This window comes from Schistocerca piceifrons, chromosome 3 (genome assembly GCF_021461385.2).
Source record: "Schistocerca piceifrons isolate TAMUIC-IGC-003096 chromosome 3, iqSchPice1.1, whole genome shotgun sequence".
Lineage (NCBI taxonomy): Eukaryota > Metazoa > Arthropoda > Insecta > Orthoptera > Acrididae > Schistocerca > Schistocerca piceifrons.
Window position 1 is genome coordinate 42,716,207 of NC_060140.1, and position 144,179 is coordinate 42,860,385.

A 144,179-nucleotide genomic window follows, 5' to 3' on the forward strand; every position below is an offset into this window, starting at 1 on the left:
GTTTTGTGTCAATGGGACACAACCTTCAGTTGTGCATCGTAATCTAAAACTGGGACACAGGAAAGGCTCGAATCATAGACACTAAGAAAACTACGTCTTCTTGTACTTAAGTCGGCATTGTGCCATTTGTATTTTTGTGTTTCATCGTCAAAGTGAAAGTCCAAGAGAAACAGTAAACCGGAAGTGAAGCATCGGAATCTAAAATTGGTCTCACAGGAATAGCTCACAACATAGACACTAAGAAGTCTCAGTCTTCTTGTACTTGAGTCGGCATTACGCCTTTTATATTTAATTCCGATGCAATTTCTGAGTTTCATCGTCAATGTGCAGGACCAAGGGATACAGTAAGCCTGCAGTTGTGCATCGGATTCTAAAACAGCTGACAGAGGAAAGGCTCAAAACATAGGAACTAAGGAAAGTCAGTCTTTTTGTACTTCAGTCGTCATTGTGCCTCTTGTATTGAATTCCGATGCAATTTTTGTGTTTCATCATCAGTATGTAGGTCCAAGTGATACAGTAAACCTGAGGTGAAGCATCGGAATCTAAACCTTGTCTCACAGGAATGAGTGAAATCATAGACGGTAAGAAGACTCAGTCTTCTTGTACTTAAGTCTGCATTGTGCATTTTGTATTTATTTCCGATGCAATTTCTGTGTCTCATCGACAAAGTGATGGACCAAGGGATACAGTAAACATGAGTGAAGCATCGGAATCTAAAACTGGTCTCACAGGAAAGGTTCAAAGCATAGACAGTAAGAAGACTCAGTCTTCTTCTACTTAAGACTGCATTTAGCATTTTGTATTTAATTCCGAAACAATTTCGGTGTTTCATCGTCATTGTGACGGTCCAAGTGTGACAGTAAACTATCAGTTGAGCATCGGAATCTAAACCTGGTGACACAGGAAAGGCTCAAATCATAGACACTAAGAAAAGTCAGTCTCCTTGTACTTAAGTCGTCATTGTGCCTTTTGTAATTAATTCCCATGCAATTTTTGTGTTTCATCGGCAAGGTGAAGGTCCAAGGAATACAGTAAACCTCAAGTGAGGCATCGGAATCTGAAACTGGTCTCACTGGAACAAAATATAGACGGTAAGAAGACTCAGTCTTCTTCTACTTAAGAAGGCATTGTGCATTTTGTATTTAATTCCGATGCAATCTCTGTGTTTCATCGTCAATGTGAAAGTCCAAGGTATACAGTAAACCTGCAGTTGTGCATCGGAAACTAAACCTGGTGACACAGGAAAGGATCAAAACATAGACACAAGGGAAAGTCAGTCTTCTTGTACTTATGTTGGCATTGCGCCTTTTGTATTTAATTCCGATGCTATTTCTGTGTTTCATCGTCAAAGTGAAGGTAAAAGGAATACAGCAAACCTGAAATGAAGCATTGTAATCTAAAACTGGTCTCACAGGATAGGTTCAAAACATTAACGATAGGAAGACTCAGTCTTCTTGTACTTAAGTCGGCATTGTGCCTTTTGTATTTAATTCCGATGCAATTTTTTTGTTTCATCGTCAAAGTCAAAGTCCAAGGCATACAGTAAACCCAAAGTGTAGCATCGGAATCTGATACTGGTCTCACAGGAAAGGCTGGAAACATAGACTCAAACAAGGGTCAGTCTTCTTGTACTTTAGTCTGCATTGTGGCTTTTGTATTTAATTCCGATGCAATTTTTGTGTTTCTCAGTGAAAGTGAAGGTCCAATGGATACAGTATACCTTATGAGAAGCATTGGAATCTAAAACTTGTCTCACAGGAAATGCTCAAAACATAGGCGCTAATAAGACTCAGTCATCTTGTACTTAAGTCGGCATTGTGCCTTTTGTATATAATTCCGATGCAATATCTGTCTTGCAACGTCAAAGTGAAGTTGCAAGGGATACAGTTTACCTGAAGTGAACCATCAGAATCTAGAATTGTCTCACAGGGAAGGCTCAAAACATAGACAGTAAGGATACTCAGTCCTCTTGTACTTAAGTCGGCATTGTTCCTTTTGTATTTAATTCATATGCAATTTCTGTGTTTCTTCGTCAATGTGAAGGTCCAAGGGATACAGTTAACCTGCAGTTGTGGATCGTAATCTTAAACTGGGACATAGGAATGGCTCAAAACATAGACACTATGATAAGTCCGTCTGCTTGTCCTTTTGAATTTAATTCCGATGCAACTTTTGTGTTTCATCGTCAAAGCGAATGTCCAAGGGATACAGTAAACCTGGAGTGAAGCATCGGAATCTAAAACTGGAACCACAAGAAAGGCTCAAAACATAGACAGTAAGAAGACTCAGTCTTCATGTACTTAAGTCGGCATTGTGACGTTTGTATTTAATTCATTTGCAATTTCTGTGTTGCATCGTCAATGTGAAGGTCCAAGGGATACAGTAAACCTGAAGTGAAGCATCGGAATCTAATACAGGTGACACAGGAAAGGCTCAAAGCGTAGACACTAAGAAAAGTCAGTCTTCTTGTACTTAAGTCGGAATTGTGCGTTTTGTATTGAATTCCGATGCAATTATTGTATTTCATCGTCAAAGTGAAAGTCCAAGGGATACGGTAAACTTGAAGTGATGCGTAGGAATCTAAAACTTGTCTCACAGGAAAGGCTCCAAACATAGACGGTAGGAAGACACAGTCTTCTTATACTTAAGTCGGCATTGTGCCTTTTGTATTTAAATCCGATGCAATTTCTGTGTTTCATCGTGAAAGTGAAGGGCCAAGGAATATAGAAAACCTGAAGTGAAGCGTCTGAATCTAAAACTGGTCTCACAGGAAAAGCTCAAATGGTTGAAACTAAGCAGACTCAATCTTCTTCTACTTAAGTCAGCATTGATTTTTTTGAGTTTCATTGTGAAAGTGAAGGTCCGAGGGATACAGTAAACCTGAAGTGAAACATCGGAATCTGAAACTGGTCTCACAGGAAAGGCCCAAAGCATAGACCCTAAGAAGAGTCAGTCTTCTTGTACTTTAGTCGGCATGGTGCATTTGTATTTAATTCCGATGCAACTTCTGTGTTTCATCGTCAATGGGAATCAGTAAACTTGCAGTTTTGCATCCGAATCTACAACTGGTGACACAGGAAAGGCACAAACCATAGACACTAAGAAAATTCAGTCCTCTTGTACTTAAGTCGGCATTGTGCCTTTTGTGTTTAATTCCGATGCCATTTTGGTGAATCATCTTTAATGTGAAGGTCCAAGGGATACAGTAAATCCGCAGTTGTGCATCGAAATCTAAAACTTGTGACACAGGAAAGGCTCAAAACATAGACACTAAGGAAAGTCAGTCTTCTTGCACTTATGTCGGCATTGTGCCTTTAGTGTTTAATTCTGAAGCAATTTCTGTGTTTCATCGACAATGTGAAAGTCCAAGGGATACAGTGAACCTGAAGTGAAACATCGGAATCTAAAACTGGTCTCACAGGACAGGCTCACTGCATAAACTATAAGAAGACACAGTCTTCTTCTACTTAAGACGGCAATGTGCATTTTGTATTTAACTCCGAAGCAATTTCTGTGTTTCATCGTCAATGTGAAGGTCCAAGGGGTACAGATAAACTGCAGTTGTGCATCGGAATCTAAAACTGGTGACACATGAATTGCTAAAAACATAGACACTAAGAAAAGTCAGTCTTCTCGTACTTTAGACAGCATTGTCCCTTTTGTATTTAATTCCGATGTATTATCTGTCTTTCATCGTCAATGTGAAGGTCCTAGGGATACAGTAATCCTGAAGTGAAGCGTCGGAATCTAAAACTGGTGTCACAGGAATTGCTCAAATCATAGCCGGTAAGAAGAATCAGTCATCTTGCACTTAAGTCGGCATGGTGCATTTGTCTTTAATTCCGGTGCAACTTTTGGGTTTCATCCTCAATGGGTTACAGTATACCTTCAGTTTTGCATCGGAATCTACTACTAGTGACACAGGAATGGCTCAAAACATAGACACTAAGAAAAGTCAGTCTTCCTGTACTTAAGTCGGCATTGTGTTATTTGTATTTAATTCCGATGCAATTTCTGTTTCATCGTCAATGAAAAGGTCCAAGGTATACAGTAAATCTTCAGTTGTGCATCGGAATCTAAAACTGGTGACACAGGAAATGCTCAAATTATACACACTAGGGAATGTCAGTCACCTTGTACTTAAGTCGGAATTGTGCCATTTGTATTTAATTCCCATGTAATTTCAGTGTGTCATCGTAAAAGTGAAGGTCCAAGGGATACAGAAGAGCTGCAGTTGTGCATAGGAATCTAAAACTGTTGACAAAGGCAATGCTCAAAACATAGACTCAAACAAAAGTCATTCTTCTTGTACTTAAGTCGGCATTGTGCCTTTTGTATTTAATTCCGATGCAATTTCTGTCTTTCATCGGCAATGTGAAGGTCCAAGGGATACAGTAAACCTGAAATGCGGCATCAGAACCAAAAACTGGTCTCACAGGAAAGGCTCAAACCATAGACAGTAAGAAGACTCAGTCTTCTTGTACTTAAGTCGGCATGGTGCATTTATATTTAATTCCGATGCAACTTCTGTTTTTCATCGTCAATGGGATACAGTAAACCTGCACTTTTGCATCGGAAATTAAAACTGGTGACAGAGGAGGGGCTCAAATCATAGACACTAAGAATAGTCAGTCCTCTTCAAGTTATGTCGGCATTCTGCCTTTTGTATATAATTCCGATGCAATTTCTGTGTTTCATCGTCAAAGTGAAGGGCGAAGGGATACAGTAATCTCCGAAGTGGACCATCGGAATCTAAAATTGGACTCAGAGGAAAGGCCCAAAACATAGACGGTAAGAAGACTCAGTCTTCTTGTACTTAAGTCGGTATTGTGCCCTTTGTATTTAATTCCGCAGGAATTTCTGTGTCTCATCGTCAACGTGAAGGTCCAAGGGATACAGTAAACCTGAAATGAAGCACCGAAATCTGAAACTAGTCTCAGAGGAAAGGCTCAGAGCATAGACAGTAAGAAGAGTCGGTCTTCTTGTACTTAAGACGGAATTGTGAAATTTGTATATTATTCCGATGCAATTTTTGAGTTTCATCTTCAAAGTGAAAGTCCTAGGGATACAGTAAACCTGAAGCGAAGCATTGGAATCTAAAACAAGTCTCACAGGAAAGGCTCAAACCATAGACAGTAAGAAGACTCAGTCTTCTTGTGCTCAAGTCGGCATTGTGCCTTTTGTATTTAATTCCCCTGCAATTTCTGTGTTTCATCGCCAAAGTGAAGGTCCAAGGGATACAGTAAACCTGAAGTGAAGCATCAGAATCTAAAACTGGTCTCACAGCAAAGGTTGAAATGATAGACACCAAGAAAAGTCAGTCTTCTTGTATATGAGTTGGCATTGTGAATTTTGTATTTACTTCCCATTCATTTTTGTGTTTCATCGTCAAAGTGAAAGGCCAAGGGATACAGTAATCCGGCAGTTGTGCGTCGGAAACTAAACCTGGTGACACAGAAAAGGCTCAAAGCTTAGACGGGAAGAAGACTCAGTTTTCTGGTACTTAAGACGGCATTGTGCCTTTCTTATTTAATTCCGAAGCAATTTCATGAGTTTAATCGTCAACGTGATGGTACAAGGGATACTGTAAACCTGACGTGAAGCACCAGAACGTAAAACTGGTCCCACAGGAAAGGCTCAAAGCATTGACGCTAAGAAGACTTGTACTTAGGTCGGCATTGTGCCTTTTGTATTTCATTCCGATGCAATTTCTGTGTTTCATCGTCAAAGTGACGGTCGAAGGCATACAGTATACCTGAAGTGAAGCATCGGAATCTAAAACTGGTCTCACAGGAATGGTTCAAAACATAGACACTAAGAAAAGTAAGTCTTCTTGTACTGAGGTCTTCACTGTGAATTTTGAATTTACCTCCTATTCAAGTTTTGTGTCAATGGGACACAACCTTCAGTTGTGCATCGTAATCTAAAACTGGGACACAGGAAAGGCTCGAATCATAGACACTAAGAAAACTACGTCTTCTTGTACTTAAGTCGGCATTGTGCCATTTGTATTTTTGTGTTTCATCGTCAAAGTGAAAGTCCAAGAGAAACAGTAAACCGGAAGTGAAGCATCGGAATCTAAAATTGGTCTCACAGGAATAGCTCACAACATAGACACTAAGAAGTCTCAGTCTTCTTGTACTTGAGTCGGCATTACGCCTTTTATATTTAATTCCGATGCAATTTCTGAGTTTCATCGTCAATGTGCAGGACCAAGGGATACAGTAAGCCTGCAGTTGTGCATCGGATTCTAAAACAGCTGACAGAGGAAAGGCTCTAAACATAGGAACTAAGGAAAGTCAGTCTTTTTGTACTTCAGTCGTCATTGTGCCTTTTGTATTGAATTCCGATGCAATTTTTGTGTTTCATCATCAGTATGTAGGTCCAAGTGGTACAGTAAACCTGAGGTGAAGCATCGGAATCTAACCCTTGCCTCACAGGAATGAGTCAAATCATAGACGGTAAGAAGACTCAGTCTTCTTGTACTTAAGTCTGCATTGTGCATTTTGTATCTATTTCCGATGCAATTTCTGTGTCTCATCGACAAAGTGATGGACCAAGTTATACAGTAAACATGAAGTGAAGCATCGGAATCTAAAACTGGTCTCACAGGAAAGGTTCAAAGCATAGACAGTAAGAAGACTCAGTCTTCTTCTACTTAAGACTGCATTTAGCATTTTGTATTTACTTCCGAAACAATTTCGGTGTTTCATCGTCATTGTGACGGTCCAAGTGTGACAGTAAACTAGCAGTTGAGCATCGGAATCTAAACCTGGTGACACAGGAAAGGCTCAAATCATAGACACTAAGAAAAGTCAGTCTCCTTGTACTTAAGTCGTCATTGTGCATTTTGTAATTAATTCCGATGCAATTTTTGTGTTTCATCGGCAAGGTGAAGGTCCAAGGAATACAGTAAACCTCAAGTGAGGCATCGGAATCTGAAACTGATCTCACTGGAACAAAATATAGACGGTAAGAAGACTCAGTCTTCTTCTACTTAAGAAGGCATTGTGCATTTTGTATTTAATTCCGATGCAATCTCTGTGTTTCATCGTCAATGTGAAAGTCCAAGGTATACAGTAAACCTGCAGTTGTGCATCGGAAACTAAACCTGGTGACACAGGAAAGGATCAAAACATAGACACAAAGGAAAGTCAGTCTTCTTGTGCTTATGTTGGCATTGTGCCTTTTGTATTTAATTCCGATGCTATTTCTGTGTTTCATCGTCAAAGTGAAGGTAAAAGGAATACAGCAAACCTGAAATGAAGCATTGTAATCTAAAACTGGTCTCACAGGATAGGTTCAAAACATTAACGATAAGAAGACTCAGTCTTCTTGTACTTAAGTCGGCATTGTGCCTTTTGTATTTAATTCCGATGCAATTTTTTTGTTTCATCGTCAAAGTCAAAGTCCAAGGCATACAGTAAACCCAAAGTGTAGCATCGGAATCTGATACTGGTCTCACAGGAAAGGCTGGAAACATAGACTCAAACAAGGGTCAGTCTTCTTGTACTTTAGTCTGCATTGTGGCTTTTGTATTTAATTCCGATGCAATTTTTGTGTTTCTCAGTGAAAGTGAAGGTCCAATGGATACAGTATACCTTATGAGAAGCATCGGAATCTAAAACTTGTCTCACAGGAAATGCTCGAAACATAGGCGCTAATAAGACTCAGTCATCTTGTACTTAAGTCGGCATTGTGCCTTTTGTATATAATTCCGATGCAATATCTGTCTTGCAACGTCAAAGTGAAGGTGCAAGGGATACAGTTTACCTGAAGTGAACCATCAGAATCTAGAATTGTCTCACAGGGAAGGCTCAAAACATAGACAGTAAGGAGACTCAGTCCTCTTGTACTTAAGTCGGCATTGTTCCTTTTGTATTTAATTCATATGCAATTTCTGTGTTTCTTCGTCAATGTGAAGGTCCAAGGGATACAGTTAACCTGCAGTTGTGGATCGTAATCTTAAACTGGGACATAGGAATGGCTCAAAACATAGACACTATGATAAGTCCGTCTGATTGTCCTTTTGAATTTAATTCCGATGCAACTTTTGTGTTTCATCGTCAAAGCGAATGTCCAAGGGATACAGTAAACCTGGAGTGAAGCATCGGAATCTAAAACTGGAACCACAAGAAAGGCTCAAAACATAGACGGTAAGAAGACTCAGTCTTCTTGTGCTTAAGTCGGCATTGTGCCTTTTGTTTTTAATTCCAAAGCAATTTATGTGTTTCATCGTCAACGTGAAGATCCAAGGGATACAGTAAACCTGAAGTGAAGCATCGGAATCTGAAACTGGTCTCACAGCAAAGGCTCAAAACACAGACACTACGAAGGGTCAGTGTTCTTGTACTCAAGTCGGCATTGTGGCTTTTGTATTTTATTCCGATGCAATTTTTGTGTTTTATCGTCAAAGTGAACGTCCAAGGAATACAGAACACCTGAAGTGTAGCATCGGTATCTTAAACTGGACTCACAGGGAAGGTTCAAACATAGACACTAAGAATTCTCAGTCCTCTTGTACTTAAGTCGGCATTGTGCCTTTTTAATTTAATTCCGATGCAATTTCTGCGTTGCAACGTCAAAGTGAAAGTGCAAGGGATACAGTATACCTGAAGTGAACCATCAGAATCTAGAACTGTCTCACAGGGAAGGCTCAAAACATAGACAGTATGAAGACTCAGTGTTCTTGTACTTAAGTTAGCATTGTGTCGTTTTTATTTAATTCCGATGCAATTTTTGGGTTTCGTCGTCAAAGTGAAGGTCCAATTGATACAGTAATCCTGAGGTGAAGCATCGGAATCTAAAACTGGTCGCACAGGAAGGGGCTCAAACATTGACGATATGAAGACTCAGTCTCCTTGTACTTAAGTCGGCATTGAGCCTTTTGTATTTAATTCCGATGCAATTTCCGTGTTTCATCGCCAAAGTGAAGGTCGAAGGCATACAGTAAACCTGAAGGGAAGAATTGGAATCTAAATCTGGTCTCACAGGAATGGTTCAAAACATAGAAACTAAGGAAAGTCAGTCTTCTTGTACTTACGTCGGCATTGTGAATTTTGTATTTACTTTAGATTCAATTTTTGTGTTTCATCGTCAAAGTGAAGGTCCAAGGGAAACAGTAAGCCTGCAGTTGTGCATCGGAAATCAAACCTGGTGAAACAGCAAAGGCTCAAAACACAGACACTACGAAGAGTCAGTGTTCTTGTACTCAAGTCCGCATTGTGCCTTTTCTATTTAATTCCGATGCAATTTTTGTGTTTCATCGCCAAAGAGAAGGTCCAAGGGATACAGTAGACCTCAAGTGAAGCATCCGAATCTAAAACTGGCCTCACAGGAAGGGCTCAAAACATAAACGGTAAGAAGACTCAGTCTTCTTGTACTTAAGTCGGCATTATGACTTTAGTATTGAATTCCGATGCAATTTCTGTGTTTCATCGTCAATGTGAAGGTCCAAGGGATACAGTGAACCTGAAGTGAAGCATCAGAATCTAAAACTGGACTCACAGGAAGGCTCAAAACATAAACGGTATGAAGACTCAGTATTCTTGTCAATAAGTCGGCATTGTGAGTTTTGTATTTCATTCTGATGCAATTTCTGTGTTTCATCGTCAGAGTGAAGGTCCAAGGGATACAATAATCCTGAAGTGAAGCAACGGAATCAAAAACTGATCTCACAGGTAAGGTTCAAAACATAGACAGTATGAAGACACAGTGTTCTTGTACCTAAGTCGTCATTGTGCATTTTGTATTTAATTCCGATGCAATTTCTGTGTTTCATCGTCAGTGTGGATGTCCAGTGTGGAGGTCCAAGTGAATCATCCGAAACTAAAACTGGTCCCACAGGAGCGGCTCTAAGCATAGACGGTAAGAAGACCCAGTCTACTTCTACTTAAAACGGCATTGTGCATTTTGAAACTTAATCCGAAGCAGCTTCTGTGTTTTATCGTCAATGTGAAGGTCCAAGTGATACAGTAAACCTGCAGTTGAGCATCGGAAACTAAACCTGGTGACACAGGAAAGGCACAAAACACAGACAGTAAGAAGACTCAGTCTTCTTGTACAAAAGGCGGCATTGTGCCGTTAGTATTTAATTCCGATGCAATTATTGTGATTCATCGTCAAACAGAACGTCCAAGGGCTACAGTAAACCTGAAGTGAAGCATCGGAATCTGATACTGGTCCCACAGGAAACGATCAAATCATAGACGGTAAGAAGGACCAGTTTTCATGAACTTCAGTCGGCATTGTATCTTTTGTATTTAATCCCGATGCAATTTCTGTGTTTCTGCGTCAAAGGGAAGGTCCAAGGGATACAGTAAACCTGAACTGAGGCATCGGATTCAAAATCTGGTCTCACTGGAAAGGTTCAAAACATAGACACTAAGAAAAGTCAGTCTTCTTGTACTTAAGTCGGCATTGTGCATTTTGTATTTACTTGCCATGCAATTTTTGTGTTTCATCGTCAAAATTAAGGTCCAAGGGATGCAGTAAACCTGAAGTGAAGCATCGGAATCTAAAACTGGTCTCACAGGGAAGGCTCACAGCATAGACGGTAAGACGACTCAGTCTTCTTGCACTTAAGTCGGCATTGTGCCTTTTGTATTTAATTCCGAACCAATATCAGTGTTTCACCGTCAATGTGAAAGTCCAAGTGATACAGTGAACCTGCAGTTCTGCATCGGAAACTAATCCTGGTGACACAGGAAAGGCACATAACATAGACAGTAAGAAGACTCAGTCTTCATGTACTTAAGTCGGCATTGTGACGTTTGTATTTAATTCATTTGCAATTTCTGTGTTGCATCGTCAATGTGAAGGTCCAAGGGATACAGTAAACCTGAAGTGAAGCATCGGAATCTAATACAGGTGACACAGGAAAGGCTCAAAGCATAGACACTAAGAAAAGTCAGTCTTCTTGTACTTAAGTCGGAATTGTGCGTTTTGTATTGAATTCCGATGCAATTATTGTATTTCATCGTCAAAGTGAAAGTCCAAGGGATACGGTAAACTTGAAGTGATGCGTAGGAATCTAAAACTTGTCTCACAGGAAAGGCTCCTAACATAGACGGTAGGAAGACACAGTCTTCTTATACTTAAGTCGGCATTGTGCCTTTTGTATTTAAATCCGATGCAATTTCTGTGTTTCATCGTCAAAGTGAAGGGCCAAGGAATAAAGAAAACCTGAAGTGAAGCGTCTGAATCTAAAAATGGTCTCACAGGAAAAGCTCAAATGGTTGAAACTAAGCAGACTCAATCTTCTTCTACTTAAGTCAGCATTGATTTTTTTGAGTTTCATTGTGAAAGTGAAGGTCCGAGGGATACAGTAAACCTGAAGTGAAACATCGGAATCTGAAACTGGTCTCACAGGAAAGGCCCAAAGCATAGACCCTAAGAAGAGTCAGTCTTCTTGTACTTTAGTCGGCATGGTGCATTTGTATTTAATTCCGATGCAACTTCTGTGTTTCATCGTCAATGGGATACAGTAAACCTGCAGTTTTGCATCCGAATCTACAACTGGTGACACAGGAAAGGCACAAACCATAGACACTAAGAAAATTCAGTCCTCTTGTACTTAAGTCGGCATTGTGCCTATTGTGTTTAATTCCGATGCCATTTTGGTGAATCATCTTTAATGTGAAGGTCCAAGGGATACAGTAAATCCGCAGTTGTACATCGAAATCTAAAACTTGTGACACAGGAAAGGCCCAAAACATAGACACTAAGGAAAGTCAGTCTTCTTGCACTTATGTCGGCATTGTGCCTTTAGTGTTTAATTCTGAAGCAATTTCTGTGTTTCATCGACAATGTGAAAGTCCAAGGGATACAGTGAACCTGAAGTGAAACATCGGAATCTAAAACTGGTCTCACAGGACAGGCTCACTGCATAAACTATAAGAAGACACAGTCTTCTTCTACTTAAGACGGCAATGTGCATTTTGTATTTAATTCCGAAGCAATTTCTGTGTTTCATCGTCAATGTGAAGGTCCAAGGGGTACAGATAAACTGCAGTTGTGCATCGGAATCTAAAACTGGTGACACATGAATTGCTAAAAACATAGACACTAAGAAAAGTCAGTCTTCTCGTACTTTAGACAGCATTGTCCCTTTTGTATTTAATTCCGATGTATTATCTGTCTTTCATCGTCAATGTGAAGGTCCTAGGGATACAGTAATCCTGAAGTGAAGCGTCGGAATCTAAAACTGGTGTCACAGGAATTGCTCAAATCATAGCCGGTAAGAAGAATCAGTCATCTTGTACTTAAGTCGGCATGGTGCATTTGTCTTTAATTCCGGTGCAACTTTTGGGTTTCATCCTCAATGGGTTACAGTATACCTGCAGTTTTGCATCGGAATCTACTACTGGTGACACAGGAAAGGCTCAAAACATAGACACTAAGAAATGTCAGTCTTCCTGTACTTAAGTCGGCATTGTGTTATTTGTATTTAATTCCGATGCAATTTCTGTTTCATCGTCAATGAAAAGGTCCAAGGTATACAGTAAATCTTCAGTTGTGCATCGGAATCTAAAACTGGTGACACAGGAAATGCTCAAATTATACACACTAGGGAATGTCAGTCATCTTGTACTTAAGTCGGAATTGTGCCATTTGTATTTAATTCCGATGTAATTTCAGTGTGTCATCGTAAAAGTTAAGGTCCAAGGGATACAGAAGAGCTGCAGTTGCGCATAGGAATCTAAAACTGTTGCAAAGGCAATGCTCAAAACATAGACTCAAACAAAAGTCATTCTTCTTGTACTTAAGTCGGCATTGTGCCTTTTGTATTTAATTCCGATGCAATTTCTGTCTATCATCGGCAATGTGAAGGTCCAAGGGATACAGTAACCCTGATATGGAGCATCGGAATATTAAACTGATCTCACAATAGAGGCTCAAATCATAGACTCTAAGAAAAGTCAGTCTTCTTGTACTTAAGTCGGAATTGTTCCTCTTGTAATTAATTCCGATGCAATTTTTGTGTTTCATCGTCAAACGGAAGGTCCAAGAGTTACAGTAAACCTGTAGTGTGGTATCGGAATCCTAAACTGGTCCCACAGGAAAGGCTCTAACCATAGACGGTATGAAGACTCAGTCTTCTACCACTTAAGTCGGCATTGTGAATTTTGTATCTAACTCCGAAGCAATTTCTGTGTTTCATCGTCAACGTGAAGGTCCAAGTGATACAGTAAATCTGAAGTTGTGCATCGGAATCTAAAACTCTTCTCACAGGAAGGTCTCAAATCATAGACGGTAAGAAGACTCAGTCTTCTTTTACTTAAGTCGGCATTGTGCCTTTTGTATTTAGTTCATATGCAATTTCTGTGTCTCATCGTCAATGTGAAGGTCCAATTGATACAGAAATCCTGCATTTGAGCATCGGATTCTAAAACTGGTGACACAGGATAGGCTCAAACATAGACGCTAAGGAAAGTCAGTCTGCTTGTACTTAATTCGTCATTGTGCCTATAGTATTTAATTCCGGTGCAATTTTTGTGTTTCCTTGTCAAAGTAAAGGTCCAAGGGATACAGTAAACCTGAAGTGATGCATTGGAATCTGAAACTGATCTCACAGGAAAGGTTCAATGCATAGACACTAAGAACAGTCAGTCATCTCGTATTTAAGTCGGCATTGTGGCTTTTGTATTTAATTCCGATGTAATTTTTGTGTTTCATCGTCATAGTCAAGGTCCAAGGGATACAGTCATCCTGCAGTTGTGCATCGGAATCTAAAACTGGTCTCACAGGAAATGTTCAAATCATAGACACCAAGAGAAGTCAGTCTAATTGTACTAAAGTCGTAATTTCTAATCACGATGTAATTTTTGTGTTTCATCATCAACGAGGAGGTCGAAGGGATACTGTAAGACTGAAGTGAAACATCGGAATCTATAACAGGTCTCACAGGGAAGGCTCTAAAGATTGACGGTAAGAATACTCAGTTTTCTTGTACTTTAGCCGGCATTGTGCCTTTTGTATTTAAATCCGTTGCAATATCTGTGTTTCATCGTCAAAGTGAAGGTCCAAAGGATACAGTAAAGCTAAAGTGAAGCACCGGAATCTAAAACTGGTCTCACTGGCAAGGCTCAGAGCATAAATGGTAAGAAGACTCAGTCTTCTTCCACTTAGTACGGCATTGTGCATTTTGTATTTAATTCCGAAGCAATATCTGTGTCTCATCGTCATTGTGAAGGTCGAAGGGATACAGTAAACCTGAAGTGAAGCTTCGGATACTAATACTGGACTCACAGGAAAGGCTCAAATCATAGACACTGAGAAAAGTCAGTCTTCTTGAACTTTAGTCGGCATTGTGCCTCTGGTGAAGTTCCAAATGGTACAGTAATCCTGCAGTCGTGCATCGGAATCTGAAACTGGTGACACAGAAAAGGCTTAAACATAGACACTAAGTAAAGGCATTCTTCTTGGACTTAAGTCGGCATTGTACAATTTGTGTTTAACTCCGATGCAATTGCTGTGCTTCATCGTCTAAGTGAAGGTCCAAAGGATACAGTAAACCTGAAGTGAAGCATCGGAATCTAAAACTGGTTTAACAAACAAGGCTCAAAGCATAGACAGTAAGAAGAGTCAGTCCGCTTGTACGTAAGTCGGCATTGTGCCTTTTGTATATAATTTCGATGCAATTTCAGTGTTTCATCGTAATTGTGAAGGTCCAAGGGATACAGCAAACCCGCAGTTGTGCATCGGAATCTATAACTGGTGACACAGGAGAGGCTCGAAACATAGACACTAAGAGAAGTCAGCCTTCTTCTACTTAAGTCGACATTGTGCCTTTTGTAATTAATTCCGATGCAATTTCTGTGTTTCATCGTCAATGTGAAGGTCCACGTGATACAGTAAACCTGATGTGAAGCATCGGATCTAAAACTAGTCTTACAGGATAGGCTCAAAACTAGGTCAATAAGATAAGACAGTCGTCTGTACTTAAGTCGGCATTGTGCCTTTTGTAATTAATTCCTATGTAATTACTGTGTTTCATCATCAAAGTGAAGGTCCAAGGGATACAGTAAACCTGAAATGAAGCATCGGAATCTAAAACTGGTCTCACAGGAACGGCTCAAAATATAGACACTAAGAAAAGCCAGTCTTCTTGTACTTAAGTCGGCATTGTGCCTTTTGTATTTAACTCCGATACTATTGTTCTGTTTCATCGTGTAAGTGAAGGTCCAAGGGATACAGTAAACCTGAAGTGTAGCATCGGAATCTAAAATTGGTTTCACAGGAAAGGCTCAAAGTATAGACAGTAAAAAGACTCAGTCGTCTTGTACGTATGTCGGCATGGTGCCTTTTGTATTTTATTCCGATGCACTTTCTGTGTTTCATCGTCAATGTGACGGTCCTAGTGATACAGTTAACCTGAAGTGAAGCAGCGGAATCTAAAACTGGTCTCACAGGAACGGCTCAAAAAATGGACACTAAGAAAAGTCAATCTTGTTGTACTTAAGTCGGCATTGTGAATTTTGTATTTAATTCCGATGCAATATTTGTGTTTCATCGTCAAGGTGAAGGCCCACGGGAAACAGTAAACCCTACGTGAAGCATCGGAAACTAAATTTGGTCTCACAGGAAAGGCTCAAAAATAGACACCAAGGACAGTCAGTCTTCTTTTACTTAAGTCGGCATTGTGCAGTTTGTAATTAATTCCGATGCAATTACTGTGTTTCATCGTCTATGTGAACGTCCAAGTGATACAGTAAACCTGAAGTGAAGCATCGGAATCTAAAACTGGTCTCAAAGGGACGGTTCGAGACATAGACACAAAGAGAAGTCAGTCCTCTGCTACTTATGGCGGCATTGTACCTTATGTATTTAATTCCGATGCATTTATTGAGTTTCATCGTCAATGTGAGGGTCCAAGGGATACAGTAAACCAGGAGTTGTGTATCGGTATCCAAAACTGGTGACGTTGAAATCGCTCAAATCATAGACACTAAGAAACGTCAGTCTTCTTGAACTGAAGTTGGCATTGTGCCTTTTGTATTTAATTTCGTCAATGTATAGGTCCAAGGGATACAGTAAACCTGCAGTTTTGCATCGGAATCCAAAACTGGTGACACAGGACAGGCTCGAAACATAGACACTAAGAAAAGTCAGTCTTCTTGTACTTAAGTCGGCATTGTGCCTTCTGTATTCTATTCCGATGCAATTTCTGTGTTTCATCGTCAAAGTGAAGGTCCAATTGATACAGTATACCTACAGTCGTGCATCGGAATTTAAAATTGGTGACACAGGAAAAGCTTAAACATAGACACTAAGAAAAGTCAGTCTTCTTGTACTGAAGTCGGCATTGTGCCTTTTGTATATAATTCCTATGCAATTACTGGGTTGCATCATCAATGTGAAATTCCAAGGGATACAGTAAACCTGAAGTGAAACATCGGAATCTAAATCTGGTCTCACAGGGAAGGCTCAAATCATAGACAGAATGTAGTCACAGTCTTCTAGTACTTATGTCGGCATCGTGCCTTTTGTATTTAATTGTGATGCAGTTTTTGTGTTTCATCGTCAGAGTGAAGGTCCAAGGGATACAGTAATCCTGCAGTGAAGCATCGGAACCTAAAACTGGTCTCACCTTAAAGGCTGAAAACATGGAAGGTAAGAGGACTCAGTCCTCTTGTACTTAGGTCGGCATTGTGCCTTTTGTATTGAATTCCGATGAACTTTTTGTGATTCATCGTCAGTATGTAGGTCCAAGTGATACAGGAAACCTGAAGTGATGCTTCGGAATCTAAAACAAATCTCACAGGAAAGGCTATAAAGATTGACGGTAAGAAGACTCAGTTTTCTAGTACTTTAGTCGGCATTGTGCCTTTTGTATTTAATTCCGTTGCAATAACTGTGTTTCATCGTCAAAGTGAAGGTCCAAAGGATACAGTAAAGCTAAAGTGTAGCATCGGAATCTAAAACTGGTCTCAGTGGAACGGCTCAAAGCATAAACGGTAAGAAGACTCAGTCTTCTTCCACTTAAGACGACATTGTGAATTTGTGTTTAATTCCGAAGCAATATCTGTCTCTCATCGTCATTGTGAAGGTCGAAGTGATACAGTAAACCTTAAGTGAAGCATCGGAATCTAAAACTGGTCTCACACGAAAGGCTCAAAGTATAGACACTAAGAAGACTCAGTCTTCTTGTACTTGAGTCGGCATTGGGCGTTTGGTATTTGATTCCGATGCACTTTCTGTGTTTCATCGTCAATGTGAAGGTCCAAGGGTTACAGTAGACCTGCAGCTGTGCATCGGAATCTAAATCTGGTGTCATAGGAAAGGCTCAAAACATAGACACTAAGAAAAGTCAGTGTTTTTGTACTTAAGACGGCATTGCCCCTTTTGTATTTAATTTCAATGAAATTTCTGTGTGTCATCGTCATAGTGAAGGTCCAAGGGATACAGCAAACCTGCAGTTGTGTATCGGAATCTATTACTGGTGACACAGGAGAGGCACGAAACATAGACACTAAGAAAAGACAGTCTTCTTGTACTTAAGTCGGCATTGTGCCCTCTGTATTTTATTCCGATGCAATTTCTGTGTTTCATCGTCTATGTGAAGGTGCAAGGGATACAGTAAACCTGAAGTGTAGCTACGGAAACTAAAACTGGTCTCACAGGAAAGGCTCAAATCATAGCCAGTAAGAAGACTCAGGTCTCTTGTACTTATGTCGGCATTGTGCCTTGTGTACTTCATTCCGATGCAATTTCCGTGTTTCATCATCAATGTGAACGTCCAAGGGATACAGTAAACCTGACACGAAGCATCGGAATCTAAAACTGGCTTGACAGAGAGGGTTCAAATCATAGACACTAAGAGAAGTCAGACTTCTTGTACTTATGGCGGCTTTGTGCCTTTTGTATTTAATTCCGATGCAATTAATGTGTTTCATCGTCAATGTGAATGTCCAAGGGATACAGTAAACCAGCAGTTGTGTATCTTAATCCAAATCTGGCGACATGGAAATGGCTCAAAACATAGACACTAAGAAACGTCAGTCTTCTTGAACTGAAGTGGGCATTGTGCCTTTTGTATTTAATTTCGTCAATGTAAAGGTCCATGGGATACAGTAAACCTACAGTTTTGCATCGGAATCTAAAACTGGTGACACAGGAGAAGCTCGAAACATAGACACTAAGAAAAGTCAGTCTTCTTTTACTTATGTCGGTATTGTAACTTTTGTAATTATTTCCGATGCCATTTCTGTGTTTCATCGTCAATGTGAAGGTCCACGTGATACAGTAAGCGTGAAGTGAAACATCGGTATCTAAAACTGGTGACACAGTAAAGGCTCAACGCATAGATAGTAAGAAGACTCAGTCTTCTTGTACATAAGTCGGCATTGTGCCTTTTGTATTTTATTCCGATGCAATTTCTGTGTTTCATCGTCAAAGTGAAGGTCCAATTGATACAGTATACCTACAGTTGTGCATCGGAATTTAAAATTGGTGACACAGGAAAGGCTTAAACATAGACACTAAGAAAAGTAAGTGTTCTTGTACTGAAGTCGGCATTGTGCCTTTTGTATATAATTCCTATGCAATTACTGAGTTGCATCATCAATGTGAAGTTCCAAGGGATACAGTAAACCTGAAGTGAAGCTTCGGAATATATATCTAGTTTCACAGGAAAGGCTCAACGCACAGACAGTAAGAAGACGCAGCCTTCTAGTACATAAGTCGGCATTGTGGATTTTGTATGTAATTCGGATGGAATCTCTGCGTTCATCGTTAAAGCGAAAGTCCAAGGGATACACTAAACCTGAAATGAAGCATCGGAAACCAAAACTGGTCTCACAGGATACGCTCAAAACACAGACGCTAAGAAAAGTCAGTCTTCTTGTACTTAAGTCGGCATTGTGCCTTTTGTATTTAATTCCGATGCAATTGTTGAGTTTCATCGTATAAGTGAAGGTCCAAGGGATACAGTGAACCGGAAGTGAAGCATCGGAATCTAAAACTGGTTCCACTGGAAAGGCTCAAAGCATAGACAATAAGACGACTGAGTCCTCTTGTACGTTAGTCGGCATTGTGCCTTTTGTATTTAATTCCGAAGCAATTTAAGTGTTTCTACGTCAATGTGAACGTCCAAGGGATACAGTAAACCTCACGTGAAGCATCGGAATCTGAAACTGGTCCCACAGAGGAGGTTCAAAACATAGACACTAAGAAATGTCGCTTCTCTCGTACTTATGGGGGCATTGTGCCTTTTGTATTTAATTCCGCTGCAATCATTGTGTTTCATCGTCATTGTGAAGGTCCAAGCGATACAGGAAATCAGCAGTTGTGTATCGGAATCCAAACTGGTGAAATAGAAAAGGCTCAAAACATAGACACTAAGAGGAGTCAGTCTTCTTGTACTTAAGTCGGCATTGGTGATTTTGTATTTAATACCGATGCAATTTTTGTGTTTCATCGTCAAAGAGTAGGTCCAAGGGATACAGTAACCCTGAAGTGAGGCATCGGAATCTAAAACTGGTCTCACAGGGAATGCTCATATCATTGACAGTAAGAAGACACAGTCTTCTATAACTGAAGTCGGCATTGTGCCTTTTGTATTTAATTACGATACACTTTCTGTGTTTCATCGTCAATGTGAAGGTCCAAGGGATACAGTAAACTTGAAGTGAAGCGTCGGAAACTGAAACTGGTACCACAAGAAAGGCTCAAAACATAGACACTAAGAAAAGTCAGTGTCTTGTACTTAAGTCGGCATTGTGACTTTTGTATTTAATTCCGATTCAATTACTGTGTTTCATCGCCAATGTGAAGTTCCAAGGGATACAAAACCAGAAATGAAGCATCGGAATCTAAAACTGGTCTCACAGGGAAGGCTCAAATCATAGACAGTAAGAAAACACAGTCTTCTAGAACTGATGTCGGCATTAAGCCTTTTGTATTACTTACGATGCACTTTCTGTGTTTTATCGTCAATGTGAAGGGCCAAGGGATACTATAAACCTGAAGTGAAGCATCGGAATATGAAACTGGTCTCACAGGAAAGGCTCAAAACATAGACACTAAGAAAAGTCAGTCTTCTTGTACTTAAGTCGGCATTGTGTCTTTTGTATTTAATTCCGATGCAATTACTGTGTTTCGTCATCCATGTGCAGGTCCAAGGGATACAGTAAACCTGAAGCGTAGCATCGGAAACTAAAGCTGGTCTCACAGGAAAGGCTCAAATCATAGACACTAAGGAAAGTCAGTCATCTTGTACTTAAGTCGGCATTCTGCCTTTTGTATTAAATTCCGATGCAATTTTTGGGATTCATCGTAAAGTGGATGTCCAAGGGATACAGTAAACCTGAGTGATGCATCGGAATCTAAAACTGGTCTCACCGGAAAGTTTCAAAACATAGACGGTAAGAAGACTTAGTCTTCTTGTGAATATGTCGGCATTGTGCCCTTTGTATTCGATTCCGATGCAATTACTCTCTTTCATCGTCAAAGTGAAGGTATAAGTGATACAGTAGTCCAGCAGTCATGCATCGGAATCTAAAACTGGTCTCACAGGATTCATTCAAGACATAGACACTAAGAAAAGTAAGTGCTTTGTACTTATGTCGGCATTGTGACTTTTGTATTTAATTCCGACGCAAATACTGTGTTTATTCGTCAATGTGAAGGTTCAAGGGATACAGTAAACCCGAAGTGAAACATCGGTATCTAAAACTGGTTCCACTGGATAAGCTCAAAGCATAGACAGTAAGAAGACTCAGTCCTCTTGTACGTAAGTCGGCATTGTGCCTTTTGTATTTAATTCCGGACCAATTTCTGTGTTTCATCGTCAATGTGAACGTCCAAGGGATACAGTAAACCTGTCGAGAAGCCTTGGAATCTGAAACTGGACTCACAGAGAAGGTTCAAATCATAGACACTAGGGAAAGTCAGTCTTCTTGTACTTATGACGGCATTGTGGCTTTTGTATTTAATTCCAGTGCAATTATTGTGTTTCATCGTCAATGTGAAGGTCCAAGCGATACAGTAAACCAGCAGTTGTGTATCGGAATCCAAAACTGGTGACATAGCAATGGCCCAAAACATAGACAATAAGAAAGGTCAGTCTTCTTGAACTTAAGTCGGCATTGTGCCTTTTGTATTTCATTTCGTGAATATGAATGTCCAAGGGATACAGTAAACCTGCAGTTGTGCATCGAAACCTAAAACTGGTGACACTGGAGAGGCTCGAAACATAGACACTAAGAAATGTCAGCCTTCTTGTACTTAAGTCGGCATTGTGCCTTTTGTTATTAATTCCGATCTAATTTCTGTGTTCCATCGTCAATGTGAAGGTTTAAGGGATACAGTAAACCAGAAGTGAAGCATCGGAATCTAAAACTGGTCTCACAGAGAAGGCTCTAATCATAGACGGTAAGAAAACACGGTCTTCTAGTACTTAAGTCGGCATTGTGCCTTTTGTATTTAATTCTGATGCAATCTTTGTGTTTCATAGTCAAAGTGAAGGTCCAAGGGATACAGTAAACCTGCAGTTGTGAATCGGAATCTTAAACTGGTGACACAGGACAGGTTCGAAACATGGACACTAAGAAAGTCAGTCCTCTTGTACTTATGTCGGCATTGTGTATTTGTATTTAATTCCGATGCAATTACTGTACAACATCATCAATGTGAAGGACCAAGGGATCAGCAATCCAGAAGTGAAGCATGGAAATCTAAAACTGGTTTCACAGGGAGGGCTCAAATCATAGACAGTAGAACTTAAGTCGGCATTGTGACTTTTGTAATTAATTCAGATGCAATTTTCTCGTTTCATCGTCAATGTGAATGTCCAAGGGATACCGTAAACTTGAAGTAAAGCATCGGATTCTAAAACTGGTCTCACAGGACACGTTCAAAACATAGACACTAAGAAAAGTCAGTCGTCTTGTACTTAAGTCAGCATTGTGCCTTTTGTATTTAATTCCGATGCAATTTCTACGTTTCATCGTCAATGTGAAGGTCCAAGTGATACCGTAAACCTGATGTGAAGCATCGGATTCTAAAACTGGTCTCACTGGGAAGGCAAAATTCGTAGACTGTAAGAAGACACAGTCTCCTAGTACTTAAGTCTGCATTGTGCTTTTTGTATTTAATTCTGATGCAATCATTGTGTTTCATCGTCAATGTGAAGATCCAAGGGATACAGAAAAGCTGCTGCTGTGCATCGGAATCCAAAACTGCTAACTCAGGACAGGCTCGAAATAATAGACACTAAGAAAAATCAGTCTTCTTGTAATTAAGTCGGCATTGCGCCTTTTGTATTTAATTCCGATGCAATTTTGTGTTTCATCGTCAAAGGGGAGGTCCAAGGGATACAGTAAACGTGAAGTAAAGAATCGGAATTTAAAACGAGTCTCACAGGTAAGTCTCAAAACATTGACACTAACAAAAGTCAGTCTTCTTGTACTTAAGTCGGCTTTGTGCCTTTGTATTTAATTCCGTTGCAATTACTGTGTTTCATCGACAGTGTAAATGTCCAAGAGATACTGTAAACCTGCAGTCGTGCATCGGAATCTGAAACTGGTGGCACAGGATAGGCTCGAACACCGACTCAAAGAAGGGAAAATCTTCATTTACTTATGGCGGCCTTGTGCCATTTGTATTTAATTCTGATGCAATTTCTGTGTTTCACTGTCATAGTGAAGGTCCAATGGATACAGTAAACCTGAAGTGTGGCATCGGAATCTAAAACTGGTCTGACAGAGAGGCCCAAAACATAGACACTAAGAAAAGTCTGTCTTCTTGTACCTAAGTCGGCATTGTGCCTCTTGTATTTAATTCCGATGCAATCTTTGTGTTTCATCGTCTAAGTGAAGGTCCAAGGCACACAGAAAACCTGAAGTGAAGCATCGGAATGTAAAACTGGTCTCAGAGGGAAGGGTCGATGCATAGCCACTAAGATAAGTCAGTCTTTTTGTAATTAAGTCGGCATTGTGCCTTTTGTATTTAATTCCGATATCAATTTCTGTGTTTCATCGTCAAAGTGAAGGTCCAAGTGATACCGTAAACCTGAAGTGAAGCATCGGAATCTAAATCTCGTCTAACAGGAAAGGGTCAAAGTATATACGGTAAATAGACTCAGTCTTCTTGTACTTAAGTCGGCATTGTGCCTTTTGTATTTAAGTCCTTTGCAATTTCTGTGTTTCATCGTCAATGTGAAGGTCCAAGGGATACAGTAAACCTGAAGTGAGGCATCGGAAACTAAAGCTGGTGACACAGGAAAGGCTCAAAGCATAGACACTAAGAAGACTCAGTCTTCTTGTACTTAAGTTGGCATTGTGCCTTTAGTAATTAATTACGATGCTATTTCAGTGTTTCATCGTCAATGTGAAAGTCCAAGGGATACAATAAACCTGACGTAAATCATCGGAATCTATATCTGGACTCACAGGGAAGGCTCTAAACATAGACAGCAAGAAAACTCATACTCCTTCTACTTAAGTCGCCATTGTGCCCCTTGTTTTTAATTCCGATGCAATTTCTGTGCTCATCGTGAATGTGATGGTCCAAATGATGCAGTAAATCTGCAGTTGTGCATCGGAATGTAAAACTGGTGACAGAGGAAAGGCTCAAAAAATAAACAATAAGAAAAGTCAGTCCAATTCTACTTACGTAGGCATTGTGCCCTTGTATTTAATTCCGTTGCAATTACTGTGTCTCATGGACAATGTGAATGTCCAAGGGATACAGTAAACCAGCAGTTGAGCATTGGAAACTAAAACTGGTGTGACATAAAAGGCTCAAACATAGACACTAAGTAAAGTCAATCATCTTGTATGGAAATCGGCATAGGCGCAAACATAGACACTATGAAAAGTCAGTCTTCTTGTACTTAAGTCGGCATTGTGCCTTATGTATTTAATTCCGATGCAATGTTTGTGTTTCATCGTCAAAGTGAAGGTCCATGGGATACAATAAACCTGAAGTGAAGCATCGGAGTCTACAACTGGTCTCACAGGAAAGGCTCAAAGCATAGACACTGAGAGAAGTCAGTCTCCTTGTACCTCAGTCGGCATTGTGCCTTTGTATTTAATTCCATTGCAATTACTGTGTTTCATCGACAATGTGAATGTCCAAGTGATACAGTAAACCAGCAGTTGTGCATCGGAATCTAAAACTGGTGTGACATAAAAGGCTCAAACATAGACACTAAGTAAAGTCAATCATCTTGTATTGAAATCGGCATTTTGCCATTTGTATTAAATTCCCATGCAATGTTTGTGTTTCATCGTCATAGTGAAGGTCCATGGGATACAGTAAACATGCAGTCGTGCATCGGAATCTAAAACTGGTGACACAAGAAACGCTCAAACACAGACATAAAGAAAAGTCATTTTCTTATACTTAAGACTTCCTTGTGCCATTTGTATTTAATTCAGATGCAATTTCTGTGTTTCATCGTCAATGTGAAGGTCGAAGGGATACAGTAAATCTCCAGTTGAGCATCGGAATCTAAAACTGTGGACACATAAAAAGCACAAACCTTAGACACAAAGAAAAGTGAGTCTTCTTGTACTTAAGTCGTTATTATGCCTTTTGTATTTAATTCCGATGCCATATCTGTCTTTCATCGCCAATGTGAAGGTCCAAAGGATACAGAAAACCTGCATTTGTGGATCGCAAACGAAAACTGGTGACACAGGACGGGTTCGAAACATAGCCACATATAAAAGTCAGTCTTCTTGTACTTAAGTCGGCATCGTGCCTTTTGTAATTAATTCCGATGCAATTTCTGTTTTTTATCGTCAATGTGAAGGTCCAAGGGACACAGTAAACCTGAAGTGAAGCATCGGAATCTGCACTGGTCTCACAGGAATGGCTCAAAACATAGATGGTAAGAGGACTTAGTCTTCTTGTACTTCATTCAGCATTGTGCCTTTTATATTTAATTCCGATGGAATTTTTGTGTTTCAACGTCAAATTGAAGGTACAAGAGATACAGTAAACCTGAGTAGAAGCATTGGAATCGAAAACTGGTCACACAGGAAAGGCTCAAAACATAGACTCTAAGAAAAGTCAGACGTCTTGTACTTTAGTCGGCATTGGGCATTTTGTTTTTAATTCCGATGCAATTTCTGTGTTTCGTCGTTAATGTGAAAGTCCAAGGGATACAGTAACACTGCAGTAGTGCATCGGAATCTAAAACTGGTGACACAGGAAGCGCTCAAAACATATACAAAAAAGAGGACTCAGTCATCTTGTACTTATGTCGGTTTTGTGACTTTTGTATTTAATTCAGATGCAATTTCTGTGTTTCATCGACAAAGTGAAGGTCCATTGGATACAGTAAACCAGAAGTGAAACATCGGAATCTAACACTGGTCTCAGAGGAATGGCTCAAAACATGTCACTAAGAAAAGTCAGTCGTCTTGTACTTAAGTCTGCATTGTGTTTTTGTAGTTAATTCCGATGTAATTATTGTGTTTCATCGTCAAAGTGAAGTTCCTAGCGATACAGTAAACATGCAGACGTGCATCGGAATCTAAAACTGCTGACACAAGAAAGGCTCAAACACAGACACAAAGAAAAGTCAGTCTTCTTGTACTTAAGGTGGCCTCGTGCCTTTTGTATTTAATTCCGATGTAATTTCTGTGTTTCAGCGTCAAAGTGAAGGTACAAGGAAAACAGTAAACCTGAGATGAAGCATAGGAGTCGAAAACTGGTCACACAGGAAAGGCTCAAACTTAGACACTAAGAAAAAGCAGTCGTCTTGTACTTTGGTCGGCATTTTGCCTTTTGTATTTAATTCCGATGCAATTTCTGTGTTTCGTCGTTAATGTGAAAGTCGAAGGGATACAGTAAATCTCCAGTTGTGCATCGGAATCTAAAACTGGGGACACAGGAAAAGCTCAAAACCTAGACACTAAGAAAGTCAGACTTCTTGTACTTAAGTCGGCATTGTGATTTTTGTATCTAATTCCGATGAAATTTCTGTGTTTCTTCGTCAATGTGAAGGTCGAAGCGATATAGTATATCTCCAGTTGTGCATCGGATCTAAAACTGGGGACACAGGAGAAGCTCAGAACATAGACACTAAGAAACATCAGTCTTCTTGTACTTATGTCGGCATTGTACCTTTTGTATTTAATTCCGATGCAATTTCTGTGTTTCATCGTCAAAGTGATGGTCCAAGGGATACAGTCAACCTGAAGTGAACCATCGGAATCTAAAACCGCTCTCACAGGAAAGTCTCAAATCATAGACGTCAAGAAGACTCAGTCTTCTAGTACTTAAGTCGCCATTGTGCCTTTTGTATTTAATTCCGATGCAGTTTCTGTTTTTCATCGTCATTGTGAAGGTAAAAGGGATACAGTAAACCTGAAGTGAGTCATCGGAATCAAAAGCTGGTGACACTGGAAAGGCTCAAATCATAGACAGTAAGAGGACTAAGTCTTCTTGTACATAAGTCGGCATTGTACCTTTTGTATTTAATTCCGATGCAATTTCAGTGTTTCATCGTCAATGTGAAGGTCCAGGGGATACAATTACCCTGACGTGAAGCATCGGAATCTAAAACTGGTCTCACAGGGATGGCTCGAAACATAGACAGGAAGGAAACTCAGTCTTCTTCTACTTAGTTCGGCATTGTGCCCTTGGCATCTAATTCCGATGTAATTTCAGCGTTTTATCGTCAATGAGAAGGTCTAAGTGATGCAGTAAATCTGCAGTTGTGCATCGGACTCTAAAACTGATGACACAGGAAAGGCTCAAAACATAGACACTAAGTAAGATAAGTCAGTCTTCTTGTACTTAAGTCGGCACTGTGCCTTTTGTATTTAATTCCGATAAAATTTTAGTGTTTCATCGTCAAAGTGAGGGACCAAGGGATACAGTAAACCTGAAGTGATGGATCGGAATCCAAAATTGGTCTCACAAGCAAGGCTAATAACATAGACTGTAAGAAGACTAAGTATTCTTGTACTGAAGTTGGCATGGTGCCTTTTGTAATTATTTCCGATGCAATTTCTGTGTTTCATCGTCAATGTGAACATCCAAAATATACAGTAATCCTGCATTTGTGTATCGGAATTTAAAACTGGTGACACAGGACAGGCTCGAAACATAGACACATATTATAGTCAGTCTTCTTGTACTTAAGTCGGCATTGTGCCTTTTGTATTTATTTCCGATGCAATTTCTTTCTTTCATCGGCAATGTGAAGGTCGAAGGAATACAGTAAATCTCCAGTAGTGAATCGGAATCTGAAACTGGGGACACAGAACAGCTCAAAATATAGACACTGAGTAAAGTCAGTCTTCTTGTACTTTAGTCGGCATTGTGCTTTTTGTAATTAATTCCGATGCAATTTCTGTGTATTATCGTCAATGTGACGGTCCAAGGGATACAGTAATCGTGAAGTGAAGCATAGGAATCTAAAACTGGTCTCACAGGAAAGGCTCAAAGCACAAAAGGTAAGAGGACTCAGTCTTCTTGTACTTAATTCCGCATTGTGCCTTTTATATTTAAATCCGATGGAATTTCAGTGGTTCAGCGTCAATGTGAAGTTCCAAAGGATACAGTAAACCTGCATTTGTACATCGTATTAGAAAACCTGTGACACAGGACAGGCTCGAAACATAGACATAAATAAAAGTCAGGCTTCTTGTACTTAACACGGCATTGTGCCTTTTGTACTTAATTCCGATGCAATTTCTTTCTTTCATCGTCAATGTGAAGGTCGAAGGAATACAGTAAATCTCCAGTAGTTAATCGGAATCTGAAACTGGGGACACAGAAAAGCTCAAAATATAGACACTGAGTAAAGTCAGTCTTCTTGTACTTTTGTCGGCATTGTGCTTTTTGATATTAATTCCGATGCAATTTCTGTGTTTTATCGTCAATGTGACGGTCCAAGGGATACAGTAATCCTGAAGTGAAGCATAGGAATCTAAAACTGGTCTCACAGGAAAGGCTCAAAGCATAGCCGGTAAGAGGACTCAGTCTTCTTGTACTTAATTCGGCATTGTGCCTTTTGTATTTAAATCCGATGGAAATTCAGTGTTTCATCGTCAAAGTGAAAGTCCAAGGGATACAGTAAACCTGAGATAAAGCATTGGAATCGAAAACTGGTCACATACTAAAGGCTCAAAACATAGACACTAAGAAATGTCAGTCGTCTTGTACTTTAGTCGGCATTGTGCATTTTGCATTTAATTCCGATGAAACATCTGTGTTTCATCGTTAATGTGAAAGTCCTAGGGATACAGTAACAATGCAGTTGTGCATCGGAATCTAAAACTGGTGACACAGGAAAGGCTCAACGCATATACAAAAAGAAGACTCAGTCTTCTAGTACTTAAGTCGCCATTGTGCCTTTTGTATTTAATTCCGATGCAATTTCTGTGTTTAATCGTCAGAGTGAAGGTCCAAGGGATACAGCAAACCTGAAGTCAAGCATCGTAATCTAAACCTGGTCTCACAGTGAAGGCTCGAATCATAGACAGTAAGAAGACTCAGTCTTCTTATACTTAGGTCGTAGTTGTGCCTTTTGTATTTAATTCCGAAGCAATTTCTGTGTTTCATCATCAATGTGAAGCTCAAAGGGAAACAGTAAACCTGCAGGTGTGCATCGGAATCTAAAACTGGTGACACAGGATACCCCGAAACATAGACACTAATAAAAGTCAGTCTTTTTGTACTTAAGTCGGCATTGTGCCTTTTGTATTTAATTCCGATGCAATTTTTGTGTTTCATCGTCATAGTGAAGGTCCAAGAGATACAGTAAAACTGATGTGAAGCATCTTTATCTAAAAGTAGTCTCACAGGGAAAGCTCAGATCATAGACAGTAAGAACACACAGTCTTATAGTACTTAAGTCGGGATTGTGCATTTTGTATTTAATTCCGATGCAATTTCTATGTTTCATCGTCAATGTGAAGGTCCAAGGGAAACAGTAATCCGGCAGGTGTGCATCGGAATCTAAAACTGGTGACACAGGATACCCCGGAACATAGACACTAAGAAAAGTCAGTCTTTTTGTACTTAAGTCAGCATTGCGCCTTGTGTATTAAATTCCGATGCAATTTCTGTCTTTCATTGTCAATGTGAACGCCGAATGGATACAGTAAATCTCCAGTTGAGCATCGGAATCTAAAACTGGGGACACAGGAAAAGCACAAATCTTAGACACAAAGAAAAGTCAGTCTTCTTGCACTTCAGTCGGCATTGTGCCTTTTGTATTTAATTCCGATGCAATTTCTGTGTTTCATCGTCGATGTGAAGGTGAAAGGGATACAATAAACCTGAAGTGAGTCATCGGAATCAAAAGCTGATGACACAGGAAAGGCTCAAATCTTAGACAGTAAGAAGACTAAGTCTTCATGCACTTAAGTCGGCATTGTGACTTTTGTATGTAATTCCGATGCAATATCAGTGTTTCATCGTCAATGTGAAGGTCCAAGGGATGCAGTAATCGTGAAGTGAAGCATAGGAATCTAAAACTGGTTTCACAGGAAAGGCTCAAAGCATAAACGGTAAGAGGACTCAGTCTTCTTGTACTTAATTCGGCATTGTGCCTTTTGTATTTAAATCCGATGGAATTTCAGTGTTTCAGCGTCAATGTGAAGTTTCAAAGGATACAGTAAACCTGCATTTGTACATCGTAATAGAAAACCTGTGACACAGGACAGGCTCGAGACATAGACATAAATAAAAGTCAGGCTTCTTGTACTTAAGACGGCATTGTGCCTTTTGTTTTTAATTCCGATGCAATTTCTTTGTTTCATCGTCAATGTGAAGGTCGAAGGAATACAGTAAATCTCCAGTAGTGAATCGGAATCTGAAACTGGGGACACAGAAAAGCTCAAAATATAGACACTGAGTAAAGTCAGTCTTCTTGTACTTTAGTCGGCATTGTGCTTTTTGTAATTAATTCCGATGCAATTTCTGTGTTTTATCGTTAATGTGACGGTCCAAGGGATACAGTAAACCTGAAGTGAAGCATAGGAATCTAAAACTGGTCTCACAGGAAAGGCTCAAAGCATAGACGGTAAGAGGACTCAGTCTTCTTGTACTTAATTCGACATTGTGCCTTTTGTATTAAATCCGATGGAAATTCAGTGTTTCATCGTCAAAGTGAAAGTCCAAGGGATACAGTAAACCTGAGATAAAGCATTGGAATCGAAAACTGGTCACATACTAAAGGCTCAAAACATAGACACTAAGAAATATCAGTCGTCTTGTACTTTAGTCGGCATTGTGCATTTTGCATTTAATTCCGATGAAACTTCTGTGTTTCATCGTTAATGTGAAAGTCCAAGGGATACAGTAACAATGCAGTTGTGCATCGGAATCTAAAACTGGTGACACAGGAAAGGCTCAACGCATATACAAAAAGAAGACTCAGTCTTCTCGTACTTAAGTCGGCTTTGTGCCTTTTGTATTTAATTCCGATGCAATTTCTGTGTTTAATCGTCGGAGTGAAGGTCCAAGGGATACAGCGAATATGAAGTCAAGCATCGTAATCTAAACCTGGTCTCACAGTGAAGGCTCAAATCATAGACAGTAAGAAGACTCAGTCTTCTTATACTTAGGTCGTAGTTGTGCCTTTTGTATTTAATTCCGAAGCAATTTCTGTGTTTCATCATCAATGTGAAGCTCAAAGGGAAACAGTAAACCTGCATGTGTGCATCGGAATCTAAAACTGGTGACACGGGATACCCCGAAACATAGACACTAATAAAAGTCAGTCTTTTTGTACTTAAGTCGGCATTGTGCCTTTTGTATTTAATTCCGATGCAATTTTTGTGTTTCATCGTCATAGTGAAGGTCCAAGAGATACAGTAAAACTGATGTGAAGCATCTTTATCTAAAAGTAGTCTCACAGGGAAAGCTCAGATCATAAACAGTAAGAACACACAGTCTTTTTGTACTTAAGTCGGCATTGCGCCTTGAGTATTAAATTCCGATGCAATTTCTGTCTTTCATCGTCAATGTGAACGCCGAATGGATACAGTAAATCTCCAGTTGAGCATCGGAATCTAAAACTGGGGACACAGGAAAAGCACAAATCTTAGACACAAAGAAAAGTCAGTCTTCTTGCACTTGAGTCGGCATTGTGACTTTTGTATTTAATTCCGATGCAATATCAGTGTTTCATCGTCAATGTGAAGGTCCAAGGGATACAGTAAACATGACGTGAAGCATCGGAATATAAAACTGGTCCACAGGGAAGGCTCAAAACATAGACAGGAAGGAAACTCAGTCTTCTTCTGCTGAAGTCGGCATTGTGCCCTTTGTATTTAATTCGGATGCAATTTCAGTGTTTTATCGTCAATGTGAAGGTCTGATGCAGTAAATCTGCAGTTGTCCATGGGACACTAAAACTGGTGACACAAGAAAGGCCCAAAACATAGACACTAAAAAAGTCAGTCTTCTTGTACTTAAGTCGGCACTGTGGCTTTGTATTTAATTCCGATGCAATTCTTGTGTATCAGCGCCAAAGTGGGGGTCCAAGGGATACAGTAAACATGAAGTGAAGCATCGCTATCTGAAACAGGTCTCCCAGGAGAGGTTCAAAACATAGACGGTGAGAAGACTCAGTCTTCTAGTACTTAAGTCGGCATTGTGCCTATTGTATTTAATTCCGATGCAATTTCTGTGTTTCATCGTCAATGTGGAGGTCCAAAGGCTACAGTAAACCTAAAGTGAAGCATCAAAATCTAAAACTGGTCTCACAGGTAAGGCTCAAAACATTGACACTAAGATAAGTCAGTCTCCTTGTACTTAAGTCGGCACTGTACCTTTTGTATTTAATTCCGATAAAATTTTAGTGTTTCATCGTCAAAGTGAGGGACCAAGGGATACAGTAAACCTGAAGTGAAGGATCGGAATCCAAAATTGGTCTCACAGGCACGGCTAATAACATAGACTATAAGAAGACTAAGTATTCTTGTACTGATGTTGGCATGGTGCCTTTTGTATTTATTTCCGATGCAATTTCTGTGTTTCATCGTCAATGTGAACGTCCAAAATATACAGTAATCCTGCATTTGAGCATCCCAATTTAAAACTGGTGACACAGGACAGGCTCGAAACATAGACACATATTATAGTCAGTCTTCTTGTACTTAAGTCGGCATTGTGCCTTTTGTATTTAATTCCGATGCAATTTCTTTCTTTCATCGTCAATGTGAAGGTCGAAGGAATACAGTAAATCTCCAGTAGTGAATCGGAATCTGAAACTGGGGACACAGAAAAGCTCAAAATATAGACACTGAGTAAAGTCAGTCTTCTTGTACTTTAGTCGGCATTGTGCCTTTTGTATTTCATTCTGATGCAATTTCTGTGTTTCATCGTTAATGTGAAAGTCCAAGGGATACAGTAAACATGTAGTGAAGCATCGGAATCCAAAATTGGTCTCACAGGCCAGGTTCATACCATAGACAGTAAGAAGTCTCAGTCTTATTGTACTGAAGACGCCATGTGGCGCATCGGAGTCTAAAACTGGTGACACAGGAAAGGCTCAAAACATCGACAGTAAGATGACTCAGTCTTCTTGTACTTATGTCGCTATTGTGCCTTTTGTATTAAATTCCAATGCAATTTATGTTTTTCATCGTCAGTGTTAAGGTAAAAGGTATACAGTAAACCTGAAGTGAGTCATCGGAAGTAAAAGCTGGTGACACTGGAAAGGCTCAAATCATAGACAGTAAGAATACTATGTCTTCTTGTACTTAAGTCGGCATTGTGCCTTTTGTATTTAATTCCGATACAATTTTTGTGTTTCATCATCAAAGTGAAGGCCAAGGGTTTCAGTAAACCTGTAGTGAAGCATCAGAATCCAAAATTGGTCTCACAGGCAAGGCTCATACCATAGACAGTAAGAAGTCTCAGTCTTCTTGTACCGAAGTCGCCATGGTGCCTTTTGTATTTAATTCCGATGCAATTTCTGTGTTTCATCGTAAACCTTCATTTGTGCATCGTAATCTAAAACCTGTGACACAGGACAGGCCCGAAACATAGACATAAATAAAAGTCAGTGTTCTTGTACTTTAAACGGCATTCTGCCTTTTGTATCCAATTCCGATGCAATTTCTGTGTTTTATCGCCAATGTGTAGGTCCAAGGGATACATTAAACCTGAAGTGAAGCAACGGAATCTAAAACTAGTCTCACAGGAAAAGCTCAAAGCATAGACACTAAGAAACGTCAGTCTTCGTTTACATAAGCCGGCATAGTGACCTTTCTATATAATTACGATGCAATTTATGTGTTTCATCGTAAAAGTGAAGGTCCAAGGGATACATTAAACCTGACGTGAAGCATCGGAATCTAAAACTGCTCTCACAGGAAAGGCTCAAACATCGACGGTAATAAGACTCAGTCTTCTTGTACTTAATTCGGCATTGTGCCTTTTGTATTTAATTCTTCTGCAATTTTTGTGTTTCATCGTCAAAGTGAAAGTCCAAGGGATACAGTAAACCTGAAGTGAAGCATCGGAATCTAAAACTGGTCTCACAGGAAAGGCTCAAATCATAGACACAAAGATACGACAGTCGTCCTGTACTTAAGTCTTCATTGTGCCTTTTGTATTTTATTACGATGCAACTTATGTTTCATTCTCAATGTGAAGGTCACAGGGATACAGTAAACCTGAAGTGAAGCATCGGAATCTGAAACTGGTCTCAAAGCATAGACGGTAAGAGGACTCAGTCTTCTTGTACTTAATTCGGCATTGTACCATTTGTATTTAATTCCGATGGAATTTCTGTGTTTCAGCGTCAAGGTGAAGGTCCAAGGGGTACAGTAAACCTGAGATGAAGCATTGGAATCGAAAACTGGTCACATAGGAAAGGCTCAAAGCATAGACACCAAGAAATGTCAGTCGTCTTGTACTTTAGTCGGCATTGTGCCTTTTGCATTTAATTCCGATGCAATTTCTGTGTTTCATCGATAATGTGAAAGACCAAGGGATACAGTAACAATGCAGTTGTGCATCGGAATCTAAAACTGGTTACACAAGAAAGGCTCAAACACCGACACAAAGAAAAGTCAGACTTCTTATACTTAAGTCGGCATTGTGCCTTTTGTATTTCATTCCGAAGCAATTTCTGTATTTCATCGTTAATGTGAAGGTGAAAGGGGTACAATAAACCTGTAGTGAGTCATCGGAATCAAAAGCTGGTGATACAAGAAAGGCTCAAATCTTAGACAGTAAGAAGACTAAGTCTTCTTGTACATAAGTCGGCATTGTGCCTTTTGTATTTAAATCCGATGCAATATCAGTGTTACATCGTCAATGTGAAGGTCCAAGGGATACAATAAACCTGACGTGAAGCATCGGAATCTAAAACTGGTCCCACAGGGAAGGCTCAAAGCATAGGCAGGATGGAAACTCAGTCTTCTTCTACTTAAGTCGGCATTGTGACCTTTATATTTAAATCCGATGCAATATCAGTGTTTAATCGTCAATGTGAAGGTCTAAGTGATGCAGTAAATCTGCAGTTGTGCATCGGCCTTTGAAACTGGAGACACAGGAAAGGCTCAAACATACACACTATAAAAGTCAGTCTTCTTGCACTTAAGTCGGCACTGTGCCTTTTGTATTTAATTCAGACGCAATTTTTGTGTTTCGTCACCAAAGTGGGTGTCCGAGGGATACTGTAAACCTAAAGTGAAGCATCGGAATGTAAAACTGGTCTCACAGGTAAGGCTCACAACATTGACACTAAGAAAAGGCAGTCTTCTTGTACTTACGTCGGCATTGTGCGTTTGTATTTAATTCCGTTGCAATTACTGTGTTTCATCGACAATGTTAATGTCCAAGGGATACAGTAAACCAGCTGTTGTGCATCGGAATCTAAAACTGGTGTGACATGAAAGGCTCAAAACATTGACACTACGATAAGACAGTCTTCTTGTACGTAAGTCGGCATTGTGCCTTTTGTACGTAATTCCGAAACAATTTTTGTGTTTCATCATCAACGTGAAGGTCCAAGGGATACAGTAAACATGTAGTGAAGCATCGGAATCCAAAATTGGTCTCACAGGCAAGGTTCATACCATAGACAGTAAGAAGTCTCAGTCTTCTTGTACTGAAGTCGGCATGGTGCCTTTTGTAATTAATTCCGTTGCAATTTCTCTGTATTATCGTCAATGTGAAGGTCCAAGGGATACATTAAACCTGAAGTGAAGCATCGGAATCTAAAACTGGTCTCACAGGAAAGGCTCAAAACGTAGACGGTAAGAGGAGTCAGTCTTCTTTTACTTATTCGGCATTGTGCCTCTTGCACTTAATTCCGATGGAATTTCTGTGTTTCAGCGTCAAAGTGAAGGTCCAAGGGATACAGTAAACCTGAGATGAAGCATTGGAATCGAAAACTTTTCACACAGGAAAAGCTCAAAACATAGACACTAAGAAAAGTCAGTCGTCTTGTACTTTAGTCGGCATTGTGCCTTTTGTATTTCATTCTGATGCAATTTCTGTGTTTCATTGTTAATTTGAAAGTCCAATGAATACAGTAAAACTGCTATTGTGCATCGGAATCTAAAACTGGTGACTCAGGAAAGGCTCAAATCATAGACAGTAAGAAGACTCAGTCTTCTTGTAGTTAAGTCGTCTTTCTGCCCTTTGTATTTAATTCCGATGCAATATCTGTGTTACATCGACAAAGTGAAGGTCCAAGGGATGCAGTAAACCTGAAGTGAAGCATCGGAATCTAAAACTGGTCTCATAGGAAAGGCTCAAAGCATAGACGGTAAGTTGCCGCAGTCTTCTTGTACTTAATTGGGCATTGCGCCTGTTGCATTTCATTCCTATGCAATTTCTGTATTTCATCGTCAAAGTGAAGGTTTAAATGAAAAAGGAAACCTCAAGTGAAACATTGATATCTAAAACTTGTCTCACAGGAAAAGCTCAAAGCATAGACACTAAGAAAAGTCAGTCTTCGTTTACATAAGCCGGCATAGTGACCTTTCTATATAATTACGATGCAATTTATGGGTTTCATCGTAAAAGTGAAGGTCCAGGGGATACATTAAACCTGACGTGAAGCATCGGAATCTAAAACTGGTCTCACAGGAAAGGCTCAAAAGATCGACGGTAATAAGACTTAGTCTTCTTGTACTTAATTCGGCATTGTGCCTTTTTTATTTAATTTTGCTGCAATTTTTGTGTTTCATCGTCAAAGTGAAGGTACAAGGGATACAGTAAACCTGAAGTGAAGCATCGGAATCTAAAACTGGTCTCACGGGAAAGGCTCAAATCATAGACACAAAGAAACGACAGTCGTCCTGTACTCAAGTCTTCATTGTGCCTTTTGTATTTAATTACGATGCAATTACTGTGTTTCATCGTCAATGTGAAGTTCCAAGGGATACAGTAAACCTGCAGTTGTGCATCGGAATCTAAAACTGCTGACACAGGAAAGGCTCGATGCATAGACAGTAAGAAGACTCAGTCTTCTTGTACTTAATTCGGCATTGTGCCTTTTGTATTTAATTCCGATGCAATTTCTGAGTTTCATCGTGAACGTGGAGGTCCAAGGAATACAGTAAACCTGGAGAGAAGCATTGGGATGTAAAACTCGTCTCACAGGAAAGGCTCAAAACATAGACGGTAAGAGGACTCAGTCTTCTTGTACTTAATTCGGCATTGTGCTTTTTGTATTTAATTCCGAAGGTATTTCTGTGCTTCAGCGTCAAAGTGAAGGTCCAAGGGATACAGTAAACCTGAGATGAAGCATTGGAATCGAAAACTGGTCACACTGGAAAGATTCAAAACATAGACACTAAGAAAACTCAGTCGTCTTGTACTTTAGTCGGCATTGTGCCTTTTGTATTTCATTCTGATGCAATTTCTATGTTTCATCGTTAATGTGAAAGTCCAATGGATACAATAAAACTGCTGTTGTGCATCGGAATCTAAAACTGGTGACACAGGAAAGGCTCAAAACATAGAAAGTAAGAAGACTCAGTCTTCTTGTACTTAAGTCGGCTTTGTGCCTTTTGTATTTAATTCCGATGCAATTTCTGTGTTACATCGTCAAAGTGAAGGTCCAAGGGATACAGTAAACCTGAAGTGAAGCATTGGAGTCTAAAACTGGTCACACAAGAAATCCTATAATCATAGACTCTAAGAAAAGTCAGTCATCTTGTACTTAAGGCGGCATTGTGCATTTCGTATTTAATTCCGATGCAATTACTGTGTTTCATCGTCAAAGTGAAGGTCCAAGGGATACATTAAACCTGAAGTGAAGCATCGGAATGTAAAACTAATCTCACAGGAAAGGCTCAAAACATATACGGTAAGAAGACCCTGTCTTCTAGTACTTAAGTGGGGAATGTGCCTTTTGTATATAATTCCGATGCTATTTCTGTGTTTCATAGTAAATGTGAAGGTCCGATGGATACATTAAACCTGACGTGAAACATCGGATTCTAAAACTGGTCTCACAGGGATGGCTCAAAACATAGACAGCAAGAAAACTCAGTCTTCTTCTACGTAAGTCGGCATTGTGCCGTTTGTATTTAATTCCAATTCAATTTCTATGTTTCATCGTCAATGTGAAGGTCCAAGTGATGCAGTAAATCTGTAGTTGGGCATCGGAATCTAAAACTAGTGACACAGGACAGGCTCGAAAAATAGAAAGTAAGAAGACTCAGTCTTCTTGTACTTAAGTCGGCATTGTGAATTTTGTAATTAATTCCGATGCCATTTCTGTGTTTCATCGTCAACGTGAATGTCCAAGGGATACAGTAAACCTGAAATAAAGCGTAGGAATCTAAAACTGGACTCACTGGAAAGGTGCAAAACATCAACGGTAATAAGATTCAGTCTTCTAGTACTTAATTCGGCACTGTGCCTTATGTATTTAATTCCGATGAAAATTCTGTGTTTCATCGTCAATGTGAAGGTAATAGGGATACAGTAAACCTGCAGTGGTGCATCGGCATCGAAAACTGGTGACACAGGAAAGGCTCAAACACAGACACAAGGAAAAGTCGTTCTTCTTGTACTTAAGTCGGCATTGTGCCATTTGTATTTAATTCCGATGCAATTTCTGTGTTTCATCGTCAATGTGAAGGCCGAACTGATACAGTAAATCTCCAGTTGGGCATCGGAATGTAAAACTGGGGACACTGCAAGAGCTGAAAACATAGTCACTAAGAAAAGTCAGTCTCCTTGTACTTAAGTCGGCTTGTGGATTTTGTATTTAATTCCGATGCAATTTCTGTGTTTCATCGTCATTGTGACGCTCCAAGGGATATAGTAAACCCGAAGTGAAGCATCGGAATCTAAAACTGGTCTCTCAGGTAGGGCTCAAAATATAGACGGTAAGATAACCCAGGCTTCATGTACTTAAGTCGGCATTTTGCCTTTTGTATTTAATTTCGATGCAATTTCTGTGTTTCATCGTCAAAGTGAAGGTCCAAGGGGTACAGTAAACCTGAAGTGAAGCATTGGAATATAACACAGGTCACGCAAGAAAGGCTCAAAACATAGACACTAAGAAAAGTCAGTCTTCTTGTACTTAAGGCACCATTGTGCATTTCGTATTTAATTCCGATGCAATTTCTGTGTTTCATCGTCAATGTGAAGGTCGTAGGAATACAGTGAAAATGCAGTTGTGCATCGGAATCTCAAACTGGTGACACAGGATAGGCTCAAAATGTAGACACTAAGAAAACTCAGTCATCTTGTACTTAAGTCGGCATTGTGCCTTTTGTATTTAATTCCGATGGAATTTCTGTGTTTCAGCGTCAAAGTGAAGGTCCAAGGTATACATAAACCTGAAGTGAAGCATCGGAATCTAAAACTGGCCTCACAGGAAAGGCACAAAACATTGACAGTAATAAGACTCGGTCTTCTACTACTTTAGTCGGCATTGTGCCTTTTGTATTTAATTCCGATGCCATTTCTGTGTTTCATCGTCAATGTGATGTTCCGTGGGATTCAGTAAATCTGCAATTGTGCATCGTAACTAAAACTGGTGACACAGGAAGGGCGCAAAACATAGTCACTAAGGAGAGTCAGTCATCTTGTACTTAAGTTGGCATTATGAATTTTGTATTTAATTCCGATGTAATTTTTGTGTTTCATCGCCAAAGTGAAGGTCCAAGGGACACAGTAAACCTGAAGAGAAGCATCAGAATCTAAAACTGGTGACACAGGAAACGCTCAAACATAGAAACTAAGAAGACTCAGTCTTCTTGTACTTAAGTCGGTATTGCGCCTTTTGTGTTGAACGCGAATGCCAATATTGTGTTTCATCGTCAAAGCGAAGGTCCAAGGGATACAGTAACCCTGAAGTGAAGCATCGGAATCAAAAACTGGTCTCACAGGTAAGGCTCAAAGCATAGACGGTAAGAAGATTCAGTCTTCTTGTACTTAATTCGGCATTGTGATTTTTGTATTTATTTCCCATGCAATATCTGTGTTCATGGTCAAAGTGGAGGTCAAAGGGAAACAGTAAACCTGAAGTGAGCCATTGGAATCTAAAACTGGTCTCACAGAGAATACTCAAACTTAGACATTAACAAGACTGAGTCTTCTTGCACTTAAGCCGACAATGTGCTTTTGTATTTTATCCCGATGCAATTTCTGTGTTTCATCGTCAAAGTGAAGGTCCAAGGGATAAAGTAAACCTGAAAAGAAGCATTGGAATCTATAACTGGTCACACAGGAAACGCTCAAAACATAGACACTAAGAAAAGTCAGTCTTCTTGCATTTAAGTCGGCATTGTGCCTCTTGTTTTTAATTCAGATGCAATGGTAGCGATTCGTCATCATTGTGAAGGTCCAAGGGATACAGTAATCCTGAAGTGAAGCATCGGAATCTAAATCTGCTCTCACAGGAAAGGCTCATAACATAGACAGTAAGAAGTCTCAGTTTTCTTCTACTTAAATCAGAATTACGGCTTTTGTATTTAATTCCGATGCAATTTCTATGTTTCATCGCCAATGTGAAGGTCGAAGGGATACAGTATACCTGAAGTGAAGCATTGGATTCTAAAACTGGTGTCACAGGAAAGGCTCAAAACATAGTCGGTAAGAAGACTCAGTCTTCTAGTACTTAAGTCGGCATTGTGCCTTTTGTATTTAATTCCGATGCAATTTCTGTGTATCATCGTTAAAGTAAAAGTCCAAGGGATACAGTAAACCTGAAGTGCAGCATTGGAATCTATAACTGGTCACACCGGAAAGGCCCAAATCATAGACACTAAGAAAAGTCAGTCTTCGTGTACTTATGTCGGCATTGTGCATTTTTTTTTAATTCCGATGCAATTGTTGCGTTTCATCGTCAATGTAAAGGTCCAAGGTATACAGTAAACCTGAAGTGAAGTATCGCAATCTAAAAGTGGTCTCACAGGAAAGGCTCATAACATTGACAGTAAGAAGTCTCAGTTTTCTTGTACTTAAATCAGAATTACGCCTTTTGTATTTAATTCCGATGCAATATCTGTGTTTCATCGCCAATGTGAAGGGCCAAGGGATACAGTAAAACTGCAGTTGTGCATCGGAATGTAAAACTGGGGATACAGGATAGGCTCTTAACATAGACACTAAGAAAATTCAGTCTTATTGTACTTGTCTCGGCATTGTGCCTTTTCTTTTTAATTCCGATTATATTATTGTGATTCATCGTCAAAGTGAAGGTCCAAGGGATACAGTAAACCTGAAGTGAAGCATCGGAAACTAAAACTGGTCTCACTGGAAAGGCTCATAACATAGAAGGTAAGAGGCCACAGTCTTCTTGTACTTAAGTCGGCATTGTGCCTTATGTATTTCATTCCGATGCGAATTTTGTGTTTTATCGTCAAAGTGAAGGACCAAAGGATACAGTAAACCTGCAGTCGTGCATCGGAATCTAAACTGGTGACACAGGAGAGTCTCTAACGTAGACTCTAAAAAAAGTCAATCTTCTGGTAATTAAGGCGGTCTTACAGGGTAGGCTCAAATCATAGACACTAAGAAAATTCAGTCTTCTTGTACTTAGGTCGGCATTGTGACTTTTGTATTTAATTCCGATGCAAACTTTGTGTTCCATCGTCAAAATGAATGTCCAAGGGATACAGTAAACGTGCAGTTGTGCAATGGAATTTTAAACTGGTGACACAGGCTAGAAGCATAGTCACTAAGAAAATTCAGTCTTCTTGTACTCAAATCGGAATTGTGCAATTTGTAATTAATTTCGATGCAATTTCTGTGTTTCATCGTCAATGCGATGGTCCAAGGGATACAAAGAACCAGAAATGAAGCATTGCAAAATAAAACTGTTCTCTCAGGAAAGGCTCAAACCATAGACGGTAAGAAGACTCAGACTTCTTGTACTTAAAACGGCATTGTGCTTTTTGTATTTAATTCCGCTGCAATTTCTGTGTTTCATCGTCAGTGTGAAGATCCAAGGGATACAGTAAGCCTGAAGTGAAGCATCGTAGACTAAAGCTGGTGACACAGGAAAGACACAAATCATAGACAGTAAGAAGAATCAGTCTTCACGTACTTATGTAGGCATTGTGCCTTTTGTATTGAATCCCGATGCAATTTCTTTGTTTCATCGTCAATGTGATGCTCAAAGGGATGCAGTCAATCTGCAGTTGAGCATCGGAATCTAAAACCGGTGACACAGGAAACGCTCAAAACATAGACTGTAAGAAGACTCAGTCTTGTTGTACTTAAGTCGGCATTGTGCCATTTGCACTTAATTCCGATGCAATTTCTGTGTTTTATCGTCAATGTGAAGTTCCAAGAGATACAGTAAACCTGCAGTTGTGGATCGGAATCTAAAACTGGTGACACAAGAAAGACTGGAAACATAGACAGTAAGAAAAGTCAGTCTTCATGAACTTAAGTCGGCATTGTGCCGACGCAATTTCTGTGTTTCATCGTCAAAGTGAAGGTGCAAGGGATACAGTAAACCTGAAATGAAGCATTGGAATCTATAACAGGAAATGCTCAAGACATTGACGGTAAGAAGACTCAGTCTTATTGCACTTAATTCGGCATTGTGCATTTTGTATTTTATTCCGATGCTATTTCTGTGTTTCATCGTCAATGTGAAGGGCCATGGGATACCGTAAACCTGAAGTGAAGCATCGGAATCTAACACTGGTCTCACAGGAAAGGCTCAAAACATAGACCCTAAGAAAAGTCAGCCTTCTTGTCCTTATGTCGGCATTGTGCCTCTTGTTTTTAATTCCGAAGCAATTTCTGTGTTTCATCGTCAGTGTGAAGGTCCGATGGATACAGAAAATCAGCAGTAGTGCATCGGAATCTAAAACTGGTATCACAGGAGAGGCTCAAAACATAGACGGTAAGAAGACTCAGTCTTCTTGTACTTAAGTCGGCATTGTGCCTTTTGTATTTAATTCCGATGCAATTTCTGTGTTTCATCGTCAAAGTGAAGGTCCAAGGGATAAAGTAAACCTGAAGTCAATCATTGGAATCTAAAACTGGTCTCAGAGGTAAGGCTCAAAACATAGACACTAAGAAAGGTCAGTCTTCTTGTACTTAAGGCGGCATTGTGCCTTTTGTATTTAATTCCGATGCAATATCTGTGTTTCAACGTCAATGTGAAGGTCCAAGGTATACAGTAAACCTGATGTAAGTCATCGGAATTTAAAACTGGTCTCACAGGAAACGCTCATAACATAGACAGTAAGAGGACACAGTCCAGTTGTACTTAAGTCGGCATTGTGCCTTTTGTATATAATTCCGATGCAATTTCTGTGTTCATCGTCAATGTGAATGTCCAAGGGATACAGTAAGTCTGCAGTTATGCATCGGAAACTAAAACTGGCGACACAGAAAAGGCTCAAATATAGACACTAAGAAATGTCTGTCATCTTGTACTAATTCGGCATTGTGCCATTTGTATTTAATTCGGATTCATATTCTGTGTTTCATCGTCAAAGTGAAAGTCCAAGGGATACAGTAAACACGAGGTGAAGCATCGGAATCTAAAACTGGTCTCACAGGAAAGGCTCAAAACATATATGGTAAGAAGACTCAGTCTTCTAGTACTTAAGCCGGCATTGTGCTTTTTGTATTTAATTCCGATGCGATTTCTGTGTTACATCGACAAAGTGAAGGTCAAAGGGATGCAGTAAACCTGAAGTGAAGCATCGGAATCTAAAACTAGTCTCATAGGAAAGGCTCAAAGCATAGACGGTAAGTTGCCGCAGTCTTCTTGTACTTAATTGGGCATTGCGCCTGTTGCATTTCATTCCTATGCAATTTCTGTATTTCATCGTCAAAGTGAAGGTTTAAATGAAAAAGGAAACCTCAAGTGAAGCATTGATATCTAAAACTTGTCTCACAGGAAAAGCTCAAAGCATAGACACTAAGAAAAGTCAGTCTTCGTTTACATAAGCAGCATAGTGACCTTTCTATATAATTACGATGCAATTTATGGGTTTCATCGTAAAAGTGAAGGTCCAAGGGATACATTAAACCTGACGTGAAGCATCGGAATCTAAAACTGGTCTCACAGGAAAGGCTCAAAAGATCGACGGTAATAAGACTCAGTCTTCTTGTACTTAATTCGGCATTGTGCCTTTTTTATTTAATTTTGCTGCAATTTTTGTGTTTCATCGTCAAAGTGAAGGTACAAGGGATACAGTAAACCTGAAGTGAAGCATCGGAATCTAAAACTGGTCTCACGGGAAAGGCTCAAATCATAGACACAAATAAACGACAGTCGTCCTGTACTCAAGTCTTCATTGTGCCTTTTGTATTTAATTACGATGCAATTACTGTGTTTCATCGTCAATGTGAAGTTCCAAGGGATACAGTAAACCTGCAGTTGTGCATCGGAATCTAAAACTGGTGACACAGGAAAGGCTCGATGCATAGACAGTAAGAAGACTCAGTCTTCTTGTACTTAATTCGGCATTGTGCCTTTTGTATTTAATTCCGATGCAATTTCTGAGTTTCATCGTCAAAGTGGAGGTCCAAGGAATACAGTAAACCTGGAGAGAAGCATTGGGATGTAAAACTCGTCTCACAGGAAAGGCTCAAAACATAGACGGTAAGAGGACTCAGTCTTCTTGTACTTAATTCGGCATTGTGCTTTTTGTATTTAATTCCGAAGGTATTTCTGTGCTTCAGCGTCAAAGTGAAGGTCCAAGGGATACAGTAAACCTGAAGTGAAGCATTGGAGTCTAAAACTGGTCACACAAGAAATCCTATAATCATAGACTCTAAGAAAAGTCAGTCATCTTGTACTTAAGGCGGCATTGTGCATTTCGTATTTAATTCCGATGCAATTTCTGTGTTTCATCGTCAATGCGATGGTCCAAGGGATACAAAGAACCAGAAATGAAGCATTGCAAAATAAAACTGTTCTCTCAGGAAAGGCTCAAACCATAGACGGTAAGAAGACTCAGACTTCTTGTACTTAAAACGGCATTGTGCTTTTTGTATTTAATTCCGCTGCAATTTCTGTGTTTCATCGTCAGTGTGAAGATCCAAGGGATACAGTAAGCCTGAAGTGAAGCATCGTAGACTAACGCTGGTGACACAGGAAAGACACAAATCATAGACAGTAAGAAGAATCAGTCTTCACGTACTTATGTAGGCATTGTGCCTTTTGTATTGAATCCCGATGCAATTTCTTTGTTTCATCGTCAATGTGATGCTCAAAGGGATGCAGTCAATCTGCAGTTGAGCATCGGAATCTAAAACCGGTGACACAGGAAACGCTCAAAACATAGACTGTAAGAAGACTCAGTCTTGTTGTACTTAAGTCGGCATTGTGCCATTTGCACTTAATTCCGATGCAATTTCTGTGTTTTATCGTCAATGTGAAGTTCCAAGAGATACAGTAAACCTGCAGTTGTGCATCGGAATCTAAAACTGGTGACACAGGAAAGACTGGAAACATAGACAGTAAGAAAAGTCAGTCTTCATGAACTTAAGTCGGCATTGTGCCGACGCAATTTCTGTGTTTCATCGTCAAAGTGAAGGTGCAAGGGATACAGTAAACCTGAAATGAAGCATTGGAATCTATAACAGGAAATGCTCAAGACATTGACGGTAAGAAGACTCAGTCTTATTGCACTTAATTCGGCATTGTGCATTTTGTATTTTATTCCGATGCTATTTCTGTGTTTCATCGTCAATGTGAAGGGCCATGGGATACCGTAAACCTGAAGTGAAGCATCGGAATCTAACACTGGTCTCACAGGAAAGGCTCAAAACATAGACCCTAAGAAAAGTCAGCCTTCTTGTCCTTATGTCGGCATTGTGCCTCTTGTTTTTAATTACGAAGCAATTTCTGTGTTTCATCGTCAGTGTGAAGGTCCGATGGATACAGAAAATCAGCAGTGGTGCATCGGAATCTAAAACTGGTATCACAGGAGAGGCTCAAAACATAGACGGTAAGAAGACTCAGTCTTCTTGTACTTAAGTCGGCATTGTGCCTTTTGTATTTAATTCCGATGCAATATCTGTGTTTCAACGTCAAAGTGAAGGTCCAAGGGATAAAGTAAACCTGAAGTCAATCATTGGAATCTAAAACTGGTCTCAGAGGTAAGGCTCAAAACATAGACACTAAGAAAGGTCAGTCTTCTTGTACTTAAGGCGGCATTGTGCCTTTTGTATTTAATTCCGATGCAATATCTGTGTTTCAACGTCAATGTGAAGGTCCAAGGTATACAGTAAACCTGATGTAAGTCATCGGAATTTAAAACTGGTCTCACAGGAAACGCTCATAACATAGACAGTAAGAGGACACAGTCCAGTTGTACTTAAGTCGGCATTGTGCCTTTTGTATATAATTCCGATGCAATTTCTGTGTTCATCGTCAATGTGAATGTCCAAGGGATACAGTAAGTCTGCAGTTATGCATCGGAAACTAAAACTGGCGACACAGAAAAGGCTCAAATATAGACACTAAGAAATGTCTGTCATCTTGTACTAATTCGGCATTGTGCCATTTGTATTTAATTCGGATTCATATTCTGTGTTTCATCGTCAAAGTGAAAGTCCAAGGGATACAGTAAACACGAGGTGAAGCATCGGAATCTAAAACTGGTCTCACAGGAAAGGCTCAAAACATATATGGTAAGAAGACTCAGTCTTCTAGTACTTAAGCCGGCATTGTGCTTTTTGTATTTAATTCCGATGCGATTTCTGTGTTACATCGACAAAGTGAAGGTCCAAGGGATGCAGTAAACCTGAAGTGAAGCATCGGAATCTAAAACTGGTCTCATAGGAAAGGCTCAAAGCATAGACGGTAAGTTGCCGCAGTCTTCTTGTACTTAATTGGGCATTGCGCCTGTTGCATTTCATTCCTATGCAATTTCTGTATTTCATCGTCAAAGTGAAGGTTTAAATGAAAAAGGAAACCTCAAGTGAAGCATTGATATCTAAAACTTGTCTCACAGGAAAAGCTCAAAGCATAGACACTAAGAAAAGTCAGTCTTCGTTTACATAAGCAGCATAGTGACCTTTCTATATAATTACGATGCAATTTATGGGTTTCATCGTAAAAGTGAAGGTCCAAGGGATACATTAAACCTGACGTGAAGCATCGGAATCTAAAACTGGTCTCACAGGAAAGGCTCAAAAGATCGACGGTAATAAGACTCAGTCTTCTTGTACTTAATTCGGCATTGTGCCTTTTTTATTTAATTTTGCTGCAATTTTTGTGTTTCATCGTCAAAGTGAAGGTACAAGGGATACAGTAAACCTGAAGTGAAGCATCGGAATCTAAAACTGGTCTCACGGGAAAGGCTCAAATCATAGACACAAATAAACGACAGTCGTCCTGTACTCAAGTCTTCATTGTGCCTTTTGTATTTAATTACGATGCAATTACTGTGTTTCATCGTCAATGTGAAGTTCCAAGGGATACAGTAAACCTGCAGTTGTGCATCGGAATCTAAAACTGGTGACACAGGAAAGGCTCGATGCATAGACAGTAAGAAGACTCAGTCTTCTTGTACTTAATTCGGCATTGTGCCTTTTGTATTTAATTCCGATGCAATTTCTGAGTTTCATCGTCAAAGTGGAGGTCCAAGGAATACAGTAAACCTGGAGAGAAGCATTGGGATGTAAAACTCGTCTCACAGGAAAGGCTCAAAACATAGACGGTAAGAGGACTCAGTCTTCTTGTACTTAATTCGGCATTGTGCTTTTTGTATTTAATTCCGAAAGTATTTCTGTGCTTCAGCGTCAAAGTGAAGGTCCAAGGGATACAGTAAACCTGAAGTGAAGCATTGGAGTCTAAAACTGGTCACACAAGAAATCCTATAATCATAGACTCTAAGAAAAGTCAGTCATCTTGTACTTAAGGCGGCATTGTGCATTTCGTATTTAATTCCGATGCAATTTCTGTGTTTCATCGTCAATGCGATGGTCCAAGGGATACAAAGAACCAGAAATGAAGCATTGCAAAATAAAACTGTTCTCTCAGGAAAGGCTCAAACCATAGACGGTAAGAAGACTCAGACTTCTTGTACTTAAAACGGCATTGTGCTTTTTGTATTTAATTCCGCTGCAATTTCTGTGTTTCATCGTCAGTGTGAAGATCCAAGGGATACAGTAAGCCTGAAGTGAAGCATCGTAGACTAACGCTGGTGACACAGGAAAGACACAAATCATAGACAGTAAGAAGAATCAGTCTTCACGTACTTATGTAGGCATTGTGCCTTTTGTATTGAATCCCGATGCAATTTCTTTGTTTCATCGTCAATGTGATGCTCAAAGGGATGCAGTCAATCTGCAGTTGAGCATCGGAATCTAAAACCGGTGACACAGGAAACGCTCAAAACATAGACTGTAAGAAGACTCAGTCTTGTTGTACTTAAGTCGGCATTGTGCCATTTGCACTTAATTCCGATGCAATTTCTGTGTTTTATCGTCAATGTGAAGTTCCAAGAGATACAGTAAACCTGCAGTTGTGCATCGGAATCTAAAACTGGTGACACAGGAAAGACTGGAAACATAGACAGTAAGAAAAGTCAGTCTTCATGAACTTAAGTCGGCATTGTGCCGACGCAATTTCTGTGTTTCATCGTCAAAGTGAAGGTGCAAGGGATACAGTAAACCTGAAATGAAGCATTGGAATCTATAACAGGAAATGCTCAAGACATTGACGGTAAGAAGACTCAGTCTTATTGCACTTAATTCGGCATTGTGCATTTTGTATTTTATTCCGATGCTATTTCTGTGTTTCATCGTCAATGTGAAGGGCCATGGGATACCGTAAACCTGAAGTGAAGCATCGGAATCTAACACTGGTCTCACAGGAAAGGCTCAAAACATAGACCCTAAGAAAAGTCAGCCTTCTTGTCCTTATGTCGGCATTGTGCCTCTTGTTTTTAATTCCGAAGCAATTTCTGTGTTTCATCGTCAGTGTGAAGGTCCGATGGATACAGAAAATCAGCAGTAGTGCATCGGAATCTAAAACTGGTATCACAGGAGAGGCTCAAAACATAGACGGTAAGAAGACTCAGTCTTCTTGTACTTAAGTCGGCATTGTGCCTTTTGTATTTAATTCCGATGCAATTTCTGTGTTTCATCGTCAAAGTGAAGGTCCAAGGGATAAAGTAAACCTGAAGTCAATCATGGGAATCTAAAACTGGTCTCAGAGGTAAGGCTCAAAACATAGACACTAAGAATGGTCAGTCTTCTTGTACTTAAGGCGGCATTGTGCCTTTTGTATTTAATTCCGATGCAATATCTGTGTTTCAACGTCAATGTGAAGGTCCAAGGTATACAGTAAACCTGATGTAAGTCATCGGAATTTAAAACTGGTCTCACAGGAAACGCTCATAACATAGACAGTAAGAGGACACAGTCCACTTGTACTTAAGTCGGCATTGTGCCTTTTGTATATAATTCCGATGCAATTTCTGTGTTCATCGTCAATGTGAATGTCCAAGGGATACAGTAAGTCTGCAGTTATGCATCGGAAACTAAAACTGGCGACACAGAAAAGGCTCAAATATAGACACTAAGAAATGTCTGTCATCTTGTACTAATTCGGCATTGTGCCATTTGTATTTAATTCGGATTCATATTCTGTGTTTCATCGTCAAAGTGAAAGTCCAAGGGATACAGTAAACACGAGGTGAAGCATCGGAATCTAAAACTGGTCTCACAGGAAAGGCTCAAAACATATATGGTAAGAAGACTCAGTCTTCTAGTACTTAAGCCGGCATTGTGCTTTTTGTATTTAATTCCGATGCGATTTCTGTGTTACATCGACAAAGTGAAGGTCCAAGGGATGCAGTAAACCTGAAGTGAAGCATCGGAATCTAAAACTGGTCTCATAGGAAAGGCTCAAAGCATAGACGGTAAGTTGCCGCAGTCTTCTTGTACTTAATTGGGCATTGCGCCTGTTGCATTTCATTCCTATGTAATTTCTGTATTTCATCGTCAAAGTGAAGGTTTAAATGAAAAAGGAAACCTCAAGTGAAGCATTGATATCTAAAACTTGTCTCACAGGAAAAGCTCAAAGCATAGACACTAAGAAAAGTCAGTCTTCGTTTACATAAGCAGCATAGTGACCTTTCTATATAATTACGATGCAATTTATGGGTTTCATCGTAAAAGTGAAGGTCCAAGGGATACATTAAACCTGACGTGAAGCATCGGAATCTAAAACTGGTCTCACAGGAAAGGCTCAAGAGATCGACGGTAAAAAGACTCAGTCGTCTTGTACTTAATTCGGCATTGTGCCTTTTTTATTTAATTTTGCTGCAATTTTTGTGTTTCATCGTCAAAGTGAAGGTACAAGGGATACAGTAAACCTGAAGTGAAGCATCGGAATCTAAAACTGGTCTCACGGGAAAGGCTCAAATCATAGACACAAAGAAACGACAGTCGTCCTGTACTCAAGTCTTCATTGTGCCTTTTGTATTTAATTACGATGCAATTACTGTGTTTCATCGTCAATGTGAAGTTCCAAGGGATACAGTAAACCTGCAGTTGTGCATCGGAATCTAAAACTGGTGACACAGGAAAGGCTCGATGCATAGACAGTAAGAAGACTCAGTCTTCTTGTACTTAATTCGGCATTGTGCCTTTTGTATTTAATTCCGATGCAATTTCTGAGTTTCATCGTCAAAGTGGAGGTCCAAGGAATACAGTAAACCTGGAGAGAAGCATTGGGATGTAAAACTCGTCTCACAGGAAAGGCTCAAAACATAGACGGTAAGAGGACTCAGTCTTCTTGTACTTAATTCGGCATTGTGCTTTTTGTATTTAATTCCGAAGGTATTTCTGTGCTTCAGCGTCAAAGTGAAGGTCCAAGGGATACAGTAAACCTGAAGTGAAGCATTGGAGTCTAAAACTGGTCACACAAGAAATCCTATAATCATAGACTCTAAGAAAAGTCAGTCATCTTGTACTTAAGGCGGCATTGTGCATTTCGTATTTAATTCCGATGCAATTACTGTGTTTCATCGTCAAAGTGAAGGTCCGAGGGATACATTAAACCTGAAGTGAAGCATCGGAATGTAAAACTAATCTCACAGGAAAGGCTCAAAACATATACGGTAAGAAGACCCTGTCTTCTAGTACTTAAGTGGGGAATGTGCCTTTTGTATATAATTCCGATGCTATTTCTGTGTTTCATAGTAAATGTGAAGGTCCGATGGATACATTAAACCTGACGTGAAACATCGGATTCTAAAACTGGTCTCACAGGGATGGCTCAAAACATAGACAGCAAGAAAACTCAGTCTTCTTCTACGTAAGTCGGCATTGTGCCGTTTGTATTTAATTCCAATTCAATTTCTATGTTTCATCGTCAATGTGAAGGTCCAAGTGATGCAGTAAATCTGTAGTTGGGCATCGGAATCTAAAACTAGTGACACAGGACAGGCTCGAAAAATAGCCACTAAGAAAAGACAGTCTTCTTGTACTTAAGTCGGCATTGTGAATTTTGTAATTAATTCCGATGCAATTTCTGTGTTTCATCGTCAACGTGAATGTCCAAGGGATACAGTAAACCTGAAATAAAGCGTAGGAATCTAAAACTGGACTCACTGGAAAGGTGCAAAACATCAACGGTAATAAGATTCAGTCTTCTAGTACTTAATTCGGCACTGTGCCTTAGGTATTTAATTCCGATGAAAATTCTGTGTTTCATCGTCAATGTGAAGGTAATAGGGATACAGTAAACCTGCAGTGGTGCATCGGCATCGAAAACTGGTGACACAGGAAAGGCTCAAACACAGACACAAGGAAAAGTCGTTCTTCTTGTACTTAAGTCGGCATTGTGCCATTTGTATTTAATTCCGATGCAATTTCTGTGTTTTATCGTCAATGTGAAGGCCGAACTGATACAGTAAATCTCCAGTTGGGCATCGGAATGTAAAACTGGGGACACTGCAAGAGCTGAAAACATAGTCACTAAGAAAAGTCAGTCTCCTTGTACTTAAGTCGGCTTGTGGATTTTGTATTTAATTCCGATGCAATTTCTGTGTTTCATCGTCAATGTGACGCTCCAAGGGATATAGTAAACCCGAAGTGAAGCATCGGAATCTAAAACTGGTCTCTCAGGTAGGGCTCAAAATATAGACGGTAAGATAACCCAGGCTTCATGTACTTAAGTCGGCATTTTGCCTTTTGTATTTAATTTCGATGCAATTTCTGTGTTTCATCGTCAAAGTGAAGGTCCAAGGGGTACAGTAAACCTGAAGTGAAGCATTGGAATATAACACAGGTCACGCAAGAAAGGCTCAAAACATAGACACTAAGAAAAGTCAGTCTTCTTGTACTTAAGGCACCATTGTGCATTTCGTATTTAATTCCGATGCAATTTCTGTGTTTCATCGTCAATGTGAAGGTCGTAGGAATACAGTGAAAATGCAGTTGTGCATCGGAATCTCAAACTGGTGACACAGGATAGGCTCAAAATGTAGACACTAAGAAAACTCAGTCATCTTGTACTTAAGTCGGCATTGTGCCTTTTGTATTTAATTCCGATGGAATTTCTGTGTTTCAGCGTCAAAGTGAAGGTCCAAGGTATACATAAACCTGAAGTGAAGCATCGGAATCTAAAACTGGCCTCACAGGAAAGGCACAAAACATAGACAGTAATAAGACTCGGTCTTCTACTACTTTAGTCGGCATTGTGCCTTTTGTATTTAATTCCGATGCCATTTCTGTGTTTCATCGTCAATGTGATGTTCCGTGGGATACAGTAAATCTGCAATTGTGCATCGTAACTAAAACTGGTGACACAGGAAGGGCACAAAACATAGTCACTAAGGAGAGTCAGTCATCTTGTACTTAAGTTGGCATTATGAATTTTGTATTTAATTCCGATGTAATTTTTGTGTTTCATCGCCAAAGTGAAGGTCCAAGGGACACAGTAAACCTGAAGAGAAGCATCAGAATCTAAAACTGGTGACACAGGAAACGCTCAAACATAGAAACTAAGAAGACTCAGTCTTCTTGTACTTAAGTCGGTATTGCGCCTTTTGTGTTGTACGCGAATGCCAATATTGTGTTTCATCGTCAAAGCGAAGGTCCAAGGGATACAGTAAACCTGAAGTGAAGCATCGGAATCAAAAACTGGTCTCACAGGTAAGGCTCAAAGCATAGACGGTAAGAAGATTCAGTCTTCTTGTACTTAATTCGGCATTGTGATTTTTGTATTTATTTCCGATGCAATATCTGTGTTCATGGTCAAAGTGGAGGTCAAAGGGAAACAGTAAACCTGAAGTGAGGCATCGGAATCTAAAACTGGTCTCACAGAGAATACTCAAACTTAGACATTAACAAGACTGAGTCTTCTTGCACTTAAGCCGACAATGTGCTTTTGTATTTTATCCCGATGCAATTTCTGTGTTTCATCGTCAAAGTGAAGGTCCAAGGGATACAGTAAACCTGAAAAGAAGCATTGGAATCCATAACTGGTCACACAGGAAAGGCTCATAACATAGACACTAAGAAAAGTCAGTCTTCTTGCATTTAAGTCGGCATTGTGCCTCTTGTTTTTAATTCAGATGCAATGGTAGCGATTCGTCGTCATTGTGAAGGTCCAAGGGATACAGTAATCCTGAAGTGAAGCATCGGAATCTAAATCTGCTCTCACAGGAAAGGCTCATATCATAGACAGTAAGAAGTCTCAGTTTTCTTCTACTTAAATCAGAATTACGGCTTTTGTATTTAATTCCGATGCAATTTCTATGTTTCATCGCCAATGTGAAGGTCGAAGGGATACAGTATACCTGAAGTGAAGCATTGGATTCTAAAACTGGTGTCACAGGAAAGGCTCAAAACATAGTCGGTAAGAAGACTCAGTCTTCTAGTACTTAAGTCGGCATTGTGCCTTTTGTATTTAATTCCGATGCAATTTCTGTGTATCATCGTTAAAGTAAAAGTCCAAGGGATACAGTAAACCTGAAGTGCAGCATTGGAATCTATAACTGGTCACACCGGAAAGGCCCAAATCATAGACACTAAGAAAAGTCAGTCTTCGTGTACTTATGTCGGCATTGTGCATTTTTTTTTTTAATTCCGATGCAATTGTTGCGTTTCATCGTCAATGTAAAGGTCCAAGGTATACAGTAAACCTGAAGTGAAGTATCGCAATCTAAAAGTGGTCTCACAGGAAAGGCTCATAACATTGACAGTAAGAAGACTCAGTTTTCTTGTACTTAAATCAGAATTACGCCTTTTGTATTTAATTCCGATGCAATATCTGTGTTTCATCGCCAATGTGAAGGGCCAAGGGATACAGTAAAACTGCAGTTGTGCATCGGAATGTAAAACTGGGGATACAGGATAGGCTCTTAACATAGACACTAAGAAAATTCGGTCTTATTGTACTTGTCTCGGCATTGTGCCTTTTCTTTTTAATTCCGATTATATTATTGTGATTCATCGTCAAAGTGAAGGTCCAAGGGATACAGTAAACCTGAAGTGAAGCATCGGAAACTAAAACTGGTCTCACTGGAAAGGCTCATAACATAGAAGGTAAGAGGCCACAGTCTTCTTGTACTTAAGTCGGCATTGTGCCTTATGTATTTCATTCCGATGCGAATTTTGTGTTTTATCGTCAAAGTGAAGGACCAAAGGATACAGTAAACCTGCAGTCGTGCATCGAAATCTAAACTGGTGACACAGGAGAGTCTCTAACGTAGACTCTAAAAAAAGTCAATCTTCTGGTAATTAAAGCGGTCTTACAGGGTAGGCTCAAATCATAGACACTAAGAAAATTCAGTCTTCTTGTACTTAGGTCGGCATTGTGACTTTTGTATTTAATTCCGATGCAAACTTTGTGTTCCATCGTCAAAATGAATGTCCAAGGGATACAGTAAACGTGCAGTTGTGCAATGGAATTTTAAGCTGGTGACACAGGCTAGAAGCATAGTCACTAAGAAAATTCAGTCTTCTTGTACTCAAATCGGAATTGTGCAATTTGTAATTAATTTCGATGCAATTTCTGTGTTTCATCGTCAATGCGATGGTCCAAGGGATACAAAGAACCAGAAATGAAGCATTGCAAAATAAAACTGTTCTCTCAGGAAAGGCTCAAACCATAGACGGTAAGAAGACTCAGACTTCTTGTACTTAAAACGGCATTGTGCTTTTTGTATTTAATTCCGCTGCAATTTCTGTGTTTCATCGTCAGTGTGAAGATCCAAGGGATACAGTAAGCCTGAAGTGAAGCATCGTAGACTAAAGCTGGTGACACAGGAAAGACACAAATCATAGACAGTAAGAAGAATCAGTCTTCACGTACTTATGTAGGCATTGTGCCTTTTGTATTGAATTCCGATGCAATTTCCTTGTTTCATCGTCAATGTGATGCTCAAAGGGATGCAGTCAATCTGCAGTTGAGCATCGGAATCTAAAACCGGTGACACAGGAAACGCTCAAAACATAGACTGTAAGAAGACTCAGTCTTGTTGTACTTAAGTCGGCATTGTGCCATTTGCACTTAATTCCGATGCAATTTCTGTGTTTTATCGTCAATGTGAAGTTCCAAGAGATACAGTAAACCTGCAGTTGTGCATCGGAATCTAAAACTGGTGACACAGGAAAGACTGGAAACATAGACAGTAAGAAAAGTCAGTCTTCATGAACTTAAGTCGGCATTGTGCCGACGCAATTTCTGTGTTTCATCGTCAAAGTGAAGGTGCAAGGGATACAGTAAACCTGAAATGAAGCATTGGAATCTATAACAGGAAATGCTCAAGACATTGACGGTAAGAAGACTCAGTCTTATTGCACTTAATTCGGCATTGTGCATTTTGTATTTTATTCCGATGCTATTTCTGTGTTTCATCGTCAATGTGAAGGGCCATGGGATACCGTAAACCTGAAGTGAAGCATCGGAATCTAACACTGGTCTCACAGTAAAGGCTCAAAACATAGACCCTAAGAAAAGTCAGCCTTCTTGTCCTTATGTCGGCATTGTGCCTCTTGTTTTTAATTCCGAAGCAATTTCTGTGTTTCATCGTCAGTGTGAAGGTCCGATGGATACAGAAAATCAGCAGTAGTGCATCGGAATCTAAAACTGGTATCACAGGAGAGGCTCAAAACATAGACGGTAAGAAGACTCAGTCTTCTTGTACTTAAGTCGGCATTGTGCCTTTTGTATTTAATTCCGATGCAATTTCTGTGTTTCATCGTCAAAGTGAAGGTCCTAGGGATAAAGTAAACATGAAGTCAATCATTGGAATCTAAAACTGGTCTCAGAGGTAAGGCTCAAAACATAGACACTAAGAAAGGTCAGCCTTCTTGTACTTAAGGCGGCATTGTGCCTTTTGTATTTAATTCCGATGCAATATCTGTGTTTCAACGTCAATGTGAAGGTCCAAGGTATACAGTAAACCTGATGTAAGTCATCGGAATTTAAAACTGGTCTCACAGGAAACGCTCATAACATAGACAGTAAGAGGACACAGTCCTCTTGTACTTAAGTCGGCATTGTGCCTTTTGTATTTAATTCCGATGCAATTTCTGTGTTCATCGTCAATGTGAATGTCCAAGGGATACAGTAAGTCTGCAGTTATGCATCGGAAACTAAAACTGGCGACACAGAAAAGGCTCAAACATAGACACTAAGAAATGTCTGTCATCTTGTACTAATTCGGCATTGTGCCATTTCAATGTAATTCGGATTCATATTCTGTGTTTCATCGTCAAAGTGAAAGTCCAAGGGATACAGTAAACACGAAGTGAAGCATCGGAATCTAAAACTGGTCTCACAGGAAAGGCTCTAAACATATATGGTAAGAAGACTCAGTCTTCTAGTACTTAAGACGGCATTGTGCTTTTTGTATTTAATTTCGATGCTATTTCTGTGTTTCTTCGTCAATGTGAAGGTCCATGAGATACAGTAAACCTGACGTGAAGCATCGGAATCTAAAACTGGTCTCACAGGGAAGGCTCAAAACTTAAACAGCAAGAAAACTCAGTCTCCTTCCACTTAAGTCGGCATTGTGCTTTTAGTATATAATTCCGATGCAATTTCTGTGTTTCGCCGTCAACGTGAAGGTCCAAGGGATACCGTAAACCTGAAATGAAGCATTGGAATCTATAACTGGTCACACAGGAAACGATCAAATCATAGACACTAAGAAAAGTCAGTCATCTTGCACTTAAGGCGGCATTGTGAATTTTGTATTTAATTCCGATGCAATATCTGTGTTTCATCGTCAATGTGAAGGTCCAAGGTATACAGTAAACCTGCAGTTGTGCATCGTAATCTAAAACTGGTGACACAGGACAGGCTCAAACATAGGCACTAAGAAATGTTAGTCTTCTAGTCCTTAAGGCGACCTTGTGCCTTTTGGATTTAATTCCGATGCTATCATTGTGTTTCATCGTTAAAGTGAATATTCACGGGATACAGTAAACCTGAAGTGAAGAATCGGAATCTAAAATTCCCCTCACAGGGAAGGCCCAGAGCATAGACAGTAAGAAGACTCAGTCTTCTTCTACTTAAGTCGGGATTGTGCCCTTTGTATATAATTCCGATGCAATTTCTGTGTTTCATCGTCAATGTGATGGTCCAAGGTATGCAGTAAATCTGCAGTTGAGCATCGGAATCTAAAACTGGTGACACAGGAAAGGCTCAAACCACAGGGACTAAGAATGGTCAGTCATGTGTACTTAAGTCGGCATTGTGCATTTTGTATTTAATTCCGATGCAATTTATGTGTTTCATCGTCAAAGGGAAGGTGCAAGGAAACAGTAACATTTAAGTAAAACATCGGAATCTAAAACTGGTCTCACAGCAAATGCTCAAAACATAGACAGTAAGTAGACGCTGTCTACTTGTACTTAAGTCGGCATTGTCCCTTTTGTATTTAATTTCGATGCAATTTCTGTGTTGCAACGTCAATGTGAAGGTCCAAGGAATACAGTAAACCGAAAGTGTAGCATCGGAATCTAAAACTGGTCTCACAGGTAAGGCTCAAAGCATTGACACTAAGAAAAGTCAGTCATCTTGTACTTAAGTCTGCAATGTGCCTTTTGTGTTTCATTCAGATGGAATTACTGTATTTCATCGTCAAAGTGAAGGTCCAAACGATACAGTAAACCTGCACTTGTGCATCGGAATCTAAAACTGGTGACACAGGAAAGGCTCAAAACATTGACACTATGAAAAGTCAGCGTACTTGTACTTAAGTCGGCATCGTGAATTTTGTATTTAATTCCGATGCAATTTCTGTGTTTTCTCGTCAATGTGAAGGTCCAAGGGATACGGTAAACCTCAAGTGAAGCATCGGAATCTAAAACTGGTCTCACAGGAAAAACTCATACATAGACGGTAAAAAGTCTCAGTCTTCTTATACTTAAGTCGGCATTGTGCCTTTTGTATTTAATTCCGATGCAATTTCTGTGTTTCATCGTCAATGTGAAAGTTCAAGGGATACAGTAAAACTGCAGTTGTGCATCGGAATCTAAAACTGGTGAAATAGGATATGCTCAAAACGTAGACACTAAGAAAAGTCAGTCTTCTTGTACTTAAGTCGGCATTGTGCCTTTTGTTTGTAATTCCGATGCAATTGTAGCGTTTCATCGTTAATGTGAAGGTCCAATGATAAAGTAACCCTGAAGTGAAGCATCGGAATCTAAGACTGGTCTCACGGGGAAAGCTCAAAACATACATCGAAAGAAAACTCAGTCTTCTTGTACTTAATTCGGTATTTTGCCTTTTGTATTTAATTCCGATGCGTTTTCTTTGCTTCATCGTCAATGTGAAGGTTCACGGGATACAGTAAACCTGCAGTTGTGCATCGGAATCTACAACTGGTGACACAGGGAATGCTGGAAACATAGATGCAACGAAAATTCAATCTTCTTGAACTTAAGTCGGCATTGTGCCTTTTGTATTTAATTCCGATGCAATATCTGTGTTTCATCGTCAATGAGAAGGTCCAAAGGATACAGTAAACTTAATGTGAAGCATTGTAATCTAAAACAGGACTCACAGGAATCGCTGAAATCATAGACACTAGTAAATGTCAGTCTTCTTGAACACATGCGGGCATTGTGCCGTTTGTATTTAATTCCGATGTAAAAACTGTGATTAATCGTCAAAGTGCAGGCCCAAGGGATGCAGTAAACCTGCAGGCGTTCATCGGAATCTAAAACTGGTGACAGAGGAGAGGCTCAAACATAGGCACTAAGATTAGCCAATCTTCTAGTCCTTAAGGAGACCTTGTGCCTTTTGTATTTAATTCCGATGCTATCTTTGTGTTTCATCGATAAACAGAATGTCCAAGGGATACAGTAAACCTGAAGTGAAGAATCGAAATCTAAAACGGGTATCACAGGGAAGGCCCAGAGCACAGACAGTAAGAAGACTCGGTCTTCTAGTACTTAAGTCGGCACTGAGCCTTTTGCATTTAATTCCGATGCAATTTCCGTGTTTCATCGTCAGTGTGCAGGTCCAAAGGATACAGAAAAGCTGACGTGACGCATCGGAGTCTAAAACTGGTCTCACAGGGAAGGCTCAAAACATAGACAGCAAGAAAACTCAGTCTTCTTCTACTTAGTTCGGCATTGTGCCCTTTGTATTTAATTCCGATGCAATTTCTGTGTTTCATCGTCAATGTGATGGTCCAAGGGATACAGAAAACCTGCCGTTGTGCATCGGATTCTAAAACTGGTCTCACAGGAAACGCTCAACCCATAGACGGTGAGAACACTCAGTCATCTTGTACTTAAGACGGCATTGGGCCTTTTGTATTTAATTCCGATGCAATTTCTGTGTTTCATCGTCAATGTGAAAGTCCAAGGGGTACAGTAAAACTGCAGTTGTGCATCGGAATCTAAAACTGGTGACACAGGATGGGCTCAAATCATAGACACTAGGAAGCCGGCATTGTGCACTTTTTATTTAATTCTGATGCAATTACTGTGTTTTATCGTCAAAATGAAGGTCCAAGGTATACAGTAAACTTCAAGTGAAGCACCGGAATCTAAAACTGGTCTCACAGGAAAGGCTCTAAACATAGACAATACGAAAACTTAGTCTTCTTCTACGTAAGTCGGCATTGTGCCCTTTGTGTTTAATTCCGATGCAATTTCTGTGTTTCATCGTCAATTTGATGGTCCAAGGGCTGCAGTAAATCTGCAGTTGAGCATCGGAATCTAAAACTGGTGACACAGGAAGGGCTCAAACTTTAGGGACTAAGAATAGTCAGTCTTCTGTACTTAAGTCGGCATTGTGCATTTTGTATTTAATTTTGATGCAATTTATGTGTTTCATTGTCAAAAGGGAAGGTGCAAGGAAACAATAACCCTGAAGTGAAACATCGGAATCTAAAACTGGTCTCACAGTAAAGGCTCAAAACACAGACAGTAAGTAGACTCAGTCTTCTTGTACTTAAGTCGGCATTGTGCCATTTGTATTTAATTCCTATGCAGTTTCTGTGTTGCATCGTCAATGTGAAGGTCCAAGGGATACAGTAAACCTGAAATGAAGCATCGGAATCTAAACCTGGTCTCACAGGAAAGGCTGAAAACATAGATGGTTAGAAGAATCAGTCTTCTTGAACTTAAGTCGGCATTGTGCCTTTTGCTTTTAATTCCGACGAAATTTCTGTGTTTCAACGTCAAAGTGAAGCTCCTAGGTATACAGTAATCCTCAATTGAAGCATCGGAATCTAAGACTGTCTCACAGGAAAGGCTCATACATAGACGGTAAGAAGACACAGACTTCTTGTACTTAAGTCGGCATCGTGAATTTTGTATTTATTTTCGATGCAATTTCTCTGTTTCATCGTCAATGTGAAGGTCCAAGGGATACAGTAAACCTGAAATGAAGCATCGAATTCTAAAACTCGTCTCACAGGAACGGCTCAAAACATAGACGATAAGAAGTGTCAGTCTTCATGTACATAAGCCGGCATTGTGCCATTTGTATTTAATTCCTATGCAGTTTCTGTGTTGCATCGTCAATGTGAAGGTCCAAGGGATAACGTAAACCTGAAGTGAAGCTTCGGAATCTAAAACTGGTCTCACAGGAAAGGCTCAAAGCTATGTCACTATGAAAAGTCAGTCATCTTGCACTTAAGTCGGCATTGTGCTTTTTGTATTTTATTGCGATGCAATTACTGTGTTTCATCGACAAAGTGAAGGTGCAAGGGATACAGTAAACCTGAAGGAAAGCATTGGAATCTGAAACTGGTCTCACTGGAAAGGCGCAAACCATAGGCAGTAAGAAGACTCAGTCTGCTTGTACTTAAGTCGGCAATGTGCCTTTTGCATTTAATTCCGATGCAATTTCTGTGTTTTATCGTCAAAATGAAGGTCCAAGGTATACACTAAACTTCAAGTGAAGCATCGGAATCCAAAACTGGTCTCACACGTGAGGCTCATATCATTGACGGTGAGAAGACTCAATCGTCTTGTACTTAATTCGTTATTGTGCCTTTTGTATTTAATTCCGATGCAATTTCTGTGTTTTATCGTCAATGTGAAGGTCCAAGGGATACAGTAAACATGCAGTTGTTCATCAGAATCTAAAGCTGGTCTCACAGGAAAGACTCAAAGGATAGACGGTGAGAAGACTCAGTCTACTTGTACTTAAGTCGGCATTGTGCCTTTTGTATTTAATTCCGATGCAATATCTGTGTTTTCTCGTCAATGTGAAGGTCCAAGTGATACGGTAAACCTGAAATGAAGCATCGGAATTTAAAACTGGTCTTACAGGAAATCTCAAACATAGACCGTAAGACGATACAGTCTTCTTGTACTTAAGTCGGCATTGTGCCTTTTGTATTTAATTCTGATGCAATTTATGTGATTCATCATCCATGTGAATGTACAAGGGATACAGTAAACCTGCAGTTGAGCATCGGAGTCTAAACCTGGTGACACAGGAAAGGCTCAAATCATAGACGGAGAGAAGACTCAGTCTTCTTGTACTTAAGTCGGCATTGTGCCTTTTGTTGGTAATTCCGATGTAATTGTAGCGTTTCATCGTTAATGTGAATATCCAAGGATACAGTAAACCTGAAGTGAAGCATCGCAATCTAAAGCTGGTCTCACAGGGAAGGCTCAAAACATAGACAGCAAGAAAACTCACATCTTCTTCTACTTAAGTCGTCATTGTGCCGTTTGAATTTAATTCCGATGCAATTTCTGTGTCTCATCGAGTATGTGATGGTCCATGGGATGCAGAAAATCTGCAGTTGAACATCGGAATCTAAATCTGGTAACACAGGAAAAGATCAAAGCATAGACACTAAGAAATGTCATTCTTCTTGTACTTAAGTTCGCATTGTGCCTTTTGTATTTAATCCCAATGCATTTTATGTGTTTCATTGCCAAAGTGAAGGTATAAGGGATACAGTAAACCTGAAGTGAGCATCGGAAACCAAGACTCAGTCTTCTTGTACTTAATTCGGCATTGTGCCTTTTGTATTTAATTCCGATGCGTTTTCTTTGCTTCATCGTCAATGTGAAGGTTCACGGGATACAGTAAACCTACAGCTGTTCATCGGAATCTAAAACTGGTGGCACAGGACAGGCTCGAAACATAGACACTATGAAAAATCAGTCTTCTTGTGCTTAAGTCGGCATTGTGGGTTTTGAATTTCATTCCGATGCAATTACTGTGTTTCATCGTCAATGTGAAAGTCCAAAGGATATAGTAAACCCGCACTTGTGCATCGGAATCTAAAACTGGTGAAACAGGAAAGGCTCAAAACATAGACACTATGAAAAGTCAGTCTTCTTGTACTTAAGTCAGCATCGCGAAATTTTGTATTTATTTCCGATGCAATTTCTTTGCTTCATCGTCAATGTGAAGGTCCAATGGATACAGTAAACCTGAAGTGAAGCATCGAGATCTAAAACTGGTCTCACAGGAAAGGCTCAAAACATAGACGGTAGAAGTCTCGGTCTTCTAGTACTTGAGTCGGCATTGTGCCATTCGTATTTAATTCCGATGCAGTTTCTGTGTTGCATCGTTAATGTGAAAGTCCAAGGAATACAGTAAAACTGCAGTTGTGCATCGGAATCTAAAACTGGTGAAACAGGATAGGCTCTAAACGTAGACACTAGGAAAAGTCAGTCTTCTTGTACCTAAGTCGGCATTGTGTCTTTTGTTTGTAATTCCGATGCAATTGTAGCGTTTCATCGTTAATGTGAAGGTCCAAGGATACAGTAAACCTGAAGTGAAGCATCGGAATCTAAAACTGGTCTCACAGGGAAGGCTCAAAACATAGACAGCAAGAAAACTCACATGTTCTTCTACTTAAGTCGGCATTGTGCTGTTTGTATTTAATTTCGATGCGATTTCTGTGATTCATCGTCAATGTGATGGTCCAAGGGATGCAGTAAATCTGCAATTGAACATCGAAATTTAAAGCTGGTGACACAGAAAAGGCTCAAAGCATAGACACTAAGAAAAGTCAGGCTTCTTGTACTTAAGTTGGCTTTGTGCCTTTTGTATTTAATTCCGATGCAATTTATATCTTTCTTCGTTAAAGTGAAGGTCTAAGGGATACAGTGAACCTGAAGGTAAGCATCGGAAACTAAAACTGTTCTTACATAGACCGTAAGAAGACTCAGTCTTCTTGTACTTAATTCGGCATTGTGCCTTTTGTATTTAATTCCCATGCGATTTCGTTGCTTCATCGTCAATGTGAATGTCCAAGGGATTCAGTAAACCAGCAGTTGTGCATTGGAATCTAAAACTGGTGAAACAGGAAAGGCTCAAAACATAGACACTATGAAAAGTCAGTCTTCTTGTACTTAAGTCGGCATCGTGAATTTTGTAATTATTTCCGATGCAATTTCTGTGTTTCATCGTCAATGTGAAGGTCCAAGTTATACAGTAAACTTCAAGTGAAGCATCGGAATCTAAATCTGGTCTCACAGGAAAGGCTCAAATCATAGACGGTGAGAAGACTCAGTCTTCTTGTACTTAAGTCGGCATTGTGCCTTTTGTATTTAATTCCGCTGCAATTTCTGTGTTTGCTCGTCAAAGTGAAGGTCCAAGGGATACGGTAAACCTGAAGTGAAGCATCGGAATCTAAAACTGGTCTTACTTAGACAGTAAGAAGACTCAGTCTTCTCGTACTTAAGTCTGCATTGTGCCTTTCGTTTTTAATTCCGATGCAATTTCTGTGTTTCATCGTCAAAGTGAAGGTCCAAGGGATACAATAAACCTGAAGGGAAGCATCGGAATCTAAAACTGGTCTCTCAGGAAAGGTTCAAATCATAGTCGGTAAGAAGACAAAGACTTCTTGAATTTAAGTCGGAATTGTGCATTTTGCTTTTAATTCCGACGCAATTTCAATGTTCATCGTCAAAGTGAAGGTCAAAGGTATACAGTAAACCTCATGTGAAGCATCGGAATCGAAAACTGGTCTCACTGGAAAGGCTCATACATAGACGGTTAGAAGACACTGTCTTCTTGTACTTATATCGGTATTGTGCCTTTTGTATTTAATTCGAATGCTATTTTTGTGTTTCATCGTCAATGTGAAGGTCCATGGTATGCAGTAAACCTAAAGTGAAGCATCGGAATCGAAAACTGGTCTCACAGGAAATGCTCAAACATAGACGGGTAGAAGACTCAGTCTACTAGTACTTAAGTCGGCATTTTGCCTTTTGTATTTCATTCCGATGCAATTACTGTCTTTCATCGTCAATGTGAAGGATCAACGGTTACGTTAAACCTCACGTGAAGCATCGGAAACTAAAACTTGTCTCACAGGGAAGTCTCAAAACATAGACAGCAAGAAAACTCAGTCTTCTTCTACATAAGTCGGCATTGGACCCTTTGTATTTAATTCCAATGCAATTTATGTGTTTCATCGTCAATGTGAAGGTCCACGTGATGCAGTAAATCTGCAGTTGAGCATCGGAATCGAAAACTGGTGACTTAGGGAAGGCTCAAAACATAGACACCAAGGAAAGTCAGTTTTCTTCTACATAAGACGGCATTGTGTATTTTGAATTTAATTACGGTGCAATTTTTCTGTTTCATCGTCAAAGTGAAGGTCCAAGGGATACAGTAAACCTGCAGTTGTGCATCGGAATCCAAAGCTGGTGACACAGGAAAGGCTCAAACCATAGACTGAAAGAAGACTCAGTCTTCTTGTACTTAAGTCGGCATTGTGCCTTTTGCATTTAATTCCGATGCAATTTCTGTGTTCCATCGACAAAGTGAAAATCCAAGGGATACAGTAAACCTGAGGTGAAGCATCGGAATCTAGAACATGTCTCACAGGTATGGCTCAAAACATAGACAGTAAGAAGTCTCAGTCTTCTTGTACTTAATTCCTATTGTTTTTAATTCCGATGCAATTTTGTGAATCATCGTCAAAGTGAAGGTCCAAGGGATACAGTAAACATGAAGTGAAGCTTCGTAATCTAAAACTGGTGACTCAGGAAACGCTCAAAACATAGCCACTAAGAAGAATATGCCTTCTTGTGCTTATGTCGGCATTGTGCCTTTTGTATTTAATTCTGATGCAGTTTTTGTGTTTCATCGTCAAAGTGAAGGTCGAAGGGAAACAGTAAACCTGAAGTAAAGCATCGGATTGTAAAACTGGTGACACAAGAAACGCTCAAAACATAGACGCTACGGAGACTCAGTCTTCTTGTACTTAGATCGGTAGTGTGCCTTTTGTATTTAATTCTTTTGCAGTTATTGAGTTTCATCGTCAAGGTGAATGTCCATGGGATACAGTAAACCTGAAGTGAAGCATCGGAATCTAAAACTGGTCTCAGAGGGAGGGCTCAAAACATAGACAGCAAGAAAACCCAGTCTTCCTGTACTTAAGTCGGCATTGTGCCTTTTGTATTTAATTCCGATGCAGTTTTTGTGTTTCATCGTCAACGTGAAGGTCCAAGGGAAACAGTAAACCTGAAGTAAAGCTTCGGAATCTAAGACAGGTGACACAAGAATCGCTCAAAACATAGACACTAAGAAGACTCAGTCTTCTCGTACTTAGGTCGTAATTGTGCCTTTTGTATTTAATTCGGTTGCAGTTATTGTGTTTCATCGTCAAGGTAAGTGTGTATGGGATACAGTAAACCTGAAATAAAACATTGGAATCTAAAACGGGTCTCACATGGAAGGCCCAAAGCATAGACAGTAAGAAGGCTTAGTCTTCTTGTACTAAAGTCGGCACTGTGCCCTTTGTATTTAATTCCCATGCAAATATCTGTGTTTCATAGTCAATGTGAAGGTACAAGGGATACAGTTAACCTGCAGTTGTGTATCGGAATCTGAAACCGGCGACGGAGGAAAGGCTCAAAACATAGACACTATGAAAAGTCTGTCTTCCTATACTTACGTCAGCATTGTGCCTTTTGTAATTAATTCGGATGAAATTTTTGGGTTTCATCTTCAGTGTGAAGGTCAAAGGTATACAGTTAACCTGACGTGAAGAATCGGAATCTAAAACTGGTCTCACAGGGGAGGCTCAAACCATAGACACCATGATAACTCAGTCTTACTGTAATTAAGTCGGCAATGTGCCTTTTGTATTTAATTCGGATGCAATTGTTGTGTTTCATCGTCAGTGTGAAGGTCAAAGGTATACAGTAAACCTGACGTGAAGAATCGGAATCTAAAACTGGTCTCACAGGAAAGGCCTAACACATAGTCGGTAAGAAGACTCAGTCTTCTTGTACTTAAGTCGGCATTGTGCCTTTTGCATTCAATTCCGATGCAATTTCTGTGTTTCATCGTCTAAGTGAAAATCCAAGGGATACAGTAAACCTGAAGTGAAGCATCGGAATCTAGAACATGTCTCACACGTATGGCTCAAAACATAGACAGTAAGAAGACTCAGTCTTCTAGAACTGAAGTCGGCATTGTGATTTATGTATTACTTCCGATGCAATTTCAGTTTTTCATCGCCAATGTGAAGGTATAAGGGATACAGTAAACCTCAAGTGAAGCATCGGAATCTGAAACTGGTCTCACAGGAAAGGCTCAAACATAGACGGTAAGAAGACTCAGTCTTCTAGTACTTAGGTCGGCATTGTGCCTTTTGTATTTAATTCCGATGCGTTTTCTTTGCTTCATCGTCAATGTGAAGGTTCGCGGGATACAGTAAACCTACAGCTGTTCATTGGAATCTAAAACTGGTGGCACAGGACAGGCTCAAAACATAGACACTAAGAAAAGTCAGTCTTCTTGTACTTAAGGCGGCCTTGTGCCTTTTGTATTTAATTCAGATGCTCTTTTTGTGTTTCATCGTCAAAGTGAATGTCGAAGGGATACAGTGAACCGGAAGTGAAGAATCGGAATCTGAAACTGGCCTCACAAGGAAGGTTCAAAGCTTAGACAGTAAGAAGACTCAGTCTTCCTGTACTTAAGCCGGCATTGTGCCTTATGTATTTAATTCCGATGTAATTTCTGTGTTTCTTCGTCAATATGAAGGTCCAAGGGATACAGTAAACCTGCAGTTGTTCATCGGAATCTAAGAGTGGTCTCACAGGAAAGTCTCAAACATAGACGGTAAAAAGACACAGTCTTCTTGAACTTAAGTCGGCATTGTGCCTTTTGTATTTAATTCCCATGCCAAAATCTGGCGTTCATCGTCAATGTGAAGGTACAAGGAATACAGTAAACCTGCAGTTGTGCATCGGAATCTCAAACTGGCTCAAAACATAGACACTATGAAAAGTCAGTCTTCCAGTACTTAAGTCGGCATTGTGCCATTTGTATTTATTCGGATGCAATTTTGGTGTTTCATCGTCAGTGTGATGGTCAAAGGGATACAGTAAACCTGAAGTGAAACATCGGAATCTAAAGCAGGTCTCACAGGAAAGGCTGAATACATAGATCGTAGGAAGACTCAGTCTTCCACTACTTAAGTCCGCATTGTGCCTTTTGTACTGAATACCATTGCAATTTCTGTGTTTCATCGTCTTAGTGACGGTCAAAGATATACAGTAAACCTGAAGTGAAGAATCGGATTCTGAACTGGTCTTACAGGGAAGTCCCAAATCATAGACAGTAAGAAGACTTAGTCTTCATGTACTAAAGTTGGCATTGTGCCTCTTGTATTTAATTCCGATGCAATTTCTGTGTTTCATCGCCAATGCGAAGGCCCAACAGATACAAAAGAGCTGCAGTTGTGCATCGGAATCTAATACTGGTGACACAGAATAAGCTCAAAACATAGACACAAACAAAAGTCAATCTTCTTGTATTTAAGTCGGCATTGTGACTAATGTGTTCAATTCCGAAGCAATTGTTGCGTTTCATGTTCAATGTCAATGTCCAAGGGATACAGTGAACCTGAAGTAAAGCATCGGAATCCAAAACTAGTGACGCAGGACAGGCTCGAAGTATAGACACTAGGAAAAGGCAGTCGACTTGTACTTACGTCGGCATTGTGCCTTTTGTATTTAATTCCGAAGCAATTTTTGTGTTTCATCGTCAATGTGAAGGTCAAAGTGATGCAGGAGATCTGAAGTTGAACATCGGAATTTAAAACTGGCCTCACAGGAAAGGCTCAAAGCATAGACAGTAGGAAGACTCAGTCTTCTTGTACTTATGTCGGCATTGTTCCTTTTGTATTTAATTGCGATGCAATTTCTGTGTTTCCTAGTCAAAGTGAAGGTCCAAGGGATGCAGTCAACCTCAAGTGAAGCATTGGAATCTAAAGCTGGTGACACAGAAAAGGCTCAAAACATAGCCAGAAAGAATACTCAGTCTTCTTGCACTTATGTCGGCATTGTGCCTGTTGTATTTAGTTCCGAAGCAATTTCTGTGTTTCATCGTCAATGTGAAGGTCCAAGGGATACAGTAAACCTGCATTTGTGCATCGGAATCTAAAACTGGTGACACAGGAAAGGCTGGAAATATCGACACTAAGAAAAGTCAGTCTTCTTGTACTTAAGTCGGAATAGTGCATTTTGTACTTAATTCCGATGCAATTTCCGTATTTCACCGTCAGAGTGAAGGTCCAAGGTATACAGTAAACATGAAGTGAAGCATTGTGGTCTAGAGCTGGTCTCACAGGAAAGCCTCAAATCATAGACGGTAAGAAGCCACAGTCTTCTTGTAATGATGTCGGCATTGTGCCTTTTGTATTTCATTCCGATGCAATTTCTGTGTTTCATCGTCAATGTGAAGGTACAAGGGATACAGTAATACTTCTGTTGCGCATCGGAATCGTAAACTGGTGACACAGGACAGGCTAAATCATAGACACTAACAAAAGTCAGTCTTCCTGTACTTAAGTCGTCATTGTGCCTTTAGTGTTTATTCCGATGCTATTGTTGCGTTTCATCGTCAGTGTGAAGCTCCAAGGGATACAGTAAACCAGAAGTGAAGCATCGGAATCTAAAACTGGTGACACATGAAAGACTCAAAACATAGGCACTAAGAAACGTCAGTCTTTTTGTACTTAAGTCGGCATCCGGCATTTTGTATTTAATTCCGATGCAATTACTCTGTTTCATCGTCAAAGTGAAGGTCCAAGTGATGCAGTAAATCTGCAGTTGAGCATCGGAATCTAAAACTAGTGACACAGGACAGCCTCGAAATATAGACACTAAGAAAAGGCAGTCTTCTTGTACTTAAGTCGGCATTGTACCTTTTGTAATTAATTCCGATGCAATTTCAGCGTTTCATGGTCAATGTTAAGGTCCAGGGGATACAGTAAACGTCAAGTCAAACATCGGAATCTAAAACTGGTCTCACAGGAAAGGCTCAAAACATAGATGCAGATAAGACTCATTCTTCTTGTACCTAAGTCGGCATTGTGCCTTTTGTATATCTTTCCGATGCAATTACTGTGTTTCATCGTCAACGTGAGGGTCCAAGGGATACAGTAAACCTGCAGTCGTGCATCGGAATCTAAAACTGGGGACACAGTAAAGGCTCAAATACAGACACAAAGGAAAGTCAGTCTTCTAGTACTTCAGGCGGCAATGTCCCTGTTGTATTTAATTCCGATGCAGTTTCTGTGTTTCATCGTCAATGTTATGGTACAAGGGACACAGTTAAACTGCAGTTGTGCATTGGGATCTAATACTGGTGACACTGGATATGCCAAAACATAGACACTAACAAAAGTCAGCCTTCTTGTACTGAATTCGGCATTGTGCCTAATGTGTTTAATTCCGAAGCAATTGTTGTGTTTCATCGTCAATGTGAAGGTCCAAGGGATACAGTAGGCCTGAAGTGAAGCATCGGAATCTAAAACTGGTCTCACTGGAAAGGCTCAAAACATAGAAGGTAGAAGGACTCAGTCCTCTTGTGCTTATGTCGGCATTGTGCCTTTTGCATTTAATTTCGATGCAATTTCTGTGTTTTATTGTCAGAGTGAAGGTCCAAGGTATACAGTAAACCCACAGTCGTGCATCGGATTCTAAAACTAGTGACTCAGGAAAGGCTCAATCACAGACACAAAGGAAAGTCAGTGATCTTGTACTTAAGGCGCCCTTCTGCCTTTTGCTTCTAATTCCGATGCAATATTTGTGTATCATCGTCAAAGTGAAGGACCAAGGGATACTGTAAACCTGAAGTGATGCATCGGAATCTGAAACTGGTCACACAGGAAAGGCTCAAAACATAGACGGTTAGAAGACTCAGTCTTCTTGTACTTAATTCGGCATTGTGACTTTTGTATTTAATTCCGATGCAATTTCTGTGTTTCGTAGTCAAAGTGAAGGTCCAAAGGATACTGTCAACCTCAAGTGAAGCATTGGAATCTCAAACTGGTCTCACAGGAACGGCTCAAACATAGACACTAAGAAGAGTCACTCGTCTTGTACTTAAGTTGGCATTGTGCCAATTGAATTTAATTCCGATGCAATTTCTGTGTTTCATCGTCATTGCGAGGTCCAAGGGATACAGTAAACATGAAGTGAAGCATCGTAATCTAAAACTGGTCTCTCAGGAAAGGGTCAAAACATAAACGGTAAGAAGACTCAGTTTCTTGTACTTAAGTCGGCATTGTGCATTTTGTATTTAATTCAAATGCTATTTCTGTGTTTAATGTCAAAGTTAATGTCCAAGGGATTCAGTAAACATGAAGTGAAGCATAGGAATCTAAAACTGGTCTCACAGGAAAAGCTAAAAACATTGACGGTAAGAAGACACAGTTTTCTTGTACTTAAGTCGGCTTTGTGCCTTTTGTATTTAAATCCTATGCAATTTCTGTGTTTCATCGTCAATGTGAAGGTACAACAGATACAGTAAAACTGCAGTTGTGCATCGGAATCCTAAACTGGTGACACAGGATAGGCTCAATACATAGACACTGACAAAAGTCAGTCTTCTTGTACTTAAGTCTTCATTGTGCCTAATGTGTCTAATTCCGAAGCAATTGTTGCGTCTCATCGTCAATGTGAAGGTCCAAGGGATACAGTAAACCAGCAGTTGTGCATCGGATTATTAAACTGGTGACACAGGAAAGGCTCAAATCATAGACACTAAGAAAAGGCTGTCCTCTTGTACTTAAGTCGGCATTGTGCCTTTTGTATTTAAATCCGAAGTAATTTCTGTGTTTCATCGTCAATGTGAAGGTCGAAGGGATACAGTAAAACTCCAGTTGTGCATCGGAAACTAAAAATGGGGACATTGGAAAAGCTCGGAACATAGACGCTAAGAAATGTCAGTCGTCTTGTACTTAAGTCGGCATTGTGCTTTTGGTATTTAATTCCGATGCATTTTCTGTGTTTCATCGTTAATGTGAATGTCCTAGGGATACAGTAAAAATGAAGTGAAGCATTGGAATCTAAAACTTGTCTCACAGGAATGGCTCAAAACATTGACGGTAAGAAGACACAATCTTCTTGTATTTAAGTCATCATTGTGCCTTTTGTATTCAATTCCGATGCAATTTCTGTGTTTCATCGTCAGTGTGAACGTACAAAGAATACAGTTAAACTGCAGTTGTGCTTCGGAATCTAAAACTGGTGACACAGGATAGGCCCAAAACATATACACTAACAAAAGTCAGTGTTCTTGTTCTTAAGTCGGCATTGTGCTTAATGCGTTTAATTCTGAAGCTATTGTTGTGTTTCATAGTCAACGTGAAGGTCCTAGGGATACAGTAAACCTGAAGTTAAGCATCGGAATCTAAAACTGGTCTCACAGGAATGGCTCAAAACATAGACGGTAAGAGGACTCAGTCTTCCTCTACTTAAGTCCGCATTGTGCCCTTTGTATTTAATTTCATTGCAATTTCTGTGTTTCATCGTCAAAGTGAAGGTCAAAGGTTAACAGTAAACCTCAAGTGAAGCTTCGGAATCTAAAACTGGTCCCACAGTAAATGCACAAACCATAGACACTAAGAAAAATCAGTCTTCTTGTACACAAGTCGTCATTGTGCCATTTGTATTTAATTTCGTTGCAATTTCTGCGTTTCATCCTCACGGAGAAGGTCCAAGGGATACAGTAAATCCGCAGTTGTGCATCGGAATCTAAAACTGGTGACACAGGAATGGCTGGAAACATAGTCATTATGAAAAGTCAGTCTTCTTGCACTCAAGTCGGCTTTGTGCATTTTGTATTTAATTTCGATGCATTTTCTGTGTTTCATCGTCAACGTGAAGGTCCAAGGGATACAGTAAACCTGAAGTGTAGAATCGGAATCTAAAACTGGTCTTACAGGGAAGGCCCAAAGCATAGACAGTAAGAAGACTCAGTCCTCTAGTACTAAAGTCGGCATTCTGCCTTTTGTATTTAATTCCGATGCTATTTCAGTGTTTCATCGTCAATGTGAAGGTCCAAGGGATACACTAAACCTGACGTGAAGCATTGGAATCTAAAACTGGTCTTAAAGGGAAGGCTCAAAGCATAGACAGCAAGAAAACTCACATCCTCTTCTACTTATGTCGGCATTGTGGCTTTTGTAATTAATTCCGATGCAATTTCGGTGTCTCATCGTCAATGTGAAGGTCCAAGGGATACAGTAGATCTGACGTGAAGCATCAAAATCTAAATATGCTCTCACAGGAAAGGCTCACAGCATTGTCACAATGAAAAGTCAGTCTTCTTGTATAGATTCGGCTTTTTTGCCTTTTGCATTTAATTCCGATGCTATTACTGTGTTTCAACGTCGATGTGAAGATCCAAGGGATACAGTAAACCATCAGTTGTGAATCGGATTATTAAACTGGTGACACAGGAAAGGCTCAAAACATAGATACTAAGAAAAATCAGTCTTCTTGTACTCAAGTCGGCATTGAGCCATTTGTATTTAATTTGGTTGCAATTTCTGCGTTTCAACCTCAAGGTGAAGGTCCAAGGGATACAGTAAATCCGCAGTTGTGCATCGGAATCAAAAACTGGTGACACCGAAAAATCTCAAAACATAGACAGAAAGAAGACTCAGTCTTCTTGTACTAATGTCGGCATTGTGCCTTATGTATTTTATTCCGATGCAATTTCTGTGTTTCATCGTCAATGTGAAGGCCCAAAGGATACAATAAACCAGCAGTTGTGCATCGGAATCCATAACTGGTGACACAGGACAGGCTCGAAACTTAGACACTAAGAAAAGTCAGTCTTCTTGTACTTAAGTCGGAATTGTGCCTGTTGTATTTAATTCCGATGCAATTACTGTGTTTCATCGCGAAAGTGTAGGTCCAAGGGATACAGTAAACCTGCAGTTGTGCATCGGAATCAAAAACTGGTGACACAGGAATGTCTCAAACCATAGACAGTAAGATTACTCAGTCTTCTTGTACTTAAGTCGGCATTGTGTCATTTGTATTTAATTCTGATGCAATCACTGTGTTTCATCGTTAATGTGATCGTCCAAGGGATACAGAAAACCTGAAGTGAAGCAATGGAATCTAAAACTGGTCTCAAAGGCAAGGCTCAAAACATAGACAGCAAGAAATCTCACATCTTCTTCTACTTAAGTCGGATTTGCGGTTTTTGTGATTAATTCCGATCCAATTTCTGTGTCTGATCGTTAATGTGAAGGTCCAAGGGATACAGTAAAACTGCAGTTGTGCATCGGAATCCAAAACTGGTGACACAGGATAGGCTCAAATCATAGACACCAACAAAAGTCAGTCTTCTTGTACGTAAGGCGGCATTGTGCCTAATATGTTAATTCCGAAGCAATTGTTGCGTTTCATCGTCAGTGTGAAGGGCCAAGGGATATAGTAAACCTGAGGTAAAGCATCGGAAAATAAAACTGGAGACACAGGAAAAGCCCAAAACAAAGACACTAAGACAAGTCAGTCTTCTTGTACATAAGGCGTCCTTGTGTCTTTTGTATTTAATTCTGATGCTATTTTTGTGTTTCATCGGCAATGTGAAGGTCCAAGGGATACAGTAAACAATCCATTGTGAATCGGATTATTAAACTGGTGACACAGGAAAGGCTCAAAACATAGATTCTAAGAAAAGTCAGTATTCTTTTACTTAAGGCGGCCTTGTGCCTTTTGTATTAATTCGGATGCTATTTTTGTGTTTCATCGTGAAAGTGAATGTCTAAGGGATACAGTAAACCTGACGTGATGAATTGGAATCTAAAACTGGTCTCACAGGGAAGGCCCAAAGCATAGACAGTAAGAAGACTTAGTCTTCTTGTACTTATGTCGGCATTGTGCCTTTTTCATTTAATTCCGATGCAATTTCTGTGTTTCATCGGCAAAGTGAGGGTCGAAGGGATACAGTAAATCTGAAGTGAAGCATCGGAATCTAAAACTGGTCTTACAGGAAAGGCTCAAAATTTAGACTGTAAGAAGAGGCAGTCTCCTTGGAGTGAAGTCGGCACTGTGCCTTTGGTATTTAATTCCGATGCAATTTCTGTGTTTCACCGTCGAAGTGAAGGTCCAAGGGATACAGTAAACCTGAAGTGAAGCATCAGAACCTGAAACTGGTTTCACAGGAAAGGCTCAAATCTTAGACACTAACAAATGTCAGTCTTCTTGTACTTAAGTCGGCATTCTGCCATTTGTATTTAGTTCCAATGCAATTACGGTATTTCATCGTCAATGAGTTGGTCCAAGGGGTACAGTAAACCAGCAGTTGTGTAACGGGATCTAAAACTGGTGACACAGGAAAGGCTCAAAACATAGACACTAAAAAAGTCAGTCTTCTTGTACCTAAGTCGATATTGTGCATTTTGTATTTAATTGCTATGCTATTTTTGTGTTTCGTCGTCAAAGTCAATGTCCGAGGGATACATTAAACCGGAAGTGAAGCATCGGAATCTAAAACTATTGACACAGGAAGGGCCCAAACATAGACATTAAGAGGACTCAGTGTTCTTGTACTTAAGTCGGCTTGTGCCTTTTGTATTTTTAATTCCGATCCAATTTGTGTGCTTCATCGTCAATGTGCAGGACCAAGGGATACATGAAACACGAGGTGAAGCATCGGAATATAAAACCGGTCTCACAGGAAATGCTCCAACATAGACCCTGACAAAAGTCAGTCTTCTTGTACTTAACTCGGCAATGTGCCTTTTGTATGTAATTTCGATGCAATTACTGTGTTTCATCGTCAATGTGAAGGTCCAAGGGAGACAGTAAACCTGCAGCTATGCAACGGAATCTAAAACTGGTGTCACAGGAAAGGCTCAAAACATAGGTTCTAAGAAAAGTTTGTCTCCTTGTACTTAAGTCAGCATTGTGCCTTTTGTATTTCATTGCGATGCAATTGCGGCGTTTCATCATCAAAGCGAAGGTCCAAGGGATACAGTAAACACGAAGTGAAGCATGGGGAATCTAGAATTGGTCTCAAAGTGAAGGCTCAAATCATAGACAGTAAGATGACTTAGTCTTCTTGTACTGAAGTGGGAAAACTACCTTTTTTATTTAATTCCGATGCAATTTCTGTGAATCATCGTCAATTAGAGGGCCGAAGGGATACAGTAAACCTACAGTTGTGCAACGGAATCTAAAGCTGGTGACACAGGACAGGCTCGAAACATAGACACTAAGAAAAGTCAGTCTTCACGTACTTAAGTTGGCATTGTGCATTTTGTATTTAATTCCGATGCTATTTCTATGTTTCAACGTCAATGTGAAGGTCCAAGGTATACAGTAAACCTGAAGTGAAGCACCGGAATCTAAAACTGGTTTCACAGGGAAGGCTCAAAACATGGACACTAAGAAAAGTCAGTCGTCTTGTACTTATGTCGGCATTGTGCCTTTTGTATTTAATTCCGATGCAATTTTTGTGTTTCATCGCCAATGTGAAGATCCAAGGGATACAGTAAACCTGCAGTTGTGCATCGGAATCCAAAGCTGGTGACACAGGAAAGGCTCAAAGCATAGACACTAAGAAAAGTCAGTCTTCTCGTACTTAAATTGGCATTGTGCAATTTGTATTTAATTCTGATGCAATTTTTGTGTTTCATCACCAATGCAAAGATCCAAGGGATACAGTAAACCTGAAGTTAAACATCGGAATCTAAAACTGGTCTCACAGGAAAGGCTCAAAATTTAGACGGTAAGAAGTGTAAGTCTTCTTGTATTTAATTCGCCATTTCGCCTTTTGTATTTAATTCAGGTGCAATTTCTGTGTTTCATCGTCGAAGTGAAGGTCCAAGGGATACAGTAAACCTGAAGAGAAGCATAGGAATCTAAAACTGGTGACATAGGAAAGGCTCAAAACTTAGACACTAACAAAAATCAGTCTTCTTGTAATTATGTCGGCAATGTGCCTTTTGTATTTAATTCAGGTGCAATTTCTGTGTTTCATCGTCGAAGTGAAGGTCCAAGGGATACAGTAAACCTAAAGAGAAGCATAGGAATCTAAAACTGGTCTCACAGCAAAGGCTCAAGTCATAGACAGTAAGAAGATTCAGTCTTCTTGTACTTAAGTCAGCGTTGTGCCTTTTGTATGTAATTGCGATGCAATTGCGGCGTTTCATCATCAAAGCGAAGGTCCAAGGGATACAGTAAACCCGAAGTGAAGGATCGGAATCTAAAATTGGTCTCCAAGGGAAGGCTCAATTCATAGACAGTAAGAAGACGTAGTCTTCTTGTACTTAAGTCGGCATTGTACCTTTTGTATTAATTCCGATGCAATTTCTGTGTTTCATCGTTAATGTGTGGGTCCAAGGTATACAGTAAACCTACAGTTGTGCAACGGAATCTAAAACTGATTACACAGGACAGGCTCGAAACATAGGCACTAAGATAAGCCAGCCTTTTTGCATTTAAGTCGGCATTGTGCCTTTTGTATTTAATTCCGATGCAATATCTGTGTTTCATCGTCAATGTGAAGGTAGAAGGGATAAAGTAAATCTCCAGTTGTGCATCGGAATCTAAAACTGGAGACACGGGAAAAGCTCAAAGCATAGACACTAAGAAAAGTCAGTCTTCTCGTACTTAAATAGGCATTGTGCAATTTGTATTTAATTCTGATGCAATTTTTGTGTTTCATCGCCAATGTGAAGATCCAAGGCATACAGTAAACCTGAAGTTAAACATCGCAATCTAAAACTGGTCTCACAGGAAAGGCTCATAATTTAGACGGTAAGAAGTGTAAGTCTTCATGTATTTAATTTGCCATTTCGCCTTTTGTATTTAATTCAGGTGCAATTTCTGTGTTTCATCGTCGAAGTGAAGGTCCAAGGGATACAGTAAACCTGAAGAGAAGCATAGGAATCTAAAACTGGTGACATAAGAAAGGCTCAAAACATGGACACTAAGGAAAGTCAGTCTTCTTGTGCTTAAGTCTGCATTATGCATTTTGGATTTAATTCCGATGCAGTTACTGTCTTTCATCGTCAATGTGAAGGTATTAGGGATACAGAAAACCGGCAGTTGTGCAACGGAATCTCAAAGTGGTGTCACAGGAAAGGCTCAGAACATAGACACTAAAAAAAGTCGGTCTTCTTGTACTTAAGTCGACATTGTGCCATTTGGAATTAATTCCGATGTTATTTTGGTGTTTCATCGTCAATATGAAGGTCCAAGGGATACAGTAAACCTGAATTGAAGCTTCGGAATCTAAAACTGGCCTCACAGGAGAGGCTCACATCATAGACACAAAGAAAGGTCAATCTACTTGTACTTGAGTCGGCATTGTGCCTTTTTCAATTAATTCCGATGCAATTTATGTGTTTCATCGTCAATGTGAAGGTCCAAGTGATACAGTAAACCTGCAGTCAAGCATCGGAATCTAAAACTAGTCACACAGGAAAGGCTCAAATCATAGACGGTGAGAGGACACAGTCTTCTTGTACTTAACTCGGCATTGTGCCTTTTGTATTTAATTCCGATGCAATTTCTATGTTTAATCGTAAATACGAAGTTCCAAAGGATACAGTAAACCTGCAGTTGTGCATCGGAATCTAGAACTGGTGCCGCAGGAAATACTACAAACATAGACACTAAGAGAAGTCAGTCTTCTTGTACTTATGTCGGCAATGTGCCATTTGCATTTAATTCCGGTGCAATTACTGTGTTTCATCGTCAATGTGACGGTTCAAGGGATAAAGTAATCCTGAAGTGAGGCATCGGAATCTACAACTGGTCTCACAGCAAAGGCTCAAATCATAAGCAGTAAGAAGATTCAGTCTTCGTGTACTTAAGTCGGCATTGTGACTTTTGTATTTAAATCAACTGCAATTTTTGTGTCTCTTCATCAAAGTGAACGTCCAAGGGATACAGTTAACCTGAAGTGAAGCATCGGAATCCGAAACTGGTCTCAGAAGTATGGCTCAAAACATAGACTATGAGAAGACCCAGTCATTTTGTACTTAAGTCGGCATTGTGCCTGTTGTATTTAATTCCGATCCAATTTCTGTGATTCATCGTCAATGTGAGGGTCCAAGGGATACAGTAAATCTGTAGTGAAGCATCGGAATCTAAAACTGGTCTCACAGGAAAGGCTCAAAACATGGACACTAAGAAAAGTCAGCCTTCTTGTACTTAAGTCGGCATTCTGCCTTTTGTATTTTATTCCGATGCAATTACAGTCTTTCATCGTCAATGTGTTGGTCCAAACCCAGTAACCCAGCAGTTGTGTAACGGTATCTAAAACTGGTGACAGAGGAAAGGCTCAAAACATAGACACTAAGAAAAGTCAGTCGTTTTGTACTTATGTCGGGATTGTGCCTTTTGTATTTAATTCCGATGCAAATCCTGTGTTTCATCGTCAATCTAAAGGTCCAAGGGATACAGTACATCTGCAGTTGTCTATCGGACTCTAAAACTGGTCTCACAGGATAGGCTCAAAACATAGACAGTAAGAAGACTCTGTCTTCTTGCACTTAAGTCGGCATTGTGGATTTTGTATTTAATTCCGATGCAATTTCTGTGTTTCATCGGCAAAGTGAAAGTCGTAGGGATTCAGTAAGCCAGAAGTGAAGCATCGGGATCTAAAACTGGTCTCACAGGAAAGGCTCAAATCATAGACGGTAAGAAGACTCAATCCACTTGTACTTAAGTCTGCAATGTGCCTTTTGTGTTTAATTCTGATGCTATTTTTGTGATTCATCGCCAATGTGAAGATCCAAGGCTCACTGTAAACCAGAAGTTAAGCATCGGAATCTAAAACTGGTCCCACAGGAAAGGCTCAAAATTTAGACGGTAAGAAGTGTATGTCTTCATGTATTTAATTCGCCATTTCGCCTTTTGTATTTTATTCCGGTGCAATTTCTGTGTTTCATCGTCGAAGTGATGGTTCAAGGGATACAGTAAACCTGAAGTGAAGCATCGGAATCTAAAACTGGTCTCACAGCATAGGCTCAAAACGTAGGCACTAAGAAAATTCAGTCCTCTCGTACTTAAGTCGGCATTGACTCATTTGTATTAAAATCCGATGCATTTACTGGGTTTCATTTTCAATGCCAAGGTCCAAGGGATACAGTATACCTGCAGTAGTGCATGGGAATCTAAAACTGGTCACACAGGAAAAGTTCAAATTATAGACAGTAAGAAGTCGAAGTCTTCTTGCACTTAAGTCGGCATTGTGACTTTTGTGTTTAATTACGATGCAAATTTTGTGTTTCATCGTCAAAGTGAACGTCCAAGGGATACTGTTAACCTGAAGTGAAACATCGGAATCTAAAACGGGTCTCACAGGAAAGACTCAAAACATAGACAGTAAGAGGACTCAGTCTTCTTGTACTTAAGTCGACATTGTGCCTTTTGTATTTAATTCCGATGCAATTTTTGTATTTCATCGTCAAAGTGAAGGCCCAAGTTATACAGCAAACCTCAAGTGAAGATTCGGAATCTACAACTGGTCTCACAGGAAAGGCTCAAAACATAGACACAAAGAAGATTCAGTCTTCTTGTATTTAAGTCGGATTGTGCCTTTTGTATTTAATTCCGATGCTAATTCTGTGTTTCATCGTCAATGTGAAGGTCCGAGGGATACAGTAAACCTGAAGTGAAGCATCGGAATGTAGAACTGGCCTCTCAGGAAATGCTCCAAACGTAGACACTAAGAAAAGTCAGTCATCTTGTACTTAAGTTAGCATTGTGCCTTATGTATTTGATTCCGATGCAATACCTGTGTTTCATTTTCAACGTGAAGGTCCAAGGGATACAGTATACCTGCAGTCGTGCATCGGAATCTAAAACTGGTCTCACAGGAAAGGCTCAAACATAGATACTAAGAAAAGGCAGTCTACTAGTACTTAAGTCGGCATTGTGCCCTTTGTATTTAATTACGATGCAATTTCTGTGTTTCATCGTCAAAGCGAAGTTGCTAGGGATTCAGTAAACCTGAAGTGAAACATCGGTATCTAAAACAGGTCTCACAGGAAAGGCTGAAAACATAGACGGTAAGACTACTCAATCTTCTTGTACTTAATTTGGCTTGGTGCCTTTTGTATTTAATTCCGATGCAATATCTGTGTTTCATCGGCAAAGTGAAGGTCGAAGGTATAGAGTAAACCTTAAGTGAAGCATCACAATCTAAAATTGGTCTCACAGGAAAGGCTGAAAGCATAGACGGTACGAAAAGGCAGTCTTCTTGTACTTAAGTCGGCATAAGGCATTTTGTATATAATTCCGATGCAGTTTTTGTGTTTCATCGCCAATGAGACGATCCAAGGGATACAGTAACCTGAAGTGAAGCATCAGAATCTGAAACAGTTTTCACAGGAAAGGCTCAAAACAGGGTCACTAAAAATGTCTGTCTTCTTGAATTTAAGTCGGCATTGTGCCTTTTGCATTTATTTCTCATGCAATTTCGGTGTATCATCGTCAATGTGAAGGTCCAAGGGATTCAGTAAACCCGAAGTGAAGCATCGGAAACTAAAACTGGTCTCACCAGAAAGGCTCAAAACATAGACAGTAAGAGGACTCAGTCCTCTTGTACCTAAGTCGGCATCGTGCCTTTTGTACTTCATTCGGATGCAGATTCTGTGTTTCATCGTCAATGTGAAGGACCTAGGCATACAGTAAACCTGAAGTGAAGCATCAGAATCTGAAACAGGTTTCACAGGAAAGGCTTAAAACATGGTCACTAAGAACTGTAGTCTTCTTGAACTTAAGTCGGCTTTGTGACTTTTGTATTTAATTCTGATGCAATTTCAGTGTATCATCGTCAATGTGAAGGTCCAAGGGATTCAGTTAACCTGAAGTGAAGCAGCCGAATCTAAAACTGGTTTCACCGGAAAGGCTTAAAACATAGATAGTAAGAAGACTCAGTCCTCTTGTACCTAAGTCGGCATCGGGCCTTTTGTACTTCATTCCGATGCAATTTCTGTGTTTCATCGTCAATGTGAAGGTCCAAGGGATACAGTAAACCTGAAGTGAAGCATCGGAATCTAAAACTGGTCTCACAGGAAAGGCTCAAAACATAGACAGAAAGAAGACTCAGTCTTCTTGTATACAAGTCGGCATTGTGCATTTTGCATGTTATTTCGATGCAATTACTGTGTTTCATCGTCAATGTGAAGGTCCAAGGGAGACAGTAAACCTGCAGCTGTGCAACGGAATCTAAAACTGGTGACACAGGAAAGGCTCAAAACATAGGTTCTAAGAAAAGTTAGTCTCCTTGTACTTAAGTCAGCATTGTGCCTTTTGTATTTAATTGCGATGCCATTGCGGCGTTTCATCGTCTAAGCGAAAGGTCCAAGGGATACACTAAACACGAAGTGAAGCATGGGGAATCTAAAATTGGTCTCAAAGGGAAGGCTCAAATCATAGACTGTAAGATGACTTAGTCTTCTTGTACTTAAGTCGGAAAAGAACCTTTTTTATTTAATTCCGATGCAATTTCTGTGATTCATCGTCAATTAGAGGGTCGAAGGGATACAGTAAACCTACAGTTGTGCATCGGAATCCAAAGCTGGTGACACAGGAAAGGATCAAAGCATAGACACTAAGGAAAGTCAGTCTTCTCGTACTTAAATTGGCATTGTACAATTTGTATTTAATTCTGTTGCAATTTTTGCGTTTCATCGCCAATGTGAAGATCCAAGGCATACAGTAAACCTGAAGTTAAACATCGGAATCTAAAACTGGTCTCGCAGGAAAGGCTCAAAATTTAGACGGTAAGAAGTGTAAGTCTTCTTCTATTTAATTCGCCATTTCGCCTTTTGTATTTAATTCAGGTGCAATTTCTGTGTTTCATCGTCGAAGTGAAGGTCCAAGGGATACAGTAAACCTGAAGAGAAGCATAGGAATCTAAAACTGGTCTCACAGCAAAGGCTCAAGTCATAGACAGTAAGAAGATTCAGTCTTCTTGTACTTAAGTCAGCGTTGTGCCTTTTGTATGTAATTGCGATGCAATTGCGGCGTTTCATCATCAAAGCGAAGGTCCAAGGGATACAGTAAACCCGAAGTGAAGGATCGGAATCTAAAATTGGTCTCCAAGGGAAGGCTCAATTCATAGACAGTAAGAAGACGTAGTCTTCTTGTACTTAAGTCGGCATTGTACCTTTTGTATTAATTCCGATGCAATTTCTGTGTTTCATCGTTAATGTGTGGGTCCAAGGTATACAGTAAACCTACAGTTGTGCAACGGAATCTAAAACTGATTACACAGGACAGGCTCGAAACATAGGCACTAAGATAAGCCAGCCTTTTTGCATTTAAGTCGGCATTGTGCCTTTTGTATTTAATTCCGATGCAATTTTTGTGTTTCATCGTGAAAGTGAAAGTCCAAGGGATACAGTAAACCTGAAGCGAAGCACCGGAATCTAAAACTGGTGTCACATGAAAAGCTCAAAACATAGACGGTAAGAAGACTCAGCCTTCTTGTACTTAAGTCGGCATTGACCCTTTTGTATTTAATTCCGAATAAATTACTGTGTTTCATCGTCAATGTGAAGGTGCAAGGGATACAGTAAACCTGCAGTTGTGCATCGGATTCTAAAGCTGGTGACTCAGGAAAGGCTCGAAACATAGACACTAGGAAAAGTCAGTCTTCTTGTACATAAGTCGGCACTGTGCCTTTTGTAATTAATTCCGATGCCATTTCTGTGTTTCATCGTCAATGTGAACGTCCAAGTGATACAGTAATTCTGAAGTGAGGCATCGGAATCTAAGGCTGGTCTCAAAGCAAAGGCTCAAATCATAGACCATAAGAGGACTCAGTCTTCTTGTACCTAAGTCGGCATTGTGACTTTTGTATTTAATTCCGATGCAATAACTTTGTTTCATCGTCAATGTGAAGGTCTAAGGGATACAGCAAAACAGCAGTTGTTCATCGGAATCTAAAACTGGTGACACAGGAAAAGCTCAAATCATAGACACTAAGAAAAGTCAGTTTTCTTGAACCTAAGTCGGCATTGTGGCTTTTATATTCAATTCTGATGCAATTTCTGTGTTTAATCGTCATTGTGAAGGCCAATGGGACACAGTAAACCTGCAGTTGTCCATCGTAATCTAAAACTGGTGTTACAGGAACGGCTCGCAACTTAGACACCAGGAACAGTCAGACAACTTGTACATAAGTCGGCATTGTGCCCTTTCTATTTTTCTGCGATGCAATTTCGGCGTTTCATCATCAAAGTGAACGTCCAAAGGATACAGTAAACCCGAAGTGAAGCATCGTAATTTAAAACTGGTCTTACAGGAAATGCTCAAAACATAGACACTAAGAAAAGTCAGTCTTCTTGTGCTTAAGTCTGCATTATGCATTTTGGATTTAATTCCGATGCAGTTACTGTCTTTCATCGTCAATGTGAATGTCTAAGGGATACAGAAAACCTGCAGTTGTGCAACGGAATCTCAAAGTGGTGACACAGGAAAGGCTCAGATCATAGACACTAAAAAAAGTCGGTCTTCTTGTACTTAAGTCGGCATTGTGCCATTTGGAATTAATTCGATGCTATTTTGGTGTTTCATCGTCAATGTGAAGGTCCAAGGGATACAGTAAACCTGAATTGAAGCTTCGGAATCTAAAAATGGTCTCACTGGAGAGGCTCACATCGTAGACACAAAGAAAGGTCAATCTACTTGAACTTGAGTCGGCATTGTGCCTTTTTTAATTAATTCCGATGCAATTTATGTGTTTCATCGTCAATGTGAAGGTGCAAGTCATACAGTAAACCTGCAGTCAAGCATCGGAATCTAAAACTAGGCTCACAGGAAAGGCTCAAATCATAGACGGTAAGAGGACACAGTCTTCTTCTACTTAAGTCGGCATTGTGCCTTTTGTATTTAATTCCGATGCAATTTCTATGTTTAATCGTAAATATGAAGTTCCAAAGGATACAGTAAACCTGCAGTTGTGCATCGGAATCTAGAACTGGTGCCACAGGAAATACTACAAACATAGACACTAAGAGAAGTCAGTCTTCTTGTACTTATGTCGGCAATGTGCCATTTGTATTTAATTCCGGTGCAATTACTGTGTTTCATCGTCAATGTGACGGTTCAAGGGATACAGTAATCCTGAAGTGAGGCATCGGAATCTACAACTGGTCTCACAGCAAAGGCTCAAATCATAGACAGTAAGAAGATTCAGTCTTCGTGTTCTTAGGTCGGCATTGTGACTTTTGTATTTAAATCAACTGCAATTTTTGCGTCTCTTCATCAAAGTGAAAGTCCAAGGGATACAGTTAACCTGAAGTGAAGCATCGGATTCCGAAACTGGTCTCAGAAGTATGGCTCCAAAACATAGACTATGAGAAGACCCAGTCTTTTTGTACTTAAGTCGGCATTGTGCCTGTTGTATTTAATTCCGATCCAATTTCTGTGATTCATCGTCAATGTGAGGGTCCAAGGGATACAGTAAATCTGTAGTGAAGCATCGGAATCTAAAACTGGTCTCACATGAAAGGCTCAAAACATGGACACTAAGAAAAGTCAGTCTTCTTGTACTTAAGTCGGCTTTCTGCCTTTTGTATTTTATTCCGATGCAATTACAGTCTTTCATCGTCAATGTGTAGGTCCAAATCCAGTAACCCAGCAGTTGTGTAACGGAATCTAAAGCTGGTGACACAGGAAAGGCTCAAAACATAGACACTAAGAAAAGTCAGTCGTCTTGTACTTATGTCGGGATTGTGCCTTTTGTATTTAATTCCGATGCAAATCCTGTGTTTCATCGTCAATCTAAAGGTCCAAGGGATACAGTACATCTGCAGTTGTCTATCGGACTTTAAAACTGGTCTCACAAGAGAGGCTCAAAACATAGACACTAAGAAGACTCTGTCTTCTTGCACTTAAGTCGGCATTGTGCATTTTGTATTTAATTCCGATGCAATTTCTGTGTTTCATCGGCAAAGTGAAAGTCGTAGGGATTCAGTAAACCAGAAGTGAAGCATCAGGATCTAAAACTGGTCTCACAGGAAAGGCTCAAATCATAGACGGTAAGAAGACTCAATCCACTTGTACTTAAGTCGGCATTGTGCCTTTTGTATTTAATTCTGATGCAATTTTTGTGATTCATCGCCAATGTGAAGATCCAAGGCTCACTGTAAACCAGAAGTTAAGCATCGGAATCTAAAACTGGTCCCACAGGAAAGGCTCAAAATTTAGACGGTAAGAAGTGTAAGTCTTCTTGTATTTAATTCGCCATTTCGCCTTTTGTATTTAATTCCGGTGCAATTTCTGTGTTTCATCGTCGAAGTGATGGCTCAAGGGATACAGTAAACCTGATGTGAAGCATCGGAATCTAAAACTGGTGACATAGGAAAGCCTCAAAACGTGGACACTAAGAAAAATCAGTCTTCTTGTACTTAAGTCGGCATTGTGCCTTCTGTATATAATTCCGATTCAATTTCAGTGTTTAATCGTCAATGTGAAGGTTCAAGGGATACAGTAAACCTCAAGCGAAGCACCGGAATCTAAAACTAGGCTCACAGGAAAGGCTCAAATCATAGACGGTAAGAAGACTCAATCCACTTGTACTTAAGTCGTCTTTGTGCCTTTTGCATTTAATTCCGATGCGATTTCTGTGTTTCATCGTCAAAGTGAAATTCCTAGGGATACAGTAAATTGGTGGTGAAGCATCGGAATCTAAAACTAGTCTCACAGGAGAGGCTCAAAACATAGACACGAAGAGAAGTCAGTCTTCTTGTACTTAAGTCGGCATTGTGCCTTTTGTAATTCATTCCGATGCAATTACTGTGTTTCATCGTTAATGTGATGGTCCAAGGGATACAGTAAACCTGCAGTTGTGCATCGGAAACTAACACTGCAGACACGGGAAAGGCCAGAAACATAGACACAAAGAAAAGTCAGTCATCTTGTACTTAAGTCGGCATTGTGCCTTTTGCATTTAATTCTGATGCGATTTCTGTGTTTCATCGTCAATGTGAAGGTCCAATGGATACAGTAAACCTGAAGTGAAGCATCGGAATTCAAAATCTGGTCTCACAGGAAAGGCTCAAACATAGACAGTAAGATGACAAAGTCTTCTGGTACTTAAGTCGGTCTTGTGCCTTTTGTATTTAATTCCGATGCAATTTTTGTGTTTCATCGTCAAAGCGAAGGCCCAATTGATTCAGTAAACCTCAAGTGAAGCATCGGAATCTAAAACTGGTCTCACGGGAAAGGCTCAAAGCATAGACACTATGAAAAGTCAGTCTTCTTGTACTTAAGTGGGCATTGTCCTTATTGTAATTAATTCCGATGCAATCACTGTGTTTCATCGTCAAAATGAAGGTCTAAGGGGTACACAAAACCTGAAGTGAAGCATCAGAATCTAAAACTGGTCTCACTGGAAAGGCTCAAAACATAGACACTAAGAAAAATCAGTCTTCTTGTACTTAAGTCGGCATTGTGCGTTTTGTATTTAATTCCGATGCAATTACTATCTTTCATCCTCAATGTGAGGGTCTAAGGGATACAGAAAACCAGCAGTTCTGCAACGGAATCTCAAAGTGGTGACACAGGAAAGGCTCAATACATAGACACTAAGAAAAGTCAGTCTTCTTGTACTTAAGTCGGCATGGTGCCTTTTGTATTTAATTCCGATGCAATTTTTGTGTTTCATCATCAAAGTGAATTCCAAGGGATGCAGTATACCTGAAGTCAAGCATCGGAATCTAAAATTGGTCTCACAGGGAAGGCTCATATCATAGACGGTAAGACAACTCAGTATTCTTGTACTTAAGTCGGCGTTGTGGCTTTTGTTTTTGATTCCGATGCAATTGCTGTGTTTCATCGCCAATGTGAAGGTCCAGGGGATACAGTAAACATGAAGTGAAGCATCGTAATCTAAAACTGGTCTCACAGGTAAGGTTCGAAACATAGACACAAAGAAAAGTTAGTCTTCTTGTACTTCAGTCGGCATTGTCCCGTTTGCAATTGTCAAAGCATAGACACTAAGAAAAGTCAGTCTTCTTGTACTTAAGACGGCATTGTGCCTATTGTATTTAATTCAGATGCAATTTCTGTGCTTTATCGTCAATGAGAAGGTCCAACGGATACAGTAAACCTGAAGTGAAGCATTGGAATTTAAAACTGGTCTCAGAGAAAAGGCTCAAAAAACAGACGGTAAGAAGACTGAGTCTTCTTGTACCAAAGTTGGCATTGTGAATTTTGTATTTAATTCCGATGCAATTACTGTGTTTCATCGTCATTGTGAAGGTCTAAGGGACACAGAAAACCAGCAGTTGTGGAATGAAATCTGAAACTGGTTACACAGGAAAATCTCAAAGCATAGACACTAAGAAAACACAGTCTCTATGTACTTAAGTCAGCATTGTGCCTTTGGTATTCAATTCAGTTGCAATGTTTGTGTTTCATCGTCAAAGTGAAGGTCCAAGGTAGACAGTAAACCAACAGTTGTGCATAGGAATAAAGCTGGTTACATAGAAAAGGCTCAAATCATAGACTTAAGGAAAGTAAGTCTTCTAGTATTTAAGTCGGCATTGTTCCTTTTGTATTTAATTCCGATGCAATTACTGTGTTTCATCGTCAAAGTGAGGGTTCAAGAAATACAGTAAATTTGGACGTGAAGCATCGGAACCTAAAACTGGTGACACAAAAATAGCTCAAAGCATAAACAGTAAGAAGACTCAGTCATCTTGAACTTATGTCGGCATAGTGCCTTTTGTATTTCATTCTGATGCAATTACTGTGTTTCATCGTCAGTGTGAAGGTCCAAGTGATACAGTAGACCTGCAGTTATGCATCTGAATCTAAAACTGGAGACACAGGAAAGGCCCGAAACATAGACACTAAGAAATGTCAGTCTCCCTGTACTTAAGTCGGCATTGTGCCTTGGGTAATTAATTCCGAGGCAATTTCTATGTTCCATCGTCAATGTGAAGGTCCAAGGGATACAGTACACCTGAAGTGAAGCATCGGAATCTAAAACTGGTCTCACAGGAAAAGCTGAAATCATAGACAGTAAGAGGACTCAGTCTTCTTGTACTTAAGTCGGTATTGTGCCTTATGTATTTAATTCCGATGAAATTTCTGTGTTTAATCGTGAGTGTGAAGTTCCAAGGGATACAGTAAGCCTGCTGTTGTGCATCGTAATCTAAAACTGGGGACACAGGAAAGGTTCGAAACATAGACACTAAGAAGAGTCAGTCTTCTTGTACTTAAGTCGGCATTGTGGCTTTTGTATTTATATCTGATGTGATATCTGAGTTTCATCGACAAAGTGAAGGTCCAAGGGATACAGTTAACCAGACGTGAAGCCACGGAATCTAAAACTGGTCTCACATGGAAGGCTCAAAACATAGACAGTAGATGACTAAGTCTACCTCTACTAAAGTCGGTATTGTGCATTATGTACTTAATTCCGATGCAATTTCTGTGTTTAATCGTGAATGTGTTGTTCCAAGGGATACAGTAATCCTGAAGTAGTGCAACGGAATCTAAAAGTGGTGACACGGGAAAGGCTCAAAAATAGACGGTAAGAGGACTCAGTCTTCTTGTACTTAAGTCGGCATTGTGCCTTTTGTTATTAATTCCGATGCAATTTCTGTGTTTCATCGTGAATGTGAAGGTCCAAAAGATACAGCAAACCTGAAGTGAGGTATCGGAATCTAGAACAGGAGACACAGGAATGGCTCGTAATATAGACACTAAGAAAAGTAAGTCTACTCCTACTTAAGTCGGCATTGTGCCTGTTGTATTTAATTCCAATCCAATTTCTGTGATTCATCGTCAATGTGAGGGTCCAAGGGATACAGTAAAGCTGTAGTGAAGCATCGGAATTTAAAACTGGTCTCACAGGAAAGGCTCAAAACATGGACACTAAGAAAAGTCAGTCTTCTTGTACTTAAGTCGGCATTCTGCCTTTTGTATTTTATTCCGATGCAATTACAGTGTTTCATCGTCAATGTGTTGGTCCAAACCCAGTAACCCAGCAGTTGTGTAACGGAATCTAAAACTGGTGACACAGGAAAGCCTCAAAACATAGATACTAAGAAAAGTCAGTCGTCTTGTACTTATGTCGTGATTGTGCCTTTTGTATTTAATTCCGATGCAAATCCTGTGTTTCATCGTCAATCTAAAGGTCCAATCGATACAATACATCTGCAGTTGTCTATCGGACTCTAAAACTGGTCTCACAGGAGAGGCTCAAAGCATAGACAGTAAGAAGACTCTGTCTTCTTGCACTTAAGTCGGCATTGTGCATTTTGTATTTAATTCCGATGCAATTTCTGTGTTTCATCGGCAAAGTGAAAGTCGTAGGGATTCAGTAAACCAGAAGTGAAGCATCGGGATCTAAAACTGGTCTCACAGGAAAGGCTCAAATCATAGACGGTAAGAAGACTCAATCCACTTGTACCTGAGTCGGCATTGTGCCTTTTGTATTTAATTCTGATGCAATTTTTGTGATTCATCGCCAATGTGAAGATCCAAGGCTCACTGTAAACCAGAAGTTAAGCATCGGAATCTAAAACTGGTCCCACAGGAAAGGCTCAAAATTTAGACGGTAAGAAGTGTAAGTCTTCTTGTATTTAATTCGCCATTTCGCCTTTTGTATTTAGTTCCGGTGCAATTTCTGTGTTTCATCGTCGAAGTGATGGTTCAAGGGATACAGTAAACCTGAAGTGAAGCATCGGAATCTAAAACTGGTCTCACAGCATAGGCTCAAAAAGTAGGCACTAAGAAAATTCAGTCCTCTCGTACTTAAGTCGGCATTAACTCATTTGCATTAAAATCCGATGCAATTACTGGGTTTCATTTTCAATGCGAAGGTCCAAGGGATACAGTATACCTGCAGTAGTGCATCGGAATCTAAAACTGGTCACACAGGAAAAGTTCAAATTATAGACAGTAAGAAGTCGAAGTGTTCTTGCACTTAAGTCGGCATTGTGACTTTTGTGTTTAATTCCGATGCAAATTTTGTGTTTCATCGTCAAAGTGAACGTCCAAGGGATACTGTTAACCTGAATTGAAACATCGGAATCTAAAACGGGTCTCACAGGAAAGACTCAAAGCGTAGACAGTAAGAAGACTCAGTCTTCTTGTACTTAAGTCGACATTGTGCCTTTTGTATTTAATTCCGATGCAATTTTTGTATTTCATCGTCAAAGTGAATGCCCAAGTTATACAGCAAACCTCAAGTGAAGAATCGGAATCTACAACTGGTCTCACAGGAAAGGCTCAAAACATAGACACAAAGAAGATTCAGTCTTCTTGTATTTAAGTCGGCATTGTGCCTTTTGTATTTAATACCGATGCTATTTCTGTGTTTCATCGTCAATGTGAAGGTCCGAGGGATACAGTAAACCTGAAGTGAAGCATCGGAATGTAGAACTGGCCTCTCAGGAAATGCTCCAAACTTAGACACTAAGAAAAGTCAGTCATCTTGTACTTAAGTTAGCATTGTGCCTTATGTATTTGATTCCGATGCAATACCTGTGTTTCATTTTCAACGTGAAGGTCCAAGGGATACAGTATACCTGCAGTCGTGCATCGGAATCTAAAACTGGTCTCACAGGAAAGGCTCAAACATAGATACTAAGAAAAGGCAGTCTACTAGTACTTAAGTCGGCATTGTACCCTTTGTATTTAATTACGATGCAATTTCTGTGTTTCATCGTCAAAGCGAAGGTGCTAGGGATTCAGTAAACCTGAAGTGAAACATCGGTATCTAAAACAGGTCTCACAGGAAAGGCTGAAAACATAGACAGTAAGACGACTCAATCTTCTTGTACTTAATTTGGCTTGGTGCCTTTTGTATTTAATTCCGATGCAATATCTGTGTACCATCGGCAAAGTGAAGGTCGAAGGTATAGAGTAAACCTTAAGTGAAGCATCACAATGTAAATTTGGTCTCACAGGAAAGGCTGAAAGCATAGACGGTACGAAAAGGCAGTCTTCTTGTACTTAAGTCGGCATAAGGCATTTTGTATTTAATTCCGATGCCATTTTTGTGTTTCATCGCCAATGAGACGATCCAAGGGATACAGTATACCTGAAGTGAAGCATCAGAATCTGAAACAGGTTTCACAGGAAATGCTCAAAACAGGGTCACTAAAAATGTCTGTCTTCTTGAATTTAAGTCGGCATTGTGCCTTTTGCATTTATTTCTCATGCAATTTCGGAGTATCATCGTCAATGTGAAGGTCCAAGGGATTCAGTAAACGCGAAGTGAAGCATCGGAAACTAAAACTGGTCTCACCAGAAAGGCTCAAAACGTAGACAGTAAGAGGACTCAGTCCACTTGTACCTAAGTCGGCATCGTGCCTTTTGTACTTCATTCGGATGCAGATTCTGTGTTTCATCGTCAATGTGAAGGACCTAGGGATACAGTAAACCTGAAGTGAAGCATCAGAATCTCAAACAGGTTTCACAGGAAAGGCTTAAAACATGGTCACTAAGAAATGTCAGTCTTCTTGAACTTAAGTCGGCTTTGTGACTTTTGTATTTAATTCTGATGCAATTTCAGTGTATCATCGTCAATGTGAAGGTCCAAGGGATACAGTTGACCTGAAGTGAAGCAGCCGAATCTAAAACTGGTTTCACCAGAAAGGCTTAAAACATAGATAGTAAGAAGACTCAGTCCTCTTGTACCTAAGTCGGCATCGGGCCTTTTGTACTTCATTCCGATGCAATTTCTGTGTTTCATCGTCAATGTGAAGGTCCAAGGGATACAGTAAACCTGAAGTGTGGAATCGGAATCAAAAACTGGACTCAGAAGTACGGCTCAAAACATAGACGGTAGACGAATCAGTCCTCTTGTACGTAAATCGGCTTTGTGCCTTTTGTATTTAATTCCGGTCCAATTTCTGTGTTTCATTGTCAATCTGAAGGACCTAGGGATACAGTAAACCTGAAGTGAAGCATCGGAATCTAAAACTGGTCTCACAGGAAAGTCTCAAAACATAGACAGTAAGAAGACTCAGTCTTCTTGTATACAAGTCGGCATTGTGCCTTTTGTATTTAATTCCGATGCAGTGTCTGTGTTTCATCGGCAATGTGAAGGTCCAAGGGATACAGTTATCCTGCAGTTGTGCATCGGAATCTAAAATTGGTGACACAGGACAGGTTCGAAACATAGACACGAAGGAAAGTCAGCCTTTTTTTACTTAGGTCGACATTGTGCCTTTTCTATTAAATTCCGATGCAATTCCTGTGGTTCACTTTCAATGTGAAGGTAAAAGGGATACAGTATACGTGCAGTTGCGCATCGGAATCAAAAACTTGTCTCAAAGGAAAGGCTCAAAGCATAGACAGTAAGAGGACTCAGTCTTCTTGTAATTAAGTCGGCATTGTCACTTTTGTACTTAATTCAACTGCAATTTTAATGTTTCATCGTCAAAGTGAAAGTCCAAGGTATACAGTTAACCTGACGTGATGCATCGGAATCTGAAACTGGTCTCAGATGTATGGCTCTAAACATAGACAGTAAGAAGACTCAGTGTTGTTGTACTTAAGTCGGCACTGTGCCTCTTGTATTTAATTCTAATCCAATTTCAGTGTTTTTTCGTCAATGTGAAGGTCCAAGGGATACAGTAAACCGGAAGTGAAGCATCGGTATCTAAAACAGGTGACACAGGAAAGGCTCAAACATAGACAGTAAGAAGACTCAGAGTTCTTGTACTTACGTCGGCTTGTGCCTTTTGTATTTAATTCCGATCCAATTTCTGTGTTACATCGTCAATGTGAAGGTCCAAGGGATACTGTAAACCTGAAGTGAAGCATCGGAATCTATAACTGGTCTCACAGGAACGGCTCAAATCATAGACAGTAAGAAGACTCAATCTACTTGTACTTAAATCGGCATTGTGGCTTTTGTATTTAATTCCGAAGCAATTTCTGTGTTTCAACGTCGATGTGAAGGTCCAAGGGAGACAGTTAACGTGAAGCGAAGCATCGGAATCTAAAACTTTTCTCGCAGGGAACGCTCAAATCATAGACAGTAAGAAGACTCAGTCTTCTTGTACTTAAGTCTGCAGTGTGCATTTTGTATTAAATTCCGATGCAATATCTATGTTTCATCGTCAATGTGATGGTCGAAGGGATACAGTAATTCTCCAGTCGTGCATCGTAATCTAAAACTGGGGACACAGGAAAAGCTCAAAACATAGGCACTATGTAAACTCAGTCTTCTCGTACTTAAGTTGGCATTGTGCATTTTGTATTTAATTCCGATGCAATTTCCGTGTTTCATCGTCAATGTGAAGGTCCCAGGGATACCGTGAATCGGCAGTTGTGCATCAGAATCTAAAACTGGTGACACAGGATAGGCTCAAAACATATACACTAAGAAAAGTCAGACTTCTTGTACATAAGTCGGCATTGTACCTTTTGTATTTAATTCCGATGCAATTGTTGTGTTTCAGCGTCAAAGTGAAGATCCAAGGGATACAGTAAACCTGAAGTGAAGCATCGGAATCTAAAACTGGTCACACAGGAACGGCTCAAACATAGACAGTAAGAAGACTCAATATTTTTGTACCTAAGTCGGCATTGTGCCTTTTGTGTTTTATTCAGATGCAATTTCTGTATTTCATCGTCTAAGTGAAGGTCCAAGCTAAACAGTTAACCAGAAGTGAAGCATCGGAAACTAAAACTGGTCTCACAGGAAAAGCTCAAATCATTGACACTAAGAAAAGACAGTCTTCTTGTACTTAAGTCGGCATTTTGCATTTTGCATTTAATTCCGATGCAATTTTTGTGTTTCATCGCCAATGTGAAGATCCAAGGGATACTGTAAACCTGAAGTTAAGCATCGGAATCTAAAACTGGTCTTACAGGAAAGGCTCAAAATTTAGACTGTAAGAAGAGGCAGTCTCCTTGGAGTTAAGTCGGCACTGTGCCTTTGGTATTTAATTCCGATGCAATTTCTGTGTTTCATCGTCGAAGTGAAGGTCCAAGGGATACAGTAAACCTGAAGGGAAGCATCAGAACCTGAAACTGGTTTCACAGTAAATGCTCAAAGCTTAGACACTAACAAATGTCAGTCTTCTTGTACTTAAGTCGGCATTCTGCCATTTGTATTTAATTCCAATGCAATTACGGTATTTCATCGTCAATGAGTTGGTCCAAGGGGTACAGTAAACCAGCAGTTGTGTAACAGGATCTTAAACTGGTGGCACAGGAATGGCTCAAAACATAGACACTAAGAAATGTCAGTCTTCTTGTACCTAAGTCGACATTGTGCATTTTGTATTTCATTGCTATGCTATTTTTGTGTTTCGTCGTCAAAGTGAATGTCCAAGGCATACAGTAAACCGGAAGTGAAGCATCGGAATCTAAAACTATTGACACAGGAAGGGCACAAACATAGACAGTAAGAGGACTCAGTCTTCTTGTACTTAAGTCGGCTTGTGCATTTTGTATTTTTAATTCCGATCCAACTTGTGTGCTTCATCGTCAATGTGCAGGACCAAGGGATACAGGAAACACCAGGTGAAGCATCGGAATATAAAACCAGTCTCACAGGAAATGCTCAAACATAGACACTGAGAAAAGTCAGTCTTCTTGTACTTAAGTCGGCAATGGGCCTTTTGTATGTAATTTCGATGCAATTACTGTGTTTCATCGTCAATGTGAAGGTCCAAGGGAGACAGTAAACCTGCAGCTGTGCAACGGAATCTAAATCTGGTGACACAGGAAAGGCTCAAAACATAGGTTCTAAGAAAAGTTAGTCTCCTTGTACTTAAGTCAGCATTGTGCCTTTTGTATTTAATTGCGATGCAATTGCGGCGTTTCATCGTCCAAGCGAAGGTCCAAGGGATACAATAAACACGAAGTGAAGCATGGGGAATCTAAAATTGGTCTCAAAGGGAAGGCTCAAATCATAGACAGTAAGATGACTTAGTCTTCTTGTACTTAAGTCGGAAAAAAACCTTTTTTATTTTATTCCGACGCAATTTCTGTGATTCATCGTCAATTAGAGGGTCGAAGGGATATAGTAAACCTACAGTTGTGCAACGGAATCTAAAGCTGGTGACACAGGACAGGCTCGAAACATAGACACTAAGAAAAGTCAGTCTTCACGTACTTAAGTTGGCATTGTGCATTTTGTATTTAATTCCGATGCTATTTCTGTGTTTCAACGTCAATGTGAAGGTCCAAGGTATACAGTAAACCTGAAGTGAAGCACCGGAATCTAAAACTGGTTTCACAGGGAAGGCTCAAAACATAGACACTAAGAAAAGTCAGTCGTCTTGTACTTATGTCGGCATTGTGCCTTTTGTATTTAATTCCGATGCAATTTTTGTGTTTCATCGCCAATGTGAAGATCCAAGGGATACAGTAAACCTGCAGTTGTGCATCGGAATCCAAAGCTGGTGACACAGGAAAGGATCAAAGCATAGACACTAAGGAAGGTCAGTCTTCTCGTTCTTAAATTGGCATTGTGCCATTTGTATTTAATTCTGATGCAATTCTTGTGTTTCGACGCCAATGCGAAGATCCAAGGGATACAGTAAACCTGAAGTTAAACATCGGAATCTAAAACTGGTCTCGCAGGAAAGGCTCAAAATTTAGATGGTAAGAAGTGTAAGTCTTCTTCTATTTAATTCGCCATTTCGCCTTTTGTATTTAATTCAGGTGCAATTTCTGTGTTTCATCGTCGAAGTGAAGGTCCAAGGGATACAGTAAACCTGAAGAGAAGCATAGGAATCTAAAACTGGTCTCACAGCAAAGGCTCAAATCATAGACAGTCAGAAGATTCAGTCTTCTTGTACTTAAGTTAGCGTTGTGCCTTTTGTATGTAATTGCGATGCAATTGCGGCGTTTCATCATCAAAGTGAACGTCCAAGGGATACAGTTAACCTGAAGTGAAGCATCAGAATCTAACACTGGTCTCAGAAGTATGGTTCAAAGCATTGACGTAAGAAGACTTAGTCTTCTTATACTTAAGTCGGCATTGTGCCTTTTGTATTTAATTCCGATGCAATTTCTGTGTTTCATCGTAAATGTGAAGGTCCAAGAGATACAGTAATCCCGACGTGACGCGTCGGAATCTAAAACTGGTCTCACAGGGAAGGCTCAAATCATAGACACTAAGAAAAATCAGTCTTCTTGTACTTAAGTCGGCATTGTGCATTTTGTATTTAAGTCTGATGCAATTACTGTGTTTCATCGTCAATGTGAAGGTCCAAGGGATACAGTACACCTGAAGTGAAGCATCGGAATTTAAAACTGGTCTCACAGCAAAGGCTCATATCATAGACACTAAGAAAAGTCAGTCTTCTTGTTCTTAAGTCGGCACTGTGCCTTTTGTATTGAATTCCGATGCAATTACTGTGTTTCGTTTTCAATGTGAAGGTCCAAGGGATACAGTATACCTGCAGTAGTGCTTCGGAGTCTAAAACTGGTCTCACAGGAAAGGCTCAAAACATAGACACTAAGAACAGTCAGTCTTCTTGTGCTTAAGTCGGCATTGTGGCTTTTGGATTTAATTCCGATGCAATTACTGGCTTTCATCGTCAATGTGAAGGTCTAAGGGATGTAGAAAACCTGCAGTTGTGGAACGGAATCTGAAAGTGGTGACACAGGAAAGGCTCAGAACATAGACACTAAAAAAAGTCGGTCTTCTTGTACTTAAGTCGGCATTGTGCCTTTTGGAATTAACTCCGATGCTATTTTGGTGTTTCATCGTCAACGTGAAAGTCCAAGGGATACAGTAAACCTGAAGTGAAGCTTCGGAATCTAAAACTGATCTCACAGGAGAGGCTCAAATCATAGACACAAAGAAAAGTCAAGCTTTCTGTACTTGCGTCGGCATTGTGCCTTTTTTAATTAATTCCGATGCAATTTATGTGCTTCATTGTCAATGTGAAGGTCCAAATGATACAGTAAACCTGCAGTCAAGCATCGGAATCTAAAACTGGTCTCACAGGAAAGGCTCAAATCATAGATTGTAAGAGGACTCTGTGTTCTTGTACTTATGTCGGCATTGTGCCTTTTGTATTTAATTCCGATGCAATTTCTATGTTTAATCGTAAATATTAAGTTCCAAGGGATACAGTAAACCTGCAGTTGTGCATCGGAATTTAAAACTGGTGCCACAGGAAAGACCCGAAACATAGACACTAAGAGAAGTCAGTCTTCTTGTACTTACGTCGGCATTGTGCCTTTGGTATCTAATTGCGATGCAATTTTTGTGTTTCATCGCCAACGTGTAGGTCCAAGGGATTCAGTAAACCGGAAGTGAAGCATCGGAATCTAAATATGGTCTCACTGGAAAGCCTCAAAACATAGACGGTCAGAAGACTTAGTCTTCTTGTACTTAAGACGGCATTGTTCCTTTTGTATTGAATTCCGAAGCAATTTTTGTGTTTCTTCGTCTAAGTGAGGGTCCAAGGGATACAGTAAATTGGACGTGGAGCATCGGAACCCAAAACTGGTGACACAAGAAGGGCTCAAATCATAGACAGTAAGAAGACTCAGTCTTCTTGTACTTATGTCGTCTTTGTGCCTTTTGTATTTATTTCCGATGCAATTTCTGTGTTTCATCGTCAAAGTGAAATTCCTAGGGATACAGTAAATTGGTGGTGAAGCATCGGAATCTAAAACTAGTCTCACAGGAGAGGCTCAAAACATAGACACGAAGAGAAGTCAGTCTTCTTGTACTTAAGTCGGCATTGTGCCTTTTGTATTTTATTCCGATGCAATTACTGTGTTTCATCGTTAATGTGAAGGTCCAAGGGATACAGTAAACCTGCAGTTGTGCATCGGAAACTAAAACTGCAGACACAGGAAAGGCCAGAAACATAGACACAAAGAAAAGTCAGTCATCTTGTACTTAAGTCGGCATTGTGCCTTTTGTATTTAATTCTGATGCGATTTCTGTGTTTCATCGTCAAAATGAAGGTCTAAGGCGTACACAAAACCTGAAGAGAAGCTTCAGAATCTAAAACTGGTCTCACTGGAAAGGCTCAAAACATAGACACTAAGAAAAGTCAGTCTTCTTGTACTTAAGTCGGCATTGTGCCCTTTGTATTTGATTCCGATTTAATTTCTATGTTTCATCGTCAATGTGAAGGTCAAAGGCATACAGTAAACCTGCAGTTGTGCATCGGAATCTAAAAATTGGGACACAGGAAAGGCTCGAAACATAGACACTAAAAATAGTCAGACTTCTTGTGCTTAAGTCGGCATTGTGCCTTTTGTATTTAATTCCGATGCAATTACTATCTTTCATCCTCAATGTGAGGGTCTAAGGGATACAGAAAACCAGCAGTTCTGCAACGGAATCTCAAAGTGGTGACACAGGTAAGGCTCAATACATAGACACTAAGAAAAGTCAGTCTTCTTGTACTTAAGTCGGCATGGTGCCTTTTGTATTTAATTTCGATGCAATTTTTGTGTTTCATCATCAAAGTGAATTCCAAGGGATACAGTATACCTGAAGTGAAGCATCGGAATCTAAAATTGGTCTCACAGCGAAGGCTCAAATCATAGATGGTAAGACAACTCAGTGTTCTTGTACTTAAGTCGGCGTTGTGGCTTTTGTTTTTGATTCCGATGCAATTGCTGTGTTTCATCGCCAATGTGAAGGTCCAAGGGATACAGTAAACATGAAGTGAAGCATCGTAATCTAAAACTGGTCTCACAGGTAAGGTTCGAAACATAGACACAAAGAAAAGTTAGTCTTCTTGTACTTAAGTCGGCATTGTCCCTTTTGTAATTATCAAAGCATAGACACTATGAAATGTCAGTCTTCTTGTACTTAAGTCGGCATTGTGCCTTTCGAATTTAATTCCGATGCAATTTCTATGTTTAATCGTAAATATGAAGTTCCAAAAGATACAGTAAACCTGCAGTTGTGCATCGGAATCTAAAACTGGTGACACAGGAAAGGCTCGAAACCTAGACACTAAGAAAAGTCAGTCTTCTTGTACTTAAGACGGCATTGTGCCTATTCTATTTAATTCCGATGCAATTTCTGTGCTTTATCGTCAATGAGAAGGTCCAACGGATACAGTAAACCTGAAGTGAAGCATCGGAATTTAAAACTGGTCTCAGAGAAAAGGCTCAAAAAACAGACGGTAAGAAGACTCAGTCTTTTTGTACCTAAGTTGGCATTGTGAATTTTGTATTTAATTCCGATGCAATCTCTGTGTTTCATCGTCAATGTGAAGGTCCAAGAGATACAGTAAACCCGACGTGACGCGTCGGAATGTTAAACTGGTCTCACAGGGAAGGCTCAAATCATAGACACTAAGAAAAATCAGACTTCTTGTACTTAAGTCGGCATTGTGCTTTTTCTATTTCAGTCTGATGCAATTACTGTGTTTCATCGTCAACGAACGTCCAAGTGATACAGTAGACCTGTAGTTATGCATCAGAATCTAAAACTGGAGACACAGGTAAGGCCCGAAACATAGACACTAAGAAATGTCAGTCTCCCTGTACTTAAGTCGGCATTGTGCCTTGGGTAATTAATTCCGAGGCAATTTCTATGTTTCATCGTCAATGTGAAGGTCCAAGGGATACAGTACGCCTGAAGTGAAGCATCGGAATCTAAAACTGGTCTCACAAGAAAAGCTGAAATCATAGACAGTAAGAGGACTCAGTCTTCTTGTACTTAAGTCGGTATTGTGCCTTATGTATTTAATTCCGATGAAATTTCTGTGTTTAATCGTGAGTGTGAAGTTCCAAGGGATACAGTAAGCCTGCTGTTGTGCATCGTAATCTAAAACTGGGGACACAGGAAAGGCTCGAAACATAGTCACTAAGAAGAGTCAGTCTTCTTGTACTTAAGCGGCATTGTGCTTTTTGTATTTAATTCTGATGCGATATCTGTGTTTCATCGTCAATGTGAAGGTCCAAGGGATACAGTAATACTGAAGTGAAGCATCGGAATCCAAAAGCTGGTCTCACAGGAAAGGCTCAAACATAGACAGTAAGATGACAAAGTCATCTGGTACTTAAGTCGGCCTTGTGCCTTTTGTATTTAATTCCGATGCAATATTTGTGTTTCATCGTCAAAGTGATATCCCAAGGGATTCAGTAAACCTGAAGCTAAGCATCGGAATCTAAAACTGGTCTCACGGGAAAGGCTCAAAGCATAGACACTATGAAAAGTCAGTCTTCTTGTACTTAAGTCGGCATTGTGCCTTTGTACTTAATTCCGATGCAATTACTGTGTTTCATTGTCGAAATGAAGGTCCAAGGGGTACACAAAACCTGAAGTGAAGCATCAGAATCTAAAACTGGTCTCACTGGAAAGGCTCAAATCATAGACACTAAGAAAAGTCAGTCTTCTTGTACCTAAGTCGGCATTGTACCTTTTGTATTTAATTCCGATGCAATTTCTGTGTTTCGTCGTCAACGTGAAGGTCAAAGTGCTACAATAAATCTGAAGTGAAGCATCGGAATCAAAAACTGCTCTCACAGCATAGGCTCAAATCATACGTGGTAAGAGGACTCACTCTTCTTGTACTTGTCGGAATTGTGCCTTATGTATTTAGTTCCGATGCAATTCCTGTGTTTAATCGTGAATGTGAAGTTCCAAGGTATACAGTAAACCTGCTGTTGTGCGTCGTAATCTAAAACTGGGGACACAGGAAACGCTCGAAACATAGCCACTAAGAAAAGTCAGTCTTCTTGTACTTAAGTCGGCATTGTGCCTTTTGTATTTATATCTGATGTGATATCTGAGTTTCATCGACAAAGTGAAGGTCCAAGGGATACAGTAAACCAGACGTGAAGCCACGGAATCTAAAACTGGTCTCACAGGGAAGGCTCAAAACATAGACAGTAGATGACTAAGCCTACCTGTACTAAAGTCGGTATTGTGCATTATGTATTTAATTCCGATGCAATTTCTGTGTTTAATCGTGAATGTGTTGTTCCAAGGGATACAGTAAACCTGCAGTAGTGCAACGGAATCTAAAAGTGGTGACACGGGAAAGGCTCAAAAATAGACGGTAAGAGGACTCAGTCTTCTTGCACTTAAGTCGGCATTGTGCCTTTTGTTATTAATTCCGATGCAATTTCTGTGTTTCATCGTGAATGTGAAGGTCCAAAAGATACAGCAAACGTGAAGTGAGGCATCGGAATCTAGAACTGGAGACACAGGAATGGCTCGTAATATAGACACTAAGAAAAGTAAGTCTACTCCTACTTAAGTCGGCATTGTGCCTTTTGTAATTAATTCCGATGCACTTTCTGTGTTCATCGTCAATGTGAAGGTCCAAGTGATGCGGTAAACCTAAAGTGAAGCATGGAATCTATAACTTGTCTCACAGGAAAGGCTCAAATAATTGACGGTAAGAGGACTCAGTCTTCCAGTACTTAAGTCGGTAATGTGCGTTATGTATTTAATTCCGATGCAATTTCTGTGATTAATCGTGAATGTGAAGTTCCAAGGGATACAGTAAACCAGCAGTTGTGCATAGGAATCTAAAACTGGTGACATAGAAAAGGCTCGAAAATTAGACACTAAGAAAAGTCAGTTTTCTTGTACTTAAGACGGCTTTGTGCCTTTTGTATTTAATTCTGATGCGATATCTGTGTCTCACCAGCAATGAGAAGGTCCAAGGGTTACAGTAAACCAACAGTTGAGCATCAGAATCTAAAACTGGTGACATAGAAAAGGCTCGAAACATTGACACTAAGAAAAGACAGTCTACTTGTACTTAAGTCGGCATTGTGCATTTTGTAATTAATTCCGATGCAATTTCTGTGTTTAATCGTGAATGTGAAGTTCCAAGGCATACAGTAAACCTGCTGTTGAGCATCGTAATGTAAAACTGGAGCACAGGAAAGGCTCGAAACATAGACACTAAGAAAAGTCAGTCTTCTTGTCCTTAAGTCGGCATTGTGCCTTTTGAATATAATTATGATGCGATATCTGTATTTCATTGGCAATGTGAAGTTCCAAGGGTTACAGTAATGCTGAAGTGAAGCATCGGATTCTAAAACTGGTCTCACTGGAAAGGCTTAAAACATAGACATTAAGAAAAGTCAGTCTTCTTGTTCTTAAGTCGGCATTGGGACTTTTGTATTTAATTCCGATGCAATATTTGTGTTTCATCGTCAAAATGATTGTCCAAGGGATACAGTAAATCTGAAGTGAAGCATCAGAATCTAAAACTGGTCACACAGGAAAGGGACAAACGTAGACACTGAGAAAACTCAGTCTTCTTGTACTTAAGTCTGCATTGTGCCTTTTGTATTTAATTCTGATGCGAATTCTGTGTTTCATCGTCAATATGAAGGTCCAAGGGATACAGTAAACCGGAAGTGAAGCATCGGAATCTAAAACTGGTGACACAGGAATGGCTCAAAGCATAGACACTATGAAAAGTCAGTCTTCTTGTACTTAAGTCGGCATTGTGCCTTTAGTATTTAATTCCGTTGCCATTTCTGTGCTTCATCGTCAATGTGACGGTCCGAATGGATACAGTAAACCTGACGTGGAGCATCGGAATCTAAAACGGGTCTCACAGGGAAGGTTCAAAACATAGACATTAAGAAAAGTCAGTCTTCTTGTTCATAAGTCGGCATTGGGCCTTTTGTATTTAATTTCGATGCATTTTCTGTGTTTCATCGTCTATGTGTAGGTCGAAGGGGTACAGTAACCCAGCAGTTGTGCATCGGAATCTATAACTGGTGACACAGTAAAGGCTCGAAACATACTCACTAAGAAAAGTCAGTCGTCTTGTACTTGAAACGACATTGTGCACTTTGTAATTAAATCAGATGCAATTTCTGTGTTTCATCGTAAATGTGAATGTCCAAGTGATACAGTAAACCTACAGCCCAGCATCGGAAAATAAAACTGGTCTCAGAGGAAAGGCTCAAATCATAGACGGTAAGAAGACTCAGTCTTCTTGTACTTAAGTCGGCATTGTGCTTTTGTACTTAATTCCGATGCAATTTCTTTAATTCATCGTCAATGTGAAGGTCCAAGGGATGCAGTAAACTTGAGGTTGGGCATCGGAATCTAAAACTGGTCTCACACGAAAGGCTCAAAGCATCGATGGTAAGAAGACTTAGACTTCTCGTACTTAAGTTGGCATTGTGCCTTTTGCATTTAATTCCGATGCAATTTTTGTGTTTCATCGCCAAAGTGAAGGTCCAAGGGATCCAGCAAACTGGACTTGAAGCATCGGAACTTAAAACTTGTGACACAGGAGAGGCTCAAAGCATAAACAGTAAGAAGACTCAGTGCTCTTGTAGTTAAGTCGGCATTGTGCCTTTTGCATTTAATTCCGATGCAATTTCTGTGATTCATCGTCAAAGTGAAGGTCTAAGGGATACAGTAATTAGAACGTGAAGAATCGGAATCTTAAACTAGCCTCACAGGAGAGGCTCAAAACAAAGACACTAAGAAAAGTCAGTCTTCTTGTACTTAAGTCGGCATTGTGCCTTATGTATATAATTCCGATGCAATGTCTGTGTTTAATCGTGAATGTGAAGGTCCAAGGGATACAGTAAACTTGAAGTGAAGCATCAGAATCTAAAACTGGTCTCACAGGAAAGGCTCAAAACATAGACGGTAAGAATACTTGACTTCTCGTACATAAGTCGGCATTGTGCCTTTATATTAAATTCAAATGAAATATCTGTGTTTCATCGTGAAAGTGAAGGTCCAAGGGATACAGTAAACCTGACGTGAAGCGTCAGAATCTAAAACTGGTCTCACAGGGTAGGTTCCAATCATAGACCCTATGAAAAGTCAGTCTTCTTGTAATTAAGTCGGCATTGTGCATTTTGTAATTAATTCTGATGCAATTTCTGTGTTTCATCGTCAATGTGAAGATCCAATGGATGCAGTAAAACAAGCAGTTGTGAATCGGAATCTAAAACTGGTGACACAGAAAAGGCTCATAACATAGCCACCAAGAGAAGTCAGTCTTCATGTACTTAAGTCAGCATTGTGCCATTTGTATTTAATTCCGATCCAATTTCTGTGTTTCATCGTCAAAGTGAAGGGCCAAAGGGATACAGTAAACCCGAAGTGAAGCATCGGAATCTAAAACTGCTGACACAGGGAAGGCTCAATGCATAGACAGTAAGAAGACTCAGTCTACTTGTACTAAAGTCGGCATTGTGCCATTTGTATTCAATTCCGATGCAATATTTGTGTTTCATACTCAAAGTGAAGGTCCCAGGGAGACAGAAAACCTGAAATGAAGCATCGGAATCCAAAACTGGTCTTAAGGGAAAGGCACAAAACATAAACGTTAATTAAACTCAGTCTTCTTGTACTTAAGTCGGTATTGTGCTTTTCGTATTTAATTCCGATGCAATTTCTGTGTTTCATCGTCAAAGTGAAGGTCCAAGGGATACAGTAAACCTGAAGTGAAGCATCGGAATCTAAATCTGGTCTCACAGTGACGGTTCAAACATAGTCACTAAGAAGAGATAGCTTACTTGTACTTAAGTCGGCATTGTGCCATTTTTATTTAATTCCGATGCATTTTCTGTGTTTCATCGTAAATGTGAAGGTCGAAGGGGTACAGTAAACTTGCTGTTGTGCATCGGAATCTAAAACTGGTGACACAGTAGAGGCTCGAACCATAGACACTAAGAACAGTTTATCCTCTTGTACATAAATCGGCATTGTGCATTTTGTAAATAATTCCGATGCAATTTCTGTGTTTCATCGTCAATGTGAAGTTCCAAGGGATACAGTAAACCTGACATCAAGCATCGGAATCTAAAACTGGTCTCACAGGGAATGCTCCAAGAAGAGACAGTAAGAAGACTCAGTCTACTTGTATTTAAGTCGGCATTGTGCCAATTGTATTTAATTCCGATGCAATATTTGTGTTTCATAGTCAAGGTAAAGGTCCAAGGGGGACACTAAACCTGAAATGAAGCATCGGAATCAAAAACTAGTGAGACAGGAAAGGCTCAAAGCATAGACAGTAAGAAGACTCAGTCTTCTTGCACTTAAGTGGGCATTGTGCCTTTCATATTTGATTCCGATGCAATTTCTGTGTGTCATCGTCAATGTGAAGGTCCAAGGGATACAGTAAACCTGAAGTGAAGCATCGGAATCTAAAACTAATGTCACAGACAAGGTTTAAAGCATAGACACTGTGAAAAGTCAGTCTTTTTGTACTTAAGTCGCTATTGTGACTTTTGTATTTAATTCCGATGCAGTTACTGTGTTTCATCGTCAAAATGATTGTCCAAGGGATACAGTAAATCTGAAGTGAAGCATCAGAATCTAAAACTGGTCACACAGGAAAGGGACAAACGTAGACACTGAGAAAACTCAGTCTTCTTGTACTTAAGTCTGCATTGTGCCTTTTGTATTTAATTCTGATGCGAATTCTGTGTTTCATCGTCAATATGAAGGTCCAAGGGATACAGTAAAACTGAAGTGAAGCATCGGAATCTAAAACTGGTGACACAGGAATGGCTCAAAGCATAGACACTATGAAAAGTCAGTCTTCTTGTACTTAAATCGGCATTGTGCCTTTAGTATTTAATTCCGTTGCCATTTCTGTGCTTCATCGTCAATGTGACGGTCCGAATGGATACAGTAAACCTGACGTGAAGCATCGGAATCTAAAACGGGTCTCACAGGGAAGGTTCAAAACATAGACATTAAGAAAAGTCAGTCTTCTTGTTCATAAGTCGGCATTGGGCCTTTTGTATTTAATTCCGATGCATTTTCTGTGTTTCATCGTCTATGTGTAGGTCGAAGGGGTACAGTAACCCAGCCGTTGTGCATCGGAATCTACAACTGGTGACACAGTAAAGGCTCGAAACACACTCACTAAGAAAAGTCAGTCGTCTTGTACTTGAAACGACTTTGTGCACTTTGTAATTAAATCAGATGCAATTTCTGTGTTTCATCGTCAATGTGAATATCCAAGTGATACAGTAAACCTGCATCCCAGCATCGAAAAATAAAACTGGTCTCAGAGGAAAGGCTCAAATCATAGACGGTAAGAGGACTCAGTCTTCTTGTACTTAAGTCGGCATTGTGCCATTTGTATTTAATTCAGATGCAATTTCTGTGTTTAATCGTGAATGTGAATTTCCAAGAGATACAGTAAACCTTCAGTTGTGCATCTCAATCTAAAACTGGTGACACATGAAAGGCCCAAAACATAGACACTAAGAGCAGTTAGTCTTCATGTACTTAAGTCGTCATTTTGCCTTTTGTATTTTATTCCGAAGCAATTTCTGTGCTGCATCGTCAATGTGAAAGTCCAAGGGATACAGTAAACCTGACGTGAAGCCACAGATTCTAAAACTGGAGACACAGGAAAGGCTCCAAACATAGACACTATGAAAAGTCAGTCTTCTTGTACTTAAGTCGGCATTGTGCATTTTGTAATTAATTCTGATGCAATTTCTGTGTTTCATCGTCAATGTGAAGATCCAATGGATGCAGTAAATCAAGCAGTTGTGAATCGGAATCTAAAACTGGTGACATAGAAAAGGCTCGAAATATAGACACCAAGAAAAGTCAGTCTTCTTGTACCTAAATCGGCATTGTGCCTAATGTATTAAACTCCAATGCAATTTCTGTGTTTCATCGTGAATGTGAAAATCCAAGGGATACAGTAAACGTGCAGTTGTGCATCGGAATCTAAAACTGGTGACACAGGAAAGGGTCGAGGCATAGACACTTAGAAAAGTCAGTCTTCTTGTACTTAAGTCGGCATTGTGCCTTTTGTACCTATTTTTGATGCAATTTATTTAATTCATCGTCAATGTGAAGGTCCAAGGGATGCAGTAAACTTGAAGTTGGGCATCGGAATCTAAAACTGGTCTCACACGAAAGGCTCAAAGCATTGATGGTAAGAAGACTTAGACTTCTCCTACTTAAGTTGGCATTGTGCCTTTTGCATTTAATTCCAATGCAATTTTCGTGTTTCATCGCCAAAGTGAAGGTCCAAGGGATCCAGCAAACTGGACTTGAAGCATCGGAACTTAAAACTTGTGACACAGGAGAGGCTCAAAGCATAAACAGTAAGAAGACTCAGTGCTCTTGTAGTTAAGTCGGCATTGTGCCTTTTGCATTTAATTCCGATGCAATTTCTGTCTATCATCGTCAAAGTGAAGGTACAAGGGATACAGTAAACCTGAAGTGAAGCATCGGAATCAAAAACTGGTCTCACAGAGACGGTTCAAACATAGTCACTAAGAAAAGATAGCTTCCTTGTACTTAAGTCGGCATTGTGCCATTTGTATTTAATTCCGATGCATTTTCTGTGTTTCATCGTAAATGTGAAGGTCGAAGGGGTTCAGTAAACTTGCTGTTGTGCATCGGAATCTAAAACTGGTGACACAGTAGAGGCTCGAACCATAGACACTAAGAACAGTCTATCCTCTTGTACATAAAAAGGCATTGTGCATTTTGTAATTAATTCCGATGCAATTTCTGTGTTTCATCGTCAATGTGAAGTTCCAAGGGATACAGTAAACCTGACGTCAAGCATCGAAATCTAAAACTGGTCTCACAGGGAATGCTCAAAAAAGAGACAGTAAGAAGACTCAGTCTACTTGTATTTAAGTCGGCATTGTGCCATTTGTATTTAATTCCGATGCAATATTTGTGTTTCATAGTCAAGGTAAAGGTCCAAGGGGGACACTAAAACTGAAATGAAGCATCGGAATCAAAAACTAGTGAGACAGGAAAGGCTCAAAGCATAGACAGTAAGAAGACTCAGTCTTCTTGCACTTAAGTGGGCATTGTGCCTTTTATATTTGATTCCGAAGCAATTTCTGTGTGTCATCGTCAATGTGAAGGTCCAAGGGATACAGTAAACCTGACGTGAAGCATCGGACTCTAAAACTGGTCTCACTGGGAAGGTTAAAGAAATAGACGGTGAGAAGATTCAGTCGACTTGTACTTAAGTCTTCATTGTGCCATTTGTATTTAATTCCGATGCAATTTCTGCGTTTCATCGTCAATATGAAGGTCCAAGGGATACAGAACACCAGCAGTTGTGCATCGGAATCTAAAACTCGTGACATAAAGAATGCTCAAACCATAGACACTAAGAAAAGTCAGTCTTCCTGAACTTAAGTCGGCATTGTGCCATTTGTACTTAATTCCGATGCATTTTCTGTGTTTTATCGTAAATGTGAAGGTCGAAGTGGTACTGGAAACCTGCAGTTGTACATCGGAATCTAAAACTGGTGACACAGTATTGGCTCGATTCATAGATTCTAAGAAAAGTCAATCATCTTGTACTTAAGTCGGCATTGTGAATTTTGTAATTAATTCCGTTGCAATTTCTGTGTTTCATCGTCAATGTGAAGATCTAAGGGATACAGTAAACCTGACGTGAAGCATCGGTATCTAAAACGGGTCTCACAGGGGATGTTCAGAAAATAGACAGTAAGAAGACTCAGTCCACTTGTACTTAAGTCGGCATTGTCCCTTTCGTATTGAATCCCGATGCAATTTCTGTGTTTCATCGTCAAAGTGAAGGTTTAAGGGATACAGTAAACCTGAGGTGAAGCATCGGAATAAAAAACTGGTGACACGGGAAAGGCTTAAAGCATAGACAGTTAGAAGACTCAGTCATCTTGTACTTACGTCGGCATTGTGACTTTTATATTTAATTCCGATCGTCACTGTGAAGGACCAAGGGATACAGTTAACCTGACGTGAAGCATCAGAATCCAAAACTGGTCTCACAGTGAAGGCTCAACACATGGACGGAAAGAAGACTCAGTCTTCTTGTACTTAAGTCGTCATTGTGATTTTTGTATTGATTTCCGATGCAATTTCTGTGTTTCAGTGTCCAAGTGAAGGTCCAAGGGATACAGTAAACCTGAGGTGGGGCATCGGAATGTAAAACTGGTCTCACAGGAAAGGCTCAAAACATGGAGAGTAAGATGTCTCAGTCTTCTTGTACTTAAGTCAGCATTTTACGTTTTGTATTTAATTCCGATGCAATTTCTGTGTTTCATCGTCAAAGTGAACATCCAAGGGATGCAGTTAATTGGACGTGAAGCATCTGAATCTAAAACTTAGTCTCACAGGTGAGGCGTAAAACATAGACACAAGGAAAAGCCAGTCTTCTTATACCTGAGTCTTCATTGTGCCTATTGTATTTAATTCCGAAGCAATTACTGTGTTTCACCGTCAATGTGAAGGTCCAAGGGATACAGTAAACCAGCAGTTGTGCATCGGAATGTAGAACTGGTGACATAGAAAAGGCTCAAAGCATAGACACTAAGAAAAGACAGTCGTCTTGAACTTAAGTCGGCATTGTGCCTTTAGTATTTAATTCCGATGCACTTCCTGTGTTTCATCATCAAAGTGAAGGTCCAAGGTATACTGTAAATTGGACGTGAAGCATTGGAACCTAAAACTGGTGACACAGGAAAGGTTCAAAGCATAGACAGTAAGAAAACTCAGTCTTCTTGTACTTTAGTCAGCATTGTGCTTTTTGTATTTAATTCTGATGCAGTTTCTAAGTCACATCGTCACTGTTAAGGTCCAAGGGATTCAATAAACCTGAAGTGGGCATCGGAATCTATTACTGGTCTCACATGAAAGGCTCAAAGCATAGGCACTATGAAAAGTCAGCCTTCTTGTACTTAAGACGGCATTGTGCCTTTTTAATTTAATTACGATGCAATTAATGTGCTTCATCGTCAAAATGAAGGTCCAAGGAACACAGTAAACCTGAAGTGAAGCATCGGAAACTAACACTGGTCTCACAGGAAAGGCTCAAATCATAGACAGTATGATGACAAAGTGTTCTGGTGCTTAAGTCGGCCTTTTGCCTTTTGTATTTAATTCCAATGCAATATTTTGTGCATCATCGTCAAAGTGAAGGTCCAAGGGATTCAGTAAACCTGAAATGAAGCGTCTGAATCTAAAACTGGTCTCACAGAAAAGGCCCAAAGCATAGGCACTATGAAAAGTCAGTCTTCTTGTACTTAAGACGGCATTGTGCGTTTTGAATTTAATTACGATGCAATTAATGTGCTTCATCGTCAAAATGAAAGTCCAACGAACACAATAAACCTGAAGTGAAGCATCAAAATCTAATACTCGTCTCACAGGAAAGGCTCAAGCATACACACTAAGCAAAGTCAGTCTTCGTGTACTTAGGTCGGTATTGTGCCTTTTGTTATTAATACCGATGAATTTCTGTGCTTCATCATCAAAGTGAAGGTCCAAGGGATACAGTAAACCAGAAGTTGTGCATCGGAATCTAAAACTAGTGACACAGGGAAGGCTCGAATCATAGACACTAAGAAATGTCAGTCTTCTTGTACTTAAGTCGGCATTGTGCCTTTTGTATTTAATTCCGATGTTATTTCTGTCTTTCATCGTCAATGTGAAGGTCCAAGGGATACAGAAAACTTAAAGTGAAGCATCGGAATCTAAAACTGGTGACACAGGAAAGGCTCAAAGCATAGACAGTTAGAAGACTCAGTCTTCTTGTACTTAAGTCGGCATTGTGCCTTTTGCATTTAATTCCGATGCAATTTTTGTGTTTCATATTCAAAGTGAAGGTCCAAGGGATACAGTAAACCTGACGTGGAGCATCGGAATCTAAAACTGGCCTCACAGGTAAGGTTGAAAACATAGACACTAAGAAAAGTCGGTCTTCTTGTACTTAAGTCTGCATTGTGCCTTTTGTATTTAATTCCAAAGCATTTACTGTGTTTCATTGTCAATGTGAATGTCGAAATCATACAGCAAACCTGAAGTGAAGCATCAGAATCTAAAACCGGTCTCACAAGGAAGCCTCAAAAAATTGTCAGTAAGAATACTTAGTCTACTTGAACTTAAGTCTTCATTGTGCCATTTGTATTTAATTCCGATGCAATTTCTGCGTTTCATCGTCAATATGAAGGTCCAAGGGATACAGAACACCAGCAGTTGTGCATCGGAATCTAAAACTCGTGACATAAAGAATGCTCAAACCATAGACACTAAGAAAAGTCAGTCTTCCTGAACTTAAGTCGGCATTGTGCCATTTGTACTTAATTCCGATGCATTTTCTGTGTTTTATCGTAAATGTGAAGGTCGAAGTGGTACTGGAAACCTGCAGTTGTACATCGGAATCTAAAACTGGTGACACAGTATTGGCTCGATTCATAGATTCTAAGAAAAGTCAATCATCTTGTACTTAAGTCGGCATTGTGAATTTTGTAATTAATTCCGTTGCAATTTCTGTGTTTCATCGTCAATGTGAAGATCTAAGGGATACAGTAAACCTGACGTGAAGCATCGGTATCTAAAACGGGTCTCACAGGGGATGTTCAGAAAATAGACAGTAAGAAGACTCAGTCCACTTGTACTTAAGTCGGCATTGTCCCTTTCGTATTGAATCCCGATGCAATTTCTGTGTTTCATCGTCAAAGTGAAGGTTTAAGGGATACAGTAAACCTGAGGTGAAGCATCGGAATAAAAAACTGGTGACACGGGAAAGGCTTAAAGCATAGACAGTTAGAAGACTCAGTCATCTTGTACTTACGTCGGCATTGTGACTTTTATATTTAATTCCGATCGTCACTGTGAAGGACCAAGGGATACAGTTAACCTGACGTGAAGCATCGGAATCCAAAACTGGTCTCACAGTGAAGGCTCAACACATGGACGGAAAGAAGACTCAGTCTTCTTGTACTTAAGTCGTCATTGTGATTTTTGTATTGATTTCCGATGCAATTTCTGTGTTTCAGTGTCCAAGTGAAGGTCCAAGGGATACAGTAAACCTGAGGTGGGGCATCGGAATGTAAAACTGGTCTCACAGGAAAGGCTCAAAACATGGAGAGTAAGATGTCTCAGTCTTCTTGTACTTAAGTCAGCATTTTACGTTTTGTATTTAATTCCGATGCAATTTCTGTGTTTCATCGTCAAAGTGAACATCCAAGGGATGCAGTTAATTGGACGTGAAGCATCTGAATCTAAAACTTAGTCTCACAGGTGAGGCGTAAAACATAGACACAAGGAAAAGCCAGTCTTCTTATACCTGAGTCTTCATTGTGCCTATTGTATTTAATTCCGAAGCAATTACTGTGTTTCACCGTCAATGTGAAGGTCCAAGGGATACAGTAAACCAGCAGTTGTGCATCGGAATGTAGAACTGGTGACATAGAAAAGGCTCAAAGCATAGACACTAAGAAAAGACAGTCGTCTTGAACTTAAGTCGGCATTGTGCCTTTAGTATTTAATTCCGATGCACTTCCTGTGTTTCATCGTCAAAGTGAAGGTCCAAGGTATACTGTAAATTGGACGTGAAGCATTGGAACCTAAAACTGGTGACACAGGAAAGGTTCAAAGCATAGACAGTAAGAAAACTCAGTCTTCTTGTACTTTAGTCAGCATTGTGCTTTTTGTATTTAATTCTGATGCAGTTTCTAAGTCACATCGTCACTGTTAAGGTCCAAGGGATTCAATAAACCTGAAGTGGGCATCGGAATCTATTACTGGTCTCACATGAAAGGCTCAAAGCATAGGCACTATGAAAAGTCAGCCTTCTTGTACTTAAGACGGCATTGTGCCTTTTTAATTTAATTACGATGCAATTAATGTGCTTCATCGTCAAAATGAAGGTCCAAGGAACACAGTAAACCTGAAGTGAAGCATCGGAAACTAACACTGGTCTCACAGGAAAGGCTCAAATCATAGACAGTATGATGACAAAGTGTTCTGGTGCTTAAGTCGGCCTTTTGCCTTTTGTATTTAATTCCAATGCAATATTTTGTGCATCATCGTCAAAGTGAAGGTCCAAGGGATTCAGTAAACCTGAAATGAAGCGTCTGAATCTAAAACTGGTCTCACAGGAAAGGCCCAAAGCATAGGCACTATGAAAAGTCAGTCTTCTTGTACTTAAGACGGCATTGTGCGTTTTGAATTTAATTACGATGCAATTAATGTGCTTCATCGTCAAAATGAAAGTCCAACGAACACAATAAACCTGAAGTGAAGCATCAAAATCTAATACTCGTCTCACAGGAAAGGCTCAAGCATACACACTAAGCAAAGTCAGTCTTCGTGTACTTAGGTCGGTATTGTGCCTTTTGTTATTAATACCGATGAATTTCTGTGCTTCATCATCAAAGTGAAGGTCCAAGGGATACAGTAAACCAGAAGTTGTGCATCGGAATCTAAAACTAGTGACACAGGGAAGGCTCGAATCATAGACACTAAGAAATGTCAGTCTTCTTGTACTTAAGTCGGCATTGTGCCTTTTGTATTTAATTCCGATGTTATTTCTGTCTTTCATCGTCAATGTGAAGGTCCAAGGGATACAGAAAACTTAAAGTGAAGCATCGGAATCTAAAACTGGTGACACAGGAAAGGCTCAAAGCATAGACAGTTAGAAGACTCAGTCTTCTTGTACTTAAGTCGGCATTGTGCCTTTTGCATTTAATTCCGATGCAATTTTTGTGTTTCATATTCAAAGTGAAGGTCCAAGGGATACAGTAAACCTGACGTGGAGCATCGGAATCTAAAACTGGCCTCACAGGTAAGGTTGAAAACATAGACACTAAGAAAAGTCGGTCTTCTTGTACTTAAGTCTGCATTGTGCCTTTTGTATTTAATTCCAAAGCATTTACTGTGTTTCATTGTCAATGTGAATGTCGAAATCATACAGCAAACCTGAAGTGAAGCATCAGAATCTAAAACCGGTCTCACAAGGAAGCCTCAAAAAATTGTCAGTAAGAATACTTAGTCTACTTGAACTTAAGTCGGCATTGTGACTTTTGTATTTCATTCCGATGTAATTTTTGTGTCTCATAGGCAAAGGGAAGGTCAAAGGGAGACAGTATAGCTGAAATGAAGAATCGGAATCCAAAACAGGTCTCACAGGAAAGGCTCAAATCATTGACGGTAAGAAGACTTAGTCCTCTTGTAATTAACTCGGCATTGTGCCCTTTGTATGTAATTCCGATGCAATTTCTGTGTTTCATCGTCAATGTGAAGGTCGAAGGGATACAGTAATTCTGCAGTTGTGCATCGGAATCTAAAACTGGTGACACAGTAAAAGCTCAAAACATAGACACTAAGAAAAGTCAGTTTTCTTCCCCTGCAGTCGGCATTGTGCCTTTTGTATTTCATTCCGATGCAATTACAGTGCTTCATCGTCAAAATGAAGGGCCAAGGGATACAGTAAACCTGAAGTGAAGCATCGGAATCTAAAACTGGTCTCACAGGAAAGGCTCATAACATAGACACTAAGAAAAGTCAGTCTCCTTTTACTTAAGACGACATTGTGCCTTTTGTATTTAATTCCGATGCAATTTTTGTGTTTCATCGTCAAAGTGAGAGTCCAAGGGATACAGTAAATTGGAAGTGAAGCATCGGAATCTAAAACTGGTGACACAGATAAGGCTCGAATCATAGACAGTAAGAAGACTCAGTGTTCTTGTACTTAAGTCGGCATTGTGCCATTTGTATTTAATTCCGATGCAATGTTTGTGTTTCATTGTCAAAGTGTAGGGCCAAGAGATACTGTAAATCTGAAGTGAAGCATCGGACTCTAAAACTGGATTCACAGGAAAGGCTTAAAACATAGTCACTAAGAAAAGTCTGTCGTCTTGTACTTAAGTGGGCATTGTGCCTTTTACACTTAATTCCGATGGAGTTACTGTGCTTCATCGTCAATTTGAAGGTCCAAGGGATACAGTAAACCTGAAGTGAAGCATCGGAATCTAAAACTGGTTTCACAGGAAAGGCTCAAAACATAGACAGTAGGAGGACTCAGTCTTCTCGTACTTAAGTTGGCATTGCGCCTTTTGTATTTATTTCCGATGCTATTTCTGTGTTTCATCGGCAAAGTGAAGGTCCCAGGTATACAGTAAACAAGCAGTTGTGCATCGGAATCTATAACTGGTGACACAGGAAAGGCTCAAAACATAGACACTAAGAAAAGTCAGTCTTCTTGTCCTTAAGTCGGCATTGACCTTTTTATTTTTAATTCTGTGTCAATATTTGTGTTTCATCGTGAAAGTGAAGGTCCAAGAGATACAGTAAACCTGAAGAAAAGCATCGGAATCTAAAACTGGTTTCACAGGAAAGGGTTAAAACATAGGCAGTAAGAAGACTCAGTCTTCTTCTACATTTGTCGGCATTGTGCAATTTGTATTCAATTCCGGTGCAATTACTGTGTTTCATCGTCAAAGTGAAGGTCCTAGGGATACAGTAAACCTGCAGTCGGGCATTGCAAACTGAATCTGTTGACACAGGAAAGGCTTAAACATAGACATTAGGAAAAGTCAGTCTTCTTGTACTAAAGGCGACATTGTGCAATTTGTATTTAATTCCGATGCAAATTTTGTGTTTCATCGTCAAAGTGGCGGTCCAAGGGATACAGTAAACCTGAAGTGAAGCATCAGAATCTAAAACTGGTCTCACACAAAAGATTGAAAACATAGACATTATGAAAAGTCAGTCTACTTGTACTTTAGTCGGCATTGTGCTTTTTGTATTTAATTCCGATGCAATTACAGTGCTTCATCGTCAAAATGAAGGGCCAAGGGATACAGTAAACATGAAGTGAAGCATCGGAATCTATAACTGGTCTCACAGGAAAGGCTCATAACATAGACACTAAGAAAAGTCAGTCTCCTTTTACTTAAGACGACATAGTGCCTTTTGTATTTAATTCCGATGCAATATTTGTGTTTCATCGTCAAAGTGAGGGTCCAAGGGATACAGTAAATCGGAAGTGAAGCATCAGAATCTAAAACTGGTGACAGATAAGGCTCGAATCACAGACAGTAAGAAGACTCAGTGTTCTTGTACTTAAGTTGGCATTGCGCCTTTTGTATTTATTTCCGATGCTATTTCTGTGTTTCATCGGCAAAGTGAAGGTCCAAGTGATACGGTAAATTGGACGTGAAGCATAGGAATCTAAAACTAGTCTCACAGGAGAGGCGCAAAGCATAGACACTGAGAAAAGTCAGTCGTCTTGTACGTAAGTGGGCATTGTGCCATTTGTATTTAATTCCGATGCAATTACTGTGTTTCATCGTCAATGTGAAGGTCCCAGGGATACAGTAAACCAGCAGTTGCGCATCGGAATCTAAAACTGGTGCCATAGAAAAGGCTCAAAACATCGACACTAAGAAAAGTCAGTCTTCTTGAACTTAAGTCGGCATTGTGCCTTTTGTATTTAATTCCGATGCAATTACAGTGCTTCATCGTCAAAATGAAGGGCCAAGGGATACAGTAAACCTGAAGTGAAGCATCGGAATCTAAAACTGGTCTCACAGGAAAGGCTCATAACATAGACACTAAGAAAAGTCAGTCTCCTTTTACTTAAGACGACATTGTGCACTTTGTATTTAATTCCGATGCAATTTTTGTGTTTCATCGTCAAAGTGTAGGGCCAAGGGAAACTGTAAACCTGAAGTGAAGCATCGGACTCTAAAACTGGATTCACAGGAAAGGCTTACAACATAGACACTAAGAAAAGTCTGTCGTCTTGTACTTAAGTGGGCATTGTGCATTTTACACTTAATTCCGATGGAGTTACTGTGCTTCATCGTCAATATGAAGGTCCAAGGGATACAGTAAACCAGCAGTTGCGCTTCGGAATCTAAAACTGGTGTCTTAGAAAAGGCTCAAAACATAGACACTAAGAAAAGTCAGTCTTCTTGAACTTAAGTCGGCATTGTGCCTTTTGTATTTAGTTACGATGCAATTTCTGCAATTCATCGTCAATGTGAAGGTCCAAGAGGTACTGTAAACCTGCAGTTGTGCATCGGAATCTAAAACTGGTGACACAGGTAAGGCTAGAAATATAGACACTAAAAAAGTCAATCTTCTTGTACTTAAGTCGGCATTGTGCCTTTTGTAATTAATTCCGATGCAATCTCTGTGTTTCATTGTCAATGTGAAGGTCCAAGTGATACAGTAAACCTGAAGTGAAGCAACGGAAACTAAAACTGGTCTCACAGGAAAAGCTCAAATCATAGACGGTAAGAGGACTCAGTCTTAATGTACTTAAGTCGGCACTGTGCCGTATGTATTTAATTCCGATGCAATTTCTGTGTTAAATCGTGAATGTGAAGTTCCAAGGGATGCAGTAAACTAGCAGTTGTGCATCGTAATCTAAAACTGGTGACTCAGGAAAGGCTTGAATCATAAACACTAAGAAAGTCAGTCCTCTCGTACTTAAGTCGGCATTGTGCATATTGTAATTAATCCCGATGCAATTTCTGTGTTTCATCGTCGATGTGAAGGTCCAAGGTATACGGTAAACTCGAAGTGAAGCATCGAAATATAAAACTGGTTTCACAGGAAAGGCTCAAATCATAGATAGTAAGAAGCTTCAGTCTTCTTGTACTTAAGTCGGCATTATGCCTTTTGTATTTAATTCCGATGCAATTACAGTGCTTCATCGTCAAAATGAAGGGCCAAGGGATACAGTAAACCTGAAGTGAAGCATCGGAATCTAAAACTGGTCTCACAGGAAAGGCTCATAACATAGACACTAAGAAAAGTCAGTCTCCTTTTACTTAAGACGACATTGTGCACTTTGTATTTAATTCCGATGCAATGTTTGTGTTTCATCGTCAAAGTGTGGGGCCAAGGGATACTGTAAACCTGAAGTGAAGCATCGGACTCTAAAACGGGATTCACAGGAAAGGCTTAAAACATAGACACTAAGAAAAGTCTGTCGTCTTGTACTTAAGTGGGCATTGTGCCTTTTATACTTAATTCCGATGGAGTTACTGTGCTTCATCGTCAATATGAGGGTCCAAGGGATACAGTAAACCTGAAGTGAAGCATCGGAATCTAAAACTGGTTTCACAGGAAAGGCTCAAAACATAGACAGTAGGAAGACTCAGTCTTCTTGTACTTAAGTTTGCATTGCGCCTTTTGTATTTATTTCCGATGCTATTTCTGTGTTTCATCGGCAAAGTGAAGGTCCAAGTGATACGGTAAATTGGACGTGAAACATAGGAATCTAAAACTAGTCTCACAGGAGAGGCGCAAAACATAGACACTGAGAAAAGTCAGTCGTCTTGTACTTAAGTGGGCATTGAGCCTTTTGTATTTAATTCCGATGCAATTACTGTGTTTCATCGTCAATGTGAAGGTCCCAGGAATACAGTAAACCAGCAGTTGCGCATCGGAATCTAAAACTGGTGTCATAGAGAAGGCTCAGAACATAGACACTAAGAGAAGTCAGTCTTCTAGAACTTAAGTCGGCATTGTGCCTTTTGTATTTAGTTACGATGCAATTTCTGCAATTCATCGTCAATGTGAACGTCCAAGAGGTACTGTAAACCTGCAGTTGTGCATCGGAATCTAAAACTGGTGACACAGGTAAGGCTAGAAATATAGACACTAAAAAGGTCTGTCTTCTTGTACTTAAGTTGGCATTGTGCCTTTTGTAATTAATTCCGATGCAATCTCTGTGTTTCATCGTCAATGTGAAGCTCCAAGTGATACAGTAAACCTGAAGGGAAGGAACGGAAACTAAAACTGGTCTCACAGGAAAAGCTCAAATCATAGACGGTGAGAGGACTCAGTCTTAATGTACTTAAGTCGGCACTGTGCCGTATGTATTTAATTCCGATGCAATTTCTGTGTTAAATCGTGAATGTGAAGTTCCAAGGGATACAGTAAACAAGCAGTTGTGCATCGGAATCTAAAACTGGTGACTCAGGAAAGGCTTGAAACATAATCACTAAGAAAGTCAGTCCTCTCGTTCTTAAGTCGGCATTGTGCATATTGTAATTAATCCCGATGCAATTTCTGTGTTTCATCGTCGATGTGAAGGTCCAAGGTATACGGTAAACTCGAAGTGAAGCATCGGAATCTAAAACTGGTTTCACAGGAAAGGCTCAAATCATAGATAGTAAGAAGCTTCAGTCTTCTTGTACTTAAGTCGGCATTATGCCTTTTGTATTTAGTTCCGATGCAATATCTGTGTTCCATCGTCAAAGTGAAGGTCCAAGGGATACAGTAAACCTGAAGTGAAGCATCGGAATCTAAAGCTGGTCTCAGAGAAAGGCTCAGAACCTAGATACTAAGAAAAGTCAGTCTTCTTCTACTTAAGACCGCATTGTGGCTTTTGTATTTAATTTAGTTGCAATTACTGTGTTTCATCTTCAATGTGAAGGTCGAAGAGATACGGTAAACCTGCAGTTGTGCATCAGAATCTAAAACTGGTGACACAGGAAAGGCTCAAAACATAGACACTAAGAAAAGTCAGTCTTCTTGTACTGAAGTCGGCATTGAGCCTTTTATTTTCAATTCCGTGGCAATATTTGTGTTTCATCGTCAAAGTGAAGGTCCAAGAGATACAGTAAACCTGAAGAAAAGCATCGGAATCTAAAACTGGTTTCACAGGAAAGGCTCAAAACGTAGACGGTAAGAAGACCCAGTCTTTTCGAACATTTGTCGGCATTGTGCAATTAGTATTCAATTCCGATAATATTTGTTATATCCTAGCCAGTAATGCCACCCGAGCCCGCTGCCAAAAGATTGGCAGCATCAAAGTCCGGACGCTGTCTGCATAAGCAGCGCCAGCGAGACAGCAAATCGCCGCAAGTCAGCGCGCGCCACCACTGGCTTCTGGCTTCTTAAGCGCTGGAGTCGCGAGCGCTAGGACATTTCTGTATTCGCCGCTCAGTTGTATACTCGCCACCGAATTGTGTATTTGCTAGTCAGTTGTGTGTTCATCGCAGCAGAGTTGTTGTTTGTCGTCAGCCGACACTGTCCTAGCCGCTCCGACTAGAACTAGACAGATTTCTGTAGACACGGAGTTCACTATTGTGTTTCTGTATCTTCGTCAATAAAGATAAGTACCGACTTTTATTTAATCAGAGTGTTTGGGTTTTCATCTTTCTGTTCACTGTTCCAGCGGACCGGTCGGCCCGCTGTTAAAAGTGTGGCGGTGACTTCGTAAGCCGTTTCTACAGCAAATTGTTTGTCGCTACGAACACCGCCACAAAACCAAGAATGCAATAAAGTTAAGTATTACAGTAGCTACGTACTTTTCTTTATAATATTCATTACGTATCCAGTTACAGACCTATAACTGGCCTGCTAAACGCGTGCCTTTCGGCTACTTCCATGGCGTGGCTGTCGTGCTACGCCACAACAGTTGGCGACGAGTCAACGGAAATGGGTCTTGTTCTTTCTAATTGCTTACATTTACATGTCATGGCTTCGCCAGATGTACTGTCCGAATTTTATCGCTTGCAGAATCAGCAGACGCAGGCCTTATTGGATGCCCTTGGACAGCTCGTCCAGGGTCATCGTGCACAGCAAAACGTTGCGGCCGCCGCCGCTTCACCGCTACCGCAGCCACAACACGCAGTTGCACCCCAGTTTCGGCCTTTTGATTCAGCCCAGGAATCATGGATGGAGTGGTCACGCCAATTTGGATTCCATCTCGCCGCCTACAGAATTCAAGATAATGGGCGGCAGCCGTTTTTGCTTTCGTGTGTCGGTGTGTCCACCTACCGTGTGATAGTGAAATTGTTTCCCCGACGCGACGTAGCGACTCTGTCCTACGAATAAATTTTGTCTGCATTGGATGCCTATTTCAAGGAAACAGTCAATGTCGTTGCAAAAAGGTATACTTTCTTTCGTACAAAACGTACGGCCGGTCAAACTAATAGGGAGTGGGTTGCAACATTGCAATGCCTTACAAGGGATTGTGCTTTTGAGTGTGAATGTGGACTCCCTTATTCAGATACTATGGTACGTGATGCAATAGCACAGAACGTTTCTGATGTTCGTATACGGGAGCAGATTTTGAAACTAGTTAATCCCTCCCTTCAACAAGTGATAGACATATTGGATAGACAAGACATGCTTGACTTTGCTCAGGAATCATTTGCAACTTCGTCAGCCGTGTGTCAAGTTAACCGGCCCGCCGGGCGCGCTGCGCGGACCGATAAACTGCCCTCGCGCACGTCCACGCAGCTGCCGCCACGCTCTAAATCAGGTGTGCCGCGCAAGCATACAAATGCAGTGAAATCATGCCCACGGTGTGCAACTACACATTCGCGTGACACTTGCCTGTCACGCCAAGCTATTTGTTTTTACTGTAATAAAAAATGACATGTTCAAAGTGCTTGCCAGAAAAAGCTCAGATCAGACAATCACAGCATTCCCGGCCCTTTGCTTCGCGGCGGAATCGAACCAAGGACACTCAGGCTCGTGGACCTTCGCCCATGGACATTCATGTAGTTAATTCTGCTTCGTCCAGTGTCACTATCTCTAACAGTGACTGTGTTCGTCCCACAAAACGTGTGCGTCGACGTCGCCGGAAATCACGTCAATTAGCAAGTGATGCTGTACCTGTATCAGTTCAAATTGCACGAGACAGTCACTCTTGTCGTCAGCAGGACAATTATCTTTTTGTAGATTTGGACTTTAATAGCAAGGTCATACCATTCCAGCTCGATACCGGAGCTGCTGTTTCATTGATCAATCACGACACGTACAATCAACTGGACAAACCTCCGTTGCGTGCCGCAAATGTTAAGTTACATAGTTATTCAGGTCAGAATATCCCTGTGTTAGGACAGTGCAGCCTTCTTGCCACATACAAGGGACAAACAAAACTTGTGTCATTTTACGTTCTTCGTTCTTCTTCTGCAGTGAACTTATTTGGTTTCGATTAATTTCAATTGTTTAACTTGTCTATTGTAATTCAGGTCCTATCAGTGAATCAGACTGTGCCTTCAGACAGTGTGTCTCGTCTGTGTGAAGAATTTGCAGACATTTTTGCACCGGGCCTTGGTTGCGCTAAGAACTATGAAGCACATTAGGAACTGAAAGTCAACGTGCAACCGAAATTTTTCAGAGCGCGCAATGTTCCTCACGCATTGCGTGATGACGTCGCAAGAACATTATACGATTTAGAATCACAAGTTGTCATTGAACGTGTGCAAGCTTCTCTCTGGACCTCACCCTTAGTAATTTTGCCGAAAACTTTCGGAAAATTGAGACTTTGTGTGGACTTCAAGGCAACAGTGAATCCACAATTAGTGATTGCAACCTATACTTTACCCCGCCCGGAAGATCTTTTTGATAAACTGTGCCCGGGTAAATACACTGCTGGAAATAGAAATAAGAACACCGTCAATTCATTGTCCCAGGAAGGGGAAACTTTATTGACACATTCCTGGGGTCAGATACATCACATGATCACACTGACAGAACCACAGGCACATAGACACAGGCAACAGAGCATGCACAATGTCGGCACTAGTACAGTGTATATCCACCTTTCGCAGCAATGCAGGCTGCTATTCTCCCATGGAGACGATCGTAGAGATGCTGGATGTAGTCCTGTGGAACGGCTTGCCATGCCATTTCCACCTGGCGCCTCAGTTGGACCAGCGTTCGTGCTGGACGTGCAGACCGCGTGAGACGACACTTCATCCAGTCCCAGACATGCTCAATGGGGGACAGATCCGGAGATCTTGCTGGCCAGGATAGTTGACTTACACCTTCTAGAGCACGTTGGGTGGCACGGGATACATGCGGACGTGCATTGTCCTGTTGGAACAGCAAGTTACTTGCCGGTCTAGAAATGGTAGAACGATGGGTTCGATGACGGTTTGGATATACCGTGCACTATTCAGTGTCCCCTCGACGATCACCAGTGGTGTACGGCCAGTGTAGGAGATCGCTCCCCACACCATGATGCCGGGTGTTGGCCCTGTGTGCCTCGGTCGTATGCAGTCCTGATTGTGGCGCTCACCTGCACGGCGCCAAACACGCATACGACCATCATTGGCACCAAGGCAGAAGCGACTCTCATCGCTGAAGACGACACGTCTCCATTCGTCCCTCCATTCACGCCTGTCGCGACACCACTGGAGGCGGGCTGCACGATGTTGGGGCGTGAGCGGAAGACGGCCTAACGGTGTGCGAGACCGTAGCCCAGCTTCATGGAGACGGTTGCGAATGGTCCTCGCCGATACCCCAGGAGCAACTGTGTCCCTAATTTGCTGGGAAGTGGCGGTGCGGTCCCCTACGGCACTGCGTAGGATTCTACGGTCTTGGCGTGCATCCGTGCGTCGCTGCGGTCCGGTCCCAGGTCGACGGGCACGTGCACCTTCCGCCGACCACTGGCGACAACATCGATGTACTGTGGAGACCTCACGCCCCACGTGTTGAGCAATTCGGCGGTACGTCCACCCGGCTTCCCGCATGCCCACTATACGCCCTCGCTCAGAGTCCGTCAACTGCACATACGGTTCACGTCCACGCTGTCGCGGCATGCTACCAGTGTTAAAGACTGCGATGGAGCTCCGTATGCCACGGCAAACTGGCTGACACTGACGGCGGCGGTGCACAAATGCTGCGCAGCTAGCGCCATTCGACGGCCAACACCGCGGTTCCTGGTGTGTCCGCTGTGCCGTGCGTGTGATCATTGCATGTACAGCCCTCTCGCAGTGTCCGGAGCAAGTATGGCGGGTCTGACACACCGGTGTCAATGTGTTCTTTTTTCCATTTCCAGGAGTGTATTTTTCGAAGTTGGACCTAGCAGATGCGTACTTGCAAATACCAGTGGACGAGGATTCCCAGCGCGTCTTGGTGGTTAACACGCATCTTGGTTTGTACCGATTCAAAAGACTGCCATTCGGGTGTGCCTCCGCCCCTGCATTGTTTCAGCAATATCTGCAAACTGTTTGTGCATCGGTCCCTACTGCTGCGAACTATCTGGACGATATTGTGATCTCCGGAAGGACAGCAGACGAACATTTAGCAAATCTAAGAACATTATTTCAGGTATTGCGACAAAATGGTCTTCGCTTGCGGAAGGACAAATGTGTGTTTTTTGCTCGTGACTTGCCATATCTGGGACATGTAATCTATGCCCAAGGCATCCATCCCAGTCCAGAACACCTCCGTGCCATACACGACTTGCCTTCGCCGCAGACTTTGCAGCAGCTACAGAGTGTGTTGGGTAAAATTAACTATTATCATCGCTTTCTGCGCAATGCCTCTTCCATTTCAGCTCCGCTTCATCGCTTACGCCGTAAAGGTGTTCCGTTCGTCTGGACGACGGACTGCGAACGCGCCTTTCGCCAGTTGAAATCGGCGTTGCTTTCAAATACTTGCCTTACGCCATTCGATCCCCAGAAACCCCTTTTGTTGATGGTAGATGCATCGGATTTCGTGATCGGTGCTGTGCTTGCGCACTGAGATGGGTCGCATGATCGCCCTATTGCCTTTGCGTCCAAATTGCTCTCGTCTGCGCAAAGAAATTACTCGCAGATAGAGAAAGAAGCTTTGGCTCTCGTCTTTGGTGTTACAAAGTTTCATGATTTCTTGTATGGTCGTCACTTTACCATCATCCCAGACCACAAACCTTTGACGTCGCTTTTCCATCCGAACAAGCCTGTACCTCCACGTACAGCGCAGAAATTCATTCGCTGGTCTATTTTCCTCTCACAGTACCGCTACGATATCTTGTATCGGTCCACTGCTAAGCACGGAAACGCCGATGCGTTGTCCCTTTTGCCTGTTGCTGAGGATAGATCATTCGATTCTTCCGAACTTGCTTGCATGATCATTGATTCGGAAACCGATGAAGTGGTCGAATCGTTTCCGATTGATTTTCGTCGTGTAGCTACAGCCACAGCTGCTGACCCGGTCCTTGCTGCCGTTTTGCGTTTTGTTGCTACGCAATGGCCTTTGTCAAAGTCTCGGATCGAGGATCCGTTTGTTCGCCGATTTTTTGCTCACAAGGAGAGACTTTTTGTTCGACGTGGTGTTTTGTTGTTGCGTTCTGATAATGATCAGTCCAGAGTCGTGGTCCCACGTTCGTTACAGTCCTCTATTTTACGGCTTCTTCACCAAGGACATTGGGGTATCGTGCGAACGAAACAACTTGCTCATCAGCACTGTACTTGGTTCGGAATCGATGCTGCGATTACGAATATGTGTTTTTCTTGCATGGCGTGTGCCGAACAATAATCCGCACCGCCGCGGAAAGTCTTTGCATGGCCAAAAGCCACTTCCCCTTGGCAACGCTTGCACATCGATTTTGCTGGTCCATTCTGGAATGCTCGATGGTTGGTTCTGGTAAATGCCTTCTATAAATTTCCTTTTGTTGTTCGGATGTCTTCCACGACGTCATCTGCCACCATCCAAGCGTTGTCTGCTATCTTTTGCATTGAAGGTCTTCCGCAGACTATTGTTTCCGACAATGGCCCACAGATCATGTCCGCAGAATTTCAGTCATTCTGCCTGGCTAATGGTATTCAACATCTGACATCCGCGCCGTTTTCGCCTCAGTCAAACGGTGCCGCTGAACGATTGGTCCGGACTTTGAAGTCACAGATGTTGAAGTTGAAAGAGTCGCATTCTAGGGAGGACGCGTTGTTGCTCTTTTTGTCATCGTATCGCTCTCAGCCCCGAGATGGTCGCTCGCCGGCTGAGTTGCTCCACGGTCGTCCTCATCGAGCCTTGATGTCTTTGCTGCATCCGCCGCATCAGGTTCCTGTGCAGCGGCATACACCTGCTTTTGCTCCAGGCGACGTTGTATTCTATCGCAACTATCGAGGTTCACGGCGTTGGCTCACGGGGTGCATTCTTCGCTGCATCGGCCGCGCGATGTATTGGGTTTTGGGGGACTCTGGTGAGGTGCGTCGGCCTCTCAATCAGCTGCGCCTCTTGTCGTCGCACGGGTTCTGCCGCTCCCCGTCTTTCAGCGACGGTGCCGTCCGGTCAGCGCCCTGGGGACCCATCTACTGGCTCGCCTCATCCCCAGGTGTTACCGACGATGCCTTCCATTTTGACCCATGGCGACGCGCCGCCGCAGCCGACGCCGCCGCCGCCACCTGTTCTCCCGCCGGCGCCGCCCGCAGTGGACGCTTCGCTGCTGCCGCCGGGCGGCTCCATGGGTCACGCGCCGCAGATCGCTTCCCGTGACCAGCTGTCCTCCGCCATGGAACTCTTGCCCGCTCCGGACCTCACGGCGTCTTCGCGCATCGGGTACCCCGACGCGATGGAGGTCGACCCTTCGGCCCCTCCTGTCTCTCTACGGGCGCATACACCGCATGTTGACGTGCACCCTCGACTAGGTTTTCAGGCGTTTCCTAGCTCCCCTCGGACCGAATGGCCGGGTGCGGGTGGCACAGCCTCGCCTGTTGTTAGGCTCCCCACCTCATCGCATACGTCAACATGGGGTCCTCCCCACGGCGGGCGGAAGCCTTATAACACGACCGTTCACAGATTTGTGGGGGAGGAATGTAGTGTCACCGCCAGACACCACACTTGCTAGGTGGTAGCTTTAAATCGGCCGCGGTCCATTAGTACATGTCGGACTCGCTTGTCGCCACTGTGTGATCGCAAACCGAGCGCCAACACAAGGCAGGTCTCGAGATACGGACAAGCCCTCGCCCCAGTTGTACGGACGACTTTGCTAGCGACTACACGGACTAAGCATTGCTCATTTGCCAAACAGATAGTTAGAATAGCCTTCAGCTAAGTCCATGGCTACGACCTGGCAAGGCGACATTAGTAAAATTGCATGTATCTATGGAGTCTCACTTATATCGTCAATAGCGATGTACCAAGGATGTAATAAAGTTAAGTATTACAGAAGCTACGTACTTTTCTTTATAACATTCATTACGTATCCTGTTACAGACCTATAACTGGCCTGCTAAACGCGTGCCTTTCGGCTAATTCCGTGGCGAGGCTGTCTTGCTACGCCACAACAAATTCCATCTTTACTACATCCCTTGCTCCCTCACATTGACGAATTAACACAGAAATTGCGTCGCTATGAAATACTATGGGTTCTATGACTTTTCCGTCTAAATCAAGTAACGTTTCTATGGAAACGACAGGATCTTCTTTTGGGATACGAGTATCACCTTGCCGATGCACTATTCCTCCTTTACTGCATCCTTCGTTCCATCACATTGACGAATTAACACAGAAATTGCGTCGCTACGAACTTCTGTGGGTTCAATGACTTCTTCTTTTAAATCAAGTAACGTTACAATGTAATCGACTGGATTTTCTTTTGGGATACGAGTATCTCCTTTCCGATGCACTTTTCCTTCTTTACTGCATACCTCGCTATATCACACTGACGAATTAACACAGAAATTGCGTCGCTATGGAATACTATGGGTTCAATGACTTCTCCTTCTAAATCGAGTAACGTTTCAATGGAATCGACAGGATTTTCTTTTGGTGTAAGAGTATCTAGTTTCCGATGCACTATTCCTTCATTACTGTATCCCTCGCTCCGTAACATTGACGAATTTCCACAGAACTTGTGTCGCTATGAAATACTATGGGTTCTATGACTTCTCCTTCTAAATCGAGAAACGTTTCTATAGAAACGAGAGGATTTTCTTTTGGGATACGAGTATCTCCTTTCCGATGCACTATTCCTTCTTTACTGCATCCATCGCTCCCTTTCATTGACGAATTACCACAGAACTTGCGTCAATATGAAATACTATGGGTTCTATGATTTCTCCTTCTATATCGAGTAACATTTCCACGGAAACGACAGGATTTTCTTTCGGAATACAACTATCTCCTTTCCGATGCACAATTCCTTCTGTACTGCATCCCTCGCTCCCTCACATTGACGAATATTCACAGAAATTGCTTCGCTATGAAATACTATGGGTTCTAAAACTTCTCCATCTGAATCGAGTAACGTTTCTATGGATACGAAGGGGTTTTCTTTTGGGATACGCCTGACTATCTCCTTTCCGATACACTATTCCCTCTTTACTGCATCCCTAGCTCCCTCACATTGACGAATTAACACTGAAATTGCGTCGCTATGAAATACTATGCGTTCCATGACTTCTCCTGCTAAATCGAGTATCGTTTCTATGGAAACGACAGGATTTTCTTTTGGGATTCGATTATCTCCTTTCCGATGCACTATTCCTTCTTTACTGCATCCCTCGATCCCTCACATTGACAAACTAACACAAAAATGGCGTCGCAATGAAATCCTGTGTGTTCTATGACATCTCCTTCTAAATCGAGTAACTTTCCTATTCAAACGTCAGGATTTTCATTTGGGATGTGAGTATCTCCTTTCCGATGCACTATTCCTTCTTTAATGCATTCCTCGCTCCCTCGCATTGACGAATTAACACAGAAATTGCATCGCCATGAGATACTACGGGTTCAATAACTTCTCCTACTAAATCGAGTAACGTTTCTATGGAAACGAGAGGATCTTCTTTTGGTATACGAGTATCTCCTTTCCGATGCACTATTCCTTCATTACTGCATCTCTCGCTCCCTCAGATAGACGAATTAACACAGAAATTGCGTCGCTATGAAATACTTTGCGTTGTATGATTTCTCCTTCTAAATCGAGTATCGTTTCTATGGAAACGTAAGTATTTTCGTTTGGGATACGACTATCTCCTTTCCGATGCACTATTCCCTCTTTACTGCATCCCTCGACTTTCACATTGACAAATTAACACAAAAATGGCGTCGCAATGAAATCCTGTGTGTTCTATGACAACTCCTTCCAAATCGAGTAACGTTCCTATTCAAACGTCAGGATTTTCTTTTGGGATGTGAGTATCTCCTTTCCGATGCACTATTCCTTCTTTACTGCATCCCTCGATCTCTCACATTGACAAATTAACACAGAAATTGCGTCGCTATGAAATACTATGCGTTCTATGACTTCAAATTCTAAATCGAGTAACGTTTCTATGGAAACGAAAGTATTTTCTTTTGGGATACGACTATCTCCTATCCGATGCGGTATTCCTTCTGTACAGCATCCCTCGCTCCCTCCCGTTGGCGAATTAACACAGAAATGGCGTCGGTATGAAATACTATGGGTTCTATGACCTTTCCTTCTGAATCGAGTAACGATTCTATTGAAACGAAAGGATTTTCTTTTGGGATACGATTATCTCCTTTCCGATGCAGTATTCCTTCTTTACTGCATCCCTCGATCTCTCACATTGACAAATTAACACAGAAATTGCGTCGCTATGAAATACTATTGCTTCTATGACATCTCCTGCTAAATCGAGTAACGTTTCTATGGAGACAACAGGATTTTCTTTTGGGATACGACTATCCCCTTTCCGATGCACTATTCCTTCTATAATATATTCCTCGCTCCCTCGCATTGACAAATTAACACAGAAATTGCGTCGCAATGAAATGCTATGGGTACTATGACTTCTCCTTCTAAATCGGGTAACGTCTCAATGGAATCGAGAGGATTTTCTTTTGGCATACGAGTATCTCCTTTCCGATGCACTATGCCTTCTTTACTTCATCTCTCGCTACTTCACATTGACGTATTAACAACCAAATTGCGTCACTATGAAATACTATGGGTTCTACGACTTCTCCTTCTAAATAGAGTAACGTTTCAATGGAATCGACAGGATTTACATTTGGTGTACGAGTATCTCCTATCCGATGCACTATTCCTTCTTTACTGCATCCCTCGCTCCCTCGCATTGACGAATTAACACAGAAAATGCGTCGCCTTGAAATATTATGCGTTCTATGACATGCCTTTCTAAAACGAGAAACGTCTCTCTTAAAACGACAGGATATTCTTTTGGGATACGAGTATCTCATTTCCGATGAACTATTCCTTCTTTACTGTATCCCTGGCTCAGTCACATTGACGAATTAACACTGAAATTGCGTCCCTATGGAATACTATGGGTTCAATGACTTCTCCTTCTAAATCGAGTAACGTTTCAATGCAAACGACACGATTTTCTTTTGGGATACGAGTTCCTACTTTCCGATGCACTATTAATACTTTACTGCATCCCTCGCTCCCTCACATTGACGAATTGACACAGAAATTGCGCCGCTATGAAATACTATGGGTTCTACGACTTCTCCTTCTAAATCGAGTAACGTTTCTATGGAAACGACAGGATATTCTTTTGGGATACGACTATCTCCTTTCCGATGCACTATTCCTTCTTGCTGCATCCCTGGCTCCCTCACATTGATGAATTAACACTGAAATTGCGACGCTATTGAATACTATGTGTTCCTTGACTTCTCCTTCTAAATCGAGTAACTTGTCAATGGAAACGACAGGATTTTCTTTTGGGATACGAGTATCTGCTTTTCGATGCACTATGCCTACTTTACTTCATCTCTCGCTTTTTCACATTGACGTATAAACACCTAAATAGCGTCGCTATGAAATACTATGGGTTCTATGACTTCTCCTTCTAAATCGAGAAACGTTTCTATAGAAACGACAGGATTATCTTTTGGGATACGAGTATCTCCTTTACGATGCACTATTGCCTCTTTACTGCATCCCTGGCTCCCTCACATTGTCGAAATAACACAGAAATTGCGTCGCTATGAAATACTATGGGTTCTATGACTTCTCCTTCTAATTCGCGTAACGTCTCTATGGAATCCAGAGGATTTCCTTTTGGTATAGGGGTATCTCCTTTCCGATGCACTATGCCTTCTTTACTTCATCTCTCGCTCCTTCACATTGACGTATAAACACCTAATTTGCGTCGCTATGAAATACTATGGGTTCTATGACTTCTCCTTCTAAATCGAGTAACGTTTCTATGGAAGCGACAGGATTTTCTTTTGGGATACGAGTATCTCCTTTCCGATGCACTATTCCTTCTTTACTGCATCCCTGGCTCAGTCACATTGACGAATTAACAATGAAATTGCGTCCCTATGGAATACTATGTGTTCTATGACATTTCCTTCTAAAACGAGTATCGTTTCTATGGAAACGACAGGATTTTCTTTTGGAATACGAGTATATCCTTTCCAATGCACTATTCCTTCTTTACTGCATCCCTCGCTCTATCACATTGACGAATTGACACAGAAATTAAGGCGCCTCGAAATACTATGCGTTCTATGACATCTCTTTCTAAATCGAGTAACGTTTGTATTAAAGCGACAGGATTTTCTTTTGGTATGCGAGTAACTCCTTTTCGATGCACTATTTCCTCTTTACTGCAATCCCTCGCTCCCTCACATTGACGAATTATCGCAGAAATTTCGTCGCTATGAAATACTATGTGTTCTACGACCTCTCCTTGTAAATCGAGTAACGTTTCTATAGAAACGACAGGATTTTCTTTTGGGATACGAGTATCTCCTTTCCGATGCACTACTCCTTCTTTACTGCATCCCTCGCTCCCTCACATTGACGAATTAACACAGAAATTGCGTTGCTATGAAATACTATGGGTTCTATGACATCTCATTCTAAATCGAGTAACGTTTCTATTGAAACGACAGGATTTTCTTTTGGGATACGATTATCTCCTTTCCGATGCACTATTCCTTCTTTACTGCATCCCTGGCTCTCTCACATGGACGAATAGTCACAGCAATTGCGTCGGTATGGAATACTATAGATTCTAAATCGAGTAACGTTTCTTTGGAAACGACTGGATTTTCTTTTGGTATAGGAGTAACTCCATCCCGATGCACTATTCCTTCTTTACTGCATCCCACGCTCCCTTACGTTGACGAATTACCACAGAACTTCCGTCGCTATGAAATAGTATGGGTTCTATGACCTCTCCTTCTAATTCGAGTAACATTTCCATGGAAACGACAGGATTTTCCTTTGGGATACGACCATCTCCTTTCCGATGCGGTATTCCTTCTGTACTGCATCCCTCGCTCCCTCACATTGACGAAATAACACAGAAATTGCGTCGCCTTGAAATACTACGCGTTCTATGACATCTCTTTCTAAATCTAGTAACGTTTCTCTTAAAACGACAGAATTTCTTTTGGGATACGAGTGTCTCCTTTCCGATGCACTAGTCCTTCTTTAATTCATCCCTGGCTACCTCACATTGACGAATTAACACAGAATTTGCGTCGCTATGGAATACTATGGGTTCAATGACTTCTCCTTCTAAATCGAGTAACGTTTCCATGGATACGTCAGGATTTTCCTTTCGGATACGAGCATCTCCTTTCCGATGCACTATTCCTTCTCTACTGCATCCCTCGCTCTCTCACATTGACGAATTAACACAGAAATTGCGTCGCTATGAAATACTATGGGATCTATGACTTCTCCTTCTAAATCGGGTAACGTCCCTATGGAATCGAGAGGATATTCTTTTGGTATACGAGTATCTCCTTTCCAATGCACTATGCCTTCTTTACTTCATTTCTCGCTCCTTCACATTGACGTATTAACACCTAAATTGCGTCGCTATGAAATACTATGGGTTCTATGACTTCTCCTTCTAAATCGAGTAACGTTTCAATGGAAACGACAGGATTTTATTTTGGTGTAAGAGTATCTACTTTCCGATGCACTATTCCTTCTTTACTGCATCCCTGGCTCCCTCACATTGACGAATTTCCACAGAACTTGCGTCGCCATGAAATACTATGGGTTCTATGACTTCTCCTTCTAAATCGAGAAACGTTTCTATATAAACGAGAGGATTTTCTTTTGGGATACGAGTATCTCCTTTCCGATGCACTATTCCTTCTGTACTGCATCCCTGGCTCCCTCACATTGACGAATTAACACAGAAATTGCGTCGCCTTGAAATACTATGCGTTCTATGGCATCTCTTTCTAAATCGAGTAACGTTTCTCTTAAAACGACAGAATTTCTTTTGGGATACGAGTGTCTCCTTACCGATGCACTAGTCTTTCTTTAATTCATCCCTAGCTCCCTCACATTGACGAATTAACACTGAAATTGCGCCCCTATGGAATACTATGTGTTCTATGAATTCTCCTTCTAAATCGAGTAGCGTTTCTATTGAAACAAAAGAATTTTCTTCTAGGACACGAGTATCTCCATTCCGATGCACTATTCCCTCTTTACTGCATCCCTAGCTCCCTCACATTGACGAATTAACACTGAAATTATGTCGGTATTAAATCCTATGGGTTCCATGACCTCTCCTTTTCAATCGAGTAACGTTTCTATGGAAACGACAGGATTTTCTTTTGGGATAAGAGTATCTCCTTTCCGATGCTCTATTACTTCTTTAATGCATCCCTAGCTCTCTCACATTGACGAATATTCACAGAAATTGCTTCGCTATGAAATACTATGGGTTCAATGACATCTCTTTCTAAATCGAGTAACGTTTCTCTTAAAACGACAGGATTTTCCTTTGGGATACGAGTATCTCCTTTCCGATGCACTATTCCTTCTTTACTGCATCCTTGGCTCTCTCACATGGACGAATAGTCACAGCAGTTGCGTCGATATGGAATACTATGGGTTCTAAATCGAGTAACGTTTCTTTGGAAACGACTGGATTTTCTTTTGGGATACGACTATCTTCTTTCAGAACCACTATTCCTTCTTTAGTGCATCCCTCGCTCCCTCACATTGACGAATTAACGCAGAAATTTCGTCGCTATGAAACACTATGGGTTCTATGACTTCTCCTTCTAAATCGAATAACGTTACTATAGAAACGACAGGATTTTCTTTTGGTATACGAATATCTCTTTTCCGATGCACTATTCCTTCTTTACTGCATTCCTGGCTCCCACACATTGACGAATTAACACAGAAATTGCGTCGCTATGGAATAGTATGGGTTCTATGACTTCTACTTCTAAATCAGGTAACGTTTCAATGGAAACGACAGGATTTTCTTTTGGTATAAGAGTACCTAATTCCCGATGCACTATTCCTTCTTTACTGCATCCCACGCTCCCTTACGTTGACGAATTACCACAGAACTTCCGTCACTATGAACTACTCTGGTTTCTATGACCTCTCCTTCTAAATCGAGTAACATTTCCATGGAAACGACAGGATTTTCTTTTGGGATACGGGTATCTCATTTCCGATGCACTATTCTTTCTTTACTATATCCCTGGCTCAGTCACATTGACGATTGAACACTGAAATTGCGTCCCTACGGAATACTATGTTTTCAATGACTTCTCCTTCTAAATCGAGTAACGTTTCCATGGATACGACAGGAATTTCTTTTCAGATACGAGTATCTCTTTTCCGATGCACTATTCCTTCTCTACTGCATCCCTCGCTCTCTCACATTGACGAATTAACACAGAAATTGCGTCGCTATGAAATACTATGTGTTCTATAGCTTCTCCTTCTAAATCGAGTAACATTTCTATTGAAACGACAGTATTTCCTTTTGGGATACGAGTATCTCCTTTCCGATACACTATTCCCTCATTCCTGCATCCCTAGCTCCCTCACATTGACGAATTAACACTGAAATTGCGTCGCTATGAAATAATATGGGTTCCATGACTTCTCCTGCTAAATCGAGTAACGTTTCTATGGAGACAACAGGATTTTAATTTGGGATGCGAGTATCTCCTTTCCGATGCGCTATTCCTTCTTTAATGCATTCCTCGCTCCCTCGCCTTGACGAATTAACACAGAAATTGCGTCGCTATGAAATACTGTGGGTTCTATGACTTCTCCTTCTAAATCGGGTAACGTCTCTATGGAATCGAGGGAATTTCTTTTGGTATACGAGTATCTCCTTTCCAATGCACTATGCCTTCTTTACTTCATCTCTTGGTCCTTCACATTGACGTATTAACACCTAAATTGCGTCGCTATGAAAAACTATGGGTACTATGACTTCTCCTTCTAAATCGAGTAACGTTTCAATGGAATCGACAGAATTTACTTTTGGTGTACGAGTATCTACTTTCCGATGCACTATTCCTTCTTTACTGCATCCCTGGCTCCCTCACATTGACGAATTGACACAGAAATTGCGTCGCTATGGATTACTATGGGTTAAATGAGTTCTCCTTCCAAATCGAGTAACGTTTCATAGGAATCGACAGAATTTTCTTTTGGTGTAAGAGTATCTACTTTCCGATGCACTATTCCTTCATTACTGCATCCCTAGCTCCCTTACATTGACGAATTTCCACAGAACTTGCGTCGCTATGAAATACTATGTCTTCTATGACCTCCTACTAAATCGAGAAACGTTTCTATAGAAACTAGAGGATTTTCTTTTGGGATTCGAGTATCTCCTTTCCTATGCACTATTCGTTCTTTACTGCATCCCTCGCTCCCTTAGATTGACGAATTACCACAGAACTTGCGTCACTATGAAATACTATGTGTTCTATGATTTCTCCTTCTATATCGAGTAACATTTCCACGGAAACGACAGGATTTTCTTTCGGAATACGACTATCTCCTTTCCGATGCACAATTCCTTCTGTACTGCATCCCTCGCTCCCTCACATTGACGAATTAACACAGAAATTGCGTCGCTATGAAATACTAAGAGTTCTATAACTTCTCCTTCTAAATCGAGTAACGTTTCTATTGAAACGACAGGATTTTCTTTTGGGATACGAGTATCTCATTTCCGATGCACTATTCCCTCTTTACTATATCCCTGGCTCAGTCACATTGACGAATGAACACTGAAATTGCGTCCCTATGGAACACTATGGGTTCAATGACTTCTCCTTCTAAGTGGAGTAACGTTTCCATGGAAACGACAGGATTTTCTTTTCGGATACGAGTATCTCATTTCCGATGCACTATTCCTTCTCTACTGCATCCCTCGCTCTCTCACATTGACGAGTTAACACAGAAATTGCGTCGCCTTGAAATACTATGCGTTTTATGACATCTCTTTCTAAATCCAGTAACGTTTCTATTGAAACGACAGGATTTTCTTTTGGGATACGAGTATCTCATTTCCGATGCACTATTCCCTCTTTACTATATCCCTCGCTCAGTCAGATTGACAAATGAACACTGAAATTGCGTCCCTATGGAACACTATGGGTTCAATGACTTCTCCTTCTAAGTGGAGTAACGTTTCCATGGAAACGACAGGATTATCTTTTCGGATACGAGTATCTCCTTTCCGATGCACTATTCCTTCTCTACTGCATCCCTCGCTCTCTCACATTGACGAGTTAACACAGAAATTGCGTCGTTATGAAATACTAAGGGTTCTATAACCTCTCCTTCTAAATCGAGTAACGTTTCTATGGAAGCGACTGGATTTTCTTTTGGAATACGAGTATCTCCTTTCCGATGCACTATTCCTTCTTTACTGCACCCCTCACTCCATCACATTGACGAATTATCGCAGAAATTTCGTCGTTATGAAATACTATGTGTTCTACGACCTCCCCTTGGAAATCGAGTAACGTTTCAATAGAAACGACAGGATTTTCTTTTGGGATACGAGTATCTCCTTTCCGATGCACTACTCCTTCTTTACTGCATCCCTTGCTCCCTCACATTGACGAACTAACACAGAAACTGCGTCGCTATGAAATACTATGGGTTCTATGACTTCTCCTTCTAAATCGGATAACGTCTCTATGGAATCGAGAGGATATTCTTTTGGTATACGAGTATCTCCTTTCCAATGCACTATGCCTTCTTTACTTCATCTCTCGCTCCTTCACATTGACGTATTAACACCTAAATTGCGTCGCTATGAAATACTATGGGTTCTATTACTTCTCCTTCTAAATCGAGTTACGTTTCAATGGAATCGACAGGATTATACTTTGGTGTACGAGTATCTACTTTCCGATGCACTATTCCTTCTTTACTGCATCCCTCGCTCCCTCACATTGACGAATTAACACAGAAATTGCGTCGCTTCGGAATACTATGGGTTCTATGACTTCTCCTTCTAAATTGAGTAACGTTTCAATGGAATCGACAGGATTTTCTTTTGGTGTAAGAGTATCTACTTTCCGATGCACTATTCCTTCTTTACTGCATCCCTCGCTCCCTTACATTGACGAATTTCCTCAGAACTTGCGTCGCTATGAAATACTATGGGTTCTATGACTGCTCCTTCTAAATCGAGTAACGTTTCTACAGAAACGAGAGGATTTTCTTTTGGGATACGAGAATCTCCTTTCCGATGCACTATTCCTTCTGTACTGCATCCCTCGCTCCCTCACATTGACGAATTAACAGAGAAATTGAGTTGCCTTGAAATACTATGCGTTCTATGGCATCTCTTTCTAAATCGAGTAACGATTCTATTGAAACGACAAGATTTTCATTTGGGATACGAGTATCTCATTACCGATGCACTATTCCTTCTTTACTGCATCCCTGGCTCAGTCACATTGACGAATTGACACTGAAATTGCGTCGCTATGGAATACTATGTGTTCTATGAATTCTCCTTCTAAATCGAGTAACCTTTCTATTGAAACGAAAGGATTTTCTTCTAGGACACGAGTATCTCCATTCCGCTGCACTATTCCTTCTTTACTGCATCCCTAGTTCCCTCACATTGACGAATTAACACTGAAATTATGTCGCTATTAAAACCTATGGGTTCCATGACCTCTCCTTTTCAATCGAGTAACGTTTCTATGGAAACGACAGTATTTTCTTTTGGGATAAGAGTATCTCCTTTCCGATGCTCTATTACTTCTTTAATGCATCCCTAGCTCCCTCACATTGACGAATATTCACAGAAATTGCTTCGCTATGAAATACTATGGGTTCTATAACTTCTCCTTCTGAATAGAATAACGTTTCTATGGATACGAAGGGGTTTTCTTTTGAGATACGACTCACTATCTCCTTTCCGATACAGTATTCCCTCTTTACTGCATCCCTAGCTCCCTCACATTGACGAATTGACACTGAAATTGCATCGCTATGAAATGCTATGGGTTCTATGACCTCTCCTTCTAAATCGGGAAACGTTTCTATAGAAACGACAGGGATTTCTTTTGGGATACGAGTATCTCTTTTCCGATGCACTATTCCTTCTTTAATGCATCCCTGGCTACCTCACATTGACGAATTAACACAGAATTTGCGTCGCTATGGAATACTGTGTGTTCCATGACTTCTCCTTCTAAATCGAGTAACTTGTCAATGGAAACGACAGGATGTTCTTTTGGGATACGTGTATCTCCTTTCCGATGCAGTATTCCTGCTTTACTGCATCCCTCGCTCCCTCACATTGACGAATTAACACAGAAATTGCGTTGCTATGAAATGCTATGGGTTCTATGACATCTCCATCTAAATCGAGTAACGTTTCTATTGAAACGACAGGATTTTCTTTTGGGATACGATTATCTCCTTTCCGATGCACTATTCCTTCTTTACTGCATCCCTCGATCCCTCACATTGGCGAATTAACACAGAAATTGCGTCGCTATGAAATACTATGGGTTCTATGCCTTCTCCTTCTAAATAGAGCAACGTTTCTATTGAAACGACAGGATTTTCCTTTGGGATACGGGTATCTCCTTTCCGATGCACTATTCCTTCTGTACTGCATCCCTCGACTTTCACATTGACAAATTAACACAAAAATGGCGTCGCAATGAAATCCTGTGTGTTCTATGACAACTCCTTCCCCATCGAGTAACGTTCCTATTCAAACGTCAGGATTTTCTTTTGGGATGTGAGTATCTCCTTTCCGATGCACTATTCCTTCTTTATTGCATCCCTCGATCTCTCACATTGACAAATTAACACAGAAATTGCGTCGCTATGAAATACTATGCGTTCTATGACTTCTAATTCTAAATCGAGTAACGTTTCTATGGAAACGAAAGTATTTTCTTTTGGGATACGATTATCTCCTTTCCGATGCGGTATTCCTTCTGCACTGCATCCCTTGCTCTCTCACATTGACGAAATAACACAGAAATTGCGGCGCCTAGAAATACTATGCGTTCTATGACATCTCTTTCTAAATCGAGTAACGTTTCTATCAAACCGACAGGATTTTCTTTTGGTATACGAGTATCTCAATTCCGATGCACCATTCCTTCTGTACTGTATCCCTGGCTCAGTCACGTTGACGAATTAACACTGAAATTGCGTCCCTATGGAATACTATGGGTTCAATGACTGCTCCATCTAAATCGAGTAACGTTTCTATAGAAACGACAGGATTTACTTTTCGGATACGAGTATCTCCTTTCCGATGCACTATTCCTTCTTAACTGCATCCCTCGCTCCGTCACATTGACGAATTAACCCTGAAATTCTGTTGCTATGAAGAATAATGGGATCTATGACATTTATTTCCATCTCGAGTAACGTTTCTAAGGAAACGACAGGATTTTCTTTTGGGTAACGACTATCTCCTTTCCGATGCACTATTCCTTCTTTACTGCATCCTTCGCTCCCTCACATTGACGAATTAACACAGAAATTCCGTCGCTATGAGTTACTATGGGTTCTATGACTTCTCTTTTTAAATCGAGTAATTTTTCTATGGGAACGAAGGGATTTTCTTTTGGGATACGAGTATCTCCTTTCCGATGCTCTATTCCTTCTTTACTGCATCCCTCGCTCCCATCACATTGACAAATTAACACAGAAATAGCGTCGCTATGAAATACTGTGGGTTCAATGAGATCTCCTTCTAAATCGAGTAACGTTTCTATGGAGACGACAGGATTTACTTTTGAGATACGACTATGTCCTTTCCGATGCACTTATCCTTCTTTACTCCATCACTCGCTCCCCCATACTGACGAATTAACACAGAAATAGCGTCGCTAAGAAATACTATGGGGTCTGCGACATCTCATTCTAAATCGAGTAATGTTTCAAAGGAAACGACAGGATTTTCATTTGGTTTACGAGTATCTCCTTTCCGATGCACTATTCCTTCTTTACTGCATCCCTCGCTACCTCACACTGACGAATTAGCACAGAAATTGCGTCGCTATGAAATGCTATGGGATCTATGACATCTCCTTCTAAATCGAGTAACGTTACAATGGAAACGACAGGATTTTCCTTTGGGAATCGACTATCTCCTTTCCGATGCACTATTCCTTCTTTACTGCATCCCTCGCTCCCTCATATTGTCGAATTAACACAGAAATTGCGTCGCTATGATATAGTATGGTTTCTATGACCTCTCCTTCTAAATCGAGTAACGTTTCTATGGAAACGAGAGGATTTTCTTTTGGGATACGAGTATCTCCTTTCCGATGCACTATTCCTTCTTTACTGCTTCCCTCGCTCCATCACTTTGACGAAATAGTACAGAAAGTGCGTCGCTATGAAATACTATCGGTTCTATGACTTCCCCTTTTAAAATCGAGTAACGTTTCTATGGAAACACAGGCTTGTCTTTTGGGATACGAGTATCCCCTTTCCGATGCAGTATTTTCTTCTTTACTGCTTCCCTCGCACCCTCACATTGACGAATTAACACAGAAATTGCGTCGCTATGAAATACTATGGGATCCACGCCTTCTCCTTCTAAATCCAGTAATGTTTCTATGGAGACGACAGGAGTTCCTTTCGGGATACGAGTATATTTTTTCTGATGCACTATTCCTTCTTTATTGCATCCCCCGCTACTTCACATTGACGAATTAACACAGAAATTGCGTCGCTATAAAATACTATTGTTTCTATGGCTTCTCCTTCTAAATCGTGTTACGTTTCTATGGAAACGATATGAATTTCTTTTGACAAACGAGTATCTTCTTTCCGCTGCACTATTCCTTCTTTACTGCATCCCTGGCTCCCTCACGTTGACGAATTAACACAGAAAGTGCGTCGCTATGAAATACTGTCAGATCTATGACTCCCCATTTTTAAATTGAGTAACGTTTCTATGGAATCGAAAGGATTTTCTTTTGGGATACGACCATCTCCTTTCCGATGCATTGTTCCTTTTTTACTGCATCCCTCGCTCCCTCACAATGACGAATTAACACAGAAATTGCGTTGCTAAGAAATACTATGGGTTCTATGACATTTCTTTCCAACTCGAATAACGTTTATATGTAAACGACTGGAATTTCTTTTGGGAAACGTCTGTCTCCTTTCCGATACATCTTTCCTTCTTTACTGCAACCCTCGCCCCCACACATTGACGAATTAACATAGAAATTCCGTCGCTATGAAATACTATGGTATCTATGACTTCGCCTTCTAAATCGAGTAACGTTTCTATGAAAAAGACAGGATTTTCTTTTGGGATACGAGTATCTCCTTTCTGATGCACTATTCCTTCTTTACTGCATCCCTCGCTCCCTCACACTGACGAATTAACACAGAAATTGCGTCGCTATGAAATACTATGGGTCCTATGACATCTCCTTCTAAATCGAGGAACGTCTCTATGGAAACGACAGGATTTTCTTTTGGGATACGAGTATCTCCTTTCCGCTGCACTATTCCTTCTTTACTGCATCCCTCGCTCCCTTACATTGACGAATTAACACAGAATTTGCGTCGCAATGAAATACTATGGGTTCTATGACATCTCCTTCTAAATCGAGGAATGTTTCTATAGAAACGACAGGATTTCCTTTTGGGACACGAGTATCTCCAATCCCATGCACTATTCCTTCTTTACTGCAACCCTCGCTCCCTCACATTGACGAATTAACACAGATATTGCGTCGCTATGAAATACTATGGGTTCTATGACATCTCCTTCTAAATCGAGTAATGTTTCTATGGAAACGACAGGATTTTCTTTTGGAATACAACTAACTCCTTTCCGATGCACTATTCCATATTAACTGCATCCCTCGCTCCCTCACACTGTCGAATTAACTCAGAAATTGCGTCGCGATGAAATACTATGGGTTCTATGACCTCTCCTTCTAAATCGAGTAACGTTTCTATGGAAGCGACAGGATTTTCTTTTGGGATACGACTAACTCCTTTCCGATGCACTATTCCTTCTTTATTGCATCCCTCGCTCCGTCACATTGACGAATTAACACAGATATTGCGTCGCAATGAAATACTATGGGATCTATGACTTCTCCTTCTAAATCGAGTAACGTTTATATGGAACCGACAGGATTTCCTCTTGGGGTACGAGTATCTCCTCTCCGATGAACTATTCCTTCTTTACTGCATTCCTGGCTCCTCACACTGACGAATTAACACAGAAATCGCGGCGCTATGAAATACAATGTGTTCAATGACTTCTCCATCTAAATCGAGTAACGTTTCTATGGAAACGACAGGATTTTCTTTTGGGACACGAGTATCCCCTCTCCGATGCACTATTCCTTCTTTACTGCAACCCTCGCTCCCTCACATTGACGAATTAATACAGAAATTGCGTCGTTATGATATACTATGATTACTATGACTTATCCTTCTACATCGTGTAAAGTTTCTATGGAAACGACAGGGTTTTCTTTCGGGATACGACTAACTCCTTTCCGATGCACTACTCCGTCTTTACTGCATCCCTCGCTCACTCACATTGACGAATTACTTCAGAAATTGATCGATATGAAATACTATGGATTCTATGACTTCTTCTAAATCGAGTACGGTTTCTATGGAAACGAGAGGGATTTTCTTTAGGGATACGAGAATCTTCTTTCCGATGCATTATTCCTTCTTTTCTCCATCCCTCGGTCCCTCACATTGACGAGTTAACACAGAATTTGCTTCGCTATGAAAAGCTAAGGGTTCTATGACTTCTCCTTCTAAATCGAGTAACGTTTCTATGGAAATGACAGGATTTTCTTTTGGGATACGAGTATCTCCTTTCCGATGCACTATTCCTTCTTATCTGCATCCCTCGCTCCGTCACATTGACGAATTAACACTGAAATTCTGTTGCTATGAAACATAATGGGATCTATGACATTTATTTCCATCTCGAGTAACGTTTCTAAGGAAACGACAGGATTTTCTTTTGGGTAACGACTATCTCCTTTCCGATGCACTATTCCTTCTTTACTGCATCCTTCGCTCCCTCACATTGACGAATTAACACAGAAATTCCGTCGCTATGAGTTACTATGGGTTCTATGACTTCTCTTTTTAAATCGAGTAATGTTTCTATGGGAACGAAGGGATTTTCTTTTGGGATACGAGTATCTCCTATCCGATGCACTATTCCTTCTTATCTGCATCCCTCGCTCCGTCACATTGACGAATTAACACTGAAATTCTGTTGCTATGAAACATAATGGGATCTATGACATTTATTTCCATCTCGAGTAACGTTTCTAAGGAAACGACAGGATTTTCTTTTGGGATACGACCATCTCCTTTCCGATGCATTGTTCCTTTTTTACTGCATCCCTCGCTCCCTCACAATGACGAATTAACACAGAAATTGCGTTGCTATGAAATACTATGGGTTCTATGACATTTCTTTCCAACTCGAATAACGTTTATATGTAAACGACAGGAATTTCTTTTGGGAAACGTCTGTCTCCTTTCCGATACATCATTCCTTCTTTACTGCAACCCTCGCCCCCACACATTGACGAATTAACATAGAAATTCCGTCGCTATGAAATACTATGGACTCTATGACTTCGCCTTCTAAATCGAGTAACGTTTCTATGAAAAAGACAGGATTTCTTTTGGGATACGAGTATCTCCTTTCCGATGCACTATTCCTTCTTTACTGCATCCCTCGCTCCCTCACACTGACGAATTAACAAAGAAATTGCGTCGCTATGAAATACCATGGGTCCTATGACATCTCCTTCTAAATCGAGGAACGTCTCTATGGAAACGACAGGATTTTCTTTTGGGATACGAGTATCTCCTTTCCGATGCACTATTCCTTCTTTACTGCATCCCTTCGCTCCCTTACATTGACGAATTAACACAGAATTTGCGTCGCAATGAAATACTATGGGTTCTATGACATCTCCTTCTAAATCGAGAAATGTTTCTGTGGAAACGACAGGACTTCCTTTTGGGACACGAGTATCTCCTTTCCCATGCACTATTCCTTCTTTACTGCAACCCTCGCTCCCTCACATTGACGAATTAACACAGATATTGCGTCGCTATGAAATACTATGGGTTCTATGACATCTCCTTCTAAATCGAGGAATGTTTCTATGGAAACGACAGGATTTTCTTTTGGGACACGAGTATCTCCTTTCCGATGCACTATTCCTTCTTTACTGCAACCCTCGCTCCCTCACATTGACGAATTAATACAGAAATTGCGTCGTTATGATATACTATGATTACTATGACTTCTCCTTCTAAACCGAGTAAAGTTTCTATGGAAACGACAGGATTTTCTTTTGCGATACGATTATCTCCCTTCCCGACGCATTATCCCTTCTTTACTACCTTCTTTACTACATCCCTCGCTCCCCTCACATTCACGAATTAACACAGAAATGAGCGTCGCGATGAAATACTATGGGTTCTATGACCTCTCCTACTAAATCGAGTAGCGTTTCTATGGAAGCGACAGGATATTCTTTTGGGATACGACTAACTCCTTTTCCGATGCACTATTCTTCT